The 144,179-nt window shown below is 35.8% G+C and overlaps 4 protein-coding genes across 9 annotated transcripts; 3 read left to right on the forward strand and 1 right to left on the reverse strand.

Moving 5' to 3' along the window:
* The first annotated feature begins 33,501 nt into the window (after positions 1 to 33,501).
* On the forward strand, positions 33,502 to 90,910 carry LOC120089274 (ARM repeat superfamily protein). Its single transcript, XM_039046693.2, has 36 exons — positions 33,502 to 33,921; positions 36,113 to 36,280; positions 36,384 to 36,473; positions 37,623 to 37,759; positions 37,856 to 37,946; positions 38,128 to 38,210; positions 39,104 to 39,210; positions 39,971 to 40,123; positions 41,383 to 41,447; positions 44,645 to 44,732; positions 44,851 to 44,929; positions 45,362 to 45,470; positions 46,945 to 47,004; positions 47,112 to 47,230; positions 49,405 to 49,783; positions 49,873 to 50,057; positions 50,181 to 50,253; positions 61,658 to 61,808; positions 61,899 to 62,068; positions 62,821 to 63,177; positions 64,038 to 64,205; positions 64,322 to 64,612; positions 65,770 to 65,946; positions 66,581 to 66,844; positions 67,332 to 67,430; positions 82,378 to 82,562; positions 82,913 to 83,248; positions 84,315 to 84,468; positions 84,564 to 84,674; positions 84,941 to 85,108; positions 85,909 to 86,026; positions 89,516 to 89,674; positions 89,756 to 89,871; positions 89,944 to 90,003; positions 90,155 to 90,390; positions 90,551 to 90,910. Exons 1-35 carry the CDS (start codon positions 33,748 to 33,750, stop codon positions 90,356 to 90,358), a joined length of 5,448 nt encoding a protein of 1,815 aa, XP_038902621.1. The 5' UTR covers positions 33,502 to 33,747; the 3' UTR covers positions 90,359 to 90,390; positions 90,551 to 90,910.
* Positions 90,911 to 95,182: 4,272 nt separating this feature from the next.
* On the forward strand, positions 95,183 to 98,257 carry LOC120087770 (axoneme-associated protein MST101(2) protein). 3 transcript variants are annotated; one of them, XM_090306196.1, is made up of 6 exons: positions 95,249 to 95,516; positions 95,781 to 95,893; positions 96,479 to 96,536; positions 97,110 to 97,180; positions 97,306 to 97,392; positions 97,847 to 98,257. In XM_090306196.1, the coding sequence occupies exons 4-6, from the start codon at positions 97,121 to 97,123 to the stop codon at positions 98,147 to 98,149; spliced, it is 450 nt and encodes a 149-aa protein (XP_090162322.1). In that variant the 5' UTR covers positions 95,249 to 95,516; positions 95,781 to 95,893; positions 96,479 to 96,536; positions 97,110 to 97,120; the 3' UTR covers positions 98,150 to 98,257. The 3 variants fall into 3 exon arrangements, with proteins under 3 accessions (XP_038900589.1, XP_090162322.1, XP_038900590.1); XM_039044661.2 differs by lacking the exon at positions 96,479 to 96,536 and having other exon boundaries at positions 95,183 to 95,516; XM_039044662.2 differs by lacking the exon at positions 95,249 to 95,516 and having other exon boundaries at positions 97,110 to 97,392.
* A 2,146-nt stretch (positions 98,258 to 100,403) lies between these two features.
* On the forward strand, positions 100,404 to 103,421 carry LOC120087643 (octanoyltransferase). The gene is made up of 6 exons (XM_039044486.2): positions 100,404 to 100,659; positions 101,678 to 101,728; positions 101,815 to 101,884; positions 102,207 to 102,247; positions 102,784 to 102,843; positions 102,923 to 103,421. Exons 1-6 carry the CDS (start codon positions 100,594 to 100,596, stop codon positions 102,995 to 102,997), a joined length of 363 nt encoding a protein of 120 aa, XP_038900414.1. The 5' UTR covers positions 100,404 to 100,593; the 3' UTR covers positions 102,998 to 103,421.
* Positions 103,422 to 104,633: 1,212 nt separating this feature from the next.
* LOC120088423 (Aldolase superfamily protein) lies at positions 104,634 to 110,387 on the reverse strand. 4 transcript variants are annotated; one of them, XM_039045701.2, is made up of 10 exons: positions 110,181 to 110,291; positions 109,391 to 109,497; positions 108,310 to 108,502; positions 107,818 to 108,022; positions 107,428 to 107,607; positions 106,663 to 106,743; positions 106,412 to 106,575; positions 105,747 to 105,883; positions 105,320 to 105,435; positions 104,634 to 105,091 (listed from the first exon to the last, which is right to left on the reverse strand). In XM_039045701.2, the coding sequence occupies exons 2-10, from the start codon at positions 109,470 to 109,472 to the stop codon at positions 104,843 to 104,845; spliced, it is 1,407 nt and encodes a 468-aa protein (XP_038901629.1). In that variant the 5' UTR covers positions 109,473 to 109,497; positions 110,181 to 110,291; the 3' UTR covers positions 104,634 to 104,842. The 4 variants fall into 4 exon arrangements, with proteins under 4 accessions (XP_038901629.1, XP_090162147.1, XP_038901632.1 ...); XM_090306021.1 differs by having other exon boundaries at positions 109,391 to 109,524; positions 110,181 to 110,279; XM_039045704.2 differs by lacking the exon at positions 109,391 to 109,497 and having other exon boundaries at positions 110,181 to 110,387.
* Between the last annotated feature and the right edge of the window lie 33,792 nt (positions 110,388 to 144,179).

Here is a 144,179-nt window from a genome sequence, read left to right on the forward strand (position 1 = left end):
TCTTTAAGCAAATCTAGCGTATACTTTTGTTGAGAGATAGAGATGCATTCCTTCGACCGGGCCACCTCCATTCCGAGAAAATACCATAACCTTCCAAGATCCTTAATCTCGAATTCTTCAGCCATCCTTTTTTTTCAATCTGTCTATTTCTGAAGCATCATCCCCCAAGATTACAATGTCATCAACATACACAATCAGAACTATCATTTTCCTAGACACAGACTCTTTGTGAACATGGTGCGGTTTGAATGTCCCTGACTGTACCCTTGTGATTTTACAAATGTAGTAAATCTGCTAAATCAGACTCTCGGAGACTGTTTCAACCCATATAATGACTTCTTCAGTTTACAAACTTTACGACTAAACTATTTTTCAAACCTTGAAGGTGGACTCATGTAAACTTTTTCTTCTAATTCTCCATTAAGGAATTCATTCTTCACATCAAACTGGTGCAAAGGCCAATTCTTATTAACTGTAATCGAGAAGAGCAAACAAATTGTATTTAACTTTGCTACTGGAGAGAAAGTCTCTGAGTAGTCTATCCCAAAGGTCTGAGTGAAACCTCTTGCCACTAACCATGCCTTGTATCGGTCAATCATACCATCAGGTCTATACTTAACAGTAAACACCCATTGCAACCAACTTTCTTGTGTCCCTCAGGAAGAGTAACTTGTTCCCATGTACCGTTCTTTTCAAGAGCTTTCATTTCTTCCATGACAGCAGCTCTCCACTCAGGAATTTCCATAGCTGCATATATGTTGCTTGGCATTGTAACAGTGTCGAGGCTAGTATCTAACACTTTGAACACCGGAGACAAATTACTATAAGATATATAACTTTTCATTGGGTACTTGGTACAAGACCTCGTTCCTTTCCTCAAAGCAATAGGAATGTCAAGAGAGGCATCACGATCTTCTTGTTCTTCTGACTTTTCATCACACTTAGTTTTTTGCTTTGCCTCATCTGGGTCTTTCTATTCTTCTAACTTCTCATCATACTCAATATCCTACTTTGTCTCATCTGTACCTTCTTCAACATTTTCAGTCAGAACCTGGAGTTCATTACTGCTTTCACCCGTACCAACCACATTCTCAATATTGTCACTGTTACTGTCAGTACTATCATGGTGATCAGTATCCACATTAGTCACATTCTCGGTACTTTCTCCACTTACACTACTTTCAACACAAGTATTATCACCACACATGTTCTCATTATTAGGAATAGAAGACTTCGTACCTGGAACTGTCACTCATTCTGACTCATGTATTAGAGCCGAAGAAGTGATTGGCGGCACTATTTCCTTTCTAAGATTCCTCCTATAGTACGTGATCCATGGGACTTGCTCAGTAGGAAGAATAGAAGCATCGACACTTGTGTTGGGAATGGACTCAGGTAAGAATAGAAGCATCGATTGTGTTGGGAGGACTCAGGTAAGTCTATTAGGCAAGGACTTAGACCCCAGTTGGACTCTTCACTTATACTCTCCCCTGAAAGAGAACTAAGGGGAAAAAAGGGACGGTCTTCGAAGAAGGTGACATCCATGGAAACAAAATACTTGCGGGAAGAAGGATGGTAACATTTATACCCGCGTTGATGAAGGGGGTATCCCACAAAAACAAACTTCTGAGCTCGAGGGGTAAATTTGGTTTGATTAGGACCATGGGTATGGACAAACACAATACACCCGAACACACAAAGTGGAACATCAGGGGTAAGGTGGTTATCAGGATATGACTCTTTGAAATTGTCAAAATGAGTTTGGAACTTTAAGACCCGATAAGACATTTACTTTATTAAGTGAGCTACTGTTAAAACAACATCTCCCCAGAGGTATGACAGAAGTGATGTGGATAGCATGAGTGACCGAGCAACCTTAATTAGGTGACGGTTTTTCCGTTTAGCCACGCCATTCTGTTGCGGGGTATAAGCACATGAACTTTGATGGATTATTCCTTTAAAGGAAAGGAATTCCCCGAGGTTATTATTAAAGAATTCCTGACCATTATCGCTCCGAAGAATGGTGATTCTTGCGTGAACTGGGTTTCTATAGAATTGTAGAACTACTGGAAGACAGAGGTGACTTCAGACTTCTCAGTAAGGAGAAAGACTAAGGTCAACCTAGTATGGTCATCTATAAAGGTTACAAACCACCGTTTGTCAGTAGTGGTCGTAACCGAAGACGGACCCCACACATCACTATGAAAAAGGGTGAAGGGTTTCAAAGGTTTATAAGGTTGGGGTTTAAACGAGACGCGGGGTTGTTTAGCTTGGACACACACATCACATTTCAAGTTAGAAACATGAATATTATGAAATAGATGGGGAAATAAATATTTCATATAATAAAAACTCGGATGTCCGAGACAAAAGTGTCATAACATATAATCAGTTTCAGAATTTGAAAAACAAGAAGACAATAAACTAATCCTATCACAAATCCTAGAGGAGGTATCTTTAGTAAGGAAATAGAGCCCTCACCATGCCGGGCAATGCCAATCGTCATCTCCGAGTTCAGATCTTGAAAAATAGCAACATCAGGTAAGAAGATAACACGACATTTCAAATCTCTGGTAATCTTACTAACAGTAACAAATTGTAAGAAATTTCAGGCACATGTAGAACGTCTTGGAGAGAAAAACCCTCCAAGGGTGATAAACGACCTTTCTCGGCCATAGGGGCAAAGGATCCATCAGCGATCCTGATCCTCTCATTCCCAGCACTCGGGTAATAAGACAAGAATTGGTCGGACGTGCCAGTTAGATGGTCCATAGCTCATGAGTCTAGAATCCATGGTTTTCTACCATTTATACTAACAATGCCATAAGAATGATGCATACCTGATTGTGCGATTGTACTGACACACACTGTACTAGAGTCATTCCGACTCGTCTTTTGATTCTGTGGTTGATGACCAGCTGTCGATTCACTTGCTAATGCTCGTCCAAATCCTGATTGTTGTCTTTTACCATTTGGAGGACAACCATGTAGCTTCCAGCATTGCTCTTTAGTGTGTCAAGGCTTCTTATAGTGTTCACAAACCGGAGGTACTTTTCCATTTTGTTTGTCAGTTCCCGACACTTTAAACGCAACAGAATCTGTTGATTGAATTATTGGATTATTCATGGTACTAGACCTATCTTCCTCAAGATGGATTTCAGAACACACTTCCATCAAGGAGGGTACTGGACGAGTTCCCAAAATTCGACTTCGCACAGCATCAAATTTTGGATTAAGTCCTTCCAAAAAATCATAGACTTGATCTGTCTCTTCGGACTGATAATGCAAAACTCCTCCACACGAACAACTCCAATTCAACTCTTGACATAAATCCATCTCTTTCCAAATCATAGACAGCTTATTGAAGTAAGCTGTGACGTCCATGGTCTCTTGTTTACATTCATGGACTTGTTTACGAAGCGCATACAGTCGAGCTCCATTTTGTCGTCTGGAGTACAACTTTTTCTCAGCCTCTCAAATATCCCTTGCAGTAGCAACATATAGAGGGGTGTTCCAATCTGGGGTTCTATACTCCCTACTAACATAGATCGGAGTAGAAAATCCTCTCCTTTCCATATGCGTTCCTGATGGTCACCTTGTCTAGGTTTTGGTATTTCGCCAGTCAAATATCCAAACTTATGGCGACCCTTGAAAGCTATTCTCACAGATTAGGACTACGAAAAATAATTATGGCCATTTAATTTCTCTCCTATGATACAACTAGCAGGATTTCAAGAAAATAATTAAGCTATAGATAAAATAGGGAAAGAAGTTATCGGGCTTCCTGAATAAGCTGCAATTAGAAATTTCCCCTTGGCCATTTGACGTAGTTTCAAGAGCCTCTCCAAGACTGGCCATCTGCTGCTGTATTGACTCATTCTACTATTTAATCGGAAGCTGCAACTGGGCCAACTGTTCCTGAACATAGTCATATCTGGTTGGCTTGAAAGAATTAGAACCGCTCGATTGGAAGGAATTGCGAGTAATTCCGACAGCCATATGCGATGATGGCTTGAGAACATGGCTTGAGAGATCGAAGCTCGTGGCTGGGATCGGCGCTGACTCACGTAACTGGATATCAAATCTAGCAGCTAGAACAGGTGGAATCACATGCAGTGGGCATCGCGTTCATCTGGAACAGCGTGCAACTGGGCGTCAACACGACGGCTATGATCGACGCTAGAGGAAGCCGATCATCCGACGCATGCAGCTTGGACTCGACCGAGGGCTGCTGGGTATTTCGGTCATCTCTATAGGCGACTTGGGTTGGAGATCTGATCTGTTCGTGCGGCTGACTAGGGCTGGAAGCAACAGATTCGTGCGGCTAGTGGTGATCTGAAGCTTGATCCGTGCGGCTTGTTAATGGCTGATCCAATCATCTCCTGAAATCGGGGCATCATCATCTAAAAATACCGTTCCATGGCTGTTTGAATGACAAATTCAATTTCTGTAGTCGTAGTGCCATATGGCCCTTGCGATTCTCCTGTTGGGTTTTCCTCAATGGTGGCTAGGGTTTCATCTTGCTCTAATACTATGATGAAAAGTAAAGAGAAGAGAAAATGGCACACATTTGTTGCGTGGAAAATCCTAGTACAGGGAGGAAAAACCATGGTGCAGAGAACTTTTATTATAATAATGTGATACATAATAATGCCCAGAGGCTACAGTTTAAATAAAAAATGATGAAATCCTAGGGTACACATGAAAAGACAAAAATGCCCCTAGGGCAAATATTCTATTTTCAACATGTTTTAATAAACCATTTGTTTCCTTTTCATTTCTTTCAAATCTTGGAATTTGGGAGAAATACCACATGAATTTTGTTGGGATATTCTTAGCCATTTTCTTTGAATTTTTATGAAGCTTCCATCTTGACGTACCACGAATGGGGCATACATTTGCATAAGAGAGTTCTTTTCTAAACAAGCAACAATCGTTGCTACATGCATGAATCTTCTCGTACTTCATTCCAAGAGTACCCAACATATTTTTTGCTTCATAAGAAGAAGTTGGAATTTCATTAGGACTAGGTAATATATCATGAATTAATTCCAACAACTCAGTGAAACTCTTATCACTCCATCCAAATTTAGTTTTCAAATTATATAACTTAACCAATATAGATAATTTGGAAAGAGTTTTACAATTTGGGTACAATGGTTTCTTCGCATCATCTAATAATTCTTTAAAATTATCGGATTTTTCATTAAAATAGTTGTATGCAGCATCAAACATTCCAATTGTGTCATCAACATCAACATCATCCTCATCGACTTTGTCTCTTTCACTAGTAGACAATTTTCATTGTTTCTCTTAATCGGTAATGATTCATCGTGAAAAATCCATGTCTAATAACTTTGATCTATACCATTAAAAATTAAGTGATCTCTTATTGTGTTCACATTTAGAGTATTTGCATTCACACATTTCAAACATGGACAATTCATGACATTCGGTATATTTGAATGTTGTAGACCATTTTTAACAAACATCTCAACCCCTAAACCATACTCAGCTGACATTCTATTCATTTTCATCCATGACTTATCCACAATTGTAAAATATGCAACTTAATCTAGAAAAAAGACAAACAATAACAAGGAAAAATTACGTAACGGTAAGCTTGTAATTTAACCATAATCAACAATAAGACCTAAAACATTAACAAATTGGTTCTAATATACACTTGAACTACATCAAGCAAGACTATCAACCAAGTACATTTTTTTGAAATAATTTCATTCAAACATTAACAAATTTCAAAAAGCTTAATCATTGGAACAAAACATAAAATTAATGAAATAACACTTGAACCATACCAATCAAACTTAATCAACCAAGTAAGACCAAATTAGTTTATATATAATTGAAAGAAAATGATTTTGATATACGCTTAAACCACACCAAGCAAGAATACCAATCAAGTATATATTCTTCAAATAATTTAATTCCAACATTTCAAAATTTCAAGAAGCTTAATCATTGGAACAAAACATAAAATTAACGAAATAACACTTGAACCACACCAATCAAACTTAATCAACCCAGTAAGACCAAACTAGTTTATATGTAATCGAAAGAAAAGGATTGTGATATACACTTGAACCACACTAAACAAGACTATCAACCAAGTACATATTTTTAAACTAATTTCATGCCAACATTAACAAATTTCAAGAAACTTAATCATTGGAAAAAAAAACATAAAATTAATGAAATAGCACTTGAACCACACCAATCAAACTTAATCAACCCAATAAGACCAAACTAGTTTACATGTAATTGAAAGAAAAGGATTTTGATATACACTTGAACCACACCAAACAAGACTATCAACCAAGTACATATTTTTAAACTAATTTCATGCCAACATTAACAAATTTCAAGAAACTTAATCATTGGAACAAAACATCTTGAACCACACAAATCAAATTTAATCAACCAAGTAAGACCAAATTAGTTTATATATAATTAAAAGAAAAGGATTTTGATATACACTTGAACCACACCAAACAAGACTATCAACCAAGTACATATTTTTAAACTAATTTCATTCCAACATTAACAAATTTCAAGAAGCTTAATCATTGGAACAAAACATAAAATTAATAAAAATAACACTTGAACCACACCAATCAAACTTAAAAAACCAAGTAAGACCAAATTAATTTTTATATAATTGAAAGAAAATGATTTTGATATACACTTGAACTACACCAAGCAAAACTATCAACTGAGTACATATTTTTAAACTAATTTCATTCCAACATAAACAAATTTCAAGAAGCTTAATCATTTGAACCAGAGATAAAATTAATGAAACAACACTTGAATCACACCAATCAAGTTTAATCGACCAAGTAAGACCAAGTTAGTTTACATATAATTGAAAGAAAGGAATTTTGATATACATTTGAACCACACCAAGCAAGACTTTCAACCAAGTACATATTTTTTTAACTAATTTCATTCCAACATTAACAAATTTCAAGAAACTTAATCATTGGAACAAAACATAAAATTAATGAAATAACACTTGAATCAAACAAATCAAACTTAATCAACCAAGTAAGACCAAATTAGTTTATATATAATTGAAAGAAAAGGATTTTGATATACACTTAAACTACATCAAGCAAGACTACCAACCAAGTATATATTCTTCAACTAATTTAATTCCAACATTTCAAAATTTCAATAAGCTTAATCATTAAAATAAAAATAAAATGAATGAAATAACTTTAAATCACTAAATTGAAAATTTATATGAAAATAAAATTTTACCTTTCCAAGCAAACAACTTAAACAACTCACAAACTTGAAGAGATCCAAACCGGAGCTTGGAGATTAGAACGCCGGCAAGCAACGAACCTTGTGAATAGAGTTGAGATGGCAGATCTGACGAAATTACAATGCCGACGACTAGATTGGAAGACCCACGAGTAGATCGGATAAATAGACAACCGGATCGAAAAACCCGCAACTAAATTTATAGATCTACGCTGGTGACCCACCTCTACAACTGGAACCAGTTGGACGAATGGTGAGTTGACCCACCAGAAGAACAACCACGACGAACAACCACCGAAAAACCAACCGAAGAACACCGAACAATGTCCAACCACGACAAACAACAGAAGAACAACGCCCAACCACCAGAAGAGCACGCGAAGAACAACAGAGAACACCCATGCAAAGAACACCCACACGCCGGTGAAGAATACCCCGAGAACACCCACGCGCCAACGAAAACCAATCGAAGAACACCCATGACAATGACCCACCACCGGAAGAAGCCCACGACAATGGAGATCCAAACAACACCAGTGACGACGATGATCGAAAGTGATGTGCACAACCAAGCTAAGGAGAGAAGAGAGGGTTTGGTAAGAGAGAAGTGAAAGGAGAGAGGAGATTTGATTTGAAATGGAGAAGATATTTTTTTAATAAAGTTAAAAAAAATAAATAAATGAGAGGCCTTTAATGTCGGTTTTAAACCGACATTGAAGATGGGCTACAATGTTGGTTGAAAACCAACATTAAAGATCCTTTTTTTTTCTTTAAACCGACATTATATATCTGATTTCACTTTTTTTTAACCGACATTAAAACCAAAATTTTTTGTAATGTACCTCTAATCTTCGAATTGCTCATAAACCCAAAGATCGTTTTTACAATGTTAAACTTATAAAAAAAAACCACATACTTAATTTGAAATAGTTGTAGCTTTTAAAATAATTATTGGTAGTTGTGCTTTCAGAAAAATTAGATAATAAGTATAATAGGGAAATAGTCAAATAGAGTTTGGTAAATTTAAATTTTGAATTAAAAAAAATAGTTATGGTATTTTATAAATCAATGTTAAATCTGTGTAATTTCATGTAACTAAATTAATATGAAAAAATAAATTTGAGATTAGTAAACAATTAGGACCATATTTTCATATTTTCAAAATTAGTAGGGGAATGGGATTTTAAAAACGAATGACTTTCAATATCAATATGGAAAAAAAAAAGTGAGTCTAATAAATTTGTTAATAATCAATTTTACCAAACAATTAAGTTTATGATTGGATTAATTATAAAGGATCTTTTTAAATATAACAAAATTATTTACATTTTATAGTAAAAAAATTCAAAAATACAAAACATTTTTAATATTTTTACTATAAAATATAAATATTTTTGGAAATTTTCTATTTATAAGAATTTCTCTTCTAAATTATCAAATTTATTTTTGTTATTTTTAAAATCACTTTAAAATATGCTTTTAATTATTCAAAATTAATTTAATATCAAATTTTACATTTTTAAATGTAATTTTCATATCATCAAAATTAATTTGAATGATAAAAAATAAGCTACATAGAGATTTTGAAAATGATAAAAAAAAATTTAACTATTTTCGAATCACTGTCGAATAGAAGTCGTTAGTATTTTAACTTGGAATCACGTGAGAGTTTGTTTTTACGGCGAGATTCTATCCGGGCATTAGTGGGCTGGACTGAATTGATTTGGATGTATAAATGGGCCAACAAATGAGGCTCATTAGGTCACTTCTGTGAGTGTTCCAGCATTTAATTCTTCCGAAAATTATGAGAGGAAATCGAGTATGTAGAAAGATTTTAGAAAAAATATCTTTTCGTCTATCCCTTTTGGGTTTAGTTTCTATATAATTCTTAGGTTTCAAAATATTATAGTCAATTTAGTAACTATTTTATTTTTTAGTTAAATATATATCACCCACATTTCTTACATTAGTCGAATTCTTAGCCAAATTCTAAAAATAAGATTTTTTTAAAAAGTTATTTTTTTTAGTTCTCAAAATTTGGCTTCGTTTTTTGAACCATTGTTAAAAAGTATATAATAAATGAAGAAATTAGGAGGTGGAAGTAGTGTTCTTAAGCTTAATTTTAAAAAACAAAATGGTTACCAAACGAGACTTATAATTTAATATTTTTTGAGTTTGATTTCAATTTAGTCTATAAGTTTCAAAATACTACAATTTTATTTTTTAACATTTGAATTTTTCTTTAATTTAGTCCCTATATTTTAAGATTTACATTTTTAACCTTAAATTTTCACTAAATTTTTACTTTTCGTCTTTAAAGTTAATTTATGTTAATAAATTAAAAATGGTAAAAAGAATTATAATGGGTTAAATTTCACTATTTTTATCACTTTAAAATTTAAAATTTCACTTTATAATTATTTTTAATTAATTAATAAAAATATGAATGAACGTAAGTATTTAATGAAAAATTAAGGTTAAAAAAGTAAAATCTTGAAATTCAATGACCAAAATGAAACAAAACTCAAATTTCAAAGGTAAAATTGTAACATTTTAAAACTTAGGGACTAAAATGAAATAAAACTCAAAACTTAATTATAATGGGTAACATTTCAAAACATAGGGACCAGATAGAAACTATATTCAAAACCTAGGGACAAAAAGGTATTATTCCAAAGATTTTTGGGTTTCATTTGAAAAAATGTCAAAATAGAAAATTAATAAGTTTCTTTTTGGCAAATCATGTTCAATTCTTGATTATTTTTTTTTCTTTATGCTTCATAGGTTTTGTGGTTGATAGAGTTATAAATACAGTGTAATCATTGAAACAAAATTAGAGTTATAAATACAGTGTGATTATTGAAACTTAAATAAGAATGAAGTTATGAATACAATGTAATTGTTGAAGCTTCAGTTGTCTGATTATGATTTAACGATTCAATAAAAAAATAAAAAAATAAACAATAAACGAGCTATATTTGTATTTATATTTTATTATCAAATTATATTTTATCTAACTATTTAAATGTTTGTCACGGATTCAATACCTGTTTGGATTGACGGGGAAAGAAATAGTTTTTAAAAAACTATCTTCACGGGTTGCCAAGCACTTCAAACTTTTTCTAAAATGATTTGCTTTCAAAATTAGACATTTCAAAAGTTAAACTAAATATACCCTCAGTTGTACTCTCTACATTTTTTTTCATCGGTATTCCATACATATTGTTATCAATTTTTTTTTCCGTATTTTCCATGTTTTCAATTTGTATATATATATTATTAGATTCAGATTTTTTTTTTCACTTTTTCCAATTTTTCGTGTATAATTTTATCATATCAAATCTTATACTATATTATTATATTATTATATAATTTATAATTATTTGAAATACATTGTCGATTATCAATATCTAAAAAAATGTTTATTCTTGACACATAAGTATTCAATTTATATATTGCATCATGCTGACTTTTCTCCACCAATGTCAATATGTTCTGATAATTAACTAATTTAAATTTACACATTTAGTGTAATAGTAATATGAAACTATGAGATTTAAGTAATATATATTTATACATACAATGTAATTGTAATGTAAAATTGTGAGGTTTTAACCATCAATCATCGTGATTACTGATTATAACGTAATAGTGTACCGTACTGCTTTTTCTCCACTAATATCGGTATGTTCTGGTAATTAACTAATATACAGCACATACAATGTAATAGTAATATGAAGATGTGAGATTTAATCAATCTATATTTACACATACAGAATAATTGTAACGTGAAGTTATGAGGTTTAAACATACCAAAGTTCTAGGTTTTGTTTCCTTTTAATTTTGTTTTTAGAGCAAAAAATTAATATAATTGAGAAGATAATTAATTTAAAGAAAAATTCTTATAAATAGAAAAATCCCAAAAATATTTACGCTTTATAAAAAAAAGTTCCAAAAGTATTTTATACTTTTAGAACTTTTTACTGTAAAGTGTAAATATTTTGAAATATTTTTTATATTTAAAAATGCCCTTAATTTAAATTTATTTGATAAGCGATTTGAAAATTTTGAATTAAGTTGATAAAAGATTTAGAACTTATAAAGTTTTAATTGGAATAATGATGATGACGACGACGACGACAATAATAGTAATAATAATAATAATACTATTGTTATTATTATTATTATTGTAAATATCTCAAATTAGATGTAACGTAGATGGCTATTATTAACATCAATTGGCCATGTATCACTTATCCATTACTCCATGTGCTGTCCATGTGTCTCCATATAATCCGTCCCTACTTGCCAAATTGCCTATAAATTGTGGCATTTTGTGGGTTTTGAAAGACTCACATATCAATGATCAATCCAAAAATATCGAAGATAGTGGAAAAATTCATTCTTTGTTATGTTATTTACCTTTTGTTATTTATTTATTTTATATATTTGTATATTGTATTATATTTATTTTATTATATATTATTATTATATCATATTTTCTCCATATTCGTGTTCTCATTGTGCGTTGTTGTGCTCCTCGAATTCACAACACATTATCAGCACGAGCTCCTATTATTTTCCTAGCTAAAGGTAGGTCCTAAATGTATGTCAATTTTTTCCTCTTCGTTGTAATTAATAAATTTAAAGTTATTTTGCATATTTAACATCTATTAAATTTCTAATATAAATACAATATTTTATTATAGTGTTGCCATGACAAAGCTCACAAAATTAGAATTTGTCGCCCTTGATATTAATAATAATAATTATTTTTCATGAGTACTTGATGTCGAAATCCACTTGGATGCTATGAATCATGGAGAGACTATTAAAAAAGAAAATACGACATCCAGTCAGGACAAAGCAAAAGATATGATTTTCCTTCGTCATCATCTTCACGAGGGATTGAAAATGGAGTATTTTACAATAAAAAAAAATCCTTATCTTATGGAAAAATTTGAAAGATATGTATGATCATAAAAAAACAATTATTCTTCCTAAAGCTCGTTATGAGTAGATGTACTTGAGGCTACAAGATTTCAGATCAGTAAGTGATTACAACTCTACATTACTTAAAATCAATTCGAAATCGTTGTTATGCGGAGAGAAAATTATTGATGTTAATATGTTAAATAAGACATTTTCTATATTTCATGTCTCGAATATGCTCCTGCAGCAACAACATCGAGAGAAAGATTTTAAAAAATATTTTGAACTAATTTCATGTCTTATTGTGACCGAATAAAATAACGAGTTATTAATGATTATGAATATCAACCAACCGGGACGACACCACCCTGAAGTGAATGCCGTAAATTTTAATCGTGGTCAAGGTCGTGGTCGTGGTCGAGGTCGTGACCGCGGTAGATGAAGAAATAATTAATATTTTCGTGTTGATCATTCTAATCATTCAAATTTCAAAAGAACCACACAAAATGATGATCACAAAGGAAAAGCTCTACAAGATAAGAGTTAAAAAAAGTGTTGAAAATAAATGTTTTCGATGCAGAATGACTAAGCATTGCTTCACGTACCTATCGTACGTTAAAACACTTAGTTGATCTCAATCAAGCATCCCTGGAGAAAAAAGAGAAAATGTGGAAGCAAAATTTGCATACCAGGATAATGACATATTTGACTCATCTCATATGAAAAATTTAAATATGGTGGACTTCTTCGATCTTCTGAAGAGAAAATCAACAAAATCGAGAACATCAAGTATTTCCTTTGACTTTGAAATGATCTAAACTTATTTTTTATTCATCTTCGTGTTTTTTTCTTCTTAGATGTTCGCCTTTGTATATTCCAAATGTTGTTTTGTTTATTGTAACTATTTTTTTAATGAAGAAACCTTGATCATTTTCATATGTTGGCTGACTCAAAATGAGTAAAAAAAGTCTATGTTTAACAGACAATGCAACTACACATACAATACTAACAAGTAAAAAAATATTTTTCCAAACTGATATGCTTGAAGCAAAAGTCAATATAATATCAGGTTCTGCAAACCTAATTGAAGAGTTTGGAAAATAAAATATTATTTTGCCTAGAGGAACAAAATTTGCAATTGACAATGCATTGTTCTCTAGTCAATTAAAGAGAAATTTACTTAGTTTTAAAGATATACATTGGAATGGTTATCATATTATGACTGATAGAAAGAATAATATGAAGTGTCTTTACATCATATCTACCGTCTCGTATGAAAAATATATACTGGAAGAGTTGTCTGCTTTATCTTCTGGATTATATTATACTCATATGCGAGTAATTGAAACATATGCAACAATGAATATGAAGTTCATGATTCCATACATATTTACAATTTGGCATAACAAATTAAGTAATCTTGGGTCTATAATGATGAGAATAATTATTGAGAATTCAAATAGACATCCATTGAAGTGCCAAAAGATTATTCAAGGTAATGAATTATCATGTGATGCTTGCTCTCAAGAAAAATTAATCATTAGACCATCACCGGTCAAAGTAGGGACCGAATCACTTGCATTTTTAGAATGAATTCATATTGATATATGTGAACCTATTTGAAAGAACCCAAAGGTCCGCAGCAGAAGTGGAAGCGGTGTCGATCCTAAATTTTATTTGTACAGAAATCAAAATTCACAATACACAATTATGCATCAAAAGGAAATTTATAGCATGCATACCCTTAAAAAACCATTCTTCATGTAATCCCTCCACGTTTTGTCACGAATAATCATGAACCTAGACAACACCACAAGAGTTTCCTCTGTATTCTCTGTAGGAAAAGAGAATCATCAGGAGTGTGCGGCCTCCAAGATCTTTTTGGGAGAGAGTTTGAGAGAGAGGAAGAATTTTCTTGTAGGGAGTATTCTGTGTGTTCTGGAGGAATCTCATAGAGATCGTAAAAACCTTCCTCCTTAAACCACCCCCCACACTACGCACGATCGGATGAGAGAAAATTAAGGGGAATGAGTCAACTTCCTCTCTTTAATTTTGAAATTTAAAATTAAAATGTAAATAAATTTAATTTAAATAGTATATAATATATATATTATAAAATATATATGATATATATATATATATATATATAAATATATATAACTATATGTTATATAAAATATAACACATAACCTATAGTTTTTATATTGTATCAAATACAATATAATCTATAGTTTTTAATTCTCCTAATCATTTGTGGTATTTAATATAAATCACATTTATACTAAACATAACTTTATGAATCTCGTCCATATAATTCCTTTCTTAATAAATTTTGTTTTATAATGTATCAAATACATTATATTAATTATATCACATATAGTTAAATTATCATATACAATTAATTCTCTCCATTAATCTGAACAATTCAAATTAATCCAAAATTAATCCTCAATAATACCTGTTGAGCTACAGAAGGGACCTTATGGACCTATAGATTGAAGCTCCAATGATATTTGAATAATTAATTAAACTCATTTAGTTAAAATGTTCAACATCCATTAACTGTCGGTCACTCCATTAAAGAACGACAACTACACTCTTCGCACTACATATATATTTTTTTATCAATTGGATATAACTAGTCAACAATTTGATGACCCTTCACAAATTACTCGTAAGTACAGCTGGGCCAAAATTACTATTTTGCCCCTATAATTACATTTAACTCATTAAATACCATCGATATCTCTAATAAATAATAAGTCATAGTCCAACTATGACCTAACCCCTCTCGAGCCAAGAGAGTGTGTAGCGCCACATTGTTCAAGCCCCGAAATCAGCCCTTAAGTGTGCAATTTATCTACTTACCCAACATTAGGAATGCTTTAATTCCGTCTAGTGTAGTTGTGTTCCCAGCTCCTCAATCAGACGAATCCTTAAAATGATAAGCTTATTGAGTCGGCGATCTGGCCATTCTCACTCATACAAATCAAAGGACCGCCTTCATAGGCAGGGGTTTACAACTCACTCAGGATTCAGGTCACATCACCTATGGTCATTGTGGTGAAATTTAAGTCTCTATTATTAACGGTGTTATATAATGGGACTATTCATCGTGGTCCAGTCTTATACAAACTCTTCTGTATAGAATACCCCCATTCACATGTCTTTACATCACCTATGGTCATCTGTGCAATCACGATCGGATCATTTGTAGCACTTTACAACAATTGTATCATCAACAAAGTGGGTCATATTCGTAGTGTCATCAAGATAAGGTACCCAGCCTTATCCATCTACTACAAACCATTTAGGTTATCATTTAAACATGATCCATCTGTATATCTCTACATACATGTTTAAGCTATAGAAGATAACCTTGGATGTTAGTTTATTGGTTATTAATGTTACTAAATCTCGAACTAAATGTTGAATAAAATATCTCATATTTTATTAAATAAATAAAATTCTTTATACATTGCAATTACAAACTATAGAACCCACGAGATTTAAGGCATCAACCCCTCCAATCTCCCACTTGTCCTAAAGCTAGTGGAGTTTACAATATAAAAGTCATATTAATATAAGAATACACACAAAAACAATAAACTAGGGCATAATATGCACTCAGTAGAAAATCTCTCATTTGCCCTAGGCTAAATATGGCCTGTCTCGTAGACCCACACTCTGTAGGTGACCCTCAAACACCTTAGCCTGAGGGCCTTTGTAAACTAATCAGCAACGTTGTACTCCGAAGCTATCTACTGACGATCACGTCCCCTCGCTGCACAATCTCCCGAATGAGATGATACTTTTGATCTATGTGCTTTCTATGCTTGTGACTTCTAGACTCTTGGGAATTAAGCACAACACCACTAGTATCACAATAAAGGGTGATGGACTTAGACATGTATGGAACCACTTCTAGATCAGTAAGGAATTTCCTAAGTCATACAGCTTTCTTAGCAGCTTCACAAGCCACTACGTACTCAGCCTCCATAGTGGAGTCAGCAATGCAACCCTGCTTGGTGCTCCTCCAGATTATTGCCCCTTTGTTAAGAGTGAACATTGATCCCGATGTGGATTTCCTAGAATCCTTATCAGTCTAAAAATCAGAGTTTGTGTATCCTCTAAGGATAAAATCCTTAGAATCATACACAAGCACGTAGTCCCTTATTCTACGAAGAAATGCACTATGGACGAAATGCACGTTATCGTAGTGCTAAGTTCTTAAACAATGTTGGTTTGCACTGAAAAAATATGTTAAATTGCGTCCAAAGCATTAAATTTACAATATTGCGGTCTCGTGCATTCATCGCAAAGAAACAGTTGATTTTTGTATTTTTATGCATAATATGCGTTGACGCAAGGCGAAAAGAGTGATCACAGGAAATCATTGGTCGAACGCAACATTACGCAAGACTTTGCGGTGATTTATGTTCGCAAACATCTACTCAAGAAGAATCGTCACATAGAGTCGACGCAACTTGGTGGGCGCAACTGGGTGAAAGACATAATTAATCACAATAGGATAGAAAACTGATGACGGTCGAATCTGAATTAAGCTGACAGTCGCTAACGATAACAAGTACATTAAGCTTTTTGGTGACAAATATTCGGTGTATCAGTCAGGGAATTAAAGTCATCCCATCTGTGCAATCATAAGAGAGAAGCCACCTTCACTCCGAAGCTCTATAAATACCAGAGGCATCCTTCAGAAAAGGGGTTCCACCAGTTAACGAATTCACCTGTTCATCAATTTAGGAGCTTTAGCCTTGTCCATAGTTTTCTTTTATTTTTAAGGCAGAGCAAGGGAAGAGTAGAGGCGCCAGAAGATCGCTCAGGATAACTCGAGAGGGAACCCAAAGGCGTAAAAGCAGAGAGCGAGATTATCTTTTGAACACGAGTAGAAAAATAGTATAAAAGCCTTGGCAGCAAAAGATTGCTACCAGACTCTTTATTCTATTATTGCATTGTTGTTTTGTACTTCATCTTTAGATTTATACAATGGAAGTTCTTGTTCTACATCTGTTCACTCTCTTCGCACGCATGAGTAGCTAAACTTGTCAAATGGGTTGAGAAGATAAGCTAACATGACCTAAAAAGTTCATTGCTTGCGATTATCTTGTGTTATGCTGTGCGAAACATCCCTTTAGAGCTATTCGAGAGAGAGTCTAAAGAAAGAACCTAAGACTTGAGAGAGCTAGGTTAGAATCTAGACTCGAGAAAGCAAGATTAGAAAAGGCATAAACAATAGATAGGGACTTAGAGATAAGCTCTGTTTGCCAACCTACATCACATGCATCCTAGAGATAGGAATGATATTATGTGGTCGACTTATTTGTGTGTGTGTCATTTTGTCATCGCATAAATAAGAATAGAGGCTTATATGTACGTCCTATAGACTTATCGCATGCGTTCTAGCCTTAGAAGCCGTGGCATTCGCACCGAGAGGTGGTTTACTGTTGTATGCATGTTGCATGATCGCATAGCATGAATGCATCCTAAGAAGTGTCAGCCGAAACTTTTCTCAACCTGTTCACCGCATACTTATCGCATCTTTCGTTTTATTAACTCTTTTCGAACTCCGCCGCATTTATTTATTTTCATTACCACAATCAACAAACAAACCAACAATTATTGAGTTACCAGTTACCACAAAGCTTTCCTAAAAATTACCACCGCAACCTGTTTTCCCAAGTCCCTAAGTTCGACCCTGGACTTACCAGGAAACTCAGTGGGGTTTACACTTGGATTCCGCTGAGAAAACTTGAGTGCTCAACGCATTTTCATCATCACATTTCATCCACAATTCCACGTCATAAAACCACGCATCAGATCTCGTGGCTAAAGAGTTTAGTTAGCTATTCACGTACCGTTGGAGCTTCGAGCTATAGGTCCATAAGATCCCCTTGGTAGCTCAATGGATTCAAGTTGAGAATCAATTTTTAGGTCAGTTTGAAGTGTTCAAATTGACAAGAGGGAGTTCGATTATATATAATATGATTGAACTTGTCAATTATATATGATATAGTTGACATGATGTATGAGATATATTATTTGGAGGAAATTGATATAAATATGATTTATATCTAGTGGAGGAGAAAAACAGTGTAAAAGCCTAGGCAACAAGAGATTGCTACCAGGCTCTTTATTCTATTCTTGCATTGTTATTTTGTACTTCATCTTTAGATTTATACAATGGAAGTTCTTGTTCTACATCTGTTCACTCTCTTCGCACGCATGAGTAGCTAAACTTGTCAAATGGGTTGAGAAGAATGATGTGTTATTTTATTAAGTGGAAATATGGATGATATGCATTGATGGATTGCGTTGTGCACTCAAGTTTCCCCAGCGGAATTCAAGTGTAAGTGTGTTGTTGCGTTGATGAAAAAGAAGTAAATAAAGGCGGCAGATTTGAGAAAGATATTCGCATTGATAGATGCAATGAGTATGCGATGAATGGGTTGAGAAGGTCTTTTAGCTAGCGTTACTCGGGAATGCGTCAAACCTTGCGATCATGTTACAACCATGCACAACAAGTCATTTCCCAATGTAAATGTGATGCTCCTAAGTCTAGGGCGCATGTGTTGAATGCAAAATGTCCATAGAGCTTATCCCTAAGTCTCTACTCTTGTCCTATGCGTTGATACAAAATGCATGAATGCAAGGTGACCGCATACAATCATACCTTATTGCTAAGATGCATGCGATGCGTTGATAACAAATAGTGCTCATTCCTAAGCGCCTATCTCCCGTTTATGTGTTCTAATCTGGTTTTTCCAAACCTAGATTCTGACCTGACCTTCCCAAGTCTAGATCCTGTCTTTAGACTACCCTCCCGAGTATCTCTAATAGACTAATGAAGCATACATAAACAAGATAATCGCAAAGATGAAGATTCTCTCGTTATGCTAGCTAACTACTTCTCAACCCATTCAACCAATTTAGCTACTCATGTATAAATAACAGAGAGTGAACAAATATAGAGAAAGACATTCCATTCTTATAATTGATGAGTATAAAATGATAATGGAAAATAAAGGTAGAGAGCCTGGTAGCAATTCCTTGCTGACCGAGGCTTTTTACACTGAATCTCTATTCTGATCTACAAATGTTCCCGCTTCCACAGGCGTCGGCCATCTCTCTGTCTTGGAGCTTCTGGTGCTTTCCCAAGATTGCCAGAATGATTTATCGGCACACCTTGTTCCTTGTGTCCGCCTTAAAATGAAAGAAGACTATGGATAGAGACGTGAACTTGTAAAGTGATGAAGTAATCGACTGCTTAACCCCTTTTCTGAAGAATGTACTTGGTATTTATAAAGTTTCCATGGTGAAAGGCGGCTTCTCTCTCTCGGTTGTACAGATGGGACATAATTCCTGATTGACGCGTCAGATTATTGTTATAGATAAAGCTGAATGTACTTTGTGACCATTATCGGCCGTCAACTTAATTTGGATTCGACTGTCATCAGCTTTCTGTCCCATCACTCTTAATTATCCTTTCACTCGGATACGCCCATCAAGTTGCGGTGATTCTTCTTGGGCGAATGTTTGCGAGCACAATCAGCGCAAAGTCTTGTGGTGAAGTTGTGCTTGACAAATGTATTCCTGTGATCGCACTCTCTGCATTGCGTTAACGCATATTCTGCACAAAAATGTAAATATCAACTACTCTAATGCGTTGGACGCATGCAACCGCAATATTATAGAATTTATGCTTAATGGATGCAATTTAACATATTTCATCAACGCAATCCAACATTATTTAAGAACTTAGTACTATGATAACGTGCATTTCTACCCGTTATCGAAGAACTAAGCTAACATGACCTAAGAAGTTCATTGCTTGCAATTATCTTGTGTTATGCTGTGCCAAACATCCCTTTAGATCTACTCGAGAGAGATTCTAAATAAAGAACCTAAGACTTGAGAGAGCTAGGTTAGAATCTAGACTCCAGAGAGCAAGATTAGAAAGGCATAAACAAGAGATATGGACTTAGAGATAAGCTCTGTTTTCCAACCTGCATCGCATGCATCCTAGAGATAGGAATGATATTATGTGGTCGCCTTATTTGTATGTGTGTCATTTTGTCATCGCATAAATAAGAATAGAGGCTTATGTGTAGGTTCTATAGACTTATCGCATATATCGCATGCGTTCTAGCCTTAGAAGTCGTGGCATTTGCACCGAGAGGTGGTTTACTATTATATGCATGTTGCATGATCGCATAGCATGAACGCATCCTAGGAAGTGTTAGCCGAAACTTTTCTCAACCCGTTCACCGCATACTCATCGCATCTTTCATTTTATCAACTAATTTCGAACTCCGCCACATTTATTTATTTTCATTACCACAATCAACAAACAAACTAACAATTATTGAGTTACCGGTTATCGTAAAGTTTTCCTAAAAATTACCACCGCAGCCTGTTTTCTCAAGTCCCTGAGTTCGACCCTGGACTTACCAAGAAACTCAGTAGGGTTTACACTTGGATTCCACTGAGAAAACTTGAGTGCTCAACGCATTTTCATCATCGCATTTCATCCAAAATTCCACATCATAACACCACACATCAGATCTTGTGGCTAAAGAGTTTAGTCAGCTATTCACGTACCGTTGGAGCTTCGAGCCATAGGTCCATAAGATCCCCTTGGTAGCTCAATGGATTCAAGTTGAGAATCAATTTTTGGGTCAGTTTGAAGTGTTCAAATTAACAAGAGGGAGTTCGATTATATATGATATGATTGAACTGGTCAATTATATATGTTATAGTTGACATGATGTATGAGATACATTATTTGGAGGAAATTGATATAAATATGATTTATATCTAGTGGAGGAGAAAATGACTATGGTTAATGTATTGCATATGATGTAATATTAAACCATAGGATATAAATATAATAAGCTTATATTTATTTTTTTAATTTAACAATTATGGGATAATTGTGGTGGCTTTTTCTTCGTAACCAAATGAGTTAGTGGGAGGTTGCATTAAGTTTTCATAACTAAAGGATAAAATAAAAATTGTTTTCATTTTGCAATGGATAGACATTTGTGAAGGAAATTAGATTCAAGATTTCCATGAGCAGCGGAAGAAAGATAATTCTAAATCACAATCATGAATGAACAATACATTTACAGTCGATTTCAAACAAGCGATTATACAATTAAAATGCAGAAATTACAGCATGAACAACAAATGAACAAGGAAGAACTCTACGAACATTTGTCGCCTCGTCTCAACGCTCCTTGCTCACGAACACTCGTACAATCAGCAACCTCGCACGTTCGATCTACACGACCGCAACACAACAATGAACACCGCACGAACACTTCGCGCTCGTCCTCAATGATTGCCTCGGTCATAAACTCCTCAGCAACACAAACGACATCCATAGCACCACGAACGGCCTCCAGAAAACCTCGAAGTGTCGAGTTGAGTCTGATACTACCAACAAGGCTACCTTGGTATTCTCAATGTGAGAATCTAGAGGGTGGGCTCTGGTCGAACTTGGAATGAGGCAGACGAAGGAGGAAACTGTAACGACCCGACCCCCTAGGACTTAAGTTAGGCCGTTACTAAATACATGCATGCATGGAACTTAAAACGACATTTTGTTATGGTAAAATAAATGCTAATTAAAAATATGGTAAGTTCAAAAGACTTTCATTAACTTCAAATATTACAAACAACAGTAGGGTACCCATAAATCATAAATGATAATAAATAAGTCTGAAAACGATTCTTAATAGTAAGTTTTAAACATCAAAACTGAAAGTTAAGAAAAACATGAAAAGAAATCTAAATCTCATGAGCGGAAGCATAAAACTAGTCCCAGTGGCTCGATCACGAATTCTTCTTGTCCATCGCCGGTGCATCTCTATCTTTACCTGAAACAACAACATGAAAATGAATGAGTATAAAATACTCAGTAAGTATCCCCACTACCGGGGTCAGGTTAGGCATCTATGTCCTCTAGATGTCTACCTCTGGTGGAACATATAAACTATCCTAGTCCTCAGGGGACACATACATACATGAAAAATTGAGTTTTATCCTACTGTAGCTAAATATGCCCACTACCTCTGGTGAATCCCAAAGGAAACAAAAACTGGTGAATCCTGAAGGAAATACAAACTGGTGAATCCCGAAGGAAACACAAACCTAGTGGGCATTCTAACTAATCAGTAAAATCACTAGCATAGGCTCGACACCATAATTATCACAATAACTCTATGACATACATATATGCTTCAACACCATGGCTCTACAACAAACACGCATGCCTCAATATCCACAGATCACATACGACCTCATGGAATCAAATATCATCTCATGCTAGCATTCAAGTATCCATGTGCACAAATACATTTTTCATATCCTCAAGCAAAAATGTACAGTGGTTATACAACTATCAGTTCATCATGTTGTCATTCTACTGTAACATATACTAAACTATCAGTTCATCATGCTAGCATACATCCAGTGATGGCCTGTGGGTAGTTCCAGTAGTAAGATTACTTACCTCAAGTCAATACTCCATGGATAAAAATTAGACCACCAAACTATTACAGCAATCCAAAGTAGCGGCCCCAACAACAAAACAACTCTCAAATTTCAATTGAAGCCACAATTGTAAGACTTCAGGTCCAAATCCAAACTATCAAGAACTTACTCAAAGAATGAAAATCACTTCCACCTTCCATGATGGTGCCTTCTTTGACTTCCAAACTCCTTGACGACTTAAGCTTGAAACAAAAATCCAGCAAAGGCAAGTCATAACACTAAACACAATATTAATGGCTTAGAGAATGAAACGAACCGATACAACCTTACCCTAACAGATCTGATGAAGTCCAAGACGGACCCGAAGCGGCAGGGCGACGATAGCCGGCAGCGAAGCGGCTCGGGTGGCAAATGCGGGACTGGAGTGGCATATCATATATAATCAATCCTCCACTAGATGTATCTCATACATCACACCGATTATATCATATATAATCAAAATACCTCTTGTCAATTTGAACATTTCAAATCAACACCAAGAACTAATCCTTAATTGAATCCATTGAGCTACCAAAGGGACCTCATGAACTTGTAGCTCGAAGCTCCAATGGTACGTGAATAACTGACTATACTCTTTAGTCATGGGATCCACCATCCGTTAACTGCCAGGCACTCCATTAAAGACCGACAGCTGAACTCTCCTTCACATATAATGTGTCCATCTTAACCAATCAGCAGTGCGATAACCCTTCACATATTGCTCGTAAGAACAGCTGGGCCAATAACCGTTATGCCCTTGTAGTTACATCTGTCTCCTTAAGTACTACTGATCCCTCTAATGAACATAAGTCAAAGTCCTACTATGACTAAGTCTTTTTTTCCAAAGAGAAGTTGTGGCCACTATGTTCAAGTCTCAGAATCAGCCCTTAAGAGAGCAATCTCTCTACTTATCCCTACTTCAGAAAAGAAGTGAATTCCATCTTGTGGATTGAGTTCCCAGCTCTTAAATCAGACAAGTCCTCAAAAAGGTAGGCATGTTGAGTTGACAATCTGGCCACTCTCACCCAAAGGACCGCCCTCAAAGGCAAGAGTTCACAAAACATTCAGGATTGAGGTCGTGTCACCTATGGTCGTTTAGGTGAGATGCAAGTCTCTAGTATCAACGACGTTATATATAGAGTCTAATCATCTCATGGTCTAGGTCTTATACAAACTCTTTGATTAGGACGCCCCGCTCGCACGTCTCCACATGAATGGTCAGGATCTACCATCTATAGTAGTTTACAACACTTGAAAACCTCTACAAAGTGGGTCTTATTCGTAGTGTCACCAGGATCAGGTATCTCACCTTAATTCTTATACTACAGACCTATTTAGGTTATCACTTAAGACATGATCCACTTGTATATCACATATACATGCTTAAGTTCACATAAGATAACCAAGGAGCTTTGTTGATTGAATATGAGTAAATGTCAGAATTAAATAACACTTATTTTATTCATTGAACAATGTGTATCTTTACAAAACAACAAGACTTCGGGAGAATTAGGACACCAATCCCAACAATCTTCCACTTGTCCTAATGACTTAAAAAATTAATGTACAATAAAATATAAAAATGTACAATATATAATAAGCTAGGGCATACCCCAGTATCATCTCCCACTTGTCCTAGACAAGATGTCGCATGTCCCGCAAACCCAGACTCTCCAGGTGACCCTCGAACACTTTAGCCGTGAGAGCCTTTGTAAAGGGATCGGTAACGTTGTGCTCCGATGCGATCTTCATGACTATCACATCACCGCGATGCACAATCTCCTTGATCAGGTGATATTTCCGTTCTATGTGCTTACCCCGACGATGACTTCGAGGCTCCTTCGAATTTGCCACAACCTCACTGTTATCACAATACAATGTGATCGACAAATCCATATTTGGAACAACTTCCAAATCCGAAAGCAACTTCCTTAGCCAAACAGGCTCTTTAGTTTCTTCACAAGCCGCTACGTATTCAACTTCTATAGTGGAGTCCGCGATGCATCCTTGCTTGATGCTTTGCCAGACTACAGCCCTTCCATTCAGAGTAAACACTGACCCCGATGTCAATTACGAGAATCTCTATTGGTCTGAAAGTCAGAGTCCATGTTCCCTATAAGGATCAGATCTTTATCTCCATACATCAGCATGTAGTCCCTCGTTCTCTAAAGATACTTGAGGATCGTCTTAACCGCCGTCCAGTGATCAAATCCTGGATTGGACTGATACCGACTGACAATCCCTACTGCATAGCAAATGTCGGGTCTAGTACATAACATTGCATACATCAAGTTTGCTACAGCAGAAGCATAAGGAATCTGTCTCATCTCCTCAACCTCTTGAGGTGTCTTAGGACATTGAACCTTAGACAGAACGATTCTATCCCTGAAGGTAATAAACCCCTCTTGGAATTCTGCATCCTGTACCTGATCAACATTTGATCAATGTACGATGCTTGAGACAGGGCTAACCGTTTGTTCTTGTGATCCCGAATCATCTGGATCTCGAGAACATACTATGCCTCACCCAAATCTTTTATTTGGAACTGGGCAGCTAGTCAACTCTTAATTTCAGTCAGATACCCTACATCATTCCCAATGCGTAGGATACCATCCACATACAGTACCAGGAAAACTACTGAGTTGTTGATGATCTTCTTGTAAACACAAGGCTTATCAACGTTCTAGTCAAAGCCAAATGACTTGACAGCAATGTCAAATCTGATGTTCCAAGATCTAGATGCTTGTTTCAGCCCATAAATGGACCTATTAAGCTTGCAAACTCTTTGCTCTTAATCTGGAACGATGAACCCCTCTGGTTGAGTAATATAGATGGTCTCCTCAAGATTACCATTAAGAAAGGCAGTCTTGACGTCCATTTGTCATATTTCATAATCATAAAATGTGGCTATGGATAGGAGAATCCGGATAGACTTTAGCATGACAACATGTGAGAAAGTTTCCTCATAGTCAACTCCCTCAACCTGGGTATAACCCTTTGCCACAAGTCTAGCCTTAAAGGTTTGCACCTTTCCATCTACACCTCTTTTTTGCTTAAAGATCCACTTACACCTAATAGGTCTTACCCCATCAGGTGAATCAACAAGCTCCCAGACGTTATTGAAGTGCATAGACTCCATTTCCTTGTTCATGACCTTAACCTATTCATCTTTATCAACATCCTCTATTGCTTTCTTAAAAGACAACGGATCCTCGACCCCATCATTCGCAATGACTTTTTAGGCTTCAGTCAAACCCATATAGCAATCCGGTGGGTTCATAACCCTCCCACTACGTTGAGGCAGTCTCAACTCTTGAGTTGGTTGACTAGACATTCCGACCTCAACAACTCTTATTGATCTGTCGGCCTGTTCAACAACCCTTATTGAACCCTCAGCAGTCTCAGTCTCACTAGAGATCTCACGTAAAACGAGCTTACTTCGTGGCTTATGATCTCTCATGTGATCTTCTGTCAAAAAGATAGCATTTGTGGAAACAAACACTTTGTTCTCACTGGGATCATAGAAGTATCCACCTCTCGTGTCCTTGGGGTAGCCTACAAAGAGACAAATCTTTGAACGTGGTTCCAACTTCTTTGGGTTAGTCGCTAACATATGTGCCGGACAACCCTAAATCCTGAAGTGGAACTACCTTTATAGCCTCTCCATAACTCAAAAGGTGTTTCAGAAACACTTTTTGAGGGAACGTTGTTCAAGATATAACATGCAGTATGAACTGCATAACCCCGAAACGAGTCTGGAAGATGAGCATAACTCATCATGAACCGAACCATGTCCAACAACGTTTTGTTTCTCCTTTCTAATACACCATTCTGCTGAGGTGTACCAGGGGCCGAGAGTTGGGACGCAATCCTATATTCTATCATATAGTTCTAGAATTTGAGGTCCATATACTCTCCACCACGATCAGATCGTAGTGTTTTTATCTTCTTACCTAACAAGTTTTCAACTTCAACCTTATACTCCTTGAATTTGTCAAGGGCTTCAGGCTTACGTTGCATTAGGAAAAGATACTCAAACCTTGAATAATCATCTATGAAAGAGATGAAATATTCATGCCCACATCGAGCTCTAACATTCATCGAACCACAGAGGTCTGAATGTACAAGCTTCAAGGTTTCCTTGGCTCTGTAACCTTTTCCAGTAAAAGGTCGTTTGGTCATCTTGCCTTCGAGGCATGATTCACATGTCGGCAAGGAGTTCTCTTCTAAACTCTTTAGAAGTCCACTTTTCACCAACTTCTCAATCTTATTGAGGTTGATGTGACCTAACCTTATATGCCAAAGATGGGCGTTTTCTTTTGGAGAAACCTTTGGTATTTTAGCTGTTATTGTCGTACTGAACATTTTAATGGGAAACAAGGCTTTTATGACTAACGAACTTAGTACATATAAGTTATTTTCCATTGAACCATAACCAATCTCCATTCCATTCTTGAAAATAAACACTTTATTCTAAAAAAAGGAGACGGTGTAGCCTTGTCCAATGAGACAAGAAACTGAGATCAAGTTCCTCTTAATATGAGGAACTATAAAAACATTATCCAGTAACAGATAATATTTCTTGTCAACAAATAACTTCAGCCTGCCTATAGCAACAGTTGAAAAAATCTCATTAGTACCGACTCAAAGAGTCATCTCTCCTCGTGGCAACGTTTGTCAGGAATTGAATCCTTGGTAAGAGAAACTGACATGATTGGTAGCACCTGAATCAAGGATCCAGGCAGAATCATCATTCTCTACTAGACATGTCTCCAAGATCAATAAATCATATTTACTGTCTTGTCTCCTCTTTTGGAGAGTAGTGGGATGGAGGTCGTTCGCCACGAAATTCGTTTCACACGATTCTTTCCACTATATATAATCGGTCATTTTTAAAAGCTTTAAACGGAAACACTAACGAATTGCTGAAAAGAAAAAACACATTGACCTACATTAGGTTTTAAGTAAATACCCGTAAAACAAAACAACATCCAATAAGGTTTTAGCAAAACTAACATGAACCCCGTGTGACATCTAGTTTTGCAATGATGCTTCAAAGGTTTAGGATAAAAGCCGCCGAAAGGAGGTCAGTTATCCCTCCTCTAAATTGAGAAGTTCTCAACCAGTCATTAATACTAGAACAACTCTTATTTCTATAACGATAAGTCATCATTAATTTGGCCAAGCGATCATTAACTTACTTAACAATCTCCCGTAAGTGAAATCAAACGGAATTTGAGATTTTATAATATTTAAATAATAGTTTAAATATTAATTACATGAATAAGATTCATGATTAAAACTGGGTGTGTGATTAATTTAATATTTGATATTAAATTATTTGATTAATTAAATATGTTTAATTAATTAAAAATCAAATTAGTTTTTAAATTTCAATTCAATTTAAGAAATTGAATATTGGTATCTTAGATTTAATTAATTATGAATTGATTAAATCACATTTTAATTAGTTTTGGAATTGTTAAAACTGGGTGGGCTCTGTATGGACTTGGTTTGAGGCAGAAAGCAGGAGGAAACACAATCGTGGAAACAATTGAGCAAGTGGGAGATGGACGAACCTATCGTACAGGTTGATGCCCAATCGTTTAGGAAAAGTTAAGCGATCGTCTAGAAAAAGCTATGCGATCGTTTAGCTCATCGCTTAGCTGAGTGTCTATTGTCTAAGAACACTCCACGATCGTTTAGCCAACTCCAAGCTATCGCTTAGTAAATCTAGTTTACTTAACAACTTCCTGTGAGTATTTTCCGAGAGAGGAAATCTTCAATTCACAATTTTGCAAATCTTACTAAACACTTTCTAAAATTAGGAAAACATTTTTCCTTTTATCTCACGATTACCATGAAACCACCAATAACCTCTCACTCAATTGGTTATTAGAGAAAAATAGATAATTATCCAATAATTAATATTATTATAAATATAAATGATAACCAACTTATCATACTAAAATTATAACCTATAGTTTTAATATTTCATTTCATGAAACATACAAACCATAGCTCTTTTTCTATTTCATGGCACATAATGTAAATCTCATTTATATTAATCCTCCATTTGATGTATCTCATATACCATACCGATCATATCACATACAATCGAATTACCTCTTATCAATTTGAACATTTCAAATCAACACCAAGAACTGATCCTCAACTTAAATCCATTGAGTTACCAAGGGGACCTTATGGACTTGTAGCTCGAAGCTCCAATGGTACGTGAATAACTGACTAAACTCTTTAGTCACGGGATCCACCATCCGTTAACTGCCAGACACTCCACTAAAGACCGACATCTGAACTCTTCTTACCACAGATATATTATGTGTCCATCTTAACCAATCAACAGTACGACAACCCTTCATAGATCGCTTGTAAGTATAGCTCGGTCAATAACCGTTATGCCCTTGTAGTTACATCTAACTCCTTAAGTACCACTGAATCCTCTAATGAACATAAGTCATAGTTCTACTATGACTGAGTCCTCTCTTCTAAAGAGAAGTTGTGGCCACTATGTTCAAGCCCCATAATCAGCCTTTAAGGGAGCAATCTCTCTACTTACCCCTGTTTCGGGGAATGAGTGAATTCCATCTTTTGTATTGAATTCTCAGCTCCCATATCAGACAAGACCCCAAAAAGGTAGGCATGTTGAGTTGGCAATCTGGATACTCTCACCCATACTAATCAAAGGACCGCCCTCAAAGCAGGAGTTCCCAAAACACTCAGGATTGAGGTCGTGTCACCTATGGTCATTTAGGTAAGATGTAAGTTTCTAGTATCAACGGCGTTATATACAGAGTCTAGTCATCTCGTGGTCTGGTCTTATATAAACTCTTTGTATAGGACACCGCCGCTCCCATGTCTACACATGAACGGTCAGGATCTACCATCGTAGTAGTTTACAACACTTGCAAACCTCTACAAAGCTGGTCGTATCCGTAGTGTCACCAGGATCAGGTATCCCATCTTAATCCTTATACTACAGACCTATTTAGGTTATCACTTAAGGCATGATCTACTTGTATATCACATATACATGCTTAAGTTTACATAAGATAACCGTAGATCTTTGTTTATTGGATATGAGTAAATTCCAGAATGAAATAACAATTATTTTATTCATAAAACAATGTGTATAATTACAAACAACGAGATTCTGGGAGAATTAGGACACCAATCTCAACAGCTTGTATATCCTATCAATTGGTATTAGAGCGTGATTTAAGCACTTAGTTAGCGTTAATTTGAGTTTGGTTGGTGTTTTTAATAAATTGTATGAAAATGATGAACTAATATAGTTTTTTTTTAAGTTTTGGCATTGTTTTCTCTTCAATTATGTTGTAATCCTTGTAATTGTCTCTTGTTTGATGAGCCTTAATGTATGTTTAGTGTCTGTAATTCATATGGAATCATTAGAGTTGCAATTGAAGAGAATGATACCATACTCAATGGTACTCGATACTCATACTCGCTGGTATTTAATGACATACTCGATGCAAACGGTGCTTGAAGGCATACTCGATGCATGGTGGTGCTTGAAGGCATACTCGATGCTTGATGGTACTCGATAGTATTTGCCCAGTTCAGCAAAGTTTTGAGCATTGGAGGTTCAGTTCAAGGCGGTTCGAGCAAATCCAGAAGTGTTATGGAGCCGATTTTTGCTGATTTCTATAATAATTAGGCCTTTGCTTGCTTGAAAATGCCAAAACAAAAACCGTATCAGTTTGTGTTTAATTATTTATGCATGTGATGCATGTTATAATTAAATAAATCTTGTATGTGCATAAAATATGCCATGTAGATTTAAAACCCCACCATAGAAAGCATGTTACATGCATTGAAAGTATGTTATAAAATGTTATAATATATAGTATGCATGTATAGGGTTTCAAATGTTTTAATATAATTTTTATATTAAATATTGAATTTCGTTGATGTATGTTGTGGATGCTTAGTATGTCTAAAATTTTGTAAGATGTTATAAAATTGGGTTAGACGTTTAAAATCCATAACAAAGATAAGTTGCATGCTCGTGTAGGTTAACCACCTCTTTTAATAGTTAAAATAAGTCGACATCTTGTAAAATGTGTTCACAAATATTCGCCCGAGAAGGATTGCCACAACTTGGTCAGCGCAACATGATGGGCGCATCTGGGTGAAAGGCTAATTAATCACGATGGGACAGAAAGCTGATGACAGTCGAATCCGAATTAAGTTGACAACTAATTAACGATAATAAGTACATTCAGCTTTTCGGTGACAAATATTCGACAGATTAGTCAAGGGAATTAAAGCCGTCCCATCAGTGAAATCATGAGAGAGAAGCCGCCATTCACCTTGGATGTTCTATAAATACCAAAGGCAACCTTCAGAAAAGGGGTTCAGCAGTTCGAAATTTCATACTTCAGTTCGCACGTCTATGTTCATAGTTTTCCTCTCATTTTAAGGCGGACGCGAGATAGGAAGGTGGTGCTGACAGATCGTTCTGGTAAGCTTGGGAGAGCGCCGGAAGCTTCAAGGACAGAGAGAGGGCCGACGCCTACTGAAGCGAGAACATCTTTGGAACTGAATAGAGATTTACAGTGTAAAAGCCTCGGTCAGCAAGGAATTGCTACAAGGCTCTCTACCTTTAACTTCCATTGTTATTTTGTACTCCACTCATTTATCGAAATGGAATCTACTTCTCTATATATGTTCACTCTTTGTTATTACGCATGAATAGTTAAATCTGTTGAATAGGTTGAGAAGCATTTAGCTAGCACAACTAGGGAATCTTCATTCTATGTGATTATATTGTATTATGTATGCTTCATTCGTCCATTAGAGATACTCGGGAGGGTAGACTAAGGACAAGATCTAGGCTTGGGAAGGTCAGGTTAGAAATTAGGCTCGGGAGAGTCAGATTAGAATGCATAATCAAGAGATAGGAGCTTAGGAATAAGTATTGTTTGTTATCAACGCATCGCATGCATCCTAAAGATAGGATATGATTGTATGCGGTCACCTTGCCTTTATGCATTTTGCATCATCGCATAGGAAAAGAGTAGAGACTTAGGGATAAGCTTTATGGACACTTTTGCATTCAACACATGCGTCCTAGACTTATGAGCATCGCATTTGCATTGGAAAATGACTTGCTGTGCATGGTTGTAGCATGATTGCATAGTCTGACGCATTCCCAAGTAACGCTAGTTAAAGATCTTCTCAACCCGTTCATCCGCATAATCAGTGCATCTATCACACAACTGACTTTTCTCAAATCTGCCACATTTATTTATTTTTCATTAACGCAATCAACAACAAACCCCCAATTAATTGAGTTACCGGTTACCGCAAGGTTTTCATAAAAATTACCATCGCAATCTATTTTCACAAGTCTCTGAGTTCGACCCTGGACTTACCAGGAAACTCAGTGGAATTTACACTTGGATTCTGCTGAGGAAACTTGAGTGCACAACGCAATTTCACCATCGCATATCATCCATAATTTATTTCATAAAATCAAGCATCATGTAGCAAGTAAGAAAGCCATATAAATAACCATTGATAGAAATTTTTTAATCAATCGAGTAATACTATGAATGCGTTGTTTGAATATTTAGTTATGCTATTGTGGAGAAAAATATGTAGACATACTCAGTTGGGTGGATTTTTTGAATTAGATTGTCATACTTTGAGGATTCGAGTCAAATCAACCTTCCCTCTCATATTAAGGCGAGGCGAGGAATTCCATCAAATGTTTGTTGTTCAATTGGGTGAAATTTTTGAATTAGTTTCGATTTGGTCCATAAGGTTCAAAATGTTACATATTTAGTTATTGAGATTGATGTCAATTTAGTCCCTAGGTTTCAACATTTTCTAATTCTACTCTTAGATTTGAGTTTTGTTTCAATTTGAACTATATGTTTCAAGATTTATACTTCTGAACTCGCCTTTTCATTTAGTTCACAATTTGAGATGGTGGATGCTAAAAGATTGTGTATTTTTAAATTAAGACGCGAAATTTAAAAAAGAAACAAATAATGATATTTTTGTTTAAATTAAAGTTTGAAAATAAAAAGATTAATTAAGGTCCTATTTGGTAGCTATTTTGTTTTTTTTTTGTTTTTTTAAAAAATTAAGCCTATGACATTACTTTCACCTCCAAATTTCTTCATTTGTTATTTACTTTTCACTAATTATTTAAAAAAACTAAGCCAAAGTTTGAGAACTAAAAAAAATAGATTTTAAAAAGTTGTTTTTGTTTTTAGAATTTGTTTAAGAATTCAACTATTGTACTTAACAAAGATGCAAATCATAGTAAGAAATGTAGATGATATAAACTTAATTTTTCAAAAATAAAAATAAAAAACAAAATGATTATCAAACAGACCCGAATAATTCAAAGCAAATTAAAAAAAGATTTTTTTAAAACTAAGATACGATTAACATGAATTTATTAAAAAAGCAAAGAATGGAAAGAGGAAATCATTCCAATCAAAATAAAAAAAGACTTTTTAGATCGTTAACACGATAAATTAAAATTTAAAATCAAGAGATGATTTTGGAAAGAAAAGAATAGATGTTCTCAATAAACAATCATATATTTTTCTTAAATTATTCAAATATTTATTTTATTTAACCTTTAATGAAGTATATCCTCAAATTCAATTAAATCTGTGTCAGCAGTAACAAATAAACTCTGAAAAGTTCAAACTTCTAAAGATTGAAGTGCCAGTCACGTAAAGACCTAACTTTTTCTTCAAGAAAGATGTCACACACCATAAACAAGCCACAAAAAAGGAAAAAAGAGAAAAAAGAAAAAACAGAGAAACAAAAAGTACCGCGCCGAAATAAGGTCTTGTTCCTCTGTGTTAGCTTAATCTGTCAGACTTCCATCTCGTTTCAACCGCCTGACGTTTCGCGCGTGAATTTTTCACTCATCAGTGCAGAAGAGCTCAACAATATTGTGAAATGGCGGAATCGTCGTCGGCTTCAAAATCCGATGTGCAGTTAGAAGAAATGCTGGATCGAATACTGACGCGCTTGGCTCTATGCGACGATTCCGATCTTCAATCCCTTCTATTGAAAGTTCTTCCTGTCACGATTTCATCCCTCTCCTCCCAGGCTACCTCTGTTCGCAACAAGGTTTTTTAAATTGTTTATAGCTGTTTTTTCTTGTGAAAATTTATGTGTTTTCAGTTACTGAATTGAGCTCACTTTTGAAGTTTGTGTTGTTGAATATGATCTTATTCTGCTTATCGCTTTGTATCAACTGTTTGAGAACGTTCTTGTATGTTATAACTTAGAAGCGTGTGGTGTGATGAATTATGATAGTCATTAGACATTAGTAAGGGAGCTATTAGTTTGGATTGTATTATGATGAATTTTCATTGGCCCTTTTTGTTTACACACACACACACATCATATTCTTTTGAAAGTTATACCTTCAATCTTCACATTATCAACCCTCCTTCAGGCTAGTGAGTGCTATGAATTTATTTCAAACGAATGCTTTTTTATTTTCGGAGCAGCCAAATTCAAATGGATTGTACACACGAGTCCTGTAAATGTAAGAAATTTCGGGTCAAGTTCTTTTGGGATTTTGCATTCTTATTATAAAACGAGCTTAGGAAGAAGTATAAGTAGTGCTAGTTTCAATTGGGGCATGACTATACCCCTGTGGCCTCGCGACCACACCACAAACACAATGCAATGTACATGAGCTTATACTTGGGGCGTGGGTGGGTGACTCTAGGCCCGTGGAGGGTGGGGAACACGATGGTGGAATGTGCATGTTGGGGTAAGGCTAAGTGCCATGGGGGCATGAGGTGAAACTCATTGGATACAAAATGTTGCAATGTTGCCCACCACCTGTTCGATGTTTGCTTCAAGGCAGGTGCTAGAGGTCTGAGGCATGGCTAAGGACGTGGGTGGGATTATGTTGGGGTTTGAGGTGCCCAAAGCGTGCGACCTCTCAGCCTGCCAAAGTGTTGCTCCATGTTGAGTAGGTGATGTTGTCGCCTTGCCTCTCTCATTGGATTGAAATGGACTACACCCACTTGGTGCAAAATTAAGCACCCTTTCATTCATTATAGCTTATCTTTCTTAGTCCATAATTGGCGCTCTCTATTGTAATCACTTTTTGGTGCTTGAGGTTCTCCCTTGATTTCATTTTTCAATGAAATGTTTCTTTTACAAAAAAAAAAAAAAAAAAAAAGAAAAAGAAATGGACGTACACCCACGCCCCTCCACCGAGCAGGAAGAGAGTGGGATGTGGAGCCAAGCTTTGGAGGTGGGCCTGCTTTGACGACACTTGCACATGGTTGTCTCAATGCTCACTTTTTAAAAGAACTGTTACTTTTAGATACGGTCAACAATTTTGTCGGCTCTTAAAAATAGCGGTTTTTGTTCAAATATTTCAGAATTCTCCTAGTTTTATGCAGTAGAAATTTTGTTTTGATTGGAATGTCAAGTATCTCTGAATTCCTTTTCCTATAAATCATCTTCAGTTTGAACGTCTTTTGCATGTTGAGCTCCTTGTAGTTTCTCCTTGTAGTTTCTGATTTATAGGAATGGCATGTGTTTATGTAGATATGAAAAACCAATTGCTTATTTGGAAAGAAACAGTAGAATTGATTACATTGTTGTGTAGGACTGATTTCTAGCCTTAATCATGAAATCTGTGGCACAATTTTAGAAATGTGTCATTTCCTTTTAATTTAGCTTATTAAAGAACTTATGGCTGTCATCCTATTTTTTAACTTAATTGATGGAATGGAACTTGGTTCTTAAAGAAGAGTAGAAGTAATATAAGAAGAATGTCATAGGCTTCTTAACTTAGTTATACTCTATAGCTATTTTTTTTAACACATTGTTGGAATTGTTTGATAGCAGTGTTAAAATACGTTTTCTTTTTCCTAGAAACAAGTAACATTTAGCAACTTAGTGAACTCATATTTTTATGATGATTTTTTAAAGTAGTTTCAGAAAAGACATTACCAGAAACTATATTAGAATATATATTAGGATTTCCTATCGTGTCTCTAATAAGAAAAAAGAGGATTTCCTATTGCGGTTCCCTTTTGCGGGGCTCATGGGTTCCGACATTTTTCAAAACATGTCTCTCTTCTTGGACAAGGTTTTATGTTCTCAAGAAATGAAAGATTTATTCAAATATTAAGAAAGTCTTTGTGAATCTGTTTTAGTCTTTTTGCTCACTGTATTTTCTTGTTTGTGAAACTTCACAGCCCAAAGAGTTAGCAATTGTCCATGTGATATCAGTCTCCTTCTGAATTGTCATTTGTGTACTAACCTCTTGTCTTATTGAACATGATAGGTCCTTGAGATCTTGAGTCATGTGAATAAGAGAGTGAAACACCAGTCTCACATTGGTTTGCCATTGTTGGAGTTGTGGAACATATATTTGGAGGCCAATTCTACTTCCATGGTCAGGAATTTCTGCATTGTGTATATTGAGATGGCATTTGATCGTCTAGGTCCAAAGGTGTATGCATTTATCTTGTTCATTTGCCACTTAGAATGTTATTTTGTTGATTGGTATTTGGGAGAATTAGTTGTTTACCGAGTTCCTGACATTTCTTCCACAGGAAAAGGTGCATATGGCCCCTATGGTTTTGGCAAATATTTCGAAGCTACCTTCTCAGCATCAAGATATTATTTTGAGAATTGTTACTAAGGTGGACTATTCTTTGGATACCTTTGGGCTTGTAGCAAGATACTGCTGTTCATCATTTTAACTTCTTAATATTTTTTATTATCTGTAAATGTATCTTATTGTGTTTTTATATTTACTAAGATGATCTCTTGGCTGATATTTGTTTCTTACCATATTTTGATTTACAATCTTTTTTCATCTTTTTCATTTTATTTGAAAAAAATGTCCTTTATTTCGGAAAACTAACTTGATTTACTTTTTCATTCTTTTTTCTTGTGTTCAAATGTAGTTCTTGTGAGGTTTTCCATATTGTTGTAATTTGCATAATAAGATGAATAAAGCTATATCTACTTGTTTTTTGGGCATAATTTGGGACATATGGAAGGTTAATTGTTTTTTAAAGCTCAAGGCACAATAAAGCGCAATAGTCTTATGGGGCTTAAGCACGAGACGAAAAAAAGTGCTCTTTTTTATTTATTTATTTTTATTTTTATTTTTAATTTTTTTTTGTGAGACACACTATATATAAAAATACTACACAAAGAAGAGGAAGCATAGTTGAAGTGGAAATATGAAAAAAAGACCCCTAAACACAAAAAATTTTACATTTAGGCCGAGTAAATTTGATTTTTTTAGTTAATAACGAAGGAAAAACCCTAATTATTACTATTTTTTTAAATAATGAAAAAAACCCCAAAACTTAGGGCTTTGAGCCTGGAGGCTTCATGAAAGGCGCATGCCTGAGGCGTCCTGAGTGATCTTTTTAAAACACTGAAGGTTAAGAATGACATATCTTTGAATGAGAGGAAAATAGGGCTGAAGTGTGGATAAAAATCCATGTTTCTGGTTAATGTGATTCTATTTATTTGATTAAGGAGTTTCTTCTAAAAACTTCCATATTTCACGACTATGTAGGACTGGATGCCTTTTTATGAAAATCATTTTAGGACTTATCTGATGACTTTTTGTATCTCCTCGCTCTTATTAATTTAGATATCTTGTTCCTTGTAAAGAGGGGGAAAAAAGGCTGAACTCCTACAAGTAGAGATAAATCTTGGATTAGTTTGTTTACATGTTCTTTCTTACTGGGGAGAGAAACAAGCTGCTGTACGCAGTCAGCCTCCCCCTGAGACATTTCTGCTTTTGAGCAAGGCTTATTGCCTGTTTTCAGGTGATTGGTGAATGCCACTCTCATGAAATTGACGATGAAGTTGCTACCAAATATAGAATGCTGAATATGTCTCAGAATCAACTGCTCTTCCTTGACTTTTGCCTTCACACAATTTTGTATCAACCTTACTCTGAAAGGTTTGGAATTTTTAAGTTAACATTTTGTACGTATACATCTAAACACTTTTGTCTAATGAAATAATACATAAAGTTTATGCTTTATGATTTTTATAGTGATGGATGCCCGCCTGGACTTTCAATTGCTCAAACAAAACGTGTTACTGGAAAAAATCCTTTGAACAGCAATGTACTTCTATTGAGAAAGGTGGTTTGACAATTTGACCTGAATGGTTTTTCTTTTTTTAATAATTGGAAATTACATGGCTACCAATGCATTTGTTTATGCTCTTTTACCACACTTGCCTAGTAGCAATATGAATAGTTTTGTGAAAATTTTGCTAACTTAATGAGGAAGCTAAGGTATCTTATGATTTTTTTCCCAACAGTTGGGCATTTTGAATGTTCTAGAAGTCATGGAGCCAGCTTCAGAGCTTGTTTATCCTATTTATGTGATCGCCAGTGTAGATTGGTATGCATTTGTTTCCCTATTTTCTGCAGAGCTCGACATTGTAAATAACATATCATTTCTCAGATTTCTTAGGAATAGGATTTAAGCTGCAACATGGGAAAATAATCAGATTTTGGTAGGATGTTTGAGTTGAATCTATCCCCTCGGGTCCTCTCTTCTGGATATATAGACGATTTCAAATAAAATGGAATTGGTGATCCGCATTGTTGGAATGAAGAGAGCTTTAATTGGGGTTTAGGCCTTAGAAGAATTCTCTTTGATAGCGAGGTTGAAAGTTGGATGCATCTTAGAAATAAAATAAATGTTGTGAGGCTTTGATCTTGCACGCAAATTACTGCTCAGTCTCTCTTCCAATGAATAATAGGTTCTAACCAAATACCAACCAAAATGTGTGTTGGAACCATCTCTATTGGCATGGCAATGTTAGTGAAAATGATGGTTGTACATAGAAATGCCAAGCCCAGGACTCCAAGAGCTACTGAAATAGTACAACAGACAAACCAATCCTTAAAAAAAAAAAAAAAAAAAAAAAAAAAAAGAAGAAGAAGAAGAAGAAGAAAAAAAAAAGAAACTCTCTTTATTACCTTTTAAATACAATTTAGATATAGCAAATTAATTTTTATTAGGACTGAATAACAGTGTTCAAGAAAACGGATAAAAGGATGAGGCAAAGTTGAGATATTTGGATGCGCCCACTAATCATTTGTTCTCTTTTTCTCTTTATAGACTTTTTGTATGTTGAGCATGTCTCTTTTTATTATGTCAATGAAAAACTTTGGCAAAGTTTGGTATAGATTCTAGTCATAACTTTTACTCTAGTTCTTTGTTTGTATTTGTTTTTATCTTTGCATTTGTGTTTCTTCTGAATTTGTTTCCCTGTTTCTTAAATAAAGTCACGATCGAGTTGTCAAGAGAGGGGAGGAGCTTCTGAAGAAGAAGGCTTCCACTGCTAATTTAGATGATCAACGTCTTATAAACAAGCTATTTTTACTATTTAACGGTATGGGAAGTAACTTTATTTTTTAATTCAATTAGATGGAATTAACTGGTGACTGCAGCTAGTACTTTCAAACAACCATTTGTTATTACTCATCCTTCTCCATTGTGACGGTTCGAATTGTTGAATGGTGGTCATGCATGATACTGTATGCTATTTTATATTTTTTATAAACTAATTTAGGTATGCTGCTGATTGTTCAAAATGGAAATAGGTAATGGATTATAAACTAATTTGGAAGATATGCTAATTTTGTGAATTAAAAATGAAAATAGGTAATGGTTTACGAATATAAATAAGCAAGCTGAACCTGAGTAGTTTTCCTCTAAATCTAGTATTTCCTCCTATCTCCACTGTTTCTTTGGATCTCGCCCAATGGTGGAATACTCTTGATTAGAGCAGTTACCAATATTTCCCATTTGCAGGATTTCTTTTTGGTAATAGGAACCTTGTCTGATTTTTACTTAATGTCGTTTATAGTGACTTGACATTTTCCCGTCTTCCCCTTTACCTTTATTTGAATAAATCTATCTTTCTTTATCAAAAGAGTATAAATGAAAAATTTTAACATGCTAATACGCCACTTGATTTCTTTTATTTTTCTCGATGAAAACATGATTTTCAATTAATTATAAGAATAGTCATGCGGGAGTATTTTTTTTGTCTGATTGTAGATTATTTTACAAATATTGTTCCAGTTTTCTGCTTTACATTTTTCCAATGTACTAAAATCAGCTACAAATACATGTTCCAATAAATGTAGGCTCTACTGGTGCTGAAAATGCTGCTTCAGAATCTCGAGTTAAACCTGGGAGTATTGCTCTAAAAGGAAAACTTATGTCTCTTTTTTGTCGATCAATAATGGCGGCAAATAGTTTCCCGTCAACCTTGCAGTGCATTTTTGGTTGCATATATGGTTCGATATCTATCTTTGATTAGTTATTCTTTCTAAATCGTCTCATTTTTGGTAAAAGAAACATTTCATTGATAAATGAAATCAAGGGAGATCCCAAACACCAAAAGTTGATCACATAAGGGAGCGCCAATTACTGACTAAAAAAGATAAGCTGAAATGAGTGAAAGGTTGATTTGTTTTGCACTAAGAAAAAGCCATAGACAACCAATTCCATAAAATGATTAAAAGAGAAAAAAGAGAAAAAAAGCCGTCTGTTCCTTTTGCCCCATAAACTCTAAAAAAGCACGCAGGAGAGCCAACCAAACCATCTCAGTTCCACTAGATCATCTCATTTGGTAATAATATTAGTATATTTTTTGTCATTTATTTGGAGATCCAAAGCTAAGGAAAATGGACGACCTCCAGGAAGTATAGCAAGGAATTGTCAAAGATTTTCACTATCTATTGCTACATTGAAAACTCAAACAGAAGCATGCAATCCGCATATTCCCTAAACTTCCTCCATCTTCACTTTTATTGGCCTCTCTTGTTTCGTCAAACTAACTTGATAGTCCCGTCAACCTTGCAGTGCATTTATGGTTGCATATATGGTCCGATATCTATCTTTGATTAGTTATTCTTTCTAAATCATCTCATTTTTGGTAAAAGAAACATTTCATTGATGAATGAAATTAAGGAAAACCCCAAACACCAACAGTTGATTGAACAAAGGAGCGCCAACTACTGACTAAAAAAGATAAGTTGAAATGAGCGAAAGGTTGCTTTGTTTTGCACCAAGGAAAAGCCATAGACAAAACTAATTCCATAAAATGATTAAAAGAGAAAAAAGAGTCACAAAAAAGCCGTCTGTTCCTTCGTTCCAAAACTCCAAAAAAAAAAAACACGCAGGAGAGCCAACCAAACCATCTTCTCAGTTCCACTAGATCATCTTATTTGGTAATTATATCAGTATTTTTTTGTCATTTATTTGGACATCCAAAGCTAAGGAAAATGGACGACCTCTAGGAAGTATAGCAAGGAATTGTCAAGAATTTTCACAATCTGTTGCTACATTGAAAACCCAAACAGAAGAATGCAATTCACATATTCCCTAAACTTCCTCCATCTTCACTTTTATTGACCTCCTATTTCGTCAAACGAACCTGATAGCCGCCCCCCCCCGTGCACACACGTTATGTTAGTTATTTATTACTCTTAGAAATTGTGTTTTAGACTATTGATATAATCATTCCTCTAAGGGTTCTAAATCTCACATGTAGGGGATGGCACCACATCAAGGTTGAAGCAGTTGGGTATGGAATTCACTGTGTGGGTATTTAAACACGTAAGGATCTTTTTCTCTTGAAATCTTAAAAGTTGGAATTTATTTAAGAATAAAAAAGTTTCTTATTTATGTGAGTCACAGTTTGTGCAATAAAAGTTTCATACGTTGGGTTTTTTGAAAGTTGATGGTCTTGGCTCCCAAAATACATAGAGACTTGGGTTTGTTCATGCTTGTTTTTTCACTTCTCTTTTCCTTTTGGAATTCAATAATATTCAAGGGAAGAAAAACACAGCCCAAGATAAGAAATCTCATCTTGCAGCATGGTTGATGGAAGAGTAAAAAATTTCAACTCCCTTTTTCTCTATGCTTCCCGTGTCCTTCCCTTTTCACTTTCACTTCTGGAAGGGCATGGGTGTAGATTCAGCTATTCAAGGATGTTTGCTAGATGGTCCTGACCTCATTTGTTCCGCAATTCCTAGAGTTTGCCATTGTCCCTCCCGTCCTTCCATTTAAAGAGGTTGATAACTTAGGTAGTAGGCCCTCTCATGAACGCATGCTAGGTCCTAATGCTTGGCCCCTTGTGTCCACCCTAAAGACCATCGCATGCTCCCCCTTGGCTGCACACTTCTTCCCACACATGGCTTACCGTTGGCACATATCCTCTTTGGCCAACGCATCCTCCTTCATGCGCTCATCCTATAGACAGTCGCATGCTCTTCAACGCATACAGCACAACCAATGCAAACCTCTTCGCCTAGGCCAACCTTGTCACATGCGTCCATGAGGCCTTCCCTAACCTCATAGTGACTTAGCCATCGCATGGCTTCAACGCAAAGGCATTGCCTTGCACACTCATGCGATCAACTAACCTCTAATTGCCTTGGCCAACGCCTTGCCCTAACCTCACAAGTCCTTGTGTGCCGCATGCTCCTACTCTCGGACAACACCTTGCGTTTGACATGTCCTTCATGCCCCCACCTAAACAACTCTTGAATGACACTGCTCGCCCACCCACACCATGCGTCCATCATGGACTTGCCAAGCACAACACTCATTACTTGGTGTTTTGGCTGCATGCTTCACACCAACGCATGGTGTCCTTAAGCATTCCACACTTAATAAGCTTGCCTAACCTCTAATGACAATGTCAACGAATGGCAAGGCCATTGTTTTGCACTCTCTCATCCTAACGCATGGCATATGCCTTCTATATTTAGCCAAAATTTTGTCACCTAAAACCTCACTTAACCACAACTTAAGTTTTAACCTTTAAGGTCTAATTTTCAACACTTAAGGCATTTTCCTCCTCTTTTATCCTTCTTCATGCTTCCTTACTAACCAAGTTCTAACCTAATTCACTTGGGTGAAAATTCAGAGTTTTACAGGCCAGGTCATAACTTTTGAACTATTCTTGGAAGACAGAAGGCCAGCCGGACGCATAGGGCAGACGCCAGGGCCATCGACCTGACGCCCAACGCATACGCGCGTGCCCCACTTCTGTCGCACAGCGCGCGGACGCCCAACGCCAGGCGCGCACGGATGCACATCGACAGGCGCGCACGGACGCCCATCGCCAGGTGCGCAGATGCCTGTCAGCATGCACGACCGTGCGGCTGAGCGCCCCAGCGTATGCTTGCGCGCGTCACACCGCCCAGCCCTTGCACGCGCGATCACCTAACGTCGTGCCACGCCCACCCTGTGCGAGGCTTGACGCCCAACAACACCCATCTTCACGTTGCAACGCTCAGCCCTACAGCCACAACACCCGTTCGAAAGAAGATATGAAGACAACTGACATCACCCTTGTGATATCAACTGCCCAATTTTCATCAACTACAGATAGGTGTTATATATGAATCTTAATTAATTTTTAGGAACGGTTACAAGGTTCATACTATTACAATATTAGCTTTAACAATCCCAATGACTTCTAAAGATAACCTAATCCGAGTCTCGCTCTGTGAGAGAGTAGCAGTTCCAGACTTGGGTGACTTTTCTCAGAATGTTTCGCTTATGCTATCTGGGGGGGATAAAACATTGAAAAACATGAGCTAACTAGCCTAGTGAGTGGTACCAATGAGAGAAGTTTTTTTTTTGAGAAAACATTTTTGGGAAGCCAATTTTACACTCAATCAATCATCACATATAATAATGCAACCCTCCCAGCCTGATAACTAGATATCCCTGGCATGATCACGTATTTCCCCGACTATTCCTGTGAATTCCTGATATGAATAATGTGGAAACAATCCTAGTACCCTTATAGCCCGCGAATGTGCACATGCTGACAATATCCCATTAGACGTGCTATAGACACGCTAACAATTTTTCAACGTACAATCCCAATTTCCAATGCAAATCACAACAAGCAAAATAACAAGAATCTCATCAACCAATTAAAATCTAGAAAAACGTATTTCCCGATCATGCCAATTTTCCAAACTTTACACACATATATAATAGCTTCTATATATAATTCAAACATACGAAAATAATTAAAACCACTCAAAGTCCTCTTTGCTATTTCCTCAGGAATTCTCCTAGAACAACTCTCGACTCCGATTCCTTGAATTCCACTTCTTTTCGAAGAAATCCCAAATTAGTCCAAAGTTTCTCCAATAATTCCATTTTAGTCTTAAAAATAACCTTAAAGTAAAATAATCAGCTTAGCCCCTTTAAAATACCCAAACCTTGGACTAAATAATCAGCTACCATTAGGTTTGGGTATAGGAAAACTCCTTTGTCATCATCTTATTTCTTCCAAGAACACAGTTTGGTCTAAATTGGCCATAGAATATAAAACTGGTTGGAAGAAATGATCAACTTCTTCATGCTTTTACTAAAACAATGAGCTGATTCCAATTCTCAAGACAACTGGTAAATCATGTCTACCACTTTTGAATCTAAGCGCTGCTTCTACTTCTGATTTCTCTTCACATGTCACACTGTGCTGCTCGTGTACCACTCTTCAGCTGCACTCCTTGTAATTTCAACCTTCCATTTGTAGTTGTGAAACATGGATCCGTCATCCATTTGGGCTGTATTTATTTATTTATTTAATTAAGAAACAAATTATTGACTCATAGGATTTTAAGTCTGTCAAATTGATGAAAACAACTGACTGTAAGATAAGTCATGTTAGAGACTCATTTCTCACCTCATGATACTGGAATCCGTTGCCACCTTGTATTCTTCATTGCTTCTCTATCTGTAATGTGTATTTTGCCCAATTTAGTTCATATAAGAAAATGTTGCAGGCAAACAGCGATCAACTTAAGCTTATGAGCCCTCTTATACTTAATGGAATTCTGAAGTCACTTGACGGGTATTCAAAATCAGTATCAGGTCCATACTAATGAAGCTATCACATTTTATGTTATTTATGTCTTTTATACGTTTCCAATAATTGAAATTGTAGGAGTAGGACCATACCTAAATTGATGTAGTTCACGCATTTTACCAGATTCTACTACGAGAGACACGAAAACCTTTGCTTTTCAAGCAATTGGATTGCTTGCTCAGCGCATGCCTCAACTATTCAGGTTATATAGCCTCTCAGTCTATACTTGGTGGTCCGAATTTCATTGATGTTCGACTCTGTGGCTTCTTCCATGTATTTTCCTTCAGCAGTTTGGAATAAATCTTTGAAAACATTTGCAAGATCCTTAGTTAGGGAAATATTGGGATTATTAGTAGTTGCATAGAAGTAATTAGCTAAGGAGTTTGTTAGGGTTTTTAGTTATGAATAGAAGGAGCGGGTTGGGAGCAAGGTGTGAACATTTTAGAAGGAATTTCCATTATGGGGATTTGGGAGAGAGTAGCCCTCTCGAAAGGTAATGATATTGTTTCTTCATTAATATTGCAATATATATTTCTATCTGTTAGTGTTCTTGTATTTCTTGTATTTTTGAAGCTGTCTGGTTTAGAGGTAGCATAACAACATAAAAGCTGATTTCTGTTTTCACTAATTGCAGAGATAAAACTGACATGGCCATTCGTCTTTTTGATGCTTTGAAGACGGAGGACTCATCTCTTCGTTTTGTTGTTCAAGAGGCGACCAATTTGCTTGCTGCTGCATATAAGGTTGCTCTAAGATATTGATAAATAGTCCATCGTTAGAAAGTGTTAGCATGAAATTACTTGCATAAATGGGCTCAAATTTTAACAAGATGAAGAAATTTTGATCATGGAATTCAGAATTATGAAATGAATGTTATATGCTGGAAAGTAATGGGCTAGCCCTCACCCTTTCGAGTGGACATCGGGTGAAGTCAAAAGCACCCAAAGTTTTGGAAATTTCCATTGATCTTCCTACCTGTTGTTACTTTGTTCAATGTTCTATGGGTGACGGGGGATAGTTAATTTTGGGCCAATAAGTGGTTGGGAGATAAATTCTTAAGTTCAAATCATTTTTGTGGCAGTTTGGACATGATGAGGGTACTGAGGGGGTGTCAACCTAGTTGAGATACTCGGGGACACTTCCTGACCCACTAGATTTGTACTTTGTACCTTGAGACTTTGTCTCTTTCCATTAATTCAATGAAAAGTGTGTTTTCTTTTTTTTTTTTTTAAAAATCATTTTGTGGCAGTTGTCAAATATCTTTCTAGGAGCTCTTCTTCTTTACTGAGGATTTCGTCGTTCATTGTCTGATAAAGAAATGACAAATATTATAGCTATTTTATCAATTAATTGGGGAGTTTGAGTGTAGACCTAGTAGAAGGGATATTCATCTTTAGAGCCTAAGGGCTTTTCTTGCAGTTCACTCTTTTGTTGTTCAGTGAATCCCTCTTCCTCTACCCGCCAACAGAAGGTGAAAAGTACAAAGAAGGCTAGATTTTCGTGTGGCAGGTCAGTCATGAAAGAGTAAACACCTTGGATTAGTAATCGAGAAAGATGCCTAGTTGGGTACGGTCGTTCTGTTGCATGCTTTGTCGAAGGGCGGAGGAAGACCTTGACCATATCTTTTGGAGGTGCAACTTTCCGCAGACAGTTTGTGGTTGTTTTCTTTGAAATGTATGGTCTCCAGCTTGCTAGACACAAGGGTTGTAGAGGGATGCTGAAAGAGTTTCTTCTCCATCTCTCTTTTCTAGAGAAGGGTAGGTTTTTGTGGCAAGTGTGTGTCTATGCACATGTAGGGTCTATGAGAGGGGAACATTAATAGGACCTTTGGAGGTTGTTAGAGACTCGAGTTATGTTCAGTCCCTTGTTAGGTTCTATGTTTTACTTAGGCTTTGATGGCAAGGTTACCACACGAAGTTCTTATCTATTTTTTTTTTTACTTTTTAATAAGAAACACAAAAAAAGATATATTCAAAAAGGAGGAAAGAGAACAATCAAGGGCCCAGGGGTAGAGCCCCCTCCTAAAAAGACCATAACATCTAATTACTCTTTAGGTATCATTTTAGTTGACAGTAGCTCTTTTCTTTAGTTTGACTCCCTTTTTATGGGCATGATTTTCTTGGATGCCTTTGTATTCTTTTTTTCTTTTTCTCATTGAAAGTTTGGTTGTTCATTAGAAAGAAAAATTTATATCATTATTCCATATCTGATCCACAGGAGGCTTCAACTACTGTGTTGAACGAGTTAGAGACCCTTCTTCTTAAAAATTCTCAGGAGGTATAAGTTTACATCTATTTTTTGCTTCCCTTTTTCTTTCTTGTAATCAAGTGTCATTAGTTTCTTATTGCTTCTGAAATGATGTCTAATTCCATAATGCGAAACAGGAAGAAGGTGAAGTGCGGTTCTGTGCTGTGAGATGGGCAACAAAGTTGTTTCATTCGCAACATTGTCCAAGTAGGTTTATTTGTATGCTTGCTGCAGCAGATTCCAAACTGGACATTAGGTACCCTTGCCACTCCATTTTGAAATGTTAAGTTCCATATCCATGGCATGGGATGCTAAATTAATATGCGGACAATGTTTTCGGTGCTATATATGAGCACATATTGCTCATACTCACTAATGTAGGCAGATAAAAAGAAAATGACAACTTTTAAAAGAAGTTCTGAATTTTTTTTGGATAAAGACATCAAACTTCCATTAAAATCATGGAGTACAAAATGTTTAAAGACGCACTGAATAGCAGAAATACAGAAATACTCACAAAGTATGCAAATCTCTACAAGTATGGTAACCTCCAATTTTAGCAAAAATTTATGGACATCACAGTAGAATATAGGCTAAGAAAATCAAAATGAACTATTGAATTGAATAAAACTTAATAATTCTTCCAAGGCTCGTTATATATTTTCTCTTTGGTTCCTCCGAATTTAAATTGCCTACGACGAGGTAATAGCCCTAGTTTCCAAATCAATCTGCCTTCGTTGCTAGTTGGTAGTCAAGTTTGATACTGAGACTGGAGGAACTTACACTAAAGAGCACGAATTGAAGGGCAGTGTTGGAATTGTTCTTGACCTTTAGGGGCCGTTTGGTTTAAGGATTTCTAGATACCTGAGAATAAAGGATGTCTGAGAATAAGATGTCTGAGATAGGATGTATGATAATCAAAGATGGCTATGTTTGGTTGTGCATGGGAATGCTATCAGAATTTTGTGAACAAAAATTGTGTGTTTAATTTATGAAATTAAGCATGAAAATCTTATTATAATTGTAATAGGTTGATAATTTAAAGAATAAATAATATTCAATATATCAATAAAAAAATTAATTAATTATGAATCAATAATAATTTTAATTATAAATATTTGAAGATTATAATTATAATTATAAATATTCAATATTTTAGTTATAACTATAAATATTTTAATAATTTTATAATTAAAATTAACCAGTTAATGCATTTAATGAATGCCATACTAATTATAATCTAACACTTAATCATTTTTATTATTAATTGAGCTCAACATTAGTAATTTTACTTTTAATTAAATAATATAAGAAAATATATTTAAATGGACAATATATTATATAAAAGGTGAAGAAAATGAGATAAAAATATGATATATTAATAAATGTTATAATTCTATAGTTAGGTTTTCCATTCTTGTAAATATTTTGTGATATTTTCCTTTTCTATGCTTTGTACACTTGTATATATTCATATCTTTGGTGAATGAATAGTGTATTCTGATTCTTTCTCAAACCTAAGAGTTGTTTAATATGATGCAAAAATATTTTGTAAATATGATATGTTAATAATACTTGGAGATGCAAAAGTATTTTGTAAATATGATATGTTCATATATTTTGTAAAGAAGTCATATTTACTCAACCTAAGAGTTGTTTTTGTTGGCTTTTTGGTGAATATACCTTTCCGTTTCTTATAAAAAAAAGTCATTGTTTAATACTTGGAGATGCAAAAAGTACTAAAAACAAAAACAAAAAAACTTAGAACATCAGCAAAAGTTAAAGGAAACGGAATTATGAGGGATAAATGAAAACCGGTCAATTGCAATAAATGTTTTGAATCAAGAAACCTTCAAACTTCTTCGATAAGAAGCACCATGAAGAGGACATTAGATAATCAAGTCATAAATATAGTATGGACTTTGAGAAGAACTCTGAAAAATACATGGTTTCTTTCCATTCAACTCTCAGAATTGTATGATTTTACGATGTATTTATTGTGATCAGAATTGTATGATTTTATCAAGCAGCCAAAGGCTTCTTGGTGTGGTGATTCTTGTCAACAATTATTCTGCTTCAGATATTTTTGCTGAATGGAGTTCCTTTTTTATTCAATTGGTGTGTCTTTTTTTTTTTTTTTTTTTTTTTTTTTTTTTTGTTGTTGTTGTTGTTGAATTGAAAATGATGAGTGGTCTAAATCTTGGTTTTTGCCTAGTTAGATTATCAAGTTGGGCTCAGGGGTGGTGTAAGTCTGGTGTGGCATGTTTTATTGTGTGCTCTTCTTTAGGTTAGTCTGTGCGATACGTCTATTGGTTTTTTGATTGCTTTTAGGATGGGAATCTTCTTTAGGTTAATCAAAATATTTCTATTTCAAATGAAGAAAAGAATCTTGAAGTGAAAGATGGGAAAATTACTCTTTCCTTGTTTTAGGGAAATGGCCCTTGAGGGCCTCTTTGGAGCAAAAGGTGAAGGCCGAAGTACAACTCAAACTCATGACGTTAAATATCCAAAATTTGGGGTCATGCTAGATTACATTATTAAGCAGCAGCCAATGTTGTTATGTTCAACTGAGTTGAGGGAACAACAGGTTCTTTTTCCATCTCAAACATACATCGCGATGATACAATTTTTGCTAGAATGCTTCGAGGCAGAGTTGCAGCAAGATGATTCTTCTGAAGCATCATCTACTGAGTCTTCTGTGGAAACAATGTGTCAATTTTTAGAACACGCTATGGCATATGAAGGCTCTGTTGAGTTGCATTCTACTGCTTTCAAGGCATTGATTACCGTTGGATCTTATTTACCAGAGGTGGTTTGCTTTTTCTTAAAACTATCTTCAGTCATATTCATCTTTTCCCTCTGCTTGAAGTTCTTGCACTGGTGTGGTTATTCTTGCAGGTGATATCAAAACATTATGCATTGAAGGTTTCCTGGATAAAGAGCTTTCTTAGTCACATTGATATCGATACTCGTGAATCTGCCGCACGCTTACTTGGAATAGCTTCTTCTGCACTGACAATATCTGCATCATCAGCTGTTATCGAGGAACTATTGACCTCAATTAATGGAGCACATAATTTAAGGTGCAAGTACTAGATGAAAATGGAGATTTAAGATTTGTGTTTGTCTCTTATGTAGGAAAAAAAAAATGTCATATTTCTGTCTTTTGTATGTCGAGTTTATTTTTCATTTTGTTTATTCTGCAGGTTTGAGACTCAGCATGGAGTGCTATGTGCTATAGGATTTGTTACTGCAGATTGTGTTTCCAAAGCACCAATAGTAAGTTGATTAATTTCTCTCTCTCCCTAACAAAAAGTGTTGCCCATCCATATTTTGTGTGTGTGTGGTTTCCCCCCCTTCTTTCTTCTGATAGGAAGATACAAGTTTTTGTTGCTGAATGGGAGATGAATTTGCCATGTTGCATAAAATTACCTCTGTATCTTGGGTTTTTATTCTAGAGATTGTCAATATATTCCTTCAGGTTTGTATTAATCAATGGAACGTTTGTTTTCTTGTTTTATACTTCTATTCTTTTTCTTTTAAGATTGGACATCTAGTTGTATTTTGTTTTCATTTTTTTAAAGGAAGCAAAATTTTTCATTGATATAATAAAAAGAGGCTAATACTCAAAATATGGGGAAACAGATAGTTCAAGAACAGATGAAAAACAACGAATATGAGAACTAATGCATCCAAATGACAATAAAGAAAAAACAAAAATCATAGGGATAGAACATCAAGCTTCCCAGACAACTCCAGCTATGAACAATTTAAAACACGAAGAACTCCCAGCTTAGAACTTGATTGAACATGAAGCAGCTGCTGAAAATGCCAGCTTAGAACTTGATTAAACATTAAACATCAAGCTTCTAGTTGCATTGTAATCCTTGTTTTTAGTTATTGATGGGATTATGCGCTGTTATTTGTACATTCTTCATCAATATCCTTATTATTCTCTAGTTTCTTCCTTTTTTTCTTTTTATGAAAAGTTAACTTTAATTTAGAAACTGAAAATCTTAGATTGCGGGCTATCACCTTGACCTTCGGAAAAAAGGTGCAGAACCACATCTGACAAGTAAATACATTCGTTATAAGACAAATAACAGATGCCTTGAAAATTAGTTGCTATAGAAGCCCAGATGTTGGAATAAAGCTTATTGTGCTCAATATCTCATTGTCCAGAAATTTATCCTAAACAAATTTTTTTTTTCCCCCATCAAATACATGAGTGGCTTAGAAACCAGAAAGTCGGATGAGTTTTCCTTTTAACCATGAGAAGTATGAAACCCTTAGGTTTGAGAAAGAATCCGAATGCTTTATTCATTCACCAAAGATATGAATATGTACAAGAGTACAAAGCATAAAAAAGGAAAATATCACAAAATATTTACAAGAATGGAAAACCCTAATTATAGAATTATAACACTCCCCCTCAAGTTGGAGCATATATGTTAATCATGCCCAACTTGTTACATAGATAATCTATACATTTTCCATCCAATGCTTTTGTGAAGATATCTGCTAATTGTTCTCCAGTTTTCACATATCCTGTAGATACCAACCCTTGTTGAATTTTCTCACGTACAAAATGGCAATCAACTTCAATAATGTTTAGTCCTTTCATGAAAAACTGGATTAGAAGCAATATGAAGTGCTGTTTGATTATCACACCACAACTTTGTCGGTGTGGTGATTTCAAATCCCAACTCAACAAGAAGTTCATATATCCAAATCAATTCACACACAGATTGTGTCATTGCTCTATATTTTGATTCTGCACTTGAACGTGACACCACATTTTGCTTCTTACTCTTCCAAGAAATCAAATTACCACAACAAAAACACAATACCCTGAGGTTGATCTTCTGTCTTCTTTAGATCTTGCCTAATCGGTGTCTGAGAAACATTCAATATTAGATGACCATAATCCTTATATAATAAACCAAGCCCGGGAGCAGCCTTCAAATAACAAAGAATTTGTTCCAATGCAGCCCAATGAACAACTGTAGGGCATGACATGTACTGACTCACAATACTTACTGAATAGGCTATGTTGGGTCGAGTCACTGTAAGGTAATTAAGTTTTCCCACTAACCTCCTATATCTTTCAGGATCTTTTAGCAATTCTCCATCTTTTGTAAGCTGTAGGTTGGGCATCATTGAGATACTACATGGCTTAGCCCCTAGCTTTCCTGTTTCAGTCAACAAGTCAAGTACATATTTTCTCTGTGATAATAGAATTCCTTTCTAGCTTCTTATTACCTCAATTCGTAAGAAGTATTTTAACATGCCCAAATCTTTTGTATGGAATTGACTATGAAGAAAGGTTTTTAGAGACGGGATACCTAAAGCATCATCACCAGTAATCACAATATCATCCACATATACGACTAACAAGATGACACCACTCTCAGATCTCTTAAAAAAGACTGAAAGATCTGACCTGCTCTTCCGCATTCCAAAGCTTTCAATCACCTGACTAAATTTACTAAACCAAGCTCGTGGGCTCTGCTTTAATCCATACAAGGATTTACGAAGGCGACACACCGTTCCATTCTCCCCCTGAGCGACAAACCCCGGTGGTTGCTCCGTATACACCTCTTCTTGAAGATCACCATGAAGAAATGCATTTTTAATATCAAGCTGATGTAAAGGCCAATGATTGATTGAAGCTAATGAAATAAACAACCTCACAGATGTCATTTTGGCTATAGGAGAAAAAGTATCAGCATAGTCAACGCCATAAGTTTGTGCGTAGCCTTTCGCTATGAGGCGCACTTTTAATCAAGCAACAGAACCATTAGGATTGACTTTAATTGCAAACACCCATTTGCAACCGATAGCCTTCTTTCCTGCAGGGAGAGAAACTAAATCCTAAGTATAATTATCATCTAAGGGAGTCATCTCCTCCACCATTGCGGCATACCAACCAGGATGAGACAAAGCCTCATGAATAGTTTTCGAGATGGATACAGACTCTAAGGATGCAATGAATGAACATGTGGAAGGTGACAAATGGTTATATGAAACAAAAGAGGAAATAGGATGAGCACAAGTACGTTTACCTTTACGAAGAGCAATAGGAAGATCATCACCCGTTTCTGGATCCAATGATGAAGAAGACTCTGGTACAGGGCATGGAACTGGAGGAGGTTGTTGTCGAGTATAGACCTTAACGATGGGAGGAAGAGTAGAGGTAGCCACAGGAAGAGATGAATTAGGAAGAGGATCGGAAGGAGAAATAACTGTGTAGACAAGGAAATCATCCTCTAATTCCTTATGCTCCCCCTGACTCTTATTCGAAGAGAAAGACGGTGATGAAAAGAATGGGGTATATTAAAAAAACGTGATATCAGGAGAGACTAAATATTTATTTAGACTAGGACAATAACACCGATACCCCTTTTAGACACGGGAATAACCAAAGAAAATACATTTTAAGGACTTTGGATCCAGCTTGGTATGCTGAGGCTGAACATCCCGAACAAAGCAGGTACAACCAAATATTCTAGGTTGAATGAGAAACAAATGTTGCTTGGAACATAAAGTACGAAAAGGTATCTCACCCTTAAGAATGGAAGAGGGCATGCGATTTATTAAGAAACAAGTTGTGGAAACAGCATCAGCTCAAAAGGATTTTGGAACATGCATCTGAAACATCAAAAGCTCTGGCTGCCTCAAGGAGATGACGATTCTTTCGTTCTGCAACCCCATTTTGAGATGGAGCATCAACACAAGAAGATTGATGAAGAATGCCATGGGCATCTAAATAAGACTTGAGTGTATGAGAGAGATATTTCTTAGCATTATCACTCCGTAGGATTTTAAGAATACCACTAAACTGAGTTTGAATTTCGGCATGGAAGTTATGAAAATAAGAAAGTAACTCAGAACGACTTTTCATTAAATATAACCACGTAACACGAGAATAGTCATCGACAAATGTAACAAAATACCTAAACCCTCTTTTGGACTCAACAGGACAGGGACCCCAAACATCAGAATGGATTAATTCAAAAGGAGCACTAGCTCGTTTATTGACTCGAGGATACGAACTCAAACGATGAAATTTAGCAAACTGACATGACTCACAATCAAAAGAAGACAAATGTTGAAGTTGTGGATGAAGACTCTTCAACACAGAGATAGATGGATGACCCAAACGACAATGCTCTTCAAAGGGAGACGACACGCTAGAGCATGTGATGGCCGTAGGTGTTTGTGGTTCAAAGATGTAAAGACCTCCAACTTCCTGCCCTTTCTCAATAGTCTGTTTCGTCATAAGATCTTGAAATAAGCAATAACCAGGAAAAAAGGAGACACAACAATGAAGATTACGAGTGAGTTTACTGACCGAAATCAAATTAAACAAGAAATTTGGTAAATTTAAAACGGATGACAAAGAAATTGATTCAGTGAGATGGACGGTTCCTGATCCTAAAACAGGAGTGGAGGTTCCATCAACCATAGTGACATTAGGTGAAGAGGTAGATGTACAAAGGGCAGAGAATAAACTGGGGTTACTTGACATATGATCTGTAGCGCCAGAGTCAATGACCCATTTTGACGTGGAGGAAAGAAGGCATTTAGAAATGTTACCTGTCTCTGCGATGGTCGTAATGGGAGTAGAAGATGATGCCCTCAATGACTCTTGATACTGCTGAAATTTAGCAAACTCCTCTGCAGAAATCATAATTGACTTGTCAAGATTATTAGGAGTAGAGGCGACATGTGCAGAGGGTGATGGCATCCTCTGACCTTATTCAGCAATCTTCTGCATTCACGTTTCGTATGGCCAGGTTTATGACAATAATAGCAAACACCACCTCCTCGATTTGATTTCCATGAATAGTAGTTGGATCCATTCAACTTGTGTTCAGTTACTTTTGACACCATAGGAACAATCTTAGACATTACTGGTTTCTTATCAGCCATTACCTCAAAAAGTAGACACCGGACAGCAAAGAATCAAACCCTAATTTACCGAAGAGATGTCTACACAAGCAATGAGTATATCTATATATCCCAAACAAACTCACCACAAAGAAGAGCCAACAACACTGAGGAAACCCACTGAAGACAGACGAAAAACTGCGGCGCACGCGACCACACACGCTAGCGCGTGGACGGACAGCAGGCTGGAATAAGCGGCGCGTGAGCCTCACGCGCTGGTCAGATGGCAACCGGACTTTGGGGATTTTGTAGATCGGCGGTTGGGCGGTGTCGAAAAAAACAACCTTTTTTTTTTTCAGCGGCGCGACTAACGACGGAGAACGAACTGAAGACGGCGACTGTGAGTAAATTCACCTCTCCACAAAACCCTAAATGTATCACAAATGGGTTCTAAATTCTCAAACCCTAAGGTTCACAAAAACCCTAAGTTTATTTAGAGAGCTCTGATACCATGTAAAACTCTTAGGTTTGAGAAAGAATCAAAATGCTTTATTCATTCACCAAAGATATGAATATATACAAGAGTACAAAGCATAGAAGAGGAAAATATCACAAAATATTTACAAGAATGGAAAATCCTAATTATAGAATTATAACAAGAAGCATTGTGTTCCTTTGTCCCCTATTGATATTCTGTTAGGCACCTACACTCGACCTTCTCTCTAACCAGCTTCCGATCAAGAAAACAGAGATGTATTAAGAAGAAAAGAACAGGGAATAATAAAAAATAGCACGATCTTCTTATTGAACTATTTCTTCCTTAAGCAGTCACAAACTTCAGAAGAATTCACACTAGAAAACAGAAGGAAAAAAAAGATGAATGAAATACTCAGAAAACATTAAGACTAAAACGACCCAGTTTTGAATTCGAGAGATGCTAGAAATCTCTCCATGAAGATCGACTCTTCCCTCTCCTTCACTAAATTCTTCTTGCCTCCTTCGTTCCAGCCTTCCCCCTTTTGTTCATCCTCCCGTGGTCCCTCCCCCAACGGCCTCCTCCTTTATTTTGTTTGTTGAAATCGTGTATTCACCTCCCATTATCCCCTTAACCGCATCCATGTGTGAGTTTCCCTTTCTGTCCCTCCTTTTGTAAGTAAATATTATAGGGGGTTTTACATTACCGCTCCTCTCAAAATGCACCTTGTCCTCAAGGTGGAATGATAGAAATTGTTGTCTTATGTTCGATGCTGATTCCCACATAGCCACACTATCCGGAAGACCCTTCCACTTTACTAGCCATTCTTGTGTATTCAGCTCTCCATTCCACCTTACTCCTAACACAACTTCAAGGGCAACTTGTAGCTCAAAATCTTCGGTTAGCATAGGTGGTAAGTGTTGTACCTGTTGTGATTTGCCCAACTTTTTCTTGAGTTGAGAGACATGAATCACATTGTGTATAGCTGCTTCAGGTGGTAGATTCAAACGGTATGCCACTTCTCCTATCTTCTTGGATACTTGATAAGGACCAAAAAATCTAGGGGATAGCTTCTCACTTTTTCTTGGAATGAACGCTGTCGATAAGGCCGTAGTTTGAGGAAGACTTCTTCCCCTATCTCAAATTTCAACTCCCGCCTATGCTGGTCAGTTTGCTTCTTCATTCTGTTTTGCGCTATTACTAAATTCTTTTTGAGCGCGTTCAAGGCTAGGTCCCGATCCTTTAAGAGCCTGTACACACTGCCATTAGTTGACTTTGTTTCTCCATAGTGCACTAGCGGTGGGGGGGCATTACCATAGATTGCTTGGAAGGGTGTGGTTCTTATAAACACATGGAAGGTAGTGTTATACCAATACTCTGCCCAAGACAGCCATTTATTCCATCTAATGGGTTGTTCATTGCAGAAACACCTCAGATATGTCTCTAGACAGCGGTTTACTCGCTCCGTTTGGCCATCGTTTGAGGATGGAAAGCCGTGCTTCTTCTCAACTTGGTTCCCAAGGCTGTGAATATCTCCCTCCAGAAGTTACTCAAGAATATCTTATCCCTATCCGTGGTAATCGACTTAGGGATGCCATGAAGCTTGATGATTTCTTGAATAAAGGTTTCAGCCACCTGTTTAGCTGAAAAATGGTGTTTCAAAGGAATGAAATGCCCATATTTGCTTAGCCTATCTACTACCACCAAAATGGAATCGAAGCCCCCTGCTCTCGGAAGTCCTTCAATGAAGTCCATTGTCCATTCTTCCAAAGTTAGTTTGGGAATGGGCAGTGGTTGCAGCAGTCCTGCAGGTGTTAGAGACTCCAACTTATTCCGTTGGCAAGTGGCTCATTCTTCAACAGGCACGCAGTCAGAGTCCTGGTCTCCTCCCACTACTTGGAAGCTTACGGTTTCATGTTCTATTTCACTCCCCGATGGGGGTTCTTTTCACCCTTCCCTCACGATACTACTTCACTATCGGTCACCCAGGAGTATTTAGCCTTGCAAGGTGGTCCTTGCTGATTCACACGGGATTCCACGTGCCCCATGCTACTCGGGTCAGAGCGTAAGCTAGTGTTGCTTTCGGCTACTGGACTCTCGCCATCTAGGGTGCAACACTCCATTGCTTCGCCTAGCAGCACGATGCTTGTATTGCTCTCCCACAACCCCGTTTTCACAGTTTAGGCTGCTCCCATTTTGCTTGCCGCTACTACGGGAATCGCTTTTGCTTTCTTTTCCTCAGTCCACTGCTGAAGAGTACAAGCTGAGGAGTTTTGAGGGGAATTGCACACGTGAAAGGGCATCAGCTGCCTTATTCATCAGTCCCGGTTGGTAAAGGATCTCAAAATCATATCCTAGGAGCTTGGTTAACCAGCGCTGGAATTGTGGTTGCACTTCCCTGTGTTCTACTAGAAATTTCAATGCCTTTTGATCTGATATTATCGTGAATCTTCCCCCTAACAAATAATGTCTCCACCTTTGGACAGCTAACACCACTGCCATTAATTCCCTCTCATAGATCGACTTATTTTGTGTCCGTTGTGAGAGCTTTTGACTGAAGAAGGCGATTGGCTTGTCCCCTTGAGTTAGCACAGCTCCCACCCCCGTCCCTGAGGCATCAGTTTCTATGATGAAAGGTTGATTGAAATCCGGTAATGCGAGAATAGGGCACAATATCATCTGCTGCTTCAAATCCTCAAAGGCTCGGGTGGCTGCTTCATCCCAATTGAAACTATTTTTCTTGAGTAATCTCGTTAAGGGAGCTGCTCTGGTGCTGTACCCCTTGACAAATCGACGGTAGTACCCAGTTAAGCCCAAAAATCTTCTCAATTCAGTTACATTTGTGGGACACGGCCAGTTTACCATAGCTTGGATCTTCTCCCCATCTGCTTCAACCCCTTGCTGTGAGATCCAATGCCCTAAGTATTGAATCCTTTCTTGGCAGAAAACACACTTCTTTTGATTAGCAAATAGTTGGTTATCCCTTAGCACATTGAATACTACCCCCAGGTGAGTCTCGTGGGATGAAATATCTGGACTATAAACCAAAATGTCATAAAAAAACACAAGTATAAAACGGTGTAAGAATGGTCTAAAAACCTGATTCATGAGAGATTGGAATGTTGCAAGTGCATTAGTGAGCCCAAACGGCATAACCAAGAACTCGTAGTGTCCTTCGTGGGTCCTAAATGCTGTCTTCTCAATGTCTTCCTCCCTTATTCGGATTTGGTGGTACCCGGACTTCAAATCAAGCTTAGAGAAAACCATAGTCCCGTGTAACTCATCAAGTAGTTCTTCGATTACAGGGATAGGGAACTTGTCTGCTATTGTAGCTTGATTCAACCTTCAGTAGTCTACACAAAATCGCCATCCACCGTCTTTCTTTTTCACCAACAATACTGGACTTGAGTAAGGACTTCGACTGGGCCGAATGAAGCCGACTTGTAGCATTTCCTGGACTAACTTCTCTATCTCTTCTTTCTGAGCATAGCCATACTTATAAGGTCGAACGTCGATTGGATCATGAAGGGATGGTTATTCTGTGATCGACTGCTCTTCTAGGAGGAAGGGAGGTGGGCAAGTTAAAGATATCTTGATTTTGGTCCAACCGCTCCTGGATCATGAAGGGTAGAGTGGATCGAACTTGGTCTTTCTCCCCCTTCTTTGTCTCTTTAGAATTCTCAATCTCAAGGTGTTGGAAGTCCACCAAGAACCCCAGATCTTCTTCATCCCATTGCTTACTCAACGTTTTAAAAGATATTTCAGCTTTAGTGAGGGATGGATCCCCCCTCAACATGACTTGAGCTTCCCCTGACCAGAAAGCCATGGTTAAAGAGGGCCAATGGATACCCATGAATCCTGTGGTACACAATCAGGGCATCCCAAGTACTACATTCATTCTCCCCAATTCCATAGCCAAGAAGTCAGCCTTCATTGTCAAGTTCGGTAGTGTGAGCTCTACCCCCTTGCATATCCCCTTCCCTTCTATCTCACCTGAATTGCCCCATCTATCCTTCTGAGGAGAAGTTTGGTTTCAAACCCCAATTCAAACAGGAGAAGTACGCCATGCTAATGTGCCTTGGATGATCCACATCTCAGGGTCAGGCGTTGATGAGCACATTGAACTATCCATGTGGCTGAGAGCCCTCACAGCCCAGGCACAACAATCCAAGTTCCCTCACTGTATCATGATGTATAAAGTTGTGTGTAGCATCGGAGTCGATGAGTACTACCACCTCTTTTCCTCTGATTTCTCCTCTTAGCTTCATGGTTCCCTTCGCAGAAAACCCAAGTAGTGAGTTCAGTGATAGCTCTGCCTTTTCCCCCACCTCAATTTTCTTCATTTCAGCCACTTCTTCCCCTTCGGCCAACTCTTCTTCCTCCATTTCTTCCTCTTCGTTGGTTATGAATAGCATCAGTTGCCTATTCTTCTTGAATTTACATCGATGCCCGGGTGCGTATTTTTCATTACAACGAAAACAGAGCCCCTTATCCAGCCAGTCTCTGAACTCCGCGTCACTCAATCTCTTCATAGGTGCCTCCTTTTTTATGGGAAAATTGGGTTTCGCCGGAATGGGTAATATCGGATTCACCGGAATAGCGACTTGCTTCATGGAGGGGTTGTCCTGAATCCGACCTTGGTTTTTTTCGCTCATCTCCTTCTTATCGTTCAGGCCCATTCTTTGGTTCAGCCCACTACTGCCTATTTCCTTTAATGCTAACTTAAGGGCGATATTTCTGTCATCAACCAACAATGCTTCCTTCATACAGTCATCCAAGGATTTAGGATTTCGACTCACGACTTCAGCTTGCAACTCCGTTTCCAGTCCGTTCATGAACGCATCCCTCAAAACCTCCTTTGATAGGTCCGGCAAGTGTGCCGAATAATTGACAAACTTCTTCACATACTCTTGGTAAGAACCTTCCTGTCGAATTTTGAGAAGTCGTGCACACAGATTCCTTTCTCCTACTTTCCGATAATGTTCAAACAACCTCCGCTTCAATTCGTCCCACGTGGTGATGGCCCTTCGGTTATTACTCCAGCGGAACCAGTCGACTTCATCGGGGGCGAAGCTAATCACTGCTACCTTAACTTTCTCGGTGTCGGAAAGATTATGTATCTCAAAGTAGTGCTCCGCACGATAAACCCATGACTCCGGATTGTCACCTGTAAACAGAGGAAATTCAAGTCGCTTGTACTTACCTCTATCTGAGCTTCCGACTCCTGAGATTTGAGAGGACTCCGCTTCTTCTACCTTTCCTTTCGCCTTGAGGTTGCTTCCCTCCGTTAACATCGACACTTCTTTCTTTCGAGCTACATTGCTCTCCCGGACTTCCTCAGTGAGCTTCTCGAGATTTTTGCACAATCCCATCAACAGGTCTTTTAGCCCCGCCATCTCCTTCTCCGTGATGTCCACCCTCTCTTCCACTGTTTCTGTATCATGGCGCGCGTTTTTCCCAGGATTGCGGCTCTGATACCACTAATGTTAGGCACCTACACTCAACCTCCTCTCTAACTAGCTTCCGATCAAGAAAACAGAGATATATTAAGAAGAAAAGAATAGAGAATAATAAAAAATAGCACGATCTTCTTATTTAACTATTTCTTCCTTAAGCAGTCACAAACTTCAGAAGAATTCACACTAAAAAACAGAAGGAACAAAGAATGAATGAAATACTCAGAAAACATTAAGACTAAAACGACCCAGCTTTGAATTCGAGAGATGCTGGAAATCTCTCCATGAAGATCGACTCTTCCCTCTCCTTCACTAAATTCTTCCTGCCTCCCTTTTGTTCATCCTCCCGTGGTCCCTCCCCCTTTTGTTCATCCTCCCGTGGTCCCTCCCCCAACGGCCTCCTCCTCTATTTTGTTTGTTGAAACCGTGTATTCACCTCCCACTATCCCCTTAACCGCATCCATGTGTGAGTTTCCCTTTCTGCCCCTCCTTTTGTAAGTAAATACGATAGGGGGTTTTACATATTCATCTTTTTAAATTAAAAGATTCTTTTGTGAGTGACGTAGGAGAATAGCTAGTGTAGTTATCCACACACCCATTACTCTTTCGATCTAATATTATTTTATGCTGGACTGTATTTAAATGTTGAAGTAGAAGGCTGTTCAAGATACTCATCAATGAATTTCATCATTTTGTCATATTTATAGTTATTATTGTACCGTCTATTATATCATATGTTAGGCCCATATATCTTCTGAACAAGAGAGACTAATAACAATGGCTTCTACTTAAATTTATGTTAAATCTGAAGTCATTCTATTGTCTAGAGCTGCAGTCATTAACTTTAAGATTTTCACAGGTCACTCAGACATTGCTCGAGGATATCCTTAAGTGCTTGGTTAGCATTGTTAAATCTGAGACTGCGGCAATATCCTCGGTGGCAATGCAAGCCATCGGTCATATAGGGTTGCGTATACCATTGCCACCACTTAATAGTAATTCTGAGTCAGGTAATCATTGTTATCCAAGTTGGCAGTTCTAGGGTTTTGTTGCTTGTGGTTTTTTCTATGGACTAAATTATTTGAGTAAACTGAATGCAGTTGATGTTTTGATGATTTTGCGTGACAAGTTGAGCAAGCTATTGTTGGGTGATGATATTAATGCAATTCAGAAGATTCTTTTATCCATTGGACATATATGTTTTAAGGAAACATCATCAACATGTCTAAATGTTGCCCTGGATTTAATTTTCCATCTGTGCCGGTGCAAGGTGAATTTAATCTATCTGTATAACCTTTTGTGTTCACTTAACAAACAGAGATTGTGATGCAGGCTTATGCATTAACCTATAATTCTTTTACTTTTGCTTTCTGTAATTATTAGACTAGTTAATAATTAGTTTTTACCTAAGCTTATTTTTATTTTTAGCGTATGGGTAACTAGTGTAACTTAATCCTCTTTTTCTTTATCCTAACCTTTTTAGAAAGGTAGGAGCTTCCTTGTGTATATTTTATTTTAAATTAATAAAATAGCTCCCTCTGTGGCTTAGCATTCCACCAGATTGTGTTATTAATCTAATGATATCAATATATATGATCATATAATCATCACATTGAACTTCTAGGTAAGAAATATGAGATTGAAGTTCAAACTAAAACTTTTAGGACAAATTTTGTTCATGTTTGTATTGTTTTGCTTTATTTTTTGTTATTTCTGTTTTGCTCTTTCTTTCTCTTCTGTCTACTCTTATGAAGTCTGTGATTTCTCCTCTGGTAATATTTTCTTCATTAATAAAAGTCTTGTTTTCTTTAGGGGGAAAAAAAAACTAAAATTCTGGGGGAATAAAATCCTCATTTAGTCTAGATTCTTTTGGTTTCTCTCACGTGCTAATAATTGTGTGATAAAATTTTGTTTCCTTGTTAGTTGAGGAAAACTTATGGCAAGTTCTTCGATGTAACATCCTATTTTGGATATGATAAGATCTTATTATTATATGACTTCCTGCACTGCCAAAAATTTCAGGTTGAAGACATTCTTTTTGCTGCTGGGGAGGCTCTGTCCTTCCTATGGGGCGGTGTTCCTGTGACTGGTGACGTGATTCTCAAAACCAATTATGCTTCTCTTTCTTCTGCATCAAACTTTCTTGGGGGAGATGTGAACTCATATTTACTAAAATATAAGTGCAACGTAGCTGGAACAAATGAAACCACGGAAAATTTTCATGCTGAGGTTAGAGATTCCATTGCCAAAAAACTGTTCGATGATCTTTTATACAGTACAAGGAAAGAAGAGCGCTGTGCTGGAGCAGTCTGGCTTGTATCACTTGCAATGTATTGTGGTAATCATCCAGCCATCCAGCAAATCCTTCCACAAATTCAGGTCTGTGTCTAATAAGCAGATTTAAGGAAATAATATTCATCTCCCCACCTCAAAGATTCAAACTAGTGAAACAGAGCTGGGAAATATTCATTAAAAGAAAAAATTACACTTTCGTCCTTGAGGTTTGGATTATGTTGTCTTTGGGCCCATGAATTTCAAACTCGGGGATTTATTCATAAGGTTTGAATTTAGTATCATTTTTGTTCCTCACTCTAATTTTCTGTTTATTATGTAACAAAAACCGAGGTTCGATTCTCCCACTCTGCAGATTATGTAACTAAAGTTGACATGGTAATATTTTTATTTTTTTAAAATAAAAATATATTTTTTTCATTTTTGAAAAGAAACTTTTTACTTTTATTTTTTTATTTCTCTTTCCCACTCTTCTTTCTTCTTCTTCATCCTCTTACCCATCTTCTCCTTCCTCTTCAATGGTCATCGATGATGAGAGGCAGATGATGGTCGGCTGCCTCTCACTGGCGACTGCGAACTTCATCATCTTCCTTTGAAAAGTCAACAAAATCACCAAATTCAAATATCTTTTTTCAGTTTCATAGTTACAACTTGTAAAAGCACCCCAATTCAAACATATATCTTGAGATGCAAACTTCATCAAACTTTTTTTAAAATTTTATTTCATTGTACTAGTTCACGGTAATCTTGAGATTATATTGTTTATGTTTTCTGTTTCATCTTTGATTTTTCTTGTATTTTGTGCGTTATACTCTTTTCATTATACCAATCAAAAGTTATGTATCCTTTCAGAGAAAAAATTGACATTGAAAAAAAATTCAATCTTATGAGTTTATCATATCATTCCACTCCCCATTCAAGAGATATACGTGTTTATCTGAATGCAGGAAGCCTTCTTAAATCTTTTGGGCGAGCAGAATGAACTTGTACAGGAGTTGGCATCACAGGGAATGAGCATTGTGTATGAATTGGGTGATTCATCAATGAAGACAAACTTGGTAAATGCTCTTGTTGGCACTCTGACTGGTTCAGGAAAGAAAAAAAGAGCAATTAAAGTAAGTCAATGTTTTGATATTTATATTTTTTTGTCCCTTTCCTTTTCCCTTTCCCAATGTGCTCCTTTTTCTATTTTTGGTGGTGTGAATCAGAGGCTCACATATTTATTAATCAGCTAGTTGAAGACTCTGAAGTTTTTCAAGAATCAATAGGTGAAAATCCTAGTGGAGGAAAAATAAGCACATATAAAGAACTTTGCAGTTTGGCAAATGAGATGGGGCAACCAGACTTAATTTATAAGTTTATGGACCTAGCGAACCACCAAGCATCCTTAAACTCCAAGAGAGGTGCTGCCTTTGGGTTCTCTAAGATAGCAAAGCAAGCTGAGGATGCATTGAAGCCTTATTTACATTCATTGATTCCAAGGCTTGTTCGATACCAATATGATCCTGACAAAAATGTGCAGGTACTTCATATGCAACCTCACATGCCCTCGATGAAACCAACAATAAATCTTGTTCAGGAGTTAACAATTAATTGTATAGTGCTTTTATTCAATCTTATGATTTATTATATGAGATTTCGTTTGGTTAGGGGGTTTAATGACATGAAGTTCTAAGATAGTAACTACTCCAGGGTACCTTTACGTTAATTTACATCCCAACGGTTGTTATATAGCAAACTGGTTCTTATTAACTGAGTGTAATTTCTTGATGTGATCGAAAAAACTTGAAAAATTAATAACATAAGAAGAAATTTCTAGTTGCTTTTAAATTCTTTCAATCTTATTTGATGTTTAAAATAGTCTATTAGTTTAATTACCAATAATTATGTTTATTAATTAACCGATAGTATAAGCGTGCAACAGTATTCTTTGATGTGTAAATATACTTTTAAATATTAATGATAAAAAATACCTCTGTTGTTAAATTTTTAAATGAATTTTACGTTCTAATATTGTTGTACTTCGATATTGATCAACGTAATTTGACCATAAAATTAGCATTTTTTTTAAAGGAGAGAAATATATATTATCTGTGAAAGGACTTTAGGGTAGTAGTTTTGGATTTACATTCTTATCTCTCCAACTTTTTATAAAATCTGAAACTAACACACACCTATACTTAGTGTAACTGGATTTGGGCATGTTGTGGATGAATTGTAGGGATTTTTTTTACTACTTTATTTTGTAATGAAGTTTATGTATTTCTTGTGGTTGTAGTTGCGCATTTTGTTACTTGATTTTGAGTATTTTATTGCTTGAATTTTGTGCGGTTTATGGAGAATGCAGAAATCATGATAAAGGAATTTGATTCTATTTATGCATTCACTATATAATCATGTTTCAGAAAAGGACTGAATTGCTCAAATAGTTATAGGAAAAATAATGACTGTAACATGGAATTTGGTTTTCTATTTGCTTTTGTCCAGACTAAATTCATATATTTGGTAAGGCATTGAATTTAAGCCGCCTCTTCTAAATCACTTCATTATGGTGAGAGGAAAGTTAATATGTTTCTGGCATATGTTATTTCCTTAGTCCTACGAGTGCACTACTTTTTCATTAAGTTCCCATCCTCACGAGTTTGGCATAAAATAATCTTCGTTCTTGTGATTTTCTAGGATGCAATGGCACATATTTGGAAATCACTAGTGGATGACTCGAAGAAAACTATCGATGAAAATTTAGATCTTATAATAACTGATTTAATAACACAAAGTGGATCTAGGCTTTGGCGGTCACGAGAAGCGTCTTGTCTTGCCCTTGCTGACATTATACAAGGACGAAAGTTTAGTCAGGTAACTATCATATTGGTTGTGTATGTTGTAAGCATTCTTTTAGTTGACAACATAAGTTCGTTCATGTGCACATACTTGTTTAAATGTAAAGCTGAGAGGATGAAATTTGGATCTTAGCTCCGAGATCTAAAAGTCTTCAAGTTCCATGAGTAATCTCTGCAGGTCGCTCAAACTGAACAAAGAAGGCTCAAACTGGACAAAGAAAGCTCAAACTGAACAAAGAAGGCTTTACCTTGTGAATAATATTTCTTCTCCAGCATGATTTGACAATTGCTTATACATCATATATTAACAAATAGAATGAGATACAAGAATTCAAATTCTTTATATATTACAGCTACATATGTGGTCTTTTTCAACATCTTAATTATTTTCCTAGATTTGGGCATTCTTTTTTCTTTAAGTTTATGAGCTTACAATTTGGTTCAGAATTTGGATATAAAATAAATATCAAAATCCCTCATTGAAGATCTAGCAAATACGTCAACATCAATCTAAAAAACGTCGATTGGTCATATGATCTATGGATGGCTGCTTTCTCATTATTAATCTTTTTAAGGCATGCAGATGTGGCATTCTTTTTTTTCTCTTTTATTATAAAGTGGCATACATTATATAAATCTTTTTCATGTAGGTAGAGAAGCATCTGGAAAAGTTATGGTCAGTAGCATTTCGAGCCATGGATGACATTAAGGAGACTGTTCGAAACTCTGGAGATAAGTTTTGTCGTGCTGTTACTTCATTAACAATAAGACTCTGTGATGTCTCCTTAACGGAACTGGCAGATGCCAGTAAGGCAATGAACACTGTTCTGCCTTTTCTGCTTTCAGAAGGAATGATGAGCAAAGTTGATAGTGTTCGCAAAGCATCTATTGGTGTAGTGATGAAGCTTGCAAAGGTTAGTTTTGTCTAGAATTCCTCTTTCGGTGTTTTATATTTCTTTTCCAGCAGTATCCTAAGTTTAGCTTTTTAAGTCTAAGAAGAAAAAGTTGATCTTGATGTCAATTTCAGTGATTAGGATTTATGGACATATTGATAGATATTTGGTTATCGATGGAACGTTACAGACACTATCAAGGAAAATGGTTGAATTAATTAGTAAAACTTTAATATTTGATTTTTTTTTTTTCCTTTTCTGAACAAACCATGATCATTTAATTGATTTAATAAAAAGAAACAAAACATTTGAAGCATACAAATCCAAGTGGAGTGGAAAAAGAAATAGAGATAAATACAATAGGAAGGTGACATATATTCTCCCTTCTTTACAATGAAGACATAGACTATCCTTTTCTTCTTTTTCTTTTTCTTCTTTAATTCTTGAACATTTAAAAGGCTGGACTTCTTTTCTGATGATCCTGTTCCCTTATTTTCCTTATTTGCAGGGTGCAGGACCTGCTATTCGTCCACAATTATCTGATTTGGTCTGTTGCATGCTCGAAAGCTTATCTAGCCTTGAAGATCAGGGACTCAACTATATTGAGGTTGGTTTGGACCATTCGGTTAATTTGTTTGGCATGAATTGTATTGTAAACTCTATTACTCTAGATGTATGACTTAGGCATTAATTCGGAAGTTAAGGTTAGGAAGTTGAAATACCTGGTGTATGTTGGATCATAGAACTGGGGCTTTCCCTTTGAAATGCTTGGGTAATATGGTTTACGTTAGTAGACTAGGAGTAGGAGGTTATCTGAAAGGCAACAGATCTGGGGGATAATGTTGCTTTTATTTGTTTTAACTTTTTATGTTGTTCCCCTTTTTTAATATTCAAAATTTCTGCATTTTACTTGTATAATGTTGGAAACTCTTCTTTTTTCATTTTTTCCCCTCTCTATCTAATTTTTCTAATTATTATATGGGAGTTTTCCCTTGCTTGCAAAACAGCAGAGCAGAGGAGATTAGGAATTTAGGATAAAGTTCAGATACTCCACGGTGTCAGTATACCCATTTCTAGTTCTTTTGAAAAAGGTGCTTAGCATTCATGAAAATTGATTCAATAGAGCTGAAAGTTACTAGAACGCATTCTTCGGGTAGAATTTAAGAAGTCATTTATACTGCAAGAGATCAATCAATTACCGGTTAGGAATCTTCCACCTGCAAATAGAAATATTCCCAACAAGCTATCCCAAGAAACAGAGCAAGAGCTCTGATGATTTATATATGTATATTCAAGGGAAAAATACAGTAAGAACACTTCAGCACTTTCTAGAGGGCTGGAAATCCTCTCCTCCAAGCCTAAGCCTGATCACAATTCACACATACCCTGCACTCTACTCACAAAAACCCTTCAGAAATCTCTCCTTCACCATGGTCCCCGCAATGCTAACAAACTCCACTCTCCACTAACGACTATCCCGCACGTGGGGATAGTGATTATTCAATGGATAATACATTTTCTATAAGAACCAGCAGCACTTAAAAGAAATCCCAACTGATTTGAAGAAATTGTCTCCCTTTTGACTCTTGAGCAAAGCAGAAGCCAAACAGACACATTTGCCTGCCTCTCTTTACACCAAATTACTCTATTTATCATCACTTCTCGTAACAAACCAAACCAACTAATTATTAATGTAACATTAATAAAAAAAATTGTATGTTTCGTATCAATTTTTGCTGGATTTTATCTCAGGTTAACAAAGTTTCTGTCAACTAAGATTATATCACTGGAGAAACAAGTAGTTTCCTGAAGGCTGGAGACTCATTTTGCTTGCTTCAGTTTTACAAAGTTCACCGCTATGTTATCCTTCAACTTTTCTAATGTCTTGCATGGCAGCTTGTTCCATTGGTAATATGGTTTCCACAAAGCTCGATGGAAATTTTCGTATGATCCTTTTTCATTTGGTTTCTATCATTAAACAGCCTTTCTGAAATTAGACGTCCCATGATTAAAATAGCAATAGCATTACGTACCCAGATGCGAAACACCTAACAATGTCTCTCTCTCCTCCCTCTCCCTCCCCGTCCCAACTCAGCCTCCCTCCCCCTCCGCTAACCACCTCGCCGGTTTTCTCTATGGACCCTCACCTTAACCGCGTCCCTTTCCCTTCTGTTTCCCTCTTTTCCTTCACTCTCAAGTGGTTCCCCTTCCCGCGGCTCACTGTGCGTTGTGTCTGTGTGTTTTTCGGCCATGGAGATCAAAAGTTGTTGTATTTTGGATCACTTTTTTTGTATGTGGCAAGAGGGTTCCGGGTTCCTCGTGGAAGATTTGAAAAGAGGCCAGTCCATGTTCCTTTCTTTAACCTCAGCCATTTGGCTCAAAGAAAGCTTTAGAAGACTATTGTTTGGTCCAACTTTTGAATTCTTTTTGCTAAAGGAAAGATTAGACGAGAGTTTCATCCATTTAGCCAAATTCCGAGCTAATGATAAGTGGTTTGTAGAATGTGCAGTGTGGCCAGCCTCAGGGGGAAGAAAGAATATCACGTTCCATATGGTGATGAAAAATCTGGTTGGCAAGAGTTCAAGGACATGATTGAAGCTAGCATTCACATCTTCAAAGATCCATCTGTTCAGCAAGATCATCAAGAGAAAAGATATTTAGAAGTGGTGAAAGGAAGAAAAGAGCTCCCTCAGCCGGTTTCAAAACCCCTAAAGCTTAACACAGTTGCACATCAAAAGTCCTCTATTCAGAGTTTAGTAAAATAGACTAAGAGCTCATTTTGGATTCAAAAGAATCATGAAGTTCTCAAAGAAGATTTTAATAGCTTATGGCTCATCTCAAGGCTCCTGGTCTATAATGATTAGAAGGAAATTTCAAAAGTGTTGGGTGAGACCTTCAACTCCAGTGTTACTATAAATCCCCTGTTTGCAGATAAAGCTTTAATTAAAGTCAGTAATGGTGATTTGAATGCTCTAATTTCAAACCCGGGAAAATGGCAAATGTTTGGTCCGTTTCACTTGTTGTTCGAAAAATGGAATCTGACAAGGCATGGAAGAACCTCAGTAATGAAAGGTTTTGGAGGATGGTTATCAATCAAGAACCTTCCACTGGATTATTGGGGAAGAAATACGTTTGAAGCCATAGGTGCTTATTTTGGAGGTTCGGAATCAATTGGTTCAGAAACTCTCAACCTAACAAATTGTTTAGAAGCCAAAATTCAAGTTAGAAGAAACCTCTGTGGGTTCATGCCGGCTACAATCGAAATTAAAGATGCAAATCGTGGTAATTTTTATTTAAACTTTGGAGATATTGATTGTTTAGAAGCTCCATCCAAGTCTGTGGGGAATTTATTCTTTAAGGATTTTTCTAATCCAATTGACCTTATTCGGTTAAATGAAGTTATTAAAGATGAAGGAGTCAATTTCAATTTAGATATTTCGGATTGGACCTTCCTTGTCTCCTCACATTCCAAGCCTAATTTCTCAAGAAACCCGAATCTAATCTCAAAAAAGAGTTCCCTGCAAAGAGATGCAAGTTTTGCGGAGGAAGTTGAAAAGCCACATTCTCCTCATTCACTTCACGGGAACTCCAACCACCCTTTCCTCCATTTTAGCCGAAGAAGTCGAACAGCTTCCTGCTAGTAAAGGGTCTCTTGTGAAAGAAGTCGAACAGTCACAACCCTTTAATGACAAAGCTGAAAAGGCGCCTCGAGTATTTAAGAAGAGAGAGAAGGGAGAAGATGATTGTGTAGCCGGCTTCTTGCCTTTTGAAGTTGAACAGCTGCTTACTCAAGAAGGTGATAAGTCCTTGGGACTTTGTGATGCGGAAGTACCTATGTCAAAATTTAATTTACGGCATGCAGCTTTACTTTTCCCAATCACCAAAGAAGTCCATTCGTCATCCAAGTCCGTTACACTTCTCCTCTGCTCCAACCCGATTAAGCCTCCTTCCTCTATTTCCACTAAAAATCTGGCTCCCCTGCCTCTGCCGGTTCCTGAGTTCTCCTTAAAAAATTCAGTCTCCTCCGCGCAACATCTCCCTCCCTGCTGTAAATCAGTGCCAAGGCTTAGCAAATCAGGGGCTAAACGACAACACAAAGCAAAGCATCCCCCCTGCCTCTTTAAATCCTTCCCAAAGCATTTCATCAGAAGAAATCTTGTGAAGGATTCAATCAAGATATCAAGTCTTAAAGCCAAATCAGTGGCTGTTCAAAACCCGAATTTATTAGAAGCTCATTGCACTTCAATTCAAGATCAGCCTCAAAGTTTCAGGTCAGCTCCCCCCTCCCTCCTCTCCCTCCTCTTTTTGAACACTCTGTTTTTTCTCTACCTAATTCAAAGTATACTTTTCTGAGAGGTTCTCCAAGCTCCAACCTAGGTGATTTTTCAAAAGATAAAGGGGATGTCTTCCTTAATTCTCCCTTCAGTGTGAGTAGTAAAGAAGGGGATTGGGTTAGATCTGAAGGATTTTCAGAAGAGACAAGAAAAGAAGCCCCAATTGAACCTGATTTAAATCCCCTGTTTCAGACAGAGGACAACTCTTCAGAAGCTATGGTTGTCAGCTCCATCTCTACAGCCATTCCGTGTGACCTTCCAGCTCATCTAAAATCTATAGTCACGGATTGTCGTCTCATTCTGGATTAACGGTTGGTCATTGAGGCTGCAACCAAATTTTTGGCCCTGAATTATGAAAAACGTGACTTGGAATACTAGAGGCCTAAAAGATGTTAATAAAAGGATAGCTCTCAAGCGTTTTCTAAAGAAACATAATCCAGTAGTAGTTCTAATTCAAGAATCAAATAAAGATAGCTTTGAAATGAGCTTCATCAAAACCCTTTGGAGTTCCAAAGAAATAGGATGGGAATTTGTGGAATCATATGGAAATTCAGGCGGATTACTGACATTATGGGATAAGAGTTTGATCTCTGTGGTTGAAACTTTGAAAGGAGGGTATTCGTTATCAGTAAAATGCATCATTGCTTGTAATAAGACTTGTTGGATCACTAATGTTTATGGATCAAATGATTACAAAGAAAGAAAATTTGTTTGGCCAGAACTTCTATCTCTTTCATATTATTGTGTAGAAGCTTGGTGTATCGGGGGAGACTTTATTACAAGATGGGCGCATGAAAGATTTCCTATGGGTAGAAGTACTAAAGGAATGAGGAAATTTAACAACTTCATAGACCAAGCCAATCTTTTGGAGGTCCGGTTGGGAAATGGCAATTTTACTTGGTCTAGGGAAGGTGTTTCAGCTTCAAGATCTCTATTAGACCGCTTTTTCATCTCTAAAACTTGGGATGAGCTGTTTGAAAATTCTAGAGCTAGTAGGCAAGTCAGATCCTTCTCAGATCACTTTCCAATTTTGCTAGAAGCAGGGTCTTTTAGCTAGGGTCCTTCCCCCTTTTAGATTTTGTAACAGTTGGCTGCTCAATAAGGAGTGTGTCAAACTTATTGAAACAGTTTGGTCAAGCAGTAATGTTCAAGGTTGGGCTGATTTTGCCCTTAATCAGAAGCTGAAAAAGGTAAAGACAGCAGTAAAGGAGTGGCATTCGAAATTCCAAGAAGATCAAAGAAGGAAAGAAGAGGGGCTGTTAAAAGAAATTGAAAAATGGGATGCTCTTGCCGATTGCTCTACCCTTTCTAGTAGTGAATTGGCACTTAGATCCACTTTGAAGTCAGATTTAATGTCTCTTTATAGACTGGAGGAAGTAAATCTAATTCAGAAAAGTAAGTTGAATTGGCTCAAGCTGAGAGATGAAAACACAAGTTTTTTTCATAAATACTTAGCTGCAAAGAAGAGAAAAAACTTTATTTTTTGAACTAATAGATGATCAAGGGGTGCCAACGACTTCTTTTCAAGAGGTTGAACGATTAATCCTGAATTTTTACAGCAACATTTTCCTTAAATCCCCAGGTTTAAGGCATATTCCTTTGAACCTAGATTGGCCATGTATCAATTCAAATAAGAATTCAAGCGTACAAGCCAAGTTCTCACCCGAAGAAATTAAGGCAGTTGTAAGAAAACTTGGAAAATGCAAAGCACCTGGACCCGATGGATTCACTGTGGAGTAATTTTGGCACTTGATCAAGGACAGTATGCAATCCACCTTTGAAGATTTCTATAAGAATGGTAAGCTTAACGTGTGTATAAAAGAAAACTTCATCTGTCTTATTCAAAAGAAGAAAATAGCAGTCAAGGTTAGTGATTTCAGGCCAATTAGTTTAACTACTGTGTTATATAAGGTTGTTGCAAAGTTGCTGGCTGAAAGAATAAAATTGGTTATGCCTAGCATTATAGCTTCTTCCCAAAGTGCCTTTATTGAAGGAAGACAAATATTAGACCCCATTCTTATTGCTAACGAAGTTGTGGAGGAATATAGAGTGAAAAAGAAGAAGGGGTGGATTCTCAAGCTTGACTTGGAAAAGGCCTTCGACCGTGTTGATTGGGAATTCCTAGAAAAGGTGTTGAGAAGCAAAAATTTTGGTCAGAAATGGATAGATTGGATTATGGGCTGCGTTAAAAATCCAATGTTTTCAGTCTTCATCAATGGTAAACCAAGGGGAAGGGTGGCTGCCATAAGAGGTATTAGGCAAGGTGATCCCCTCTCACCTTTCCTTTTCCTTCTTATAAGTGAAGTTTTAAGTGATTTGGTGAACAAGATTATTCAAGCCGGTCTTTACGAAGGTTTTGTGGTTGGCAAAGATAAAATTCAAATTTCCATCCTTCAATTTGTAGATGATACGCTATTATTTTGTAAATATGACAGAAACATGCTTGCAAAACTAAAGCAAACGGTGGAGTTTTTCGAATGGTGTTCAGGGCAGAAAGTAAATTAGGATAAATCAGCCCTTTATGGTATAAATGTGGACGAAAATGAGTTGATTTCTACTGCTGCTTCATTAAATTGTAAGGCTGATCATCTTCCAATCCGATACCTTGGGCTGCCGTTAGGTGGGTACCCGAAAAATCTGTCTTTTTGGCAACCAATTTTGGACAATTTTCAAGCTAAATTGGACAAATGGAAACGTTTCAACCTATCAAGAGGAGGTAGAGTCACATTATGCAAGTCAGTTTTGTCTAACCTCCGAACGCATTTTATGTCCATATTCATATTGCCGGATGGAGTGGCATCAAAATTGGAAAGGATTACAAGGAATTTCTTTTGGGAAGGACACAATGGCAGCAAGTTAAATCACTTGGTGAAGTGGGCTTCGGGGCAGAAACCTTTGACAGATGGAGGCCTCGGCCTTGGTGGATTCAAAACTATGAATTTAGCACTACTTGCTAAATGGGACTGGAGATTTTCAAAGAGGAAGGCTCTCTTTGGGGTCAAATTATCAGAAGCATTCATGGCTCGGATCCTTTTAATTGGCACACGGCAAGTAAAGGGGGCAGAAGTTTGAGAAGCCCGTGGATCAGTATTTCGAAGTCTTAGCTAAAAGTTGAGTCGTTGGCCACTTTCAAACTTGGAAATGGCAGCAGAATTGTATTTTGGTTAGACCCTTGGGAAGGAGTGACCCCTTTCGGTACCTTATTTCCAAGTCTCTTCAAAATCACCTTGTTTCCAAATGGTTCGGTTGCTGACCATTGGGACAGCAGATTGGCCGCTTGGTCAATCACCTTTCGTCGTTTGCTTAAAGATGAGGAGATCATTTCTTTTCAAGAGCTGCTTGGGGTTCTTGCAACAAGGAAAATTTCAGAGGATGTTGATAAAAAGGGAGTGGTCAATTTCAGCCTCGGGTCTCTTCACGGTCAATTCCCTTAAAATACACCTTTCCCCTTCCTCCCCATTGGACAAATCTCTTTACTCGGCCCTGTGGAAGACTTGCAGCCCGTGAAGGATTAATATTTTAGTCTAGATAATGCTTTTTGGTCAGCTGAATGTAGCTTCAGTTTTGGAAAGAAAGTTGGCAACCAGCTATATTTCTCCTTTAATATGCCCTTTGTGCCTACATTCGTTTGAAGACTCCCTCCACCTTTTCTTTGCGTGTTCCTATTCAGCTCGGTGTTGGGAGAAGTTGCTGTCCTTCAACAACTTTTCATGGGTTATGAGCAATGATTTTAAGGGTAACTTGCTGCAGCTTTTAGTTGGTATAAATCTCCACAAATCCAGCTGTAGATTATGGATTAATGCGATCAAGGCTCTTTTGGCAGACCTTTAGTTTGAAAGAAATCAAAGGGTGTTTCATGATAAGGCTCTTGGTTGCCAAGATCGATTCAAATCAGCCCGTCGGCTTGCTTCTTCTTGGTGTATCCTCTAGAAGCATTTTAATAGCTACAGTTTATTAGAATTCAATCTCAATTGGAGAGTTTGCCTCCCTTTCAAGTGATGGTTTTTAGCCTCTTTAGTAGCCAGCGGTTTTCTTTGATTTTTCAGACTGTTTGTTTCTGTTTTGCCCCTGTGTTATTTTGGGGAGTGTAATACTTTGTGCTATTCTTATATTTATAGCTAGTCTTAGTTTGTTTTTGGATGTGATGAGGGCGCTAAGGGGGTGTCAACCTAGTTGAGATGCCCGGGTGCGCTAGCTGATCCGTTTGGTATTCGGTTATTATTCTGCTCATTGTATAACCCTCTTGTACTTTGTGCTTTTGCTCGCTTTTCTCTTATATCAATGAATTGTTTCCTTTTAAAAAAAAACAGCCTTTCTGAAATTTGTTTGGATTGAAGAACAAGTTTTGTATGTACAATCTCTTCTTCTTTATTGGGTGATTGTTTCTTGTAAAAAAGAAAAAAGAAAAAAAATTGTAATGGTTCATTAAGATATTTGAGTGGGTATAGATTAAAGTGCAGTGTACAAAATCTAGGATCGTTTAATTTTTCCATTCACCTTTTTCATTTGTGGTGGAGGGGTTATGTTAAACCCCCAATCATACATACTTATAAGCAGAAGGACTAAGCGGAAGGACGGAAGAGGAATTGCACCCATGATCGTGGGTGAAGGAGGGAATAACCCTGAGATAGGAGGTTGAAGAGAGGGGACCATTGGTTTGGCTATAAACGAAAGGGAGGGCGAGTCAGGAAGAGTGTCGACATTTTGGGTAAAGCTCAGTAGCTTTTGGAGGAGAGAATTTCCAGCCCCTCTCAAATTGTGCTGGTTTAGTTGTTTTCCATTTTCTTTCCTTTTTTGTTGGTTATTTTGATACTCAGATCGTACTTATGTTTCTTTCATTGTAATAGTTGCTTTCTGTTCGTTAATATCAATACATATCCATCAGAGCTTTGCTGCTCTGTTTTATTTGTTCCTTTGTTGGGTTTTACTGCCTAACAAATTGGTATCAGAGCCATACAACCTGGGGCGAACAAGGCAAATGGCACAGAAACAAATCAAAGAAAGGATGGAGGTGAATGAGAGGGAGAACTCGGGGATGTAGGACTTGATCTTGGGACTCTGTAAAAGCGTAGAGAAATTATCAGAAGAAGTTTGCGAAAATAGCTCGGTACGGAAGTATGAAGAATCTGGTGTGGCTGAAGGATCTGGTAGGAAGTTGAAAGGAAAAATGGAGGAGGTGGACTTAGCTCAGGTCAAGGGACTGCAGGAATGGATAAAGGTAACTATAAAAGACTGGAGATGTTGATCTTCGTGGGCGAGAATCCGGAATCATGGGTTTATCGAGCAAAGCTATTGCACTTAAAAATGTTGTGTTTATTGTGAGCTACACTAGATTGAAGATGCGATATCAATATTGTACGTCTAGTTGCAGTAATCATGCGCTAATCACAAGCTTTCTTGTTATCAAGTCAAGTAAACAAGATTACGAGTTTCTCAAGATAACCCATGGTCGAACACAGGGATTTGTACTAAGAGGCGAAGCAAATATTGTCAGAATTACGTCAAGTTCATGCGATTAACTAATTTACGTGAACTAAATATCTAAACTAACAGAGACGTCCTTGAGATAGATTATGAGAGTACTTAAGGGAAACAATAGTCTTAATTTGAAGAAAATATATGGAAAAGGCAGTGTTTGGGGGAGATCAATACCACATCACTAAGCTTATCGTGAGAGTTTGTCCTGGCTTACAACTTCCGATTATCGCATACCTCTCGGTGGCCAGCCACACTTATCATATTTCTATGATGCGTGAATGAGATTGCTATGAGTGCAAGGTTGTTTCTATCTCTAGAAATACTTCTTGCTTTGCTTAATGAGATCCACAACTACTTTCCTTCTCAGGTAGTTCGTCATAGCTACTTGACTCAATGAGTACTCATAGGTAAGCATTTTAATACTCATATATTAAGCAAACAGGATAACTTCCACAGATTCTACTTAGATCATGATATTAACCTTTCCCTTTACCTCGTTAGAATTAGTTACTCATGACATCAGATAAAGTGAAAGCAAAGATAGAGAAGATGATGAAAGTGGACATGATGATATCAAAATAGAAATAGAGTTGTTGAATACACAGATGAACAATCTCTTAAACAAAATGCAATTCAACAACTAAAGTGGTAAAGAGATAAGGTGAAGGGCAGTTGTCAGCAATCTTTTGCTTCCAACAGATGAATGTCGAGGCTATTGGTGTTATAATGGTTGGGTGAATGGAGAAGGCCCTCTCAGACGAAGCTCCGATGAAGGATCAGGGTGAAATATGGAGGTGGAATTTTCTCTCATGAAAATCTCAGTCTCTGGGTCTAGAAGTCCATCCCTTATTCATGGCGTCAAGGCTCTATTTATAGAGTCGTGCACTGACAATTGTTAGGATTCCCGCTTTGATCAGCCGTCATCGTCCGACGCGGTAGGTGAGAATGTCAGCACTGCTATCATAGTCAATATTCTGAATGCTTGCCAAAAGATCCGCTGGTACAGACTCAGAGATCCTGAGGTATGCGATCAACCATTTGTTCCTTGCAAGATCGACACATGTGGTAATTCCTGCGGTCAACTGCAAAATAGACACTTTGCTGCAACATAACTCATGATATGCGGTCAGCGGGTGTTCTTGAGATACTTCAGTGTAAGTTCAATATTTAGCATGAATTCTTAACAAAATTGACAAATATTCTTCTTATCTATCCTCATTATTCTAAATAAAAGACTATAATAACTTGTATTTCTACAAGTTATCAAGAGCATTATTTCGAAATTCATGAACTGAGCGATGCTGAGAAGGTGAAGGTGGCGGTGGTTAGTTTCACTCCCGATGAAGTTGATTGGTTCAGATAGACCCATAATTGGAAAGCGATCTGTACCTGGAAGGAGCTGAAGAGACGGATGTTTGAGCATTACCAGTCGTGGAGCGAGGTTGCTGAGGATCAAGCAAGATGGTAGCTACGCATACTATGTGAAGAAATTTGTGACTTATTCAGCACCATTATCGGAGATGGCGGAGGGTGTCATCGTGGATACATTTTTGAACGGGCTTGAATCGGCGATTCGGGCCGAAGTCATCAGTCGGCATACTGTGGGCTTGGATAAAAGTATGCGGGAGACCCAACTCATTAAAATGAATAGTGGGGCGGTGAAGGGGAACCCTAAAGGAATGGAGACTGGAGCAATATGGCAGGTGATGGTTCCTATCGAAGGAAATTTCGTGAAGGAAATGTCGGTGAAACGATTGTCCGATAGTGAGTAGAGGCAACGGCTGGAGAAAGGACTGTGTTTTCGTTGCAATGAAAAATATTTGCACGACCATTGTTTTGTAAGGTTAGAGAAAATCGAGAACTAATGTTGTTTATCACAAATGAGGATGAATTGGATGCAAAAGCAGTAGACGAAGAATCGAAGATGTTCCTAAATTGAAATCGGTGGAAGTAATTGAGGATGTTGAAATCTCTCTTCGGTTGATGAGGGGGTTTTCGAAACAAGGTACCATGAAATTGAGGGGAACCATTGGAAGAAAGGAGGTGATCATATTGGTGGATTGTGGGGCGACTCATAACTTCATCCATCAAAGACTGATTGAGGAACTTAAACTACTAGAGACACGAATGGTGAAGTATAGGGTGGTAATCGGTAATGGGGAAGCGATACGAGGCAATGGAGTTTGTAAATCGGTGATAGACAAGTTATAGGAATTGGTCGTCAAGGCAGATTTTCTTCCAATGGATTTAGTGAGAATGGATGTGGTGTTGGGTATGCAATGGCTGTTCACCACGGGGTTCATGGGCGTTCACTGGCCATCACTGACAATGAGTTTCACGAAAGGAGACCGAATCGTGACATTGAAAGGAGACCCGTCGTTAACTTGATCATAAATTTCTTTGAAGGCCTTAGCTAAGGTTTGGGAGGAGGATGATCAAGGATATTTTTATTGAATTCCAGAATGTGGAGATCACGGATAACCGAGATGTGGTTCGTGACGGGACTAATCGGGAGAAGAAGTGTTACCAGTTATGATACTAACATTGTTAGCCAAAAGTGAGGGTATCTTCGAAATTTCAATTGAACTTCCACCTAAATGCGAGATTGATCATCAGATCATCACACGAGAAGGAAGAAATTGAAAAGCTCATGGGAGAAATGTTACAAGATGGTATTATTAGACCAAGTCGAAGCCCATATTCGAGTCCTGTTTTGTTGGTTAAAAAGAAAGATGTGTGATGGAGATTCTGGGTTGACTATAGAAAGCTGAATCAAATCACTGTTGCTGATAAGTTTTCAATTTCTGTCATTGAAGAATTATTAGATGAGCTTCGTGGTTTTGCGATATATTCGAAATTAGATTTACGATCAGGATATCATCAAATTCAAATGGAAGAAAGGGATGTAGAGAAGACAGCTTTCCGAACTCATGAAAGACATTATGAGTTTTTGGTGATGTCCTTCGGATTACCAATGCACCCGCGACATTTCAATCATTGATGAATCAGATTTTTGGGCCGTTTCTTCGTAGATTCGTATTGGTTTTTTTCGACGACATCCTGATCTACAGTTCTGATATTACTACTCATGAGATGCACTTGGTTGTGGTCTTTAATATTCTAGGGGATCATAAGCTGGCAAACAAGAAGTGTACATTCTGCCAAACTCGTATCCAATATCTAGGCCATTGGGTATCGCAAGAGGTGCGACGGAGAAAAAGTGAAGGCAATGATTCATTGGCCTCGACCAAAGAATGTAACGAAATTCAGAGGCTTTCTCGGCCTCACCAGGTACTATAGGAGATTTGTGCAGAAGTATGGACAAATTACAGTGCCATTAACTCAATTACTCCAGAAAAACGCGTTTAATTGGAACGAGCAAGCCAACCAATCGTTAGAAGAACTTAAACAAGCTATGATGACAATTCCAGTATTAGCTCTACCAGATTTTTCGCTTTCTTTTGCGATAGAAACGGATGCATCAAGATTTGGATTAGGGGTATTCTAACTTAGAACTCTAGGCCGATTTCCTACTTCAGTTAGAAGCTATCACCTCGAGCACACAAAAAATCTATTTACGAGAGAGAACTGATAGATGTGGTATTAGCAGTGCAGAAATGGCGACACTACTTATTGGGAAACAAATTTACGGTGATCTCAAATTAAAAGGTTCTGAAGTTTCTGATAGAACAAAGGGAGTTGCAACCACAATTTCAAAGATGGCTAACAAAATTAATGGGATACGACTTTTAGATCTTGTATCAACCGGGTCTTCAGAACAAAGCAACTGATGTGTTATCCCCGTTACCACCTACAGGAGAATTATTTGTATTAACTACACTGACGCTGTTAGTGTGGAGTTAGTATTGAAAGAAGTAAGTGAAGATGGAGATTTACAGAAAATCATTGCCTCGTTGAAAGAGGACCCGGAAGAGGAACCAAAGTATCAATGGCATCGTGGAAAGCTATTATATAAAGGGAGGTTAGTTCTTTTGAAACATTTCACTTTAATTCCCTCACACCTTCATACTTTCCATGACTCGGTTTTAGGAGGGCATTCCGGATTTCTTCGAACTTATAAAAGAATGTCAGGAGAACTATTCTGGCAGGGAATGAAGTCTGATGTAAAGAGGTATGTTGAGAAGTGCGAGACTTCTTGGCGGAATAAAACAGACTCACTGAAGCTTGCAGGACTACTCCAACCTCTACCAATATTGGAACAAATCTGGGACGACTTTGACCATGGATTTTGTTGAAGGATTGCCAAAATCTGAAGGGTATGATTCAATTATGGTGGTGGTAGATAGATTGAGCAAATATGCACATTTTGTTCACCTGTGACATCCGTTTTCAACGAAACATGTAGCAAAGGCTTTTATTCAGGAGATTGTACGACATCATGGGGTTCCAAAATCGATCGTGATGGACCGAGATAAAATTTTCCTCAGTTATTTTTTAAAAGAGTTATTTTCAATGATGGGAACAGTGTTAAAGAGAAGCACAATGTTCCACCTTCAAACTGATGGCCAGACTGAAAGAGTAAACCGTTGCTTCGAGACCTACCTGAGATGCTTTTGCAACGAGCAGCCATCTAAATGGAGTAAGTGGATCCTTGGGCTGAGATTTGGTATAATACCACATTCCACACATCGATTAAAACAACTCCGTATCAAGCAATATTTGGAAGAAAACTCCCACCATTGTTATCGTATGGGGAAAAGTAGACATCGAACGACTTAGTAGAACAACATTTGATGGCCAAGGATGTGGCTTTGAACGCTTTGAAAGAGCACTTGGTGATTACACAAAATCGAATGAAGAAGCAGGCTGATTTAGGCAGAAGGAGCTACAATAAGGTAGGGGATGATGTATTCTTGAAGCTCCGACCATACAAACAGAGGTCCCTAGCTAGGAAACGATGTGAAAAGCTAGCTCCAAAATACTATGGTCCATATAGAGTTCTGGAACGTATTGGAGAGGTGGCCTACAAGTTAGACCTACCCTCGGAAGCAAATATACACAATGTGTTTCACATTTCTCGATTAAAGAAGAAATTGGGAATGACGGCCCAAGTTCAACCGCACCCCCCAACGTTGACTAAGGAGTTTGAATTGCAGATGGTACCTGAGATGATTTTAGGGATGCGCTAGAATAGAGAGTTGGCTGCAAATGAATGGCTAGTGAAATGGAAGGGATTACCAGAGAGTGAAGCTACATGGGAGTTAGTGTATGTGATGAATGAACAGTTTCCCCAACTCCACCTTGAGGTCAAGGTGCAATTCGAGGCAAGCGATAATGTTAAACCCCCAATCATACATACTTATAAGCGGAAGGACAGAAGGGGAATTACACCCAGGATCGTGGGTGGAGGAGGGAATAACCGTGAGATAGGAGGTTGAGGAGAAGGGACCACTGGTTTGGCTATAAACGGAAGGGAGGGGGAGTCGGGAAGGGTTGGACATTTTGGGTAAAGCTGCGGTAGCTTTTGGAGGAGAGAATTGCCAGCCCTCTCGAATTGTGTTGGTTTAGTTTTCCATTTTCTTTCCTTTTCTGTTCTTGGTTATTTTGCTACTCAGATCGTACTTCTGTTTCTTTCACTGTAATAGTCGCTTTCTGTTCGTTAATATCAATACATATCCATCAGAGCCCTCTGCTGTTCTGTTTTCTTTTTTCTTTCGTTGGGTTTTACTGAGTGCAGGAAGAAGATACCTAACAGGTTACTCAATTTTTTGTTCTTTACAGTTGCATGCAGCAAATGTTGGACTGCAAACAGATAAGCTTGAGAATCTCAGAATTTCAATTGCAAAGGGATCTCCTATGTGGGAAACTCTAGACACGTGCATAAGAGTTGTGGACGATGAATCACTAAATTCATTGATTCCTCGGCTTGCTCATTTGATTCGGTCTGGAGTAGGCCTCAACACCAGGTCTGCATGATGCAAATTATCTCAACTTTTATTCAAGAACAATTCGAATTTTCCCTTTCCTTCTACTTGGTGCAATTCTTTTTCCTTCAAGCATCTCTTGTTCCAAACACATGGAAGTCGCTAATTCCTTATCTAGTGGATGGGATTATGGAATGAGAATCATGAACTAGATATGTACATAAAGCTAGGCCATTGTGAATCATAGAGGATAGCCGAGGAATAAAGAGTTCATAATTCAGAAAACTGAATGTTGTCATTTTTGTTGCCCGCCAGTATTGTTATATATGTGTGTGTGTTTATTTATTTATTTTTGTTATTATTATTTTTTTAAGTTTTTGTTTTCTTAATAGGGTTGGTGTTGCCAACTTTGTGACCTTATTGGTTCAAAAGGTTGGTGCTGATATCAAACCATATACAAACATGCTATTGAGGTTGTTGTTCCCGGTGGTTAAGGAGGAGAAGAGTGTTGCAGCAAAACGTGCCTTTGCTGCTGCTTGTGCAGTTGTTATGAAATTTTCAGCACAATCTCAGGTTCAGAAGTTAGTTGAAGATAGTACATCTCTTCATACAGGGGACAGGAATGACCAAATTTCCTGTGCTCTTTTACTGAAAAGCTATTCATCCATGGCCTCAGACGTCATGAGTGGATATCTTGCGGCAGTTATTCCAGTTATTTTTGTCTCAAGGTTTGAAGGAAATTTCTTTTTAGTAGACTAGCTAAACACCTATCTTGGTTTCTGATTTTCACATTGTTTCATTAATTCATACCCCTATTAACATAAAATAACATTGCTTAGCAAATCAGTAAGGATGCCTGACCGAAAGGATACACCACTTTAATATCTAAATCATGACTAATAGCAATTTCCATTAAGGAGTTATTTAAACTGGTTTGCCTAATGAAATATTACAAAGGCCATCAAATTTTTATGTATTACGAGATCATTCATCTACTATTGCTCCTTAAGCATGCTAACGTTCTTTTGAGATAATTTGGCAACTAATGTTCTTTTGTGATCACTCAGCCGCAAGTGTTCCTTAAGCATGCTAGTATTCTCTTATTTCATGTATTGTATGGACATGGGTGCCAAAGTGCCAGCTTTGTGCGGTGCATTTTGGCAACACTGTGGCCCAAAGGAGCTATATGCCACTGCTCAAGTTCAATAGTTTATAGACAAGCAAGAATGATAAGTTCTCTTGAAGGATGAACCCAAATTTACCAATAATCCTGTCTAATATTCCAGAATGAAAAAGGAAAACCTTAATTTTCTATGCTCTAACTATGAAGTTTTTGGCCTCCCACATATTTTCTATGGCATAGATGATTGTTTATATGTTGATAGAGCTAATGTGATGTTGTGTATTATTTGTTTATGCTCGTATTGTATCAGAGATCAAACCTTACTGTTTATCATTTGGGATTGGGTAATTTTTCTTCATTTACTTTCCAGTTCCATTGTTGGTTGGTTGGTTTTGCTATTAGTTTCATGTCTTCTTATTGCGCAGCGCTGCCGCCGTCCGTCTGGTCGGACGGGCGGGTTCGGCGCGGAAAAGAAAAGTTTCATGTCTTCTTATTATAAAGACAGTTATATTTACTTTAATAGAAAAATATATGGTATATGCTTCTGCACCATAAAGATTTACCATCTTAATTGATTAAGGTAATCGATGGCTTCATCTTTCCTGTAATCATTTAGGTTCTATTTACTCTGGGATTGAAAATATTAGTTTATGATTTTTTTAATTGTTTAGATTTGAAGAAGATAAGCATGTTTCTGGGTTATTTGAGGATTTGTGGGAAGAAAATACTAGTGGTGAACGTATTACTCTGCAATTATATCTGGGAGAAATTGTCTCTCTCATATGCAATGGAGTTACATCATCATCATGGACCGGTAAAAAGAAAGTAAGTAATGTTCTTTTCAATGTAACTCTCTTTTGTTTTTTCTTATTTGAATGATTTGTCTTTTCCATTTTTTTTTCTCCGCTTCTATCTTGTAGTCAGCACAAGCAATTGGCAAACTTTGTGAAGTTTTGGGCGAGTCCATATCATCTTATCATCAAGTCCTGCTCCAATCTCTTATGAAAGAAGTTTCTGGCCATATATGGGAGGTACGGTTATATGATTTTACTTCTTACCCAAAAGAAATATGCTGTTTGATTTTCAGGAATAGATCCAATGTTGAAGAAAACTAATGATGGAACTTTTAAGTTCTAGGAAATTTTTTCTTTTGACAAACATAGCATGAAATTACCTCATCATGCTGGAGTAGGATGAAGAGGGTTCTGGTATTATAATAGAATTATGAAAAAAACTGAGTTAATAATGATGGGGATTCCTTAGGTACCTTAGCTGTTTTTGTTTCTTGCTGTGACAGGGAAAGGATACCATCTTGTATGCACTGGGTGCTATTTCTTCTGCTTGCCACAAATTAATTTCTACGGCAGATCCTGCCATGCCCGATGTCATTGTAAACCTGGTATCTTCCTCTTGCTCCAAGAAAGCAAAGAAATTCCGAGAAGCAGCTTTTTCTTGTCTTGAGCAGGTGCATAATGTTTCTATTAATAGAGGTCCCAACCTCTCATTAACTCATTCATGAATTGGGTTCCTTTTTGGTTATTACTTATGTCATCTATGGATGTTAGAATTTCTTAGGATTATCTTGGAATTTAATTTATAGGAAATAGAGACTAGTTTGTTTGTCTTCTAAAACCAGAACAAAGATTTTAATACCCGAGACGGTACCTTCCTTTTCTGGAAAGATTTAAGATGTCTGATTGATGTGGCTAAAATATGATGCGTTAAAGTAACTTTCATGGTGAAGTTGTACAGATGTTCAATAGTTTGCTGTGTAGATTTTTTTTATACTATATGTGTTTCCTATTTGAAAAGTCTCAATAACCATGACTATTGTGGGGCTAGGTCAAAATGTCGAGTTAGGTATATGGAGTAAATTGTGGTGGTTGATTGGTGCATAGTGTCCCTCAACCCCACTCTCCCGACCAAAATGTTTTCATTTGAACTTGAAATTCCTGTAGATGAAAAACTTCCTAGAACTATTAAGTATGAATAAGTACTTGCTGCACTATCACTTGTTAGATGTTCTATGAACCAAAAAGGGCAAATGCTGTTTTGGCGAACTCTTCAACTGCACCTTACTGCATCTACTATTATGTTAGTTATTAAAAATCATTGTCTAGAAAAGCTAAAGAATTAAGAACAAAAGAACGTTAACAAATAATATTCCTAAGCTGTTGCTTGAATGATACATTGGTCGTGAAATAGGCAATGCATTTAAAACAGAGTGGCTATCCTGCAACTTACTTCCATCGGGGCTTTTTTCAGGTTCTAAAGGCCTTTGGCAGTCCCCAATTCTTCAATATGGTATTCCCATTGTTATTTGAGGCTTGCAAATCAGCGGATTCTGGCCAGGCATCTCTGGGAGGGGTTGCCGCTAAAACAGGTTCTTACTTGCTACCAAATTTTCTGTTTTTGTAGTAAGGTGATTCATTTTCATAAATTTTCTCATGAGTGGAAGTGGGAACATTATTCTGATGTCCCTGTCTATGTAGTTTACTTTGATGTAAACTTCAAGAAAGAAAATATATATATATATATATATATATATATTATATTGGATAGAAACACATTCCAAATTTTTGTGATGAAACAAGTTGATGTGAATGTTTGGTTGCTCGTTTTTCAGATGTTAATGTATTTCTACAAAATTGCTAACATGAAAATATGATGAGGAATGATATTGAAATGTTTTCTTTTTCTAACTCCCGTCTCTATGGCAAAGATACTAATGTAGCCTTAAGGAGATAAAAGGAGAATTCTCTCCAAGAATCAAGATTGTGGATCTTTTATTAGAATGAATAATGTGTTTGATACAAGAGGGAAAGGTTCCTATTTATAGAGTTTTATTACTAGTGGAGTAAAAAGAGAATTAAACTAGAAATTACCTAGTTTCCCAATTAACCCCTAGTCTTCTTACATCATTCTACCCCTCTAAAAAGAAAACTCGTCCTCGAGTTTTAAAAAGAAAAAAAATTATGAAGTAAACAAGGAATGAAATAAAATTGTTCAACAGAGTGTGACCAAACCAACCTCCGACATTTTGAACAAAAATATTATGATCAAAGGGATAAATTCGAGAAAAAAAAATCCAATATGCCACCAAAAGATGAACTTCTCCATCGGCCATAAACCTAAAAAAGATGTTTCCTTCAAGCTCATTCAAAACCGTATTCAAAGGACCAATCATTAAAAAACCACCTTCCAAAGAGAATCGTTCAAGAATCACGTCTTCTTTATCATTCGCTTCAAGTTCTTCGACAGTTTGGGGATCCATTTCTACTGCAATCAATATGTCGTTGTTCTTGTTTGATTCTTGCTTTGTGTTCGATACTTCTTTTCCATCTTCTTCGTTGGATTTTTGTTCTTCACATGCGACTGTTTCCAGATCAACATCTTCAAATTCTTGTTTTTCTTCAATTTTATCTTCAAGATTTTCTATTTGAAAATTTTCCAACCGTGATTCCTTTGTTTTTTCTTCAGTATGTGAAATCAATCCGTTTTTTAACTCTTGCAAATGAATTGATAGTTGATCAATATGTTGAGTCATTTTCCCCAATGAATGTTGGATTTCTTTTGTTGTTTTATTTATTTCCTCCAATGCTATGGGATCAAAGTAATCAATGTTGGATTCTTGGATATGCCTCAATCTCGTAGTGGGTATAGGATTCATCCATTGATTTTCTTGACTCAACCTTTCTTGATCGTGTTTCATAACTAAAAGAATAATTTTGAATCTTGAACGTTCTTCTTGGGCTGAAAAAATCCATTCTTGATGATTTTTTAATTCATCGGACTCCCAATCTTTACGTTGATTTCTTGAAAAATGGATTTGATTGGATCGTTGGGTCCTTTTTCGATATTACCGCCTTCTTATTCCGTCCCAAACTGCCTTAGAAACATCATCGGAGTCACTTAAATCACTAGAATCAAATTTCCAATGTGGATAATGATAGGTTCTTTGAGAAAATCGAGCATGGGCAAAATTAGTATGTTGGAATTCTTCTTTTGAATCACTTGAGTCAGAATTCCAGCATTGTTTTTGGAAGTAAATTTGATTTTCTTGCCTATACCAACTGCTGATTTTTTTCTTGGATGTCCTCTTTGATCAATAGTAGTCCATTCTTGTAAAATTTTGATAAATCTTCAGTTTCTTCTTTCTTTTTTGGAATTTCAAGGGTTCCCCCTAATTAGATGTGTGTTGTTTGGCAATGAGCAAAACTCACAAAGCTCCCTCTTGTGATCGGCGTCGCCAAGAGTTTCCCGCTCTTCCACCGGCGGCAGTCAACGTTGGCCCAGATGGATGCTCTGATACCAAATTGATGTAGCCTAAAGGAGAAAAAAGGAGAATTCTCTCCAAGAATCAAGATTGTGGATCTTTTATTAGAATGAATAATGTGTTTGATACAAGAGGGGAAGGTTCCTAATTGGGGGTAAAAAGGGAGTCAACCTAGAAATTACCTAATTACCTAATTAACCCCTATTCTTCTTACATCAGATACCTTGCACGGGCCAGATCATGAGAATTTTGATCATCTGTTTTTGCACCATCCTTCTGTTCTTTAATTTGGATTAGGTTGTTTGATACTATTCATGATCGATTGACCTCATTCTTATTAATTCTATGCATGCATGTGCGTGTGTGTGTGAGATGGGGGCATTGGGGAATTCTTCCTATCTGTAATCACATCAATAGTGAACTATATTGGGTAACATGAAAAGAGACATCCATAAGTTTGTACAGGAATGTCCTATTTCCAGTAAAATAAACCAATGGCCCTTTCTTTTGCGGGATTCCACTGTCGTCATGCTGAGTTTATGGGTCGGGGACTTCATTCACCTCAATCTATAGCCATATTGGTATCATCTACGCTTTCTGTTGTTGAAGGTGAATGAAAAATTATCAGCACGACTTTTTAGGCCCTGTAAAGTGCTCAAACGAGTGTGGCATGTGACCTACTGCTTGGACTGACCATCAGAGGCACTACTCATTTCTCTCAGCTATGTGAAGCATTGAGAGATTAAACTGAATGGTAAGTGGAATTGGAGTCTGCCTTGAGTGTTCATCAGGCTTCTTCCGACTTGCTCTAAATTTATGTCGTAGAAGAACCTGCCTTCTTTTGGAGCACCATCGGCACCTCTAGATGTGATTGAATGTCAAAGTTTTGGCTTTGGACCTAGAGGAAATAGGTGTCTTCTCTAGTCAAGGATACCAATTTAAGAAGCCGTAAAATGGACAATCACGGTATTAGGTAGTCAGAAAAGCCAGAGTGGGCGCATACAAAGAGGGGGAAATCCTACATCCGAAAGAACTGCAAGAAAACACTTTGATATTAGGAAATAACGGCTGCAGAGTTAATGTTAAGAAAAATGAAAGATATGACCGAGAGCTCCAAGAGGAGGCTAGATTGCAATAACTATTGCATCCTTTTACACTTCTGCATATTTTAGTTCAACTACATATAGGGTTGGAGATTCAAACTTCTTACTTTTTTGGTCGATGTCTCGAGGATATATGTTTTAACTAGTCAAGCTATATTGAGGTTGGCTAGTACTTCTATTATTATCTTGAAACATATTCTCTAATTCTTTCCAACCTAATTTTCTACAAATTTGCTTGCTAAATTCAGTCATTTAGTTTTATCTTCATGTTGAATAGAGAACCACTACGAAAGAGTCTGAATGAGTTCCTTGATCCATCCGGGGAAAGACAAAATCAATATAAAAACTAATAAATGGAGGGTCTCCTTCTATTTATTGCCGTTACATATTGTTGCTTGTGTGTGTTCTATATCGTCACAGATTTATGCTCTTCAACTTGCATGTGAGACTTTACAAGTTTTGATTGCGTTATGACCTGACTTAATTTATGCAGACTCAGATGATAGAGGAGAAACCTCAGTTCCTCGAGAGAAAATTTTAAATTGCTTAACATCTTCCATCAAAGTGGCTAATTTAGATGACGTTATTGAACAACAAAAGAACTTGCTGTATTTGATTACTACATCCTTGTCTAATGGCTTTCGATGGACCGGTATCAACTTCTCTTCTAGTCTCTCTTGTCTCAGCCTATAGTTGCCTTCATTGATGTTGAAATTGTACATGTCACTTTCAGTGAAAACTTCGACCTTTTTGTCAATCAATGAACTTTGCTCAAGGTTTCATGAAGTCTTGCGTCATGGTTCTCAAGGGAGGACTAAACTTGATAGCATTATTTCTTTTGTTCTTGAGGTAAGTGATTGCTTATATTTTCCATATGTTATTGTTAAATGTCTGAAATAAAATTTTTCTTTTCATCTACAGTTATCTCATTCTGTATCACCTTTAGTAGTCCAATGCATAACCACCGTCAAGATTGCTCAGGTGTGTTATCGATTCAACTTTCAAATTAAATTTTGAATTAGTATGCTAATTCAACATGATAACTTATGTAAATCTCGTTTCCTACCAATTGCCTATTGGAGATCATAAAGCTATATACTTATTTGTGTGATTTTTTTAATATCAAATTTAGGTTCACATCAGTGCTTCAGAATGTCTATTGGAGATCATAATGTTATATTCTGACTTGCCGTCTGTCCACCGAACTGACATTGGAATCAAAGCCGAGCTTCTTCATCTATCCCAGATTGAGAAAAATGAAGTTGCCAAATCATTATTGAAAACATGCATCGAGAATCTTGAAAACCTCCATCAAGATAAGATCCAGGAAGACTAGACGCTGCACTTTCCTTGAGCACAACACAATTGGTTAGTTATAGCCTTTATATATAGTTTCTCTTATTCTTACATGGCAAGTAACTTAGAACATAATTCGGATGGTATTTCTTAATACTTTGTAAGCCTCTTTTAGAGTAAAACTTGAAAACTACTACAATAAGTTTGCATTTTCACACAAAATAACCTACAGAGCTAGGAGTCCACAAAGCAAGAGGCAAATAGGTACAGAAGGCTCCACTCTTTGCATTAGGCTCACGAGGATCTTACACGGCGGAGCAAACTCCTCTATTGTCTTGCATTTCATCTGGGTCCGTCCTTATTTTTCACTGAGGTTTTGCCCATCTCAAAGCTTCAGTGAACGAGAATTTTAAATCATTACATTTTTCATTAGGACTTTAAAGATTATCTTCAGATGTCTCAAGCTTGGCTCTTGCTATGAAAGGGAGCTGTTTCTCAGGGGTCCTGTAAATTTATTAAGATTTGGATCTTTGGCAACACCCAAAGATATTCTTATTGTGAATTTATCTTAGATATCTAGACATATTAGTCAGTCTTGAGCCATGACAAATTTCAATCTTTTGGTTCTGTTAATTCCAAAGCTAAAGCCACTATAAGAAGTTTTGAACATGTAGGGTACTAAATATACAAATCGGGACCTAAGGCTAAGGCCAGAGGTTACTTGGATTTAAAAGCTTGCAGACCCTAATATCATTTACCATTACTCAATACACGTGTTTATGTACATATCTAAATTTAGGGTCTAAATGTGTATGTATGTATTTTTAATACAACAATTAAAAGAATGAGGATCGAACTTTCATCTTCAAAGTAGGAGTGCATGACAATCAGTCCATAATGGTTTAATTAATTTTAATTTTAACTACCGAGTTTTTTTTTTTATAGTCAAGATGTTAGGGGAGCTTTTGTTACGTTTAGTTCTAATTCTTCTTTGCCAAAGTGAGTTTAGCTCAATGGTAATTGGTATAATCTTTCAGATCTCTCATTCTCACAATTGTTGTACTAAAAAAAATTTGAATTCTTCTTTCAATTTGTAGACATTCAAAGTGTAAATGTGAATAGGGTTTTACACTTTTATCTGAAGTTTCAAAATTTTAGTTTGATAATTTTATCTAAAAAAGAAAATAATAAATAAATTATAATTTTGGTTTGATAATCGACTTTTGATCATTTTAAAAAGTAACCTAAATTGCAAATTTAGGAGTTTGAACCATTAGAAATCAATTTTGTACTTTTTAGAATAAAATATGTATTTTGTTTTCCAATTTGGCAATGTTATATTACTAATAATGGGGACGTTGTGGATTGCAAAACTATATAAATTTAAATAATGCTTTTTCCAAGAAGATAATTTTGATAATGCTTATATTTAAAGTAACTTCTGAAAACAAAAATAAAAACTTGCAATAATTTTTGAACGACCCCTGGTTTTCCTTTTAAAAGTTCCAAATCAATATGAGACACTGTAATGGATAAAAATAAATTGACAAATTATCGTCAACTTGAAAAGCACGATTAAAACACGGATATTAATAAAATATAATATAATAATAGTATAAATAAATATTAAAATATATTAAAATAAATATATAAATAAAAATATAAAATAAGAAATTTCTCTAAATTCTCAACTTTCTCTAATTTTTATGGATTTTGCCTAATGTGTGTCTTTCAAAATCCATCAAATGCCACTGTTTATAAATAATTTGGTAAGTAGGAGGTGAATTACATGGACACTGATAATGTGTAATGTTGAGACATATGGACAACATTTTAGCAAATGAGGGTGTGACATATAGTCAATGGACACTAAGTATGAGCATCTAATGTGCATCTATCATCATAATATTTATAATACTACCCCTTAGATGTTCATTATATATATAAAATATGTCTTCTTAAAACCTTATTAAGAAAAAATTCAATAAAAAATAAAATCCTAATGAAAGAAAAATAGTACATATTTCATATAATTTGTACTCCTACAAAGTATATTTCCTTGTCCTTATGGAAACATCACTTGAGATCTCTGAGTCACCGCATTCCAATATTGTACACCAGTTTTTCAAAGGTTGTGGTAGGTAATACCTTTGTGAATATGTCTATCAGGTTATCTTTCGAACAAATTTATTATACAGTGATGTTGTCATTTTCTTCAAGATCATGAGTGTAAAAAAGCATTAGTGAAATATGTTTTATTTTATCTCCTTTAATATATCCTCTTTTGATTTGGGATATACATGTTGTGTTGTCTTCGTATAATATTATTGGAATATTTTTATTAGAAGAAAAATCACATGTTTCACGATTGTGTTGAGTCATTGATCATAGTCATACACATTCTTGACTAACCTCGTGAATTGTAAGAATTTCAGCCTGATTTGAGGAAGTAGCTATTATGGTTTGTTTCACTGACCGCCATGATACATTAGTTCTTCCACATGTGAATAGATAATCTATTTGAGATCTAGCTTTGTGTGGATCAGATAGATATTCAGAATTTGCATAACCAACAAGACCAAAATCCGATTTATTTGAATAAAACAAAATCACATCAATCGTCTCTCGAAGATAACGAAGTATATGCTTAATTTCGTTCCAATTTCTTTTTGTTGGAGAAGAACTATATCTTGTTAATAAATTTACTGAAAATGCAATATTTGGTCTTGTATTATTAGCAAGAAACATAAGTGTAACAATTGCACTAAGATATGGTACTTCAGGACCAAGGAGTTCCTCATTATCATCTCGAGGTTGAAATATATCTTTCTTCACATCCAGTGAACGAACTTCCAATGGTATGTTCAATGGATGTGCTTTGTCCATATAAAACATTTTCAAAACTTTTTCTGCATAAATTGATTGATGAATAAATATCTTATTTGCTAAATGTTCAGTCTGCAAGTCAAGTCAAAATTTTGTTCTTTTGAGATCTTTCATCTCAAATTCCTTATTAAGATATTCTATTGCCTTTGAAAGCTCTTAAGGAGTCCCAATTATATTTAAGTCATCCATATATACCGTTATAATAGCAAATCCTGACTATGATTTTTTTAATAAAACACATAGACATATTGGATTATTTCAATATCCTTCTTTCAACAAATATCCAACGAAGCGATTATACCACATTCATCCCGATTGTTTCAATCCCTGTAGCGATCTTTGTAACTTTATTGAATACAATTCCCGAGAATTTGATTTATATGTTTTAGGTACCTTAAATCCTTCTAAAATTCTCATATAAATATAATTATCAAGAGATTCATATAAATATGTTGTGATTACATCCATAAGATGCATGTCCAGATTTTCATACACAGTCAGACTAATTAAATATCATAATGTAATTGCATTCACCACTAGAGAATACGTCTCTTCAAGATCAATACCAAGTATTTGTGAAAAAAAAATTGTGCAACTAGTCTTGTTTTATATCTTGTGACCTCAATATTTTAATTTCTTTTTCTCACAAATACCCATTTGTATCCCACAGGTTTGACACCTTCTAGTGTTCGTACTAATGGTAAAAAAACTTGACATTTGAAAGTGAGTTTAATTCTGCCTCGGTTGTTTCTTTCCACTTAAGCCAATATTTTATTTGTTGACATTCTTCAACAGATTTTGATTCGAATCCTCATTTTTAGATATAATATCAAGAACAACATTATACGCAAAAATGTTGTCGATAACTACCTGAATTTGGTTCCATCTGTTTCCTTTCGTGACATGGTTTATTGGAATCTCATTATTATCTTTAGGTATTTTACCTTTCTTACTAGTTATGTCATGAATTTCTTCATGGTATTTATATCCTCAATCAAGTCTTCTTAACTATTAATTATTTTATTTTCGAGGATTTTTATCTTTGGAACCCACTAGTCTACCACGCTTCTGGCGTGTTCCAGACTCATTAGTGACAACTTACTATGTTGGGATATCAATTTTCGATGAAAATTTTGAGTTGGTATATGTGACTTAGTTACTTTCTTTGCATCTATAAATATATCTAGTAACTAATTTGCTATATTTTGCAAATAAATTATCTTCTGAACTTCAAGTTCACATTGATCTGTACGGGGATCTAAATGAGACAATAACGATGCATTCCATGTAATTTCTTTTTCCAACTTTTTAATTCCTCCCCCTAATATTGGAAAATTTGTCTCATTAAAATGACAATCAGCAAATCATGCAGGAAATACATCATCCATCAGGGGCTTGATATTTAATAATTGATGGAAAAACATATCCAATATATATTCCTAACCTCATTTGAGGATCCATCTTAGTACGTAATGGCGGAGCAATTGGAATATATACTGCACATCCAAAACTTCTCATATGGTAAATATTTGGCCCATGGTCATAAGCTAATTGTAATAGCAGTACTCATGATAAGATATTGGCCTAATGCATACAAGTAACGTTTAATGCAAAATAGCATGTCCCCATGCAGACGTAAGAAGCTTAGCTTTCATAAGCAATGGTCTAGCAATTAACTACAAACGTTTTATGAATGATTCTGCTAAACTATTTTGTGTATAAACACGAGCTAACAAAATGTAACAGACAATAATTATCAAAAGCTTGGATGTAGATTCATCAGTATTATAAAAAAGAATGGTCTTAATTGTGTAATTAGAAAATTGTGCTCTTAGCTTAATTATTTGAGCAAGTATCTTCTAGAAACAAATGCTAGAAGCAAAAGTCATGAAAAATATTATTTGATCAAGTAATAATAAAAAATATTAAAAATAAGACATCTAAGAATAAAAAAAGTGACCCTTTTGGTTGTACATGAAAAATACAATCAATAAAAATTATATTTATATTTATTATATATTATATTTGGAAAAAAAATAAAATTAAAATTAAAAAAGAACCAAACCCTACACTCCATCTTTGTTTCCCACTTCTGCTTACTCCGTCTTGCAGCAGTCGCACGTCTGATCACCATTTGCAGCTCTGTTTTTCGTTTCCTACTATATTGTCTTCCTCTTTATTGCCGTCGCCGATCGCTGTCCGCCGTCGCGACCCCACCGCCTCTCTTCTTTCTCCTCTTCTTATCTCATTCTCTGCTGCAACCTCACGCCGCCACGCCAACCCCGTGCTCTGCTGCAGCCCTCCGTCAATCGGTAGGTTGCCTTCGAAATCTGCCTCGATCAGAATAATTTTTTTTTTTATTCAACCAACTTTGATTTTAAGTAGGATACATTTGTTATTAGGCCAATTTTGATTGAAAATCCTGCCAAAACCGACCTATTTTGGATGGATTTTCCTTTTTATTTCTCTCTCCCGGAATTTGTTTTCAATTTTATCTTGTATTATGTTTTCTGATTGTTTTCCCCCCTGGGTTTTGTCATTTATTGTTCTTGACGTCAAAGTTATTTGCTTCGCAGTGACAAGATGCATTCCAGGAATAAAAGGGCAAAAGTGGGATCATCTAGGGGCTCGACTGATATGGAAACTGAAATGAAAATGAGAAATATCAAGAAAGAAATTGAATTCCTCAGTAATTTCTCATTATCCCTCAGAATTCAGCTCATTTATCTGTGCATATATTATACTTTTTCAATTTCCTTTCGAAGATATATCTTTAGGGCGAATTTCATTATTTCAATCAATTCTCTATCGGTTAAGAGACTAGTTTTCTTTCTGAAATTATAGATTCTGTATGAAAGCTTTGGGTTTAATTTTCTTTTATTTTATGGTTTTCTGTGCCATGATGACACACACATATGTGAGGAAAAAGTACTACAAATCTTATATGCGATACCATATTGTATTAGCAACCGACATTGCCTTTTCTATTTTGTGTTCTCCCATGGAAAACCCAAACTATTTTATTTCAATGAAAGCAACGAATTAATTTTTCTTTTAGTTGAAGAATCTTAGCATTCTATTACACTTGTAGTCTAGTGGATCCTCTGAGCCTGTTAAATATGAATATATGTACTGATTATTGTAGTGCAAGAGTTAGGGAAGAGCTTCGGTAGTTTGACTTTAATTAGCAATCATACATGAGATTTGACGTCAAGCTCCAAAGAAATTGAATAGATGTTGGAACTGTATTTAACATCCTCGCATTTCCTTTCAGATTCTGTTTGTGTACAAACTTCTTTTGAATCATCTTCATGATCACACCTTTCCATAAGGTAGCTGCACTTGCTTTCTTAGATCCTTCCTCAGGTCTCGAGTCAATCGTTATTGACCAAAATATTTAGGTCCGTTGGAAACATGATTTTAAAAAATTATTTTTCTTTTAGTTTTCAAAACGTGACTTAATTTTTTAAAACATCGGTACAAAATGAATTAAAAGAACAAGAAACTTAGAGGTATAAGTGGTGTTTGTAAGTTTATTTTTCAAAAACTAAAAGCAAAAAATGGTTATCAAATGAGGTCTTTGTAATTGGTTTGATTGATGTTAGTTTGTTAATCCTCACCCTTTGTTTGGAGAAAATTTCTAGTACTAGGGTATTATATACTCCTTCATTCAGGATCTGACATGTCAATAGACGATTTACTATTATTTCATAGGCCCCACATCATTTTTAAATGCTTCTTTTATGGAAAACAATGAAAAGAATTGCATTCTATTATCAGAAACTATAGTCCTAGAAAATCTCTCGTGTGTGTGCAGTTTCTGGGTGGAGGGTTGAATAGAAGGTAATGAAGAAAAAAGGTGCAAGTATGAAGTAGCTAATTTGTTTTTGTATTCTTTATTTCAGCCTCCTCTCATATGTCATGGAAAGACAGAAAGGAGATTGAGAGTAGAAAAATTGTTTCTCTGGGTGGAAAGGTACGAGTACGACTATGGATACGCATTCTATAGGCTCAATTTATTATGGTATCCTGAATGAAGGTAATTTTAACATCTTACAACTATTGCTTTTAGACCGTCAATCTTGTTTTACCATCTTGCAGCCTCAAAAGAAGCAAAGACTACCTTTAAGTGTAGCACGACCAATCATGAAGAAGCAGAAGGAAAGAGAACAAAAGATGGTACAAGAGGTAAGGAAATCTATAGGATAGGTGACTTCCATGTTTGGATTTTTTTTTTTTTTTTTTTTTTGGCTAAATTATAACAAATACCCTTGATCTTTGTTTTTATTTCAAAAATACTCTTTATACGTTCAAAATTATAATATTATCCCTCAACTTTCCTAAATCATAAATATTCCAAAAGTACATAATAGACATCTTTTGGAATTTCGAACAAAAATCAAGACTTAGAATTGTGTAGCATAATCTAAAATGACAGGGTGATCTAAATTTCGTTTTAGGTCATTGTCATGCCATTTTATATCTAAACTTTTATCCAAAAATCTCAAGAATGTCTACTCTAAGGATATTTTTGAAATGCTTATGAATGCTAGGGTAGTATTGCAACTTTTGAAAGCATGGGTACTTTTTCTATCCTTTAACCATGTTTTTTCTTACCTGTATACTCTTCTGTTGTTTGCAGCATTCGAATGTTAGACAATTTGGTGGAATGGCTGGTAGTAGCAACTCTAGAAGATCTTTGGGGAGGCGCAAGCCGGAGGAACAGGTTCTTAAGTCGAGTGAAGGCTTTTTTAAACATGGTGTTCTTGATGTCAAACATCTACTAAGTCCAGCCTCTTCTAGAAACAATGGCCCTGCTAGGAATAGTGACCCTTTTAGGAATACTGACTTCGGAAATGAAATGGGCGTTAAAGGTAGAAGAAAAGGAGGAAAAAAGAAGAGTAAGAAAAGTAAGAAAAAGGGTGGCGGTAAGAAACGCCATTGAAATCATTCAATATTTGGAACATCATTCTAGTTTTACAATGAGAATATCGATATCTTTTTTTTGTTATATTAGTTGCAGTTCAATGAAATTTTGCAAATCCTTGTTTCACATATTGCTTTAATGCGTGCATCTGTGTATGGCTTCAAATGAACACTTTTTTGTTATTCAAAATAATGCTAGGTTAAATATACTTTTAAATCATTGTTTTTTTCCTTAAGTTGTTTGGTTGAAGACTTTTCTGCATAAGAATTAATAATTAATATTTGTTTCACAATGTTTAACATTTTACTTAGAAATAAGTAATTTTCGGACATCTCGATTTCTCACAAACAAGAGTTTTTTTCTTTCAAAGTTGTGGGATTTTTATTTTCCTTCTCCGTTTTTTATTTTATATATAATTTTATTTTGCGTATAGTTAATTATTTAATTAATTAATATTAATTTAAAAATAAATTATAATCTATTTAAATATTTTACTTAATTTATTTTTACAATAAAAATATATTATAGGAATGCAATTACTTTTTTATATCAACAGTTAATTAATTAGTTAACAATATCTTGTATATATTCAATTAATAAACTAGGATCAGTTAAATTTAATTAGTACAAAAATTTATTTTCAATAGTAATAAATGATTACTTATTTATTTATTTTTTATAATCAATCAAGTATTTATTGAGATTAATTTTAATTTGATCTTTCATTTTAAGATACATTTTTTCTACTCTAATTTGATCTTTCATTATAAATATATAAAACTTTTTTAGTATAATTTATTAATATTCTTTGTTAACATATCATATTTCATCTCATTTCACTTTTTATATAATATATTGTTTATTAAAATATATTTTTCTATATTATTTAATTAAAATTAAAATTAGTGATGTTGAACTTAATTAATTATAAAATGGTTAAGTATTAGATTATAATAAATCAGTTATTTTTAATTATAAATTACTCAAGTTTCAAATATTTAGAATTATAATTATTATTGATTTTTAATTAACTAACTTTTATTAATATATTGAATGATATTTTTTTTTAATTAATTAATCTACTACAATTATATAAGATTGGCATACTTAATTTTAGAAATTAAATAAAAACATAATTTTTATTCATAAAATTCTTATAGTATTTTTCATACACAACAAAATACAGTCACGACATCCTATTCTCAGGTATTCATCTATAAAAACCTCAAACTAAACAACCTCTAAGTAATTGTAAAAAAAATTGATTTGGTCTAAAAAGCATTTCTTTGATACAATATTTCTAAACGACCTTTACTCTCTATTCAATATTTCTCCTAATTCACTCACTAATGTAATCACAAATTCTATATAAGAGCCTTTGTGAACTTACTACTCCCAATATAATCAACTTTTGCCTAAATTAAGTTTGATAGATGTACCTATTAACTATTGAATTATTTTGCCAAAGCATGCAAATTTCAGCAATAATGTAACTTTAATATCATTTTTCTTTAAATCTCATCCATTTTGTTCTATACATATGTTTTATAATTTATTGAATGTACATAGAATATTGTTTTCAAGAATATTTTGAAAATCTAGTAGAGAATTAAAATTGAAACACCTATTAAAGTTTAAAATTTAGATTATAAAACTTACCAATTTGATAACTTTAAAAATTTAGGGTGAAAATTGATGCAACTTAGGAGTCAATATATTGATTTTCCCCTAAAACGGAAACTTAGGGGACACCTTACCAAGTTTTAAGGACAAAAGTAGTAAGATTTTCTATAAAAAAAAATACGTTTTTGGTCTTTAAGTTTTAGGCTAGTTTCCTTTTAGTCTAAGTTTGAATTTCAATTTAATTCTTAGATTTCAAAATATCAAATTTTATCTTTCAGGTTTGAATATTATTTCAATCTGGTTCCTAAATTTCAAAATTGCCATTTTTAATTTCGATTTTCACTAAATACTTATTTTATATTTTGGTGTTAATGTCTATTAATTAATTAAAATAATTATAAAACAAAAAATTTAAATGAATTTTAATTAATTATATATATTTTTTTAATTTTTTAAAATTAATTAATGGATAACACTAAAAATTAATAACTGAAAATGAACAAGGAATATTTAGTGAAAAAAAAAATCAAAATTTAAAGATCCAATAGAAACCAGTTACCAAAATCTAGGATATTTTTCACATCATTTTTCTTCCTTAACAAATTTAATTTTGTTTTTTCTTAAAAAAAAAAAAGTAATTCGTAATTTCGAGAGACATCAAGGACATCCCTTTCCGGTCTAAAAAACGGTCTATCAAGAAACGAACAAGAAAGGGATGAATGAAGGAAACCCTGAGAGCAGATTTTGTTATTCAGAATTTTTGAACCCAATTCCCGATTTTTCCTGAGCGTAAGCTATTTAAAACCTCATTCCGGCATCACGTAGATCCAAAAAGGACTATGGACGAGTTCGAATTTCATCGACTTCTTCAACTATTTCCCGTTGTTCGATCTCGAGATTATCACGTAACATTCATCTGCTATATCTTTCTTTTTTAGGAACGTAATTAGCTTGGAAAATTTCTTGATCATCCAGTGTTATGTATTCCATTGTTAATCTGTTCTTTGTTAGCGACAGAAATGATATTACTTCTCTATTTCGATTTCAATCTTTTTAGACCTTCTTCCTGCTACAATGTTGTGATTCATTGTTGGGATGTCACTAGCCACCCGGCAATTAGGACGGATTTGGGTGTTCTTTTTAGCGGTTGGATCAACATAGTTTGAATAAATCCCTTTTCTTTCAATTAGGTCTTTTGTGGTCTTATTCTCTTTGATTTAATGCAAGATATTTGCCAAAAGTGGTGGAGATATTTGGTAAGTAGTTTATAGGACACAATTCTATAGCCCTTATTGAATGAAGTTTATATGGGTATCTTTTTATGTTTACGAGATAACTCGATCACTGGTTGTTGGGTTCAAAAGAAAAGTGATGTTATTCTAAAATAATTGTTTGTTAAATTGTCATTGATCACTTTTGACGAAAGGATCTGCTAGGATTGATTACTGATAATTGAAATTCTAGAGATTCTACAGGGATACAAACTGGTTTGGCTTATAGGGTCTGTAATTTTTTACATCATGATTGCAGTCTCTTCAGCACGGGAAGTAATGGAAACCTCTTTTACTGCATTTTTGCACTTATAATTGGGAGGGAGATCCATTGGCCTTGGTTTGTAGAAGACTAGCTGAGATGTCATTTCTGTAGCTGTGTTTGTTTGATAACAAGTGCCTCTTCATTTTCTGTCTTTTATTTTGATGCTTTACCCATCGTTGAAGAAGGATTAACTGAGACTAGGGGAAGCTTTTAATTTTACTTCAATCACTTGCTCTGAAACTAATATGGAGTTCAAAAAGTTTATTGAATTATATGTATAAAACTCTTTGAACTTAACTGTTCTGGTTTTTCTGTTCCCATAAAGAGTGCAATTATAAGTAGCATAGGCATCCCTCGAGGTTGTTAAAAATCTCATACAATTTTCAGGCGGAGACAGAGTTATCTAGACAGTCAACATCCAAGTCATTCAAGAGTGAGGTTAATTAAATGCTTTGCCCTTACTTCCCGTCCTTGCATATTCCTTTTGCTGGTTAATTAAATACTGAATGTTGTCTTGTTCATAGTTAAATGAATGGCAAGAGGCATGGAATGAAGATGGACAAAAACCAAAGGTTCAAGGATCTGACCTACATGGTATATTATCTTGAGAATATCAATCTTTTTTATTTTATTCCATAAAGTTTTGTTTCTTGTCAATGAAATTTGTAAGGTCTTAAAATACGTTTGGATTTTCTTTAAGGAACCATATATGAACTTCCTTTGTACGTAGTTTTTCTTTAATGCTGTCTATGTATGATAGCATATAGGTGTTTGTAAATCGCCTATGAAGATATCTTTTCTGGTTTGAGTAGAGAGTATCTGTTTGATGGTCCTGATAAGGAAAGCTTCCATTTTTTCTTAGTATTTTAGATAGAAGTTAAAGTAATTTTACATTTTTTTGGATGACTGCTAACAGATGCATTCTGGAAGAAGCTAAAGTTAGCTGCTGAGCAGAAGGTACGAGCTTCTATTTCTTTTTGAAGTATGATGATAATATGGGACCTATATGCTGTGGATTCGAGAAAAAGTAATAGTCTAATTGGGACATAAACCCCCTAGAGTTACTTGGCTATCCTTTTCTGTTACAGGTCCTCATGATTATGTTTATAGCTCAGTAGTTACAATTCATGCGATATGGAAATTCAACAAAGTTTTCCCTCTACATATATTCTTGTCATGCCTTTTAAATGTCCAAATTTGTCGACCCATTTTTATCTGAACTTGTCCCTTTTGTGTTGAATTGAATTCTAAACAGCTGGTTAGTTACATTTTCCTCGAAGTTCTGAAAAACTCACGTGCATATATTTAGTTTCAGATTTTGTTATATCGATGGAAGCAAATGAGCATTCATTATAACTTAAATCGAAATATCTGGATTTCTCAACACATTGCTCCATCCTGACGATGCATTTCATTATTATTTCGTTTGAATGTGAGAAAAGAACAATGTTTATATTTGTATTTAACAACTCGGCTTTATTCATTCCATGCAGGTGGGAAAGGTTGAAGCAGAGAGATTCTGTAACTCATTTCAACAGATACACAATAAACTTGTATGTCATGCCATTAGATTTTTGTTTTTCTCCCTTCAATGTCATTAGAACGAAAATCATATAATCAATTTGGCTACAGGTTAACGAAGAACTTAGTTTGGATGCTGCCCGGAGCTTTCTGGATTCATTCAGTTCCAGTTCCACAGAAGAATAGTATGGTTTTCTGCTTCATACGTCTTGCATTTGATATATAATCTTGCCTTTATAGACCATATTTTGCAAGAGTCTGATTCAATTGCCAACAAAGATTTGGAACAGATAAGTTTTGTTTCAAGGGAATGCAGACACTATCTTTCAGAAACATTGGATTTTCCACTTAGCCTAATTATTATAAATAGATTTGTATTTTCACATTTATGACATTTACTCTACTATCCTTGATGTTTTAAAAGGCTAGAGATAGCCGTGGCCTTGGGACTTTTTATTTTGAAGGGGTGAGGCGTAAATCTGAGAGAATATGGGGCATAAACCTCGATTTTAATTTAAAAAAAACATTATACGAAGCCTAAATTTGTGTGATCGAACATTATAGTTATACAAGAATTAGATATATATAATTACCATCTCCATTTGATATCTATCTCAGTCTATTGGATAGACTGATATTTTGCTATTAGTTGCAGATTTTTTTTTGCAGTTATGTCATTTAAAATAATTTCTATATATAATATATACCATGTCAATTGCCATTTGCACAAAAATTCAAAAAGATGTTTTCAACATGATAAATATTATATTGACAAACTTTTTCAACTTTTGTCTCTCACTTTTAAAGCCGTAATAGTTTAAATTGGTATTACTCAAACCTTTATAACTTTAAAGAATGAGATATATCAATAGGTCTCTGCTTGTCATTATATGAAGGTTTCATTTGGGATTAATGTAGCTTTTAAAATAATTATTGGTGTTTCTAGAAAAATAATTATTGGTGTTTCTAGAAAAATCAGTATAGAAGTAAAAAGAGTGTTTAGTTAATTTTAATTTTAAATTAGAAAAAACGAGTTAAGATGGTTGGTAAATTAATATTAAATTAGTATAATTTAGTTATATAATTATTTGAAAATATATATGATTTGAATTGTAATAATTTTTGTTTAATTAAAAAAATTAAATATATATTTTTTAAAAATAATTGTTATAAGAATTTCAACCAAATTAAATTGGAATAAATGTGAAAAAATAAATTAATGAAATGAAAATTTGAGATGGATAGAGAAAGATAAAGAAAGTTAGAAATATAAGAGTTCCATCAAATAACTTTTAAGAATAATTTTAAAATGGGGAGATCAGTAAATAAAAGGTTTAGGCGATTAAGATTAGCATAAAATGCTATTTTATGATTTCAAAAACAATCTCAAATGGGCCTTTAGCCTGTTTTCGTAGAGGCATAAGTCTTTTGCTGGGGGAGACATAAGATCCAGTAGTGCAAGTCTCGAGGCTCTTGAAATCAGCCTGAAGGTGAGCTTCAAAAGCCTTCTAAAAACATTTGATCATTTTTTCTGATTGAAGAGAAAATTTGCGAAGGAGTTCTCATTTTATCAAATAAGATCAAGAAAACAAGGCGATTAAAATGATGGCTGTAGAAGTTTAAACATATATAACAATGTTGGAAAGAGCCTGAATTTATGACCGTCATACTATATATACAATATGACGTGAGAATATCTTTTATGAGAAGAGAATTTTATTGAAAAATGAATTAGTGGGGTCAAGAATCCCAGCACCCATTGGTGAATTTCAAGAAAGTTCTCCACGACACGACAATATCTTAATCATTCAAACACCATTGATACAAAAGGAACCAACTAAATTTTCTTTATATTATGGAGGGGATTCAGATCCATAAATTTGATATTATGATAATTATATAATTTGAGATCCGGTATATGGCTAAAACGTATTCAGCAGATAGGATTGCATATTTACTATAAGAAAGTTTCTTGAAGTGAAAACCTTCTTTACTTGATCAATGTAAGGTGTACGTGAGTAATAAGATGTGTTACATCTTGGAAGCGTCCGCTGCAACTCGATTCAAGGCAATGGCAGTCTTCGAACCCGATGGGCGCCCCAAATGTTTGTTGATGAAATTCCCAGCAGATATGACCTTTGCCAAATCTATATTGGTTTTTATACCGAGTCCATGGAGCATGTATACCACATCTTCAGTTGCAACATTCCCTGTAGCTCCTTTTGCATATGGACATCCACCCAAACCCGCAACAGAGGAATCGATTGTACTAATCCCCATCTGTTCAGAAAAAGAAAAACATAAACAGAAGAAAATCAAAACATTAGTTAAATGATTCCTCCGCGAAGACATTGCAAGCTTGTGAAGTGATTTGCTTCCGTATGTCTGGAAATCAACTTTCTGAGTGTTAAAAAACACTTTTTTTTTTCTTTACTTAAAAATACTTTTAAAGCACTTAGAAAGTCATTCAAAACAGATTCAAAACCTAGCTTCCAAAAGATATCTTACTTGGAGGGATACTAGAATATTTGGAAGTGATTGCCCATAAGTGTCATGGAAGTGGACTGCAAGCTTGTCGACTGGAACGACCGCCATCACAGCTTCAAGCATGGAAACAACAGTCCCTGTGCCAACCGAAGATACAGTAAGAGGGGAAAAAAGATGAAAGCTATTGAAGTAGAATCCATTACACAAATATGTAAAGAAATCATATGTTTGCTTCATTCATTCATGTTGTGTACAAATGACATAGCCCAGTTGTAAGATGCTAACGAACATGAAGTTTACAAGTGATGTAAGCTATAACAGATAGCTCTATTTGATAACCATTTAGTTTTTAGAATTCAAGTTTATAAACACTATTTTCATCTATAAATTTCTTTATTTACAAGTAATCTATATTTTGATTTTGAGAAAGAAAGGTTTAAATTTTTACCAGGCGTGGCAACTCCAATCGTGTCTCCAAGAGAAATTTCGAAGCAACCCATCTCATAGAGCTCTTTCGCCACATGAGCCACTTTAGATGGCGAAATTGCTCCTTCTGTGGGACAACCAACTACACATGATACATACCTATACAAATTCATAGCCAGTTATAGCGATTAGAGAACCCTTCAAGAACAGAATGTGGAGAACGATTCAAGGAAATAAGTCGTGTTCAAAATTTAAAACCAAATTCCAGAGGAAATAATCAACAGTGGTTATTCACAAAGTATATGGTATAAGCTTCTAGACTATCACAGGAACATGAGTACGCGTACTTTATTTAATGTGGCAACAGATTCTAGAAACCGTCACTCGTCGTTGGGGATTAGCCATGTTGACCTAATAGTAAATTAAGTTACATTGTTCAACTTATTTAAAAGTAATAATAAGATGAATAATGAGTGGTTTTCTTTCTTTAAAATCAAAGAGAAGGTTTCGTATCTAAGCCATAATGATAAAGAAAAGAATCTCACTGATTCGGGTATGTTACAAGGACTTATTCTCAAAACATGCCTGAATCAATCAAGTTCGTTTTCTTTCATCTTGAAACATGCTTTTTTTTATGTGGACATTGATGCAGATCAATGTCAAAGTTAGATGTTTATGGAAGAATACCCTCGAACAGGGATTGCAAGCTCTTTTGCAGCAGAAGTTACAGCACGGTAACGATCAAGACTTTCTTCAATGCTACAATTGATGTTGGATTTTGAAAATGATTCAGAGGCTGATGCAAAGACTGCCACTTCTTTTGCTCCAGCTGCAACAGCAGCTCGAAAACCCTACAAGAAGGTGAAGTTTTAGAATAGAGGATTCAATCTGTCCATGTTGGGGAAAAACAACCAACATTATTTCAAAAGATGACTCACTTTCAAATTAGGTGTTAAAACTGGCAATCTGGCCCCTTCCAAATTACGAACGGTTTCCATCACTTCGGCTGCATCAGACAACTGGACAAAGGATGAATAATGTTTGAGCACTAGTGATATAAAGTACGGTAAAATCTAAAAAGTCACGATAAATAATGTTTTCATTTAATCAACTAGTGAAAGTAAAGCATCAGCCCCCACTCTGTTTCCTTATCAGCTGATATCAGAACTTAGAAATCCTAAATGATAAGATAACAGATACCACCATCCATTTTAAGACACGGGTCGCCCATTTGGTGTGCTGAACTTTTTCTGCCGTCTAACAGAACCTTCAGCTCAAAGGAAATAAGAAAGTTTCTAAAGGGTTGGGAACTCAATGATGTGCGGACTTCAACTAAACTTAACGTCTCCACTTGGTGTATGTGATCTAGGAGGCTTGTGGAGCCTCTCCTTGTAACTTCTATTTAATAGGTTGTATATCTCTTTCATTTTTTCTTAATAAAAGCTTGATTTTTCATACATATCATTATACATGGCCTGTAATATTTACACCCATAATTTCCACAAGTAGGTCCCACCAAAGTATTGCAATTGAACATCATAATCACACAGTCTCGACTGAGTATGTATGTATGTATGTATATATATATATATATATATATATATACACACACCTTATGAACTTAAAAGAGATTCAAACGAGTATTTTCAATATCATTTTAAAATATGGCTAAAAATGTCAAAGGGAATATATATCAAAATTACCTGAGGCACCCGTGTAGGTGATACAAAACTGGTAGCCTCAACAACAGGCAATCCTGAAGATACTAGTCTATGGATCAATTCGACCTTTACAGATGTTGGTACCATATCCTTCTCATTCTGAAGCCCATCCCTTGGACCAACTTCTACTATCTTCACAAACTTTGGTATATCTTTCAAAAACTGCAGGTCCATGTTCAAAATAAGTTCAGAAACCAAAACATCTGATGAAAGTTTGCAAGTATCTAGAATATGATAGGTACTAGGTAGAGCAAGAAAAACAATTAAAGGGATATAGAAATGCATAGACACGGGGAAAACAGATGAAAATGGAAGGAAACCTCTCTCTATTAGCTGTAGATTATTTCAAGATTCTCAGAAGTATCAAATCACCTTATTTGTTATATGTTGTATATTGTCACTAGTACTCTTAGTCTTGTATTCGTGACCTGGAGAACAATGTGAATCACAAAAATTTTCAGATACAACTTTTTTCGTGCCTGCACTCATTGTCCTCCTATTGACGGAGCCATTTTGGGATGTGTTTTTCCTATGCCTTCTCCATGGGTACGTGTCTCTAGCATCCTCATCATATTCCCTGTTGAAAGAAAAATAAAAAATAAAAATAAAAATAAAAACTAGAAAATGAAGAAGCAAATCTACTTATTTCATATTGGGGAAAAGTGTGCCCAAGTTGATTACAAAAACGACAATCTAGTGAAAAAAAGAATGAAAGATCAATATGCCCAGATTGTTTGCGTGGACTTCCGAAGATAGAACCAGCCCATACCAACAAGAATTGCACGACAAAATATGCAAAAGCAAGCTGAAAAAAGAACAAGAATGATTAATTTTCCATTGAAAAGACATTAATATTCTGCTTACTTGCAACTATTGGATGAGCTACTTCTCCCCCCTTGAATCCAACAGATACCCATTCCCATGTCATCTCCGATAGGTCGGCAAGCACCAGATGAAAATCTCTGTATCCGATCAATTGTACTCATGCTTGGCAATTTGTCAAGACCAAGTGGCTCCTCCAAACTCGACATCAGGGAGGCAGAAGCAAAAACCACAACTGAGTATGAGAGTAAACCAAATAAGTTTTCTGTCATTTCTAGGGTGGTATAGCTAATTCACTTGCGGAAGATCAATAACAGATGAAATCTTAATAATAGACTAGGCAAATCTAACTTTATATTTGACAGTGGATGACCTATTCATGTATTAAAATGTCAATTAGGAAAGAAAGTCTCGAATTTCTATGGATAAATGTATTTGAAATACCTAAACAGGTGACTAATAATTTTTTTAGAGAAAAAAAAAAAAAAAAAAAACCAGGCACTGCAAGGATAGAAGAATACCACCGTTCCATGTCTTTGGTTAACTACAGTCATGTTACCTTCGATTATGAAGTTAAATTGATGATGCAACAAAAACTAGCAGGGAAAGCAAGACAATAAATTTAGATGCAAACAGTAATCCCAAGAGCAACAGGGTAACAGACTCGAACATAAAACAAAATGCAGGTCTGTATTAAATGTCCGCAAGTTGTAGGTGCACCAATATTGAAATATCCATTTATCTTACTCTTCAGAGTTAAAAAAATTTCTCGTAATTTTGTATCTATACCATTTAAACACCCCTCCACGACATTAAATAGTATAGATTATTTTTTTCAAGAGTGAAACAGAGAAATTTCATTGATGAATGAGATTAAAAGATTAGAAAATAGTATAGATGATGAGAAGCTACAAATTCTGCAATGAGCTTTATTTTCCTAATTGAAGTCCAAAAACTCCTCTTTCATAATTCTTCCATTGCACGTCGATATTAGATTCTAAAATGCACATTCCTCCAGTACACCAAGATATATCGAGGTTGCACTCCACAAACACCTCTCATTCACAAAAATACCAATCAATACTAGCAACTATTCTCTATATGTTTTGTACACTGAACTCACTCAAGAATGGAATGGCAGTGGCCCACTGCCATGCTCGTTCTGATCTTGGGTGTAATTGATGAAGAACTAATCTTCTAGCCATCAAAAAATCACCAAGGCATACATGTCTACTCCATGGTATATACAAAATTCATCTGCCAATTTCAGCAAATAGCACTATATGCTTTCTTGAAACACACCATTACAAGGACATCTCACGATTTTCCCCATATAGGGGGTCAATTTCATTGACCCGCTAAAATCAAAGCTTAAAGGGTCGGCCTCAAGCAATCCATCACAAGTTTTAACACTAAGTAAAATTCAGTACAGCATAAACCCAGAGAGGAGATGACAGATAATAGAAAAACTAAGGCCCCAAAGTAAGTAATAGGAGAACTGTAGCCAATATAATAACTGAATTCCATCAAACTTCCGTCAGCAAGTACAGAACGCAACCTAGAAGTCAAGCGCAACCAAGAACTCCAAAACAAACATGTAATAAACTAAATATATATATATATATATAAAGATTGAAATTCTCGATTTAGAGAAAATTCGCAGGCGATGATCACAACCCAATTTCTTAAAGACAAAACCAAATTAAAGAAACCAGCTAACTCCTTCACACAAACCAACTAGCGTACAGATTATATAATTTATGAACACTATCAATGACTTCTATAATTTGCCGTTTCCCCTTACCTACACTTCCTGAACAGCCAAACACAATCAACAGAAATCCCAGAAGAAGAAAAAAAAAAATCCAAAAACCAAAAGTAAATAAAGAAGCAAGAGAAGAAAAGAATCAAACCTAGAGCGGGAAATCAGGGAATAGCAATTTAGCGAGGTGGAGATAATGAAATTGTAACCGATGAGATTGAAATATTATATGGGAACTGAACTTGGAATTGAAAAGCAACCAAATGCGTTGCAGTTCCTCTCAAACAAGCAAACAAAAAAAAATTGAAATTTCCCAATTTGTTGGGTTGGTGGACGTTATTAATGCGTAAATTTCCTTATATTTTCTTTTTTTATTATTATTATTTATTGTTTTTCCTTTTCCTTTTTAGAATTTAAGTCAGTATCAATAAAAAGATGGTTTCTTCTGTTCTAGAGAACGAGAGGTGGTAGGTTGTTATCAGTTAGAAGTTGGTCACTTCTTTATTCCCTTACGCTCTTCTCTCTTCAAATTAATTTTTAATTGCTCTCATTAAGGTGATCTTTAATTTGTCCTTTTCAACCAAAAGCAAACGTTTATTTTAAGGTTTAAAAACATTTTTGTCACTAAAAATTTGAGAATTATAATTTGAATAGACAAATTTCAAATAAATTTTAATTAGAAATTTAAATTGATTCGTTTATATAAATTTAGAGATTTAATTGATAAAATTACAAGTGTTACACGATATTTGTCCAAATAAAACATAAGGAAATGTTTAAATTGATACAATTATCAAATTTCATATTTTTAATTGGTATAACCATCAAAGTTTATGATTTAAATTGATACAATCCTAAAGTTCAAAGGTATAAATTGATATTTGTCCTAAAAATATCTTCAAAATTAAGTGTCAAATTTATTATGTAACGATTTAGTTTTTGTAGTTTAGAAAAATGGTTTTTGCATTACACATTTAAAATATACATGGACAAAGTGTTACTAAATAAATCAGGGGACTACATTGTTAACTTTATGAAAGTTTAGAAACCAAAAGTATTCAACTTAATAATAATAATTCAACTATATATATATATATATACTAGTAATTGATTTTTTAACGTTTAACCATTACAGAGTTGGGAGAGATCAAATTGTCAATATTTGATATCATAATTAGTATTTTTATTCATTTCACTATGTTCAAATTGTCAAAATTAGCCAAATTTAATTAAAATAGTAATTGTACTGTCAATTTCAAAATTAACTTTTCTTCAAAGTTAAATTCATCCCACCATTAACACAAATATTCATTGTGAATACAAGGTTTTGATTTTAAAATTTTCCATTATAGTTCAAATCTTATTTTGACATTTAAGTTTGTACGGCTAAATATATATATAAATTTATGAAGATGACATATGTGTGTGTATTATTTGATAGATATGTGGACAAGGGTATGGCTTTAGATATATTCATTAACATGTCAATGTATATACATTAAAGATGGACGAATTTACAATGATACTGTAGTTTGTAAATTTTTCATATTACTTGTCATTCATTGACTATCCTAAAAAATCTATTTCTATGGAGTTCATAAAATAAAATAATATATTATCTAGTGACATGTTAAATATTGAATGAAATAATTTTGTATCAAAATTTTGTTCTATTCAAAATGACTTATAGTAAACACAAAATAAATGTAATAAAAAAACATTCAAAGTCAATAAAGCTAAAAAGCTAAAGGAACCATTTTAATCCCTTGAATTGAAATATTGTTATTAACTTAAAATATTTATTTTAAAGAATATAAAGATCGTATATTACAAAAAAAAAAAAATAATAATAATAATATAACGGATGTTTGTTTTTGAGAATTTAGATAATCAGAATCTTATATATTTGAAATTTTATATATTATGAATTATAGATGTCCAACATCGTTAGATTATCATATTTGTTTTATATTAATATTTTTGTAGATATCTAAGAATATTTTGATGATTGTGTTTGTTTCATAGGATTTCAATTTGAAAATGTCTTAAATTTACCTAAAGTTTAAAAAATGTCCTTACGACTATTTATTACTTTATGACTAATTTGATATAATTTGAACTTTTATAACATATTTATTTTTATCAATTTGAATTTCTTTTAAAATCAATACAATTTATATTATTTCTCAACAAAATAATATGTCATAATTTAAAATTTTTATAAAATAAATATTAATTTAAATTTAAATTTGAATATGTTGCTAAAAAATAATAAGAATTATGATATAACTAAAAATATATGATATGCATGGTTGACAGTATTTATTTTAATTATATAATGCAAATGGAGATTAATATGTATATGTAAAATAAAATAAAAATGAATGACAAAAAAGTAAAATGGGGATGCCCTCAACTCGGGAATATGAAAAACCGCATCCAAAACTCTTCGGATGCCCTTTGACCCGAGAATCTTCAAATGTTGGGACATTTCATAGTACCGCAAAACAAACACAGTAATCCAAATGCCCACGGAATCTAGGATGCCTGCAAAGCAAATACAGTAATCCAAATGTTTGCATAAATTTTTTATATTTATATTGAATAGATAAATCCTAGGACCATTCGTGTTAAATTGTTAAGAATAATATACCGAATTCCATTGCAAAATTGATGATAGCTTCAAGATGATGATGGATGACTATGATCTTCCTCAACTAAAGCTCCGAATGCCCTTAGTGGGATCTCTCTCTAGATGGGATTCAAGAAAAACTGAGTGCTTATTGTTAGGGTCTCTCTTTATATACTAGTTCAATTAGAGTTCCCATTAAACCCTAATTAACTAGGAATGGGCTTCTACCATTAAGTCCATACTCAATTAGGAATCTAGGGTCTTAATCAATTAGATCACATAATAGGGCCCAATCTAATAAAATAACCTGATAAATTATAATCCACATACATAGCCCATACTTTAATTAAATATATTATTATTTAAATATGTCTAACAATCTTCCACTTGGGCTATGTCTATGTACCTAATATAATTAAATTACATAAACCTTAAGCGCGCATAAACAAGTTATTTCAATAGTTGAATTTCCCTTTAGTTCAATTTGGTCCATCTCCTGTATTAGCATGGAATCAACGTGGCTTTCGTCACTACCTTTGTAACTAAACCTTCCTTGATCACTAATTCCAATACATTTAATGACATAGATCAAGTATGGATGGATAGCATGGAAACTACATGCAAAGTGATCTGGATCATGCCTGTTTCCAACTGGTCCAAATTCCTTAATGAGATCATTCAAAAAGAAAAAACTTTATGCTAAATTGCATGCATGATAAACAAGTTCAGATAATAAAACATAAACCATCAACTTTATTCTATATAGAAAATAAACAAAATAAGGTCAAAGAACATTCTCAATAACAAACTCCCACTAAACCATGGAATCAGAAAAGTGACTAATACCCATGTGAGCAACATGCTCATGAAAAACTTTAGGTGGTAAACCTTTAGTCAATGGATCTGCCACCATAGAGTTTGTTCCTATGTGTTCTATCGAAATTTGACCATTCTAAACTCTTTCTTTAACAACCAGAAACTTCATCTCTACATGCTTTGACTTTATATTGCTTCTGTTATTGTTGGAATACATCACAACCGACTTATTGTCACAAAATAATTTTAGTGGTCTTTCTATACCAACCACTATCTGCAACCCAGTGACAAAATTTCGCAACCATATTCCATGATTGGATGCCTCATAACATGCTATAAACTCCGCAGCCATGGTAGAAGAAGCCATAAGTGTTTGTTTAACACTTTTCCAGAATACAACTCCTTTAGCTAATATGAATATATAGCCTGAAGTGGATCGCAAAGTGTCTTGACATCTAGCATAATCAGAATCAGAATACCCAATGATCTCAAAACTTATGATCTCCGATAAGTGAGCATATAATCTTTTGTTCTCTATAAATACCTCATAACCCGTTTGGATGCTTTCCAATGATCCATCCCCCGGTTACTCGAATATCTGCTTAACACTCCAATTATGAACACAATATCTGGACACGTACATACTTGAGCATACATTAGACTTCCAATGGTCGATGCATATGGAACCTTCTGCATCTCCTTAGTCTCGAGTGTGGTTTTGGGGCATTGACCTAAATGAAATTTATCACCTTTAGCGATCGGGGTATCTCTCGACGCACAGTCTTTCATGCCAAATCTACTTAAGATCTTTTCAATGTAGTTCTTTTGTGACAATCTCAAAATACCTTAAGAACGATCTTGCAGTATTTCAATTCCTAATACAAAAGAAGCATCACCAAGATCCTTCATCTCAAAATTTCTTTTGACAAATCTCTTAGTGTCATGTAATAAACCTACATCATTACTAGCTATGAGTATGTCATCAACATATAACACCAGAAAGATTGATTTACTCCCACTGAACTTATGATATACACAATCTTCCACAATGTTCACCTCAAAACCAAATGAGGTTATCACTTCATGGAATTTGTGATACCATTGACGAGAGGCTTGCTTGAGACCGTAGATAGATTTCTTTAATTTGCACACCATAGACTTTGAATTATCAAACACAAAGTTTTCTGGTTGCACCATATAGATCGTCTCATCAGTGTTCCCATTGAGAAACACAGTTTTTACATCCATATGGTGTAGCTCTAAATCAAAGTGAGCTACCAGTACCATGATTATCCTAAAAGAGTCTTTCGATGAAACCGGAGAGAAAGTCTCTTTGTAATCAATGCCTTCCTTTTGAGTAAAACCCTTTGCAACAAGATGAGCCTTATATCTTTCGATATTGCCATGTGAATCCCTTTTGGTTTTAAATATCCATTTACAACCTATGGGTTTCACTCCTGATGGCAGTTATCTACTTTTGAGAGTTAGAACTTTGTCATTGTCTTTCATGGATTTTATTTCCTCTTCCATAAAACTTATCCACTTTTGAAAGTTAGAACTTTATAAAGTTTGTTGGAAGTTGATTGGATCATCTTCCATTACGCCCACATCATCCTGATGTTCTTGAAGAAACACAATATAATCATCTGGAATTGCACTTCTTCTCTTTCTAGTAGATCTTCTTAGTGGCACTTCTTGAGGTTGTTGAGTTTGAACTTCAGGTTCAACAACGGGGACATCAATGTTATCTTGTTTTATAATTGGTTCAATAATGAAGTCAGGAATTGGAGCCTGAACATCATTTATAATCACATGAGGAAAAGAAACCAATTCCTCTTCAAAGACAACTTTCCTTATGTTATCTTCCCCCCAAACTCAACATCCTTAAGGAATCTAGCATTTCCTGTCTCAAACAATGATCTAGAAGTGGGTTCATAAAACTTAAAACCCCGAGAGTGCTCAGAATACCCAACAAAATAGCAGCTAATAGTTATTGAGTCCAATTTTCTTTCATTAGGCCCATAGGCCTAGCCTCAGCTGGATAACCTCATATGTGAAGATGCCTAATACTAGGCTTCTTTCCTAACTCATAAGGGGTTTTGGCTATTGCTTTACTAGGTACCTTATTAAGGATATATGTTGCAGTCTTTAGTGCCTCACCCCAAAGGATTTTGGTAGAGAAGAATGACTAATCATACTTCTTACCATATCCTTAAATGTTCTATTTCGCCTTTCCGTTATACCATTCATGCTGGGTTTGCCCGACATAGTGTATTACGGGATGTTTCCACATTCCTCTAGGTATTTGGCAAAGGGCCCTGGACGTTGTTCACCTGATCCATCATATATACCGTAATATTCACCACCACGATCAGATTTGACAGCATTAATTTTCTTTCCAAGTTGAAGTTCAACTTCAGCTTTGAAAGACTTGAAAACATCCAGGATCGAGACTTCTCATGAATTAAATATAGGTACCCATATCTTGAATAGTCATCTATGAATGTAATAAAATATTGTTGTCCATTCCAAGAGGCCGTAGGGAATGGACCATAAATGTCTGTATGTATTAGTTCTAAGATGTCTGAGCATCTATTGGCACCTAATTTTCTTATGTTTGTCTGTTTTCCCTTAATACATTCTACACAAACGTTGAAGTTACTTAAATTAAGGGAATCAAGAATTCCATCTGACACACATTTCTATAATGTATTCCCTTATGTTTCAATTGCCCTTATACCTCATAGAAGTTAAAGAAGTCAAAAGACTAGTTGCTTCCCTTTTCTCATTTTTAGCAAAATATTTCTCAATTTGAGCAAGGAACTTATTGGCATTTTCACATTCCGTGATAGATCCCCGAAAAGACTCCGGAATGGAGTGCCTAATGATCATCAGACACATGTGATTTGACCGTTCCCACTTCTCTATATTAGTCGTATTTGGCTGTTCCTCAGTAGAAGTAGATTTATCGGTTCTTAATGCAAGGTCCAAATCCATACACCCAAGAAGTATCTCTAGGCCTTCTTTCCAAATCTTGAAGTTCGATCCATTCAACTTAGGGATTGAACTTAGATTTCCAGATATTTGAGTAAGACCAACTGAAACAATAAACAACAAAACATATGCTCACAATTAAAACATAACAAAATAATTTCACATATGTGGTAGACCCCTTTAACAAGATACCTAGCACAATATTGATGTCCAGCCTTTGGGCAAAAAAAACTAACTGTAAATGGTACTCTCAACGTAGTAATCAAAGTACTGACAATTAACTCTGTAAAAAAAAAAAAAAAAATAGTCTTTCTTTGGACCGACTACTTTTCACATGAGCAATCCTTATAATTGCCACATACTCATTACCACATGCATACCCACAATTTGACCAATAATTATCTTCCTTTGGGCCAATAATTATCCGCATAAATTCATGAATATGCACATCTTATATTTCATAATTAAAACGATCTAGATAATAGAGGTTACTTTGGTAACATATTATTTTTTACCAATTCAATCTAAAATATAAGATATAATAATATAATAATATTATTGTACAAAAAATAAAGGAGGAAGAACACCAAATTAAAGTAACATAAACATAACATAAATATGTGAATATCACAAAAACAATCAAATTGTAGATTTTAATTCACAAACTTATCAATCAAGAACTAAGAACTCTTTTCAAGAATTTCACCAAGTTATTAATCAATAAAACTTAGAAACGCGGGCAAGAAGTTCAATCAGCAATTAATCCAAATAGTTGACAAATTCAATATTATCAAACTATTAAAAAATAAATTCACTAAATTCAATCAGTTTTTTTTTTTAACCTTAAAAAAAATCACCAGTGTCCAAAATTATCAATCACAATTCAATTTTTTTTTAACTCATATTCATCAATTAAGTATTAACATAACTTTTTAGTTAAAAAAGAAAAAGAAAAAAAAATAGCGACAATATTAACTTTTCCATTATTAATCAAATTTAAAACCGAACTCATAAAGTCATCCATTAAGAATTAAAGAAAAAAAATCTGATAATTAAAACCAAGAACCACTGGCAAGACTTTAATCGGTAATTGACCGATACCTTCGCCCAACGGCAACTCCAATCAGTCATTAACCGAAAGTCTTGATGGGTAAAACTTGCAGCAACTAAAGACCTAACTCCTTTGATCGGTCTTTAACTTTTTTCCAGTGGATTTCATCACATTGATGGACTTTTGTCAAGAATGTTGAACTGAACATCCTTAATTTTGACAATAATAGAACTAAGGTTTTTTTTCTAAAAAAAACTTTAGGAAACCACGTTCAATCAAAATAATAATAAAAAAAATTCACTTTAATTCACCACTAGCATATCATTCATAACATCCTACCGTCGATGAGTTTACAACGTTGTTATAGTAAGCCGACCATTTTTTTTTTTAAAATTCTTTACTAAAACCAAAATTTAATCAACAATGTCAATGGAAAATGCATAAATTAACCATCCAACATGAAATTCATTCTCTGATATGACTTGCTAGCATAAATTCTTTATATCTATATTGAATAGATAAATCCTAGGATCATTCATGTCAAATTGTCAAGAATAACATACCGGATTCCATTGCAAAATTGATGATAGCTTCAAGATGATGATGGATGACTATGGTCTTCCTCAACCAAAACTCTGAATACCCTTAGTGGGATCTCTCTAATGGGATTCAAGAAAACTGAGTGCTTATTGTTTTGGTATATTGGGACCATAGCCCTAAGGTCTCTCTTATATACTTTTCAATTAGGATTACCATTAAACTCAAATTAACTAGAAATGAACTTCTACCCATTAAGTCCATACTCAATTAGGAATCTAGAGCCTTAATTAATTAGATCACATAATAGGCCCAATCTAATAAAATAACCAATGTGTTAAATTATTAATCCACATACATAGCCTATACTTTAATTAAACATATTACTATTTAAATATGTCTAACACCAAATGCACACTCTATGATAATCTAGGATACCCGCAAAACAAACAATTCCTAAAGGTTGTTTGGACCTGCCTAGAGTTGAGGAAAATAATCTATACACTAAAATCTCAAAGTTACGTGTAATATTTCAAACTAAATCTACCAAGTTCATAAATATACCATCCGTTATAAATGATTTAAAATCAATTTAACTCTATATTTATCAAGCTAGTACTAATTTGAAACACAAACTTAAATAAATGTGGTGATTGTAATTGTCAAAATAAAAATAAGTATAACTCAACAGAAAATTTGTATGTCAATTTCGAAGGGATTTGATTTTCCTACAAAAATGTTGTAATTGTAACATTCCATTCCAATCATGTTAATTCAGCCACTAATTTTAGGAAATAACAATGTAAAAATATTCATAAATTTATAAATTAAAAAAAATTAATAAGATTTCAACTTCATCATTCATATATATATATATATATATATATATATATATATAATAACACTTATTTAAATTAGAATTAATTTTGACGAAATTTAAATGAATAAATCCTAATCAAAATCAACAAAGTTTCTTATATAATTTTTTTTTAAAAGATATTGTAATTAAAGTATGAGATTGGGGAATCAAATCTCAGACCTCGAGGTCGATATTACAAGCACTAACTTATATAAATTTTATAACCTCAAAATTAGAGATTAGATTATCTATGCAAATATTGTAAATAGATCAATAAAAAAGGTACTTTTTTTTGTTCCATAGTTTTTAAAAATGTGTATTTGGTCTCTAATGTTTTAAATTAACCATTTTAATTTTCGAAGGTTCAAAAATAAGTTTAAACGGTTCCTCAACTAATAAATCAATTAAGTTTAAACGTAAAATCGATTAATTATACAATATGGCAAGATATTTGGAAAGAATATATTTTTTAATCTCTTAAACTTCTCTCACTTCTCTCTTTTGCCCTCTCTCCTTTTATCTCTAACTTCTCTGTTTCTCTCTCATTTTTCAATCTGCAACACACTCCATAAAATTCGTTTCTCCGGAACGAATTTACATCAATCACATATTTTCTGTGTAGATCTTAGAAGTTATCAGCCGAACGAAAAGTCGAGCATCTTCTGATGTCTTATACCTTGAATAAGAGAAACTGGAAGTTCTTTTTTGCAACATTTTTATTGTAAAGGCATCTTTGTTATAAACTTTTCTTTTAATTGTAATGGTTAACTTGACCAGATATGAAGCAATAGGGTGAAAGATTTGTGAGCTTTGATAAGAAAAAGTACAAACATAACAACAATGTTGGTATTGGAATCTGATTATGGTATTTGCTCTTCGATTTGACGTGGAAGAACTGTTCAACGCTCGTAAAGTTTCTCAAAGAGATTAAAAAACATATTTTTTCAAATCATCTTATCACATCATGTCCTTAATCAATTTTATATTTAAATTTAATACATTTATTAATCAAGAAACTTTTTAAATTGAGATTAAAATTAAAAATATAAGGATAAAAAATATATTTTTGTCCTAGATAAATTTTAGATGGTCCAAAAAAAATTTGAATATGCAATTAATTACTTTTTTTTCAAATAAAAATCCGGAGAACATAGAAAAAACGCGGACCAGAATCGGTGTGGCGTGGGGTCCGGGGGCTGTGGTGCACACTGCTTTGGCCATATCGAACCCGACACGGTGGCTACGCGAACGGCTCGGGCGTGCAGGTGCAGATCCACCGTCAATTTGGCCGGTGGGTCAAGTGGTTGGGCCGTATTTTTGCGTGAAGTTGATTACCATCACTCGAGATTTGAGCCGTGGGAATTTAATGCCTTTATTACCCAACACGTTGATGACACGTATCCGATATTTACTATGTATATTGAAAATGACACGGTTGGAATGGCGCCTCGTCGGTTCCTCCTTGCACAAAATTTTTGGGTGCATCATATTGTACACTGTTTTTATACTATAAATTTGTATTTATAAATATAAACGAACTATGCTAACTTAAAATCTAAATTGATAAATTTGGATCTCAATTCTCTATACTCTAATAGTGCTAAAAAAAACCATAAGCTAGAAAAAACTTAGGGTAGAATTGAACTAATTTTTTTTTAATAGTATGAGTATTATACTCTATTTGTTCACATCCTAAATTTATCTTCATAAATATTGATTGACTTCACATTAATATAAATAGACCTATCATATTTCTTTAAAACATTTTAAAGTGTCATGCAATAAATGGGGAGTATGAAAAAAAATTTGTATTCTCCTAATTTAATAATTTTTTTTCTCTGGTTGAACATACTACTCTCATTCATAAATTCACATCTCATCGAATGATATATTTCATAAAAAAAATCTTATACTGTGGTGTATACTCCTCCTTTGAATAGAGTTGTTTTCTAAGAACTATGCAGATACACTAGCTTTTTTCTTTTTTCTTTTAAAATTAAATTACATATGGGGTTGTTTTCCTATGATCCTATGTAGATCCTATGTAGAACCATACTAGCTTTTCTTCCATTATTAAATTAAATATACATTATGGAAAAAAAAAACTTTTGCACAGAAGTTCACATGAAAAAGGGATTGTTTAAATGAAGTTTGTTGGAAGCTATACGAGATATAAATAAATGTGAAATAAACTAAATTATATTTTAATTTTCACTTCATGGTTTAGAGTCAAATAAGTAATCGATCATAAAATAGCAAATAACCAGGATAAGAGAAAAAAGAATGACAACAAAAATATATTGATTAGCCTTAAACTCGGGACTACGTCCAATCTTCTGCAACTACATGTTCAACTATGATGGAGATTATAACAAACTCTCGAACTCACTTGCAGATATCTCTCCAAATAGTCCAATACAAACTATTTGAATCAAAGTGTACCACAACCCAATAACTTGAAATAAACAATATGAGAAACCTCAACCAAATAAAAAATAATACGATCTGTATTTTTCTCTTTTCCGCACCGTCACACTAAAATAACACAATGAAATTTGAAGAACTTCGAACTAAAGTCTTCAAATTTCCGTCCAATGCATTTTCTCTTCGACTGGCAAGGAGGCTCTCGGCCTTCTGCTGTAATTTTCCTTCTTTCAAATCTTCTTCTTTTATAACAATGTCCACCGCCATCCATGTCTTCAATTATTATTCGCCTCAAATGGTTGCCAATTAAATTCTTTCTTTTTCTTCTTTGAGCGGCACACTCATACAAACCAAGACATTTCTTCACTCAAAATGCACCTTTTCATCGCGAGAAGATTTTGTGAGATGATTACTTAATTTGGTTTAATATCTCATTTATTTTGACTGGAAAGATTAAACTTTATTTTGTATAGATGATTTGTAAGAAGTTAGAAAAGCTCAACTTTAATTGTATATACAGTTTTTGTTCATAAAATTGTATAGTTTTTGTATTGAATATTAGTCTTATTTTTAAATATAAACTTACGTTTGTTATATTTATCCCTAATTGATTTGTTTGAAGATTAATTTTTGTTTATGTATAATTATATATTAAGGAAATAAAATTTGATTTAATTGTTACAAAAAAATATATAAAATTATAAACAAATTATGCCGATGCAAATAAACGTTGGCAGAAAGCTGTCTATTGAACTAAAATTTTGTTGTTTAGGACTATGCTTTTTTTGACACAAATTGTATTTTGTTGGGAAAAACATATGTCGATGCAAGCAACTGTGTTGCCAAAAATGGTATTTATGCCAACAAAAATAGTTTTTGTCGGGAGGAACTTCTCCCAATATGGATACGACGACGATTATGTTGACGCAAAAAAATGTGTCAGGATAGATACTTTGTCCGACATTTTTTTGCGTGGAAAAATGTGAAAATTCTTGTAGTGTGGGATGAGAATTTCTCAAGAGTGTGTGGGCTCTAAAATTTTAGAAGGGGAAGAGAGTTTGAGAGAGAGAAGATTCTTTTCTCTTAGAGAAAAGGACTAGAAGCTTTATCACACTTCTTCTATGTGAAGAAGAAGATGGAAAAAAAAAAAAAAAAGATTCTGCGTGAAAACCACCCCCCACCAACACGTTTGATTGAGAGAATTAAAAAGAGGGAGTTGTAACTCCCTCCTTTTAATTTTGAAATTTAAATTTAAAATAAATTTAAATACATACATACATATATACGTACGTGTGTGTATATATATATATATAATAACTAACTTATATGTATATATAATTATATATTACATTAAATATAACACATAACCTATAATTTGTTTTTATATTGTATTAAATATAATATAACCTATAGTTTTTAATTCTCTCAATCATTTGTGGTATTTAATATAAATCACATTTATACTAAATTTAATCATATGAATCTAATCCATATAATTAATATTTAAATCATATTCAAATATTTATTTCCTCTCAAATAAACTTTATATTATAATGTATCAAATACATTATATTAATCATATCACATATATAATTAATTCCCTTAAATAATTTGAACAATCCAAATTAATCCAAAATTAATTCTCAATAATTCTTGTTAAGATATAGAGGGGACCTAATGGACTTGTAGATTGAAGATCCAATAGTACTTGAATAATTAATTAAACACCTTTAATTAAATTGTTCAACATCCTTTAACTATCGGTCACTCCACTAAAGACCGACAACTACACTCTTCGCACTACAAATATATTTCTGTGTCCATTAGATATAATCAATCAACGGTGTGATAATCCTTCACAAATTACTCGTAAGTACACTTGGGCCAAAAATACCCTTTTTCCCTTTGCAGTTACATCTAACTCTTCAAGTACCATTGACACCTCTAATGAATAATAAGTTATAGTCCAACTATGACCAAATCCCTTTCGAGCCAGGAGAATGTGTGGTGCTACATTGTTCAAACCTCGGAATTAGCCCTTAAGGGAGCAATTTATCTACTTACCTAGATGTTAGGAAATGAGTGAATTTTGTTTTGTGTAGCTATGTTCCCAACTCTCTAATCAGACGAATCCCCAAAATGATAGGCTTGTTGAGTCCGTGATCTGGCCATTCTCACCCATAAAAATCAAAATACCATCTTCATAGGCAGAAGTTCACAACTCACTCAGGATTTAGGTCATGTCACCTATGGTCATCCTGGTGAAATGTAAGTCTCTATTATAAATGGTGTTACATAATGAGACTATTCATTTCGTGGTCCGATCTTATACAAACTCATTTGTATATAACACCTCTGCTCACATGTCTCTACATGAATGATCAAGATCAGATCATTTGTAGCACTTTACTACAATTGTAATATTTACAAAACGGGTCGTATTCGTAATGTCACTAGGATAAGGTACCCAATCTTATCTATCTACTACAACCATTTGGGTTATCACTTAAACATGATCCACCTATATGTCTCTCTATATATATTTAAGGTACAAAAGATAACCTTGGATGTTAGTTTATTGGTTTATAAGTTAATGCTAGTAAATGTCGAATAAAACATCTCATATTTTATTAAATAAATAAAATATTTATATATTACAATTACAAACTACAAGACCCACGAGATTTAGGGCATCAACCTCAACAATCTCCCACTTGTCCTAAAGCTACCGAGGAGTAAATCATAAAAGTCATACTGATATAAAAGTACATATAAAACAATAAACTAGGGCATAATACGTCCAGTACAAAATCGTTCACTTGCCCTAGACTAAATATGGCCTATCTTGTAGTCCCATACTCTGCAGGTGACTGAAACACCTTAGCCGTGAGGGCATTTGTAAATGTATCAACTGAAGAATCTCTTATCGAAGATTTTCATGAGCACGTTCAGATCGTTCGATCCCACAGTGATGGAAATAAAACATTATACATTCATACGTACAGTTATGGAAACAAAAAATAATTATTAGCATGCTAAGAACAAGATATAACAAGGGAGAAAGTTCCATATCAGTTGAAGACAGTCTACACTTTGTAACTCAACGCAGCGGAAACCCTCCAAGCGATCTACCAACGCCCAATAAAAGCATCGACTGCAGTAGCACGAACAATCGCACGAACACGAACGCCGCGGGGACGACGCCACAAGAAAAGAGCCCCAGGTATTCTGGGGTTGAGAACCCAAAGTGTGGTCTTTGGTGAATTTGGTAGAGGAAGGAGGAAAACCAGATCGTGTAGGCAATAAGCAAGTGAGAAGGAAAAAGGCACTATCGCATAGCACGATGCTTATCGTTTAGGAGAAGCTACACGATCGTGTAGGTTTTACTAAACGATCGTTTAGGAAATGGTATACGATCGTTTAACAAAATCGGCACACTATACGATCCTTTAGAGAAGCTATGCGATCGTATAGGAAATACTGTGCGATCATTTAGGCACGAGGTAGACGATCGTTTAAGTGGAGAGTTACTATCACATAGGCTCTTGAAATGCTTAAGCGATCGTTTAGGCACGAGGTGGATGATCGTTTAGACGTAGAGCAACTATCGTATAGGCTATCGATTCTTTAAGTGATCGTTTTCGATATCACCAACGCACGTTCTCTTTATTTCTTTTGGACGATCTGACGGGGCGATTAAAAAATGAAACAATTTAATTTTTATTTCATCGGTTACAATAACCGGCTCATTCCCACTAACCCACGTCCAAATGTGTTTTTTGGCTTAATTATCATATAATTAACCAATTAATTAATAAATAAATATAATCATATTATATTTTTACCCTATAGTTTGATATCACATATCTACTATAGTATTTTCTCTTATACTTGATATAAATCATATTTATATCTAATTTCCTCCAAAATAATGTATATCATACATTTAGCCAATTATATCATATACAATTAACCAGTCCAGTTATATCATATATAATTGAACTTCTTTTTGTCAATTTGAACATTTCAAATTAATCCAAACACTGGTTCTCGACTTTATCCAAGCTACCCAGGAGACCTAATGGACCTGTGGCTCGAAGCTCCAACAGTTCGTGAATAGCTGACTAAACTCTTTAGCCACGAGATCCACCATCCGTTAACTGTCAGGCATTCCACTAAAGACCAACAGCTGAACTCTTCTCACCACAGATATATTTCTGTGTCCATCGAATATAACCAATCATGAGTATGATGACCCTTCACAAATGCTCGTAGGTACAACTGGACCAAATTACCGTTTTGCCCCTGTAGTTACATCTCACTCCTTAAGTACCATTGATTCCTCTAATGAACAATACAACATAGTCAACTATGTGTGAACACCTCTCGAACCAAGAGAAGGTGTGTAGCGCCACATCGTTCAAGCTCCAAAATGAGCCCTTAAGGGAGCTATCTATCTATTTACCCCTGCCGTGGGGAAGGAGTGAATTTCATCTTGTGTAGCTGAGTTCCCAGCTCCCAAATCAGACGAATCCCTAAAATGATAGGTTTGAATCGGCGACTTGGCCACTCGCATCCATATAAATCAAAGGACCGCCCTCAATGGCAGGAGTGTTGGGGTTGATGCCCTAAAATCTCGTGTCCTGTAGTTTGTACGAACGCTTATGGTGTTGATATATTTACTTCACATCTTCTATTTTTGCTTGGTTACTTGTTTTATTTGCTTTACCACAAACCAATAAACATAAAATCCCTGGTTATCTGTATGTGACTCAAGCATATATGTGGTGACATACAAGTGGATCATGTCTTGAGTGATAACCAAAATGGTCTGTAGTATATGGATATAGGAGGCAAATCTTATCCTAGTAACGCTACGGATGCGACCCACTTTGTGGAATGGTCACAAGTGTTGTGACTTGTCACAGATGGTCTGATCCTGATCATTCATGTTGAGGACATGAGAGCGAGGGCATCCTGTATAAAGAGTTTGTATAAGACCTGACCACGACTAGGATGACCATAGGTAATATGACCTCAATCCTGAGTGAGTTGGGAACTTCTGCCATTGAAGGCGGTCCTTTGATTTATATGGGTGCGAGTGGCCAGGTCGCCGATTCAAACCTATCATTTTGGCGAATCGTCTGATTTGGGGGCTGGGAACTAAGCTACACAAGATGGAATTCACTTCTTCCCCGAGGTAGGGGTAAGTAGATAGATGGCTCCCTTAAGGATTGATTTCGGGGCTTGAACGATGTGGTGCCAAAAACCTTCTCTTGGCTCGAGAGGTGTTCACACATAGTTGGACTATGTTGTATTGTTCATTAGAGGAATCAGTGGTACTTAAGGAGTGAGATGTAACTACAAGGGCAAAATGGTAATTTGACCCAACTGTACTTACAAACATTTATGAAGGGTCATCGTACTCATGATTGGTTATATCCGATGGACACAGAAATATATTTGTGGTGAGAAGAGTTCAACTGTTAGTCTTTAGTGGAATGCCTGACAGTTAACGGATGGTGGATCTCATGGCTAAAGAGTTTAGCCAGCTATGCACGGACCGTTAGAGCTTCGAGCTACAGGTCCATTAGGTCCCCTTGGTAGCTTAGATAAATTCGAGAACCAGTGTTTGGGTTAATTTGAAATGTTCAAATTGGCAAGAGGAAGTTCGATTATATATGATATAATTGGATTGGTTAATTATTATGATATAATTGACTAAATGTATGAGATACATTACTTTTGGATGAAATTAGATATAAATATGATTTATATCAAGTAGAGGAGAAAATACTATAGTAGATATGTGATATCAAACTATAGGATAAAAATATAATATGATTATATTTATTAATATTTTAATTGATTAATTATATGATAATTAATCCAAAAATTCACGTTCGGACGTGGGTTAGTGGGGCAGTGTCGGTTATTGTAACTGATAAATTAAAATGAAAATAGTTTTCATTTTGTTTAATTGTCTGTCCGAAAAGAAAAAGAGAGCGTGTTGGTAGTATTGTAAACGATCGCTTAAAGAAACGATAGCCTATGTGATAATCGCCTTGTGCCTAAACGATCGTCCACCTCGCACCTAAACGATCGCACGCTATTTCCTACACGATCGCATAGCTTCTCTAAACGATCATATAGTGTGCCAATTTTCCTAAATGATCGTATACCTTTTTCTAAACGATCGTTCAGTAAAATCTACACGATCGTGTAGCTTCTCCTAAACGATAAGCATTTCGCTATGCGATAGCACCTTTTTTCCCTCCCACTTGCTTATCACCTACACAATCTTGTATTCCTCCTTCTTCTACCAAATTCACCAAAGACCACACTTTGGGTTCTCACTCCGAGAATATTCGAGGCTCTTTTCTGGTGGTGTCGTCCCCATGGCGTTCGTGTTCGCGGTTGGTCGTGCTGCTGTAGTCGACGCTTCTGCTGGGCATTGGTAGATTGCATAGAGGTTTTCTGCTGCTTTAGGTGTTGAAGTTTAAAGAACGTCTTCAACTGGTATGACACTCTTTTCCTTGTTATTTTGTTGTTCATAGCATGCTGATAATTAGTGTTTGTTTGCGTAACTGTATGTTTTGAATATATAATGTGTATTTCGGTCATGGTGAGATCGTAGCTATTCGAACGCACTCATGGAACTCTTCGATAAGAGATCATTCAATTGGTATCAAAGCCAGGTTCTGATACTTCGATTTTATTTGTTGCAACGAAATGAGATTTACATTCATGGTGGGTGCATTTCTACACGGTTTAAAGGTTAAATTTGTTGTGGATGTGTGGGATTAATGGATGTTTTCGAGATGATTAGCCTCGATTTGTTTAGATCCTTTTACATTTGCGATTGTTTGTAAAGGCCCATGTATTTTTTTGGGGCATTAATAATCATAATCGAGTCTGTATTCAAATTTTGTTTTAAGTTTTGAGTCGTTCCTCGAAGAAGTTCTGGGCAAGCGTTGCGGTTCTTCGAGGAAGGAGGCGATCTAGGGTTGATTGCATCGTGCAGAAGATGTGGTACATGATCGCTGTTGATCGCATCGTAAAGTTCAATCACTGTTGAACACATCGATTAAACGATGGGGTATGCGATATCGTTTAGACGATTGGGTAAGCGATCATAGAGTATCAGGTCGTGTAGACGATGAGATACTCACGTATCGCTTAACGCGTGTGCATAGTGGATGATCGTTTAGGTCAGTATGCTTCATCGCTTAGCAACTGACTAAACGATCGCTTAGTAACGCAAGGTAAATTGTTTACCTGGTTGCACGCATCAGTTAGACGATGAGATGCTCGTGTATCATTTAATGCGTGCACGCTAGACGATCGTTTAGGTCAGCAAGCTTCATCGCTTAGTAACTGCCTAAATGATCGCTTAATAATGCACGCTAAATCGTTTACCGGTCATCGCGCTACACGATCGCATAAACGATCAGGCTTCATAGCCTCTTCGTCGTCTACACGATTGTTTAATAATGCTTCTATCGTCTAGTGCGCGCTGAACGATCGTCTACCTACTGGAGTTTGCTACACGATGAAGACCTTCGGCGGTTCAAGACCCGGTTCGTCTCTGAACCGGTTTGCTTGATGAAAAACGTAATAGATAGGGTTATTTCATTCTTGTTTTAGTAAAGGCTCATCCCAGTCCATTAATTCTTTATTTATTACATGTGATGTATATTTTTATATTTCATATGGTATGCACATATAGTAAATCCCACCTTAAGTTATGCAATGATCATGCATCATCTCTTTATTGTAATTGTTATAATTTAAAGAAGCATGATTTAATTATGTAAGAGCATGCTCATGCATCATATAATATAAGAGTTATATTTATGCATGCATAAAAAGTATTGACATGCATCATCTTTATATTATAATTGTTATAGTATAAGGGTGAATGGAAGCATGTTTGCTAGGTTGTTACACATTATATAAAAGTTATATATAGTAATGACTGGACATTGCATGAAGCATGACACATAGGTTACTTTATAAATGTTATAAACACCTCGTTGTGCGTAATGGTTTTAGTTTTTTTTTAAATATTAAAAAGAAATTAGAACTAAAAGAAATAAGAACGACATGCATGCTCACTTAGGTTTAATTCATAGTTTTAAAGTGTTTAAAACTTGGATCACATAGATTTAAGATCATAGTTCTAATACAATTAGATACCCTAAGACTTTAATCTTTTAATCAGTTTAATAGGATTAAATTGGCTAATAAAAGGTTAAAGTGTATCAAATCTATCTATAAGGGACTTTTCGTCTAAGGCGAGTTCTGTCTAGGCTAGGGTATTTAAGTCAACGGAAACGTAACACCCCTACCTGGGAACTTATCTGGAAAGATGAATTAGATAGATTTGATACATGCATGCAAGTTAAGGACAGTCCATTAAAGTGTTTAAATGTGACTACTTGAACTTGTTCATAATTCATAGACAAACGTTGTTTATGAGTAGAGTTTAAAAAGACGACTTAGACTAAAATCAGTAGCCGGATTGTCTAGGTTAATGAACCCTAGGTAAAACATTCAGTGGGAGATACTTGGGGCATGAGATGCTTCACTTAAACTTTTCACATTTCTCCTAAATAGTCCACACCGTGAGATCTACCCTCAGCCTCACAGCACCTTTGGCGTGTCCCCTAACGGATGGTGTTTGGGTAGGTCATATCAAGGTGGATGGAGAGAGTGTTTATAGTAAATGGGAATGGGAAGTGGGACAGCATATCCCTTGGTCTCCCTCGTTAGGTTGAATAAAGTTACTACGCATCACCTCGAGGCACCATGGGAGTGTCCCTATAAAGGATGGCAGTTTTGCGCGTTTCTTTATTTGATCTCTTGTAAAAGGATAAGGTAACTTAGTCTCTTATCCTAATCTGCTTCTTCCCTACGATGGGCTCATTAGGGTGGAACTTTGGCACTGAAAGCGGGGGGTTACACTTATGCAGAATAGTTAAGGGTTAACGATTTTGGACCAAAAAATGGTGGCTGTTAGGTTCAGTTCCAAGAGTTGTTTCTGCCTAAAGGTTGAGAATATCTCATTCTAGCAAAGGGGAAACTGATCACCCCACCGGTGGTGTTTGTCCTGCCTCACTAGGGCATCATTGCAAAATAGAAGTCTATAACTTAGGGTATTTGAAACTGTTTTGCAAAACTGATTGGTTTAAAAGTGGTTTAGCAAAATCTAATAAAATTTTGTTCGTATTTTCGACAACTTTTTCAAAATAGAAACAACCATATTAGCATTGAAAGCACCGAGAAACTTACTGGCGATAATTTCACAACATGGAAACCTATGATCATGACGATCTTGGTCATCGAGGATCTCATGTTCGCTCTCACGGAGGCTTGTCTTCCTATTCCAACTCTGAATGCTGCTCAGAATGTTCGGGAGGCTTACGAGCGATGGACAAGGGCGAATGAGAAGGCCCGAGCCTATATCTTGGCAAGTCTTTCTGAAGTCTTGGGCAAGAAACATGAGCCTATGGTCTCAGTGCGTGAGTTCATGGAGTCCCTACAGGGGATGTTTGGATAACCGTTTGAACAGCTTATGCATGAGGCTCTTAAAACATATTCAACTCCAAAATGAAAGAAGGCATTTCTGTTCGTGAACATGTGATTAACATGATGGTCCACTTTAATGTGGCGGAGTTGAATGGGTCTACCATCGATAAGGGCAACCAGGTTAGCATAATCCTACATTCTTTTTCGGAGAGCTTCCTGCACTTTGTTAGTAATGTGATTCTTAACAAAGTGAAATATAACCTCAATGAGTTGCAGACATACCAATCTTTACTGAAAAGTAAGGAGAGGCAGAAGGGTGAGCCAAATGTTGCTTCATTCTCTAGGACGTTCCATAGAGGTTCGACCTCAGGAACGAAGTCTGCACCTTCTGATTCTAACTCTGCAAAGAGGAAGAATAAGAAGGATGGTAAGGGAAAAGGGAAGGCACCTGCTAACCCACCATCTATCGCCTCAAGTAGGCGTCCACAAGTTGCTAAGGGAAAGTGTTTCCACTACAACCAAGATGGACACTGGAAGAGGAACTATCTTCGATATCTGAAAGAGAAGAAAGCAGCCAAGGCTAAGGCCAAGGCCAATAAAGGTAAATGTGATTTACTTGTGCTTGAAATTTTTTTAGTGGAGAATGATGATTCTGGCTGGATAATTGATTCAGGTGCCACTAACGATGTTACAGTAAATCCGGAATCGAATTTATATGTGCTAAGGTCGTTAGCCATTAATTCCCTCCATAATACTGAAATGTTCAGAACTGTCGTAACTCAATCAAAACGTCGACGAATTTCTCCAAAAGAAAATGTCCAACTTTGGCATCTACATTTAGGGCACATCAGTCTCAATAGGATTGAAAGATTAGTGAAGAATGGACTTCTAAATGAGTTAGAAGAAAATTCTTTACCAGTGTGCGAATCTTGCCTTGAGGGTAAAATGACTAAACGACCTTTTACTGGAAAAGGTTATAGAGCCAAGGAGCCTATTGAGTTAGTACATTCTGACCTTTGTGGAACTATGAATGTGCGAGCCCGAGGTGGTTATGAATATTTTATCAGTTTTACTGATAATTACTCCAGGTAGGGTATGTTTATCTTATGCAACGGAAGTCTGAATCCTTTGAAAGTTCAAAGAGTTCAAGCCTGAAGTTGAAAATGTATTAGATGGACGGATTAAAACACTTCGATCAGATCGAGGTGGAAAGTTTTTGGACTCAGCATTCCAAGACTATTTGATAAAGCTTGGAATCATTTTCCAACTCTTAGCATCGGGTACACCTCAACATAATGGTGTAGTGGAGTGAAGAAATAGGATCTTGTTAGACATGGTTCGCTCGATGATGAGTTACGCTTTCTTATCGGACTCGTTTTGGGGTTTTACAGTGGAGACTGCACTATATATACTCAACTGTGTTCCCCCCAAGAGTGTTGTCAGAACACCTCTGGTGTTGTGGAACGAGTATAAAGCTAGTTTACGTCACTTCTGCATTTGGGGTTGCCCTGCACATGTGCTTCAGGCTAATCCCAAGAAGTTGGAACCACGATCGAGGTTATGCCTCCTTATAAGCTATCCTAAAGGTACATGAGGGGGTTATTTTTATGATCCGACGGAAAATAGGGTGTTTGTTTCAACAAACACTACTTTCCTGAAGGAGGATCATGTATGGGAGCACAGTCCACGAAGCAAAGTCATGTTGCGTGATCTTTCCAATGAAACTATTGAAACTTCAACAAAAGTTGTCGAAGAGCCAGACTATAGCTCCTCCGTTAAGAGTAAAGACTAACCCTGATATGGATTTACGAGAGTCCTTATCAGTCTGAAAGTTAGAATTCGTGTATCCTGTAAGGATCAAATCCCTAGAACCATACACGAGCATGTAGTTCCTCATTCTCTGAAGATACTTGAGGATGTTCTTCACTGCGGTCTAGTGACCCTGACCTGGGTTAGACTGATACCTACTGATTATGCCCACAAAGTAGCAGATGTCTGGACGAGTATAGAGCCTCGCGTACATCAAACTGCCAACGGCAGACACATATGGGACCTGTCTCATCTTCTCAACATCTTGAGGCGTCTTAGGACACATGTCCTTAGACAAAGTGACTGCATTCCTGAATAGCAGTAGGCCCCTCCTAGAGTCTTGCATCAAGTACTTGAGCAACATCTTATCAATGTACGATGTCTAAGACAGTGCTAGCACTTTGTTCTTATGATCCCGAAAGATCTGTATACTTAGAATAAACTGAGTCTCTCCCAAATCTTTCATTATGAATTGGGTCACTAGCCAGTTCTTAACTGCAGTCAGTAGACCTACATCATTCCCAATGAGTAGGATATCGTCTACATACAACACTAAGAAGACTAATGAAGCGTTGATGATCTTCTTATAGACACAAGGTTCATCAATGTTTTGGTCAAAGCCATACGACTTGATCGCAGTATCAAATCGTATGTTCCAAGATTGAGACGCCTATTTCAGTCCATAAATGGACCGATTCAGTTTGCAAACCTTTTGCTCTTGACCTTGGGCTATGAATCGCTGTACCATATAAATGGTCTCCTCAAGATTGCCATTCAGAAAGGCCGTCTTGACGTCCATTTGCCAGATCTCATAATTATAATAAGCTGCAATGGACAAGAGGATGCGGATCGACTTTAACATGACAACAAGCAAGAAAGTCTCCTCATAGTCGACTCACTCTACTTGGGTATAATCCTTTGCCACAAGTCGAGCCTTGAAGGTCTGTACATTCCAATTAACACCCCGTTTGCACTTGTAGATCCATTTACAACCTATAGGTCTTACCCCATCAAGCTGATCTACAAGATCCCATACTGAGTTGAAGTATATCGACTCCATCTCGAGATTCATGGCCTTGACCTATTCATCTCAGTTAACATCCTCCATCGCCTTCTTATAAGACAACGGATCCTCAATGTCGCCATCTGCTACCATAGCAAGGATTTTTGTGAGACCCAGATAGCGAACGAGTGGGTTTGCAACCCTCCCACTACATCGAGGTTCCCTCAACTCTTGAGGTGGAACTGACCTACTGGATGAACTCCCATCAACAACTCTTGCCGATGTAGCAGGCTCTTCAACAACTCTTGTTAAAGTTTTAGTAGTTTCATTGGAGACTCATGCAACACGACTTTGGTTCGTGGATTATGCTCCCTTATATGATTATCCTCCAGGAAAGTAGCGTTTGTTGAAATAAACACCCTATTTTCCGTCAGATCATAAAAATAACCCTCTCGTGTACCTTTGGGGTAGCCTACAAAGAGGCATAACCTCGACCGTGGTTCCAACTTCTTGGGATTAGCCTCAAGCACATGTGCAGGGCAACCTTAAATGCAGAAGTGATGTAAACTAGCTTTACACCGGCTCCACAGCTCCAGAGGTGTTCTTGCAACACTCTTGGAGGGAACACGGTTGAGTATATATATCGCAGTCTCCACTGCGAAACCTCAAAACGAGTCCGCTAAGGAAACGTAACTCATCATCAAGTGAACCATGTCTAACTAGGTCCTATTTCTCCTCTCCGCTACACCATTCTGTTGAGGTGTATCTAGCGCGGAGAGTTGGGAAACGATTCCATGTTCTATCAAATAGTCTTGGAATGTCGAGTCCAAAAACTCTCCACCTCGATCCGATTGACGTGTTTTAATCCGTCTATCCAATGCGTTTTCAACTTCAGCCTTGAACTCTTTGAACTTTTCAAATGATTCAGACTTCCGTTGCATAAGATAAACATACCCGTACCTGGAGTAATCATCAGTAAAACTGATAAAATACTCATAGCCACCTCGGGCTCGCATATTCATAGGACCACAAAGGTCAAAATGTACTAACTCAAGAGGCTCCTTGGCTCTATAACCTTTTCCAGTAAAAGGTCGTTTAGTCATCTTACCCTCGAGGCAAGATTCGCACACTGGTAAAGAATTTTCTTCTAACTCATTTAAAAGTCCATTCTTCACCAATCTCTCAATCCTATTGAGATTGATGTGCCCTAAACGAAGATGCCAAAGTTGGGCATTTTCTTTTGGAGAAATTCTTCGACGTTTTGATTGAGTTACGAGAGTTGTGAACAATTTGGTATTATAGAGGGAATTAATGGCTAACGGCCTTAGCACATATAAATTCGATTCCATATTTTCTGTGCAAATAAAACATTATCTTTATGAATAAAGACTTTATCCACATTAAACGAGATAGTATACATTGCAATAAACACTTTATAGAAATAAGGTTCCTCTTTAGTTTGGGAACAATATATACATAATTTAAAATAAGAAAACTATTCTGTAAAGCTAACTAGAGTTCTCCCACTGCCATGGCTGAGACGACGTACCTGGTGCCTACGCGCATCGTCATCTCACCAGCTTCCAGCTGTCGCCAAGATCTAATCTCCTAAAAAGAAGAACAAACATGGTTAGTGGTGCTTGGATGAATTATCCAGGCAGAATCATCATTCTCCACTAAACAAGTTTCAAGTACAAGTAAATCACATTTACCTTTATCAGCCTTGGCCTTAGGCTTGGATGCTTTCTTCTCTTTCAGATAACGAGGATAGTTCCTCTTCCAGTGTCCATCTTGGTTGCAGTGGAAACACTTTCCCTTATCAACCTGTGGACGCCTCCTTGAGGCGACAGGCGATGGGTTAGCAGGTGCCTTCCCTTTTCCCTTACCACCCTTCTTCTTCTTCTTCCCTTTTGCAGAGTTAGAAGCAGAAGGTGCAGACTTCGTTCCTGAGATCGAACCTCTATGGAACGTCTTAGAGAATGAAGCAACATTTGTCTCATCCTTCTGCCTCTCCTTACTTTTCAGTAAAGATTTGTATGTCTACAACTCGTTGAAAAGAGTTGTAAGGTTATATTTCAATTTGTTAAGAATCACATTACTAACAAAGTGCAGGAAGCTCTCTGGTAAAGAATGCAGGATTATGCTAACCTGGTTGCCCTCATCGATGGTAGACCCATTCAACTCCACCACATTAACGTGGACCATCATGTCAAACACATGTTCACGAACAGAGTGCCTTCTTCCATTTTGGAGTTGAATATGTATTTAAGAACCTCATGCATAAGCTATTCAAACAGTTGTCCAAACATCCCCCACAGGGACTCCATGATCTCACGCACTAAGACCATAGGCTCATGTTTCTTGGTCAAGACTTCAGAAAGACTTGCCAAGATGTAGGCTCGGGCCTTCTCATTCGCCCTTGTCTATTGCTCGTATGCCTCCCGAACATTTTGAGCGGCACTCGGAGCTGGAATAGGAGGACAAGCCTCCATGAGAGCGAACATGAGATCCTCAACGATTAGGATCAACGTGATCATGTGTTTCCAATTTGCGAAATTATCGCCAGTAATTTTGTTGGTGCTTAGCAATGCCAACGTGATTGTTGCCATTTTGAAAAAGTTGCCAAAAATATGAACAAAACTTTATTAGATTTTGCTAAACCATTTTTAAACCAATCAATTTTGCGAAACAGTTTCAAGTACCCTAAGTTATAGACTTCTATTTTGCAATGATGCCTTAGTGAGGCAGGACAAACGTCATCGGTGGGGTGATCAGTTACCTCTTCGCTGGGATGAGACATTCTCAACCATTAGGCAGAACCAACTTTTGGAGCTAAACCTAACTGCCACCATTTTTTGGTCCAGAATCGTTAACCTTTAACTATTTCGTGTAAGTGTAACCTCTCGCTTTTGGTGCTAGAGTCCCGCTCTAATGAGCCCACCGTAAGGAAGAAGCAGATTAGGACAAGAGACTAAGTTACCTTACCCTCTTACAAGAGATCAAATAAAGAAATGCGCAAAACTGCCATCCTTTAGGGGGACACTCCCATGGTGCCTTGAGGCGATGTGCAGTAACTTTATTCAACCTAATGAGGGAGACCGAGGGATATGCTGTCGCACTTCCTGCTCCCACTTACTATGAACACTCTTTCCATCCACCTTGATATTGTCCTACCCAAACATCATTCGTTTGAGGGACACGACAAAGGTTCCGCAAGACCAAGGGTAGATCTCATGGTGTGGACTATTTAGAAGAAACGTGAAAGGTTTAAGTGAAGCATCTTATGCCCCAAGTACCTCCCACTAAATGTTCTACCTAGGATTCATTAATCTAGACAATCCGACTATTGATTTTAGTCTAAGTCATTTTTTTTAAAACTCTGCTCATAAACAACTTTTGTCTATGAAATATGAACAAGTTTAAGTAGTCACATTTAAACACTTTAATGGACTGTCCTTAACTTGCATGCATGCATCAAATCTTTCTAATTCATCTTTCCAGTTAAGTTCCCAGGTAGGGGTGTTATGTTTCTGTCAACTTAAATATCCCAGCCTCGACAGAACCTACCTTAGACAAAAGGTCCCTTATAGATAGATTTGCTACACTTTAACCTTTTATTAGCCAATTTAATCCTATTAAACTGATTAAAAGATTAAAGCCTTAGGGTTGCTAATCGTATTAGAACCGTGATCTTAGGTCTATGTGATCCAAGTTTTAAACACTTTAAAACCATGAATTAAACCTAAGTGAGCATGCATGTCTTTCTTATTTCTTTTAGTTATAATTTCTCTTTAACTTTTAAAAAGAAACAACTAAAACCATTGCGCACAACTAGGTGTTTATAACATTTATAAAGTAGCCTATGTGTCATGCTTCATGCAATTTCTGGTCACTACTATATATAACTTTTATATAACTTGTAACAACCAAGCAAACATGCTATCATTCACCCTTATACTATAACAATTATAATATAAAGATGATGCATGTCAATGCTTTTTATGCATGCATAAATATAACTCTTATATTATATGATGCATGAGCATGCTCTTACATAATTAAATCATGCTTCTCTAAATCATAACAATTATAATAAAGAGATGATGAATGACCATTGCAAAACCTAAGGTGGGATTTACTATATGTGCATACCATATGACATATAAAAACATACATCGCATGTAATAAATAAAGGATTAATGGACCGAGATGAGCCTTTACAAAAACTGGAATGAAATAACCCTATCTATTACATTTTTCATAGAGAAAACCGGTTCACAGGAAAATCGGGTCTTGAAAGGAGGTCTTCATCGTGTAACAAAAGCCGTAGGTAGACAATCGTTCCGCGGGCACTAGACGATAGGAGCATAATTAAACGATCGCATAGACGACGACGAGGTTGCGAAGCCTGATCGTCTATACGATAGTGTAGCGTGACAACAGGTAAACGATTTACCTTGCGTTACTAAGCCATCGTTTAATCAGTTACTAAGTGATGAAGCTTACTGACCTACACGATCGTCCAGCGCGTGCGTTAAATGATACGCGAGCATCTCATCGTCTAACCAATGTGTGCAACCAGGTAAACGATTTACCTTGCGATACTAAGTGATCGTTTAGTCAGTTACTAAGCGATGAATCTTACTGACCTAAATGATCGTCTAGCGCGTGCACGTTAACGATCCGCGAGCATTTCATCGTCTACACGAGATGATACTCATCAATTGCGTACTCGATCATCAACTCGATGCGACCAACTCTTGATTGCATACTCCATTGTTTAACCGATGCGTTCAACAGCAATCGCATACTCCATCGTCTTTACGATGCGATCAACAGCGATCGTGTAGCACATCTTCTGCACGATGCGATCAACCCTAGATTGCCTCTTTCCTCGAAGAACCGCAACGCTTGCCCAGAACTTCTTTGATGAACAACTCCAAACTTCAAACAAACTTTGAATACAGACTCGAATAACGATTATTAATGCCCAAAAACGCAAGGGCTTTTATAAACAACCGCAAATGTAAAAGGATTTAAATCAAACTGAGGCAAATCATCCCGAAAACATCCATTAATCCGCACATCCACAGCAAATTTAACCATTAAATCAGTGTAGAAATGCACCCTCCAAAAACATAAATGTCATGTAGGTTTTACTGAACGATCGTTTAAGAAATGGTATACGATCGTTTAACAAAATTGGCACACTATACGATCCTTTAGAGAAGCTATGCGATAGTGTAGGAAATAGTGTGCGATTGTTTAGGCGCGAGGTAGACGATCATTTAGGCAGAGAGTTACTATCACATAGGCTCTCGAAATACTTAAGCGATCGTTTAGGCGCGAGGTGGATGATCGTTTAGATGCAGAACAACTATCGTATAGGCTCTCGATTCTTTAAGTGATCGTTTTCGATATCACCAACGCACACTCTCTTTATTTCATTGTTTGATATCACCCACGTCCAAACGTGATTTTTGGCTTAATTATCATATAATTAACCAATTAATTAATTAATTAATATAATCATATTATATTTTTACCCTATAGTTTGATATCACATATCTTCTATAGTATTTTCTACTCTACTTGATATAAATCATATTTATATCTAATTTCCTCCAAAATAATGTATCTCATACATTTAGCCAATTATATCATATATAATTAACTAGTTCAATTATATCATAAATAATCGAACTTCCTATTGTCAATTTGAACATTTCAAATTAACCAAAACAATGGTTCTCGACTTTATCCAAGCTACCCAAGGGACCTAATGAACCTGTGGCTCAAAGCTCCAATGGTCCGTACATAACTGACCAAACTCTTTAGCCATGAGATCCACCATTCGTTAATTATCAGGCATTCCACTAAAGACCAATAGTTGAACTGGCATTCCACTAAAGACCAATAGTTGAACTCTTCTTACCACAGACATATTTTTGTGTCCATCGGATATAATCAATCATGAGTACGATGACCCTTCATAGATGTCGTTGGTACAGCTAGGCCAAATTACCATTTTGCCCCTGTAGTTACATCTCACTCCTTAAGTACCACTAATTCCTCTAATGAACAATACAACATAGTCCAACTATGTATGAACACCTCTCGGGCCAAGAGAAGGTATGTGGCACCACATCGTTCAAGCCTCGAAATCAGCCCATAAGGGAGCTATCTATCTACTTATCTCTGCCTCGAGGAAGGAGTGAATTCCATCTTGTGTAGCTGAGTTCTCAGCTCCTAAATCAGACGAACTCCCAAAATTCTAGGTTTGAATCGGCGACTTGGCCACTCGCACCCATACAAATAAATGGACCGCCCTCAATGGTAGAAGTTTCCAACTCATTCAAGCTTGAGGTCATGTTACCTATGGTCATCCTAGTGAAGTGAAGTCTCTGTCATGAACGGTGTTATATAACAAGACGTTAACACTTCGTGGTCAGGTCTTATACAAACTCTTTGTATAGGATGCCTCTGCTCGCATGTCCCCAACATGAATGATCAGGATCAGACCATCTGTGACAAGTCACAACACTTGTGACCATTCCACAAAGTGAGCCGCGTCCGTAGCGTTACTAAGGTAAGGTTTCCCTTCTATATCCATATATTACAGACCATTTTGGTTATCACTCAAGACATGATCCACTTGTATGTCACCACATACATGCTTGAGTCACATATAGATAACTCTGGATCTTATGTTTATTGGTTTGTGATAAAGCAAATAAAACAAGCAAATGAGCAAAAATACAAGATGTGAAGAAAATATCATATTTTAACAGCATAAGCGTTCAAACTGTTTATAAACTACAAGACACGAGACTTTAAGGCATCAACCTCAACATCAACAACGTTGTGTTTCGAAAGTATCTACATAACGATCATGTTCCCTCGATGCACAATCTCGCGGATGACATGATACATCCACTTTATGTGCTTCCCACGCTTGTAACTCTTAGGCTCTCGAGAATTAACCATAGCACTACTATCAGCACAATAAAAGGGTGATAGGCTTTGACATGTCTGGAATGACCTCCAGATCTGTCAGGAATTTCCTGAGCCACACAACTTCCTTAGTAGCTTCACAAGCCGCTATGTACTCGACCTCCATAGTGGAGTCAGTAATGCACCCCTACTTGGTACTCTTCCAGACTACTGCTCTTCTGTTAAAAGTGAACATTGATCCTGATGTGGATTTCCTAGATTCCTTTGCGGTCACTCTTAAGAGTTGCAATGAAGATATCTTCACATTTTATCTATTTTCCATCCATTTACTCCCTGTCAATAGTTGTCGTGTCTCTACCTCTCATTCTTATTCACATTGCGTTGTCTGTTACTTAGGAGTAGGAGTAGTGTTAACTTAGCAACTCTTCCACCATTCTTTTATTCAACCGTCGCATGCACATTACAACATACATCTAGCTACAAGTCCTTGAGTTCGACTTCGCATCACCCGAGAAACTTGCGTTCGCGGTATACTTGGTGTGAGCGCAAGAAAACTTGTGACAGGAACGCATGGTCATCGCATACATTCGTTAACACATAGTTCATTCAAATGCATGACCATCGATGCATGATAATCAACGCATATATCAAGAACATGCATCGCATATTGCGTCCACGTAATTTTAGTTATCAAGTCCTTGACGATTTGGTAATCTAAAATTTTCGTCATCAGTGGATCTATAAGCGAAAGATAACTTCGGTTATAATTGAGACTTACATTTCACTATAATGACCATAGGTGACATGACCTTGATCATGAGTGAGTTGGAAACTCCTGCCTATGAGGCCGGTCCTTTGATTAGTATGGGTGATAATGACCAGATGGCCAACTCAACAAGCCTGCCTTTTTGGGGATTCGTCTGATTGGGGAGCTGGGAACTCAACTACACAAGACGAAATTCACTCCTTCCCTGAAGCAGGTGTAAGTAGATAGATTGCTCCCTTAAGGGCTTATTCTAGGTCTTGAACATAGTGACCACACCCTCTCTTTGGAAGAGAGGTCTCAGTCATAGTAGGACTACAAGGGCAAAACTATAAATTGGCTCAGTTGTACTTACGAGCGATTTGTGAAGGTTCATCGTACTATTGATTGGTTACATGGACATAGAAATATATCTGTAGTAAGAAGAGTGCAACTGTCGGTCTTTAATGGAGTGCCCAACAGTTAACGGATGGTGGATCTTGTGACTAAAGAGTTTAGTCAGTTATTCACGTACCGTTAGAGCTTCAAGCTACAGGTCCATAAGGTCCCCTTGATAGCTCAATGGATTCAAGTCGAGAATCAATTTTTGGCTTAGTTTGAAGTGTTCAAATTAACAAGAGGGAATTTGATTATAAATGATATAATTAAATTTGTTCAATTATATGTGATATAATTGATTTGATGTATGAGATACATTAAATGGAGTAATTTATATAAATATGATTTTATATTAAATAAAGGAGATAAGAACTATGGTTTAAATATTACATATGATGTGATATTAAAATTATAGGTTATAAATATAATATGATAAGTTAATTATTATATTTATTTATAATAAAAACAATTATGAGATAATTGTTTAGTTGGTTATTTTCTCCATTAACCGTGCAAGTGGGAGGTTATGTTCAGTTTTCATAACTGAAGGATAAAATGAAAAGAGTTTTCATTTTTGTTGAGAAATCGCTTCATTATTGGCTTAGCTAATCATTTACTCATGAGAGATTACACGATAGCCCTCAATGAGAGAATAAACGATCGTGTAAGCGATTAAGCGAGATTTGCTAAACGATCGTGTAAATGAGATACTAAGTGATCAAGCGAGATTTGATAAATGAGCGTGTAAGCGAGATACTAAGCGATCAAGCGAGATTTTCTAAACGATCGTGTAAGCGAGATACTAAGCGATCGAGCGAGATTTGCTAAACGATCGTGTAAATGATTGAGCGAGAGACTAAACGATCGGCTGGACAATTTCTCACTAGAGCGAGATTTACTAAACGATCAAGTACTCTAAGTCTATGTGATAGACATAACCTTTCTCCCACTTACTTGATCGTGTAGTTCGATCATTTTCTCCCTCATTCCCTCTACCAAATTCACACATAGCCCACACCTCCTGGATTCTCACTCCAAGAACACCAATGTTGTCGAGTGGTAGTGTCAAAGGGTTGTTATTCGAGGAGCAAACTATTGGTGATTGTAGCAACAATGTTAGAAAATTGCAAGGAGAACGAGATATTGATGTGCAATTGTTCACGAGAGCGAGAGTTTTCTAGAAGAAGGGTTCTTCAAAGATTGTTGTCCAATTGTTCACAAGAGCGAGAGATTTCCAGAAAAAGAGTTCTTCAAAGGTATGTTTCTCAATTTCTTTTGTATTTGATTAAGAAAGCATGTTGTAATTTTCTTGAATATGCATGACTGTTCTGTATGTTTTGTGAATGCATTTATTTTTGCAAAATGAGCGTGGAAAGATCTTGCTTTCGCTCATGGGTATCTCTGTTTAGATTTCCTTCAATTGGTATCAGAGATAAGTTCTTATATTTCAAATTCATTGCTGTATAGAATTGCATTTACATTCTTGATGGGTGTTAAACATGTCTACATTATGTTTAAATGATAAATATATTTGTGGAGTAATAGAGTTTCTGGGATGATTGCCTCTGGTTAATAATTTCTTTTACAAAGTTAATTGTAAGTGCCCTTGTGTTTTTGGGCATATTAACTTGATATCGAGTCTGTAATTCAAAGAGTTTGAGTTTGTTCGAGTCGCTCATGATGAAGTTTCAAAACATGTAGATGAATTTTACTTCGAAGAAGAAGAAGACCAAGAGTTGGTCAGATCGTATAAACGATGGGGGTAAACGATCATTGAGTATGGGATACTGGTTGCATGGTAAGGCACACGCACTAAACGATTGTGTAAGCTAACATGCTTCATCGCATAGTTACTAGTTACACGATCACTCGATAAATGTTACACGATGCTTGCTCTTTGATCGTCTAGACGATCCTGCTTCATAGCATAGTAGTCGTCTAAATGATCGTTTAGACTTGCATTTAAACTTGGTGTGCTGTACGATCGAATGGCCTTCATGCTTCATCGCATAGTCAAATGCACTCGATAATTCCTACACGATCATGGTTACTCGACCCACTTTGCTAAATGATCACAAAAAAGGCTTCACTCAGGTGGTTTAAGACCCGGTTCGCTTGTTGAATCGATTTACTCGATGGTTTAATGTAATAGATAGATTTATTTTTGTATTTTGAGGCTAATCATCCCAGTCCATTAATTTTAGTGAATGTAGATGAGATGTATGTTTTAAATTATATGTCATATTGTATGCCATATAGTTTTAAATCCCACCATAGGTTATGCATTGGTCATGCATCTTCTCTATATTGTAAGAGTTATGATATAGTAGTTTGCATGATTAAATTACATAAGATCATGCTCATGCATCATATAATATAAGAGTTATATTTATGAATGC

Source organism: Benincasa hispida, chromosome 10, assembly GCF_027475165.1.
Source record: "Benincasa hispida cultivar pf3 chromosome 10, pf3_genome.v1.1, whole genome shotgun sequence".
Lineage (NCBI taxonomy): Eukaryota > Viridiplantae > Streptophyta > Magnoliopsida > Cucurbitales > Cucurbitaceae > Benincasa > Benincasa hispida.

Coding starts and splice junctions, on each gene's coding strand:
- LOC120087770 (XM_039044661.2), top strand. CDS start 95,788: ATGCATTCCAGGAATAAAAGGGCAAAAGTGGGATCATCTAGGGGCTCG. Junction 97,181..97,305: donor TTGTTTCTCTGGGTGGAAAG/GTACGAGTACGA, acceptor ACCATCTTGCAG/CCTCAAAAGAAGCAAAGACT. Junction 97,393..97,846: donor AACAAAAGATGGTACAAGAG/GTAAGGAAATCT, acceptor TGTTGTTTGCAG/CATTCGAATGTTAGACAATT.
- LOC120088423 (XM_039045701.2), bottom strand. CDS start 109,472: ATGGCTAGAAGATTAGTTCTTCATCAATTACACCCAAGATCAGAACGA. Junction 108,023..108,309: donor AGCTCATCCAATAGTTGCAA/GTAAGCAGAATA, acceptor TTCTTTCAACAG/GGAATATGATGAGGATGCTA. Junction 105,436..105,746: donor GATTGGAGTTGCCACGCCTG/GTAAAAATTTAA, acceptor CGGTTGGCACAG/GGACTGTTGTTTCCATGCTT.
- LOC120087643 (XM_039044486.2), top strand. CDS start 100,594: ATGGACGAGTTCGAATTTCATCGACTTCTTCAACTATTTCCCGTTGTT. Junction 100,660..101,677: donor TTCGATCTCGAGATTATCAC/GTAACATTCATC, acceptor TACAATTTTCAG/GCGGAGACAGAGTTATCTAG. Junction 101,729..101,814: donor CCAAGTCATTCAAGAGTGAG/GTTAATTAAATG, acceptor TCTTGTTCATAG/TTAAATGAATGGCAAGAGGC.
- LOC120089274 (XM_039046693.2), top strand. CDS start 33,748: ATGGCGGAATCGTCGTCGGCTTCAAAATCCGATGTGCAGTTAGAAGAA. Junction 33,922..36,112: donor CTACCTCTGTTCGCAACAAG/GTTTTTTAAATT, acceptor TGAACATGATAG/GTCCTTGAGATCTTGAGTCA. Junction 82,563..82,912: donor GGAGTAGGCCTCAACACCAG/GTCTGCATGATG, acceptor TTTTCTTAATAG/GGTTGGTGTTGCCAACTTTG.